At 41.5% G+C, this 144179-nt stretch overlaps 1 protein-coding gene across 1 annotated transcript; it reads right to left on the bottom strand.

Moving 5' to 3' along the window:
* Positions 1-53836: 53836 nt before the first annotated feature.
* Positions 53837-137455, bottom strand: adamts18 (ADAM metallopeptidase with thrombospondin type 1 motif, 18). Its single transcript, XM_030044718.1, has 24 exons — positions 137303-137455; positions 136920-137001; positions 134782-135095; positions 115607-115898; positions 113957-114171; positions 113424-113507; positions 112769-112928; positions 111653-111758; positions 109139-109276; positions 108868-109021; positions 106360-106455; positions 103611-103759; positions 94811-94983; positions 91986-92116; positions 91387-91510; positions 89827-90071; positions 77504-77624; positions 74625-74751; positions 66095-66299; positions 63560-63754; positions 59635-59705; positions 58611-58776; positions 55429-55660; positions 53837-54545 (listed from the first exon to the last, which is right to left on the bottom strand). The coding sequence occupies exons 1-24, from the start codon at positions 137402-137404 to the stop codon at positions 54430-54432; spliced, it is 3798 nt and encodes a 1265-aa protein (XP_029900578.1). The 5' UTR covers positions 137405-137455; the 3' UTR covers positions 53837-54429.
* Between the last annotated feature and the right edge of the window lie 6724 nt (positions 137456-144179).

The raw sequence follows: 144179 nt of genomic DNA, 5'->3' as shown, positions 1-144179 counted from the left end.
AGGCAGGACCTTTCAAGATGTTCAGTGTGAGAGCATGTACCTGTGAAATAGAGCCCCCAGTATTGATTTTTGTGAAGCTCTGGGTTAAAAACAAACTAGTCCACCTTGGTGGCTCAGTGATCTGAGCTGCATGTCCCCCTGTCTCCCCGAGTCTTTCCTGTCTCTTTCTACTTTCGACAATGTAACAGAGACAAAACAAAAAGCCCCCCCAAAAATGCTCGGTGTGAAAGTTCTTTGCTGGCCAAATCAAGACTACACAGATGCGTTTGAACACAATTCCAGAAAAAACTCTCCACTGATGTCAAAAACAATCACAGGAAAACTTCAGGCTGCAGCACAAGCAAGGTCACAGTCCTACACAATCCCAGCACAAAAATGCAACTTTCAGTAACAGCTAAGCCATAGCCTAAAAATGAGAAAAGCAAACCAAAAGATTTAATTTCTGTACTGATAACACATTCAGTTAAATATTCACCACACACCATATTTAAAGTATATTGCTGCACAGCATGAATTATGTTAATTACATAATGTAATAATATGCACTTTATACTGCAATTTGTGGCTTCCACCAGGTCTTTACAAGCCACCTGGGAGAGCTGGGAAAATTTCTCGTTATTAACATGGCCTTTCTTGTGCATAGTTGTCCTCTGTCTCATTTGTGTTCATTTGTCTTATGGAGATATCAGAATTTGAAACAGAACTGAGACTTGTATGCATCAATGAAGCACTGCAGCCAGTTAATACACAATATGGATGTCACACTCCCCTACAACATGGAAAACAGTTTTTATAATTTTGTGAGCACTTGAAGAGAAATTTAAGAAAAGCAGTTTACAGGCAAAAACAAGTATGTTAGCCCATAGTTAGGAAAACCTGGGATTTTGGCTCCAGGAAGAGAGGTCAGTAACAAGTTTCATAGTTGAAAATTTTAAAGTCGTGACTTTCTCGCTCAGCCTTTTATCTATGCTCCACTGATGCTGGCTTTTTAAGTTCAGCATGAATGTGAATGTGCCTAAGCCAGCTCAGAGTTGATTGAATTCATTGTATTCAGCTGTTCTGAAACCCAGAACTCGGGCTGTGCCATGCCAGAGTTCAGGGTTACATTCAAGGTTTGTTAAACCACTCTCCTGAAATACACCCCAGGTATCAGGGCAGATGTTCTCAATCTGGTAGTGTACTTTGTTGATGTTCAACCTCAGTGTAGCATGGTTGCACAATGTACGTTTTAGTGGAAAGATGGTGGTTTAATTTTAGCATTTTGTTTTCATGCTGAATATAAATTCATATTAGATGTAATGATGTGTTCGTGAAGGCTTATTGACCACTACCACATTGTTATCATTAGTATTACTTAGGGTGACCACCTGCTAATAAGCCCAATGGGGGACAAGGGGTATGATTCTGAGGGACAATGTAGGACACCTGCCCGGTGTGGTGACGTAAATAAAGGATATTCATAAAATTTTAAGCATTTCAATTAATTGACAGATGAACTTCCACTTAAGATTTACTTTTTATTTAAAGTGAATGAATTGCAATGGAAAATATAAATAAAATTAAATAGCTTATAACATGTTAATTTGCGTTGGCTATTTTTCAATTTAATTGTTAGTCTTAAGTCTTGTGTCAAATGCCCTTATTAGTTTATCATATTTAGTCAACTTGAATTCTTTTTTGTTTAGTCACATTTAGTCAACGAAAAGTCTTGGCATTTTAGTCTAGTTTTAGTCGAAGAAATCCAAAGTATTTTAGTCTAGTTTTAGTCGACTAAATTACAAAGTATTTTAGTCTAGTTTTAGTCAATAGTCTTTTTTAGTCTTTGACCTGCATCATGTTGGCTTTTTTTTTTTTTTTTTTTTTAATTTAACAATATGTTAAATTATTATTATATTTTAAAAATGTAAATTGCTTATCAAAGAGACCTAACAATTCAGCCACCAGTGACTGAGAGCAGAGGCTAGTATGCATGTGATAAACATAGATTGAAAAATAAGCCAAGTGATACCTCTCTCTGAATAGACAAGCTAAGCCAGTGGGCTGCTGTTTTACTTCTCACCGCGCTATGCTACGGACAGCACCGGTGGTGTGTGCTCCTCAGTCACACACACACCACACACAACACACCACACACCACAACACACACGCCCCGGCATGAGCAGACAGTAGCACAGGAGGAGAAAAACTAACGCGCATCGCCCTATCCACGGCGAACGAGCTTTTTTTTGAGAGTTGATTAGGCGGGACCACGGTCGCAATTTGCGGGACGCGTGAAATGGGCTTTCAAACGCTGTACGTGCAAGCGCTACGCGGGACAGGTGGTCACCCTAGTATTACTGTTTTGTTGTTTTTGTTCTTGTTAATATGCCCTATAGTTACTTTTTAAAGTTAAGCGACCTCTAGTGGTCATGTAAATAATGACACTGTGGTTGATGGGTCACGCCTTTCACACTCAGTCAGTCCAGGTTCAGCTCCAGGCTAGAGCAGGGTTTGTTTTGAGGTAGCTGAAAATTAGTAAACGTTGCTAATATTAGCTGGCTAATGTTTCGTAACAATAACCCTGACCTTTTCCCAACCTTAACCGCCCCAACAAACCTTTCCCAAACCTTAACAATAACCTTTTCCTAACCTTAACCAAGGGTTGGAACAAAAAACAAAAAAACAAAAAACTATGTAGTCTAATGGATTGGAGGCATTCAGTCAAACTACAATGTTACTGGAATTATGGATGGACACGCCCACCAAGAATTTTTCCACAAGTTGCCACTGCTTGTCACGTAAGTAGCAGTGAAATTGTGCTCTGTACAAATAGAATGAGGAAATCACCATTCCAAGAAGTTCAGAAACACTGTGTCAAAAGCATCGAGCCGTCCTCCTGTTCAGAGGAGATCAATCATCTATCTCCGCTGTCACAGCGGGAATCCCAATGCATGATGTCAAAAACAGGACCGGCAGCTTTTCCCTCGCAAGATTTCCAGTGCGCCCGCCTCAAAATAGAACAGGTGCATCTGTCAACGTAAGGCTGATGTAGGTGTCTACGTCAGGAACTCTGGCATGCTGTTTGAAGTGGAAAAGGAAGCAAAAAAGCTGTAATATGGCCTGGGTGGAAAATACCAAACCTATCCCTTAACAGACCTGAGCGTCCTATGATGTGAAATAAAGGCAAGATGTGTCCTGGCACTGGATATTCAGTAGAGAAAAGAGGATTTCCCTTCAACAGGTCTTCCTGCACCATATGCTGCTGAGCTCCTCACTGGAAAATATTTCGGTCTCCCACATATATTTACATATCCCACTGGTCCAAGCACAGGTCTCTTTATATAATTCCATCGGCTCCACTATCTATTTTAGCACGGAACAGCATCATTATCTTTGATCATGGCACTGATTGTTCAAGGAGCTCTAACGTTGCATTTGTTGTATTTTTGATATCTAATTACCATTTTATTTTATCATTGCAGGAAGTATTTGGGTGTTTTGGAAGAATCATATCAATCACAATGATATATTTATATATATTTTTTTTCTTTTTTTTTAATGTGACCCTACAAAACATAGATATGAAAAGCACACATTTATTGGAGCATTAATTCAAATGTATGGTTTGGGAAATACTTGCCCACCTGTGCATCCCTATATAAACACAACCAAATGGAAATCCAGAGACACACAACCACAAATACACACTTAAACATGCCTCTTATGTGCCGTGTTCCAGAGGTATTGAAAGGAGAGGAATATTGAAATGAAAATAGACCAGTCTTGCATCCCAAGCATGGATCTGTGGGGATAATAGACCTACTGAATGCAGAGCAGCCAACAATGTGCTGCTGCATCACATGAATTGAAATCGAGTGTGCTTCATGGCCCAATCACAAAGGGGACGCTGTGAATGTGACTGTCATTTGAGTAGGATTTTTTTTTTAATGGTAATGTAAGATAATGTTGAGACAGAAAAGTAATTGTGCCAGTTGTGGATCCTATTAAGCTTTGGCTCAGCGAGCGAAACAACATAAAAAACAATACACGGCAAAACATCGCTGATGTGTGAGTTTTGCTTGACCCCGCCTCTGATGTATCTGAGAGGCTTGTTTATGAGAGGATTGGACAGATAAAGAATGTGTTTTCCCCTGCTATCAAGTTTCCTTGTTTCTCCATTGGCATGAATAATGAAGGGCATTCACCTTGTTTATCTTTCAATACAATATTTACTCGTTGTCAGATACATTTGGGGGCTTTTCATCATCACTATTCTCCAAGCACAATATTTTCCTCTGTGGCGCCCATCCTCACTGTTAATGTTTGATGAACGCCACAATAAAAAACGAGTGATTTGGTGGGGGGTGGGGGGGTGGATTGCTACCTGTGCCATGGTTGTTTTTATTCCTCTCACTACTCATGTGTATAGCGTCTACCCCAACGTCACGTTTCCTCCCAAGGGAGTCCTCCCTTTCCGGGACTCACTTTCCCCTCTTTCCCTCAAGGTGTGTTTGGGCTAGATTGAATTAGGCAAGGGAAAGTAGGTCACTGGCTTTGATCAACCTGCTGTATTGTTAGTGTGAAGGTTAAACCTGCCATTGGTGTATTCCCATCAGCAGTTTCAGCTGGTCCAAGTTCTCTGTGCCTTCTCTTCCTGCTTTTTTCTCTACCTCTCCCCCCTTTGTTTCCTATGTAAAACGTTTTCCTCCACCTGTTTACACAGGTGCAAGGCACTGGCCCAGCCACCCAGACTTAATGAAAAGATTTTTTAATTTTGAAAAATGATTGATTGATTTTTAATTAATTTCATATATAATGATCACTCAATGTATTTGTGTGTATGTGTGTCCTAATAACGGGAATGTTCAAAATAAGTCAGGGAAGTATGTGGAATGTAACTGTTTCCTGTCTGAGCTGCCTTCCACTTAAACACTGATTTTCTTCTCAAACCTGAACAAACTGCTGAGGCTTATTGTCACCCATGACATCTTGTAGTGTTAAGAGACTGTTATCCACTTCAGGTGGGCTCAAAACACACTTGAGAGCATCCATGCATACTGCCCGTCTAAACAATCTGGCCCTCTTGTCTTTTGTGAGTCTGTGGACTATAATGATGAGATTATTTCTGTATTCACCGCTAAACCACACATTTGCACCTTGTGCTGTTGACACTGGAAAACTTCAAATCTCTTTTGAGATTAACCAGTTGATACATTTATTTGCTACATTTCGATGCCATTTGCCTAATGACATTTTATCACCAAAAAGTTTGGAGGAGTGCAGGAGTCATTTTGCAACTTCCTTACAACTGATCCACTCATCCCTCTCCTACATACCTGTCTCATGAAACAGGCATGTAAAGTATTCTTCTGAGACTAACCAACTAAATTCCCGAGAGCAGTACACTGGCTACAGGACACACACTAAGGACTGGCCAACCTCCAGCAGGCTGGCATCAGAGGAAGGGCGCGTCTGGTAATTAAATGGCCAAAACACCCAGTGACCTTGAGATTCACTACTCATGATGTGTCCTGGCATTTAGGAGAATTACAGATAAAATATAACAGGACAATTTAATTTCATTACTCTAATTAGGGCATACGACTAATGCCGACAAATATACACCTCTCCACAGCAATGCTTATGTTCTACAACGCAATACAGTTTCATACAGTACAATCTAGAACAATCATCATAACTCTACTTTATCCATAATGGTCCAGAAAACTTGTCACTGTGCGTGTCCAACCTTACTCCACTATTTAGCTTTAATAGGGGGAAGCTTTTGAGTGCTAATGTCTTTCCTTTGACTCTCTATCAAACTGCCCATATGCAGACAAGGTGGTGAGAGTCATTGATAGCTTTAAGCAGCCTAACCTCATTAGGGGAAATGCGTCTGTATGGGTCTCGGCATGGAAGGAGGCACTTGTGTGTGATGGCCTTGCTTGGTCTTGGTAACCCTAATCCTAAACTGTAACCCAAAGTCAGCCACTTTTTTTTCTAGGCAAACCTGTTTTAAATGTCTAGTTAAGTATTTAAGTATTTAAATATAACCCTACACAGACATAAAGACATCCGCTTGACTTAGGGTGGTGAATAGCCCTTAGAGTATAAACGGTGAAAAGATGCAAGGTCTGCACTCTGAGTTATATGAGAATTCAAGAAGTTTATTTCAATAGAGAATATTTCATCCTCATGAGCTTCATCAGCATCAGTGATGTACCAAACAAAAGACAAGTTCTAAATAGCCTAGAGACACATTAGAGACACATTTTCTTTTAATAACCACAGAATGTATGCCAATTTCTGAATCAGAGCACTGCAGTGACAAAAGGATTGTCTAACTGCACATAAGAACAAAAAGAAAAGCAAAAAGGGACAATATATCAAAATTGCACATCAGCAGATATAGTATCAAGCAGTATTTAGGAATGATAGAGTCAATTTCAAACATTAGAGAAAAAGGGAAAGCCCATCTGGGGACGTAGTGAGAGCATGCTTGAAAATCCAATACGTTTTCCATGTGAACAGTTGTTTGTAAATGTTTACCCCACAACAGCCCAGCCTGACATGCTCAATGCCTATACAATGCATCAGTACAGTTTGAAGTATATCTCTGCTGTGAGGTGAAAATGTAGTACCCCCAAAATGTCAATTTGTCAGAGAAAATGACATATTTTCTGCTCTCTTCAGTTCTACATCATCTGGTAAGAACATGATTCCCTCATTTTACCAGATGGAAGTCAAATCTCCAGATATGATACCCATGGTGGCTCTTTATGATTAATAGATCCTGACAAACAAAAGGTCTGAGATGTCCTCCTAAATAAGTGTCTCCTCGGCCACTGAGTCTTCTGATAATCTCACCCGGGTTTCAGGAAATTAATCACATCAATGCTGTAAGGACAACTACACCAGCTATTAATCCTAGTCTCTTCATATCCATAACTTCACCTATGTCTGAGGCTTTTCTTTGTGGCATCTCTCTTCGTAACATAAGAAGCAGAAGCATCTCCATGATGTGCTTCTGCCAGTGCTTTGCCTGGGTCTCTGTGGTAGGTGGGGGCTTGGGATAGTGTCTCATCTCCATCTACAAATGAATTTAGCCAGTTTATGTCAACTTTGGAACCTGTTTCTAATCTAGGAAGTAGACCATTGCTACCAAAATGTCATGACCATGTGTTCTTCTTTTTCTGGTTCCTCTAATGGATTGTGAAATGCTTCTTAAATTCAAGAGTTGTGGAACTTTCTCATGCTGTAGGATAGCCTGGAAGTAAGTTAAATCTATAAAACCAACAAAATTGGTGCTTTCCTGTGTCAACAGTGTGGGATTTTTTCAGTATGGGCTTTTTTGTTTGTTTGTTTGTTTGTTTGTAATTATATTTATTGTTTGGCTTTTATCACTCTATCTTTTATCATTCCATAAAATGTTAAACTGCACCCTTTTTTCCCCTCTACAATTGCTATGTGTCAAGTCAGCAGAAAATAAAGCTGCACAGCTGACTAGAGCCGTAGTAAAGTGTTCACCGTTATCCCTGTCCACAGACCTTTTACACAAGCCAACTCCATGTCTCCTTGTTTTTTCATCAACACAGTCATGAAGTGTGTGTATGCATGTGTTAGGGGAGGGTGGAGACATGTTGCACACAATTAGCCGGCTGCGGAGGGACCGTATGGCTGTCATGTCTCCTGTTGTTCCGGGGTGAAGGCAAGCCTGTTTGTGACGGCAGAGTGCCCGGTGAACAGAGATACCCCACCCCCATTACTCTCCACCAAAAGGAGCCCCGTTCTGTTTAGCACATTCTTAAAGCTAACGCCTGTCCTTGTGACACAGCTCAGGCCAGGGTGAGATTTACAGTACGTGTTGATGCAGGGCTGGAACTGGCTAATGCGGTTAATTGGGTGAGACAGCAGTTTTATTTCACTTATGCCACTAATGCTCAGTCACTCCTCACTGCTGCTTGCTCCCCTATGGAAAGAGCTACAATAATCCTGTGATAAATTTTTAGAAGGCTGCTCTGCAAATATCACAGCAAAACTACAAGCCAAGAGAGAGAGTATCCATCCAAGTATCCATCCCCCTTGAGCTTTATTTATTTACATCTTCATTTAATTATTAATTTATCAATTTATTGCATTTTGTGATGGTGCAGTGTGTATTTAAAATGGATTAATTTGTTTTTTTATTTGTCTTTTAAAAAAAAAAAAAAAGAAGCTTGTCTACACACAAAAACTCAAAACTTCAAAGAAGATTTTTAAACTTAATTTTATTGAAATGATGAAAATCTGAAAAGTTTCGAATTTACATTTAAGGTGCATATAAATGTCATTTGAGATCTGTCTTGCCCTCATCACTGATTTAAAAAAACACATCTGTCCGTTCAAGATGATGGTGCATGTCAGATTAGAAACTCTACCATGAACTTTGCACAACTTTTCGGAGAACCGAGAGATAGAACAGTATGGACGCAGAGATCTAATGGGGGCTTTTCAATCAGTGATCCAAAATTTTTGGCCTTCTGACCAAACTGAGCAACTAGACAAGAGGGCCTTTGATCAGGGAGGAGACCAAGACGCCAAGGAGCATACTACAGAGGTCTTTAGCTGGATGGGAGATCTATCTACAAGGACAAGAGTCATAACTCTGGGATATTAGGCAGTCTGGCCAGAATGAAGCCACTCCTGAAAAAAGGCACATGACAGCATTTTTGTACCTCATCCCCAAATTATATGGACAGTCAGGTGTTACTAAATTTACTGTGAGAAATGTCTCAAAACATAACAGTTTGGCCACACCGAATGTGTCAACAGTGGTGTGTCTGTTTCAGAGAATGTGAAGATGATTACTTCATTTTTTTATCCATGCATCGTCAAGCAGGAAGGAATATACAGGTGCCACCATAGACAACACAGTATTGTTGTGGCATTAACCAGCCTTAACACTACCATGGCGTGATGGTGGCAGCGTCATGCTGTGTTTGGGATTCTTGTGAAAGTAGAGGAAACAATAAATGAATCCAAATACAGGCAAGGCCTTAATTCAGAGTAACAAAGAAATCAGTTTAGGGAGATGATGTACAGTACATTCCAATGGAACAAATATCCTCAGCCACATCATCACAGGTATGACCTCAGAACAAGAATGTGAAAGTCCTTGTGAAGCCCAGAAAAAAAAAAAAAAAAAAAAAAAAAAAAAGAGCTTCAGTCTCCTTTTAAAACCTGTGGAATATCTAAAAGATGGCAGTTCATAGGCGCTTGTCATACAAGTTGACCGAGCGTGAGCAAATCTCCAAAGAGAGTGAGGGGTAAAGCTGAAGGAAAAAGATAGAAAGATGGGAGAATATCACAAAATTCTGATGGGCCAAGCTGATGCAGATGTAAGATTGGAACCTGTAATCTCTGCCACAGGTGTCTCTACAAAGCGGTCATTCCAAAGTTGAATACTTTATTTCATTTTCAATAAATGTTGCTGAAATCTTAAACAAAGCGTACGCTTTCTGATTGTGCTATTTTGGAATAGACTTTCAACAAAAAAAATCAAATCTGAATGCATTTTGACTTAGGCATATATCTTTCATCCCCCATGGTATCACTCTGTTGTTCCAGACTAAGTACAATGAGGTCAATGTAAACACACAATTAGGTATTACATACACAAAATAATGGGAACATTATTTTAGATCATTTATATTACATTGATATAGCACAAAAAATGTAACAGATGGAAATATTTAAAAAAAAAAAATACATATTTAGATCCTGTCTCTCAAAACGGCTAATATCAATGAATAGACAAAGTAACTCTCTTTCTTTCTCTCTCTCTCTCTCTCTCTCTCTCTCTCTCTCTCTCTCTCTCTCTCTCTCTCTCTCTCTCACTCACTCTCTCTCTCTCACTCTCCCTCTCGATATCAGTGCTATCTGCAAAGTGACTGAGGAGAAGCAGTATGTAGTGTGACAGGCAGCCCGGGTCACAGCCCCCCATTTCAGCAAATGGGTACGACTTATTTGCAGGGTTGTGGAGGGAATGGGGGGGGGGGTTATATTGACAGGATCATTTGCATGTCAGCCAAGTCGCAGACAGGAGAGTGGGGAGAGGGGGAGCTACAAGGGAACAGACGAATGTGATGGCTTCTTTAATCCCCCCCGGCCTGTGCCGCCTGGAGATGCTAAGTGAAATCATCACCGGCTGCCCGTGGCTGGGCAAAGAACAGGAACAACAATTTGGACCACTCTGATGTGACGTCACCGTGAACTCAGAAATATCTCCGTTGTGGGTCTCTTTCTCCTTAAGTTATTTGAGGAGACCGGGCTGGCTACATGCTTCATAAATCATAGAGCATTAATGTTTTAATAGCTGTCTATCTATGTCATTTTATTCTGGATTTGGGCTAATGCTGCCACAGAAAGCCCCTTAAAAAGCAATGCTCTATAAAAATAACAAAGGAAATGTTGGATAAGTATTACTTATGATTTACTTCTATTTGGATTAGGGAATATGAGAGTTCAAAGTGCTTACTGGAGCAGAAAAATGCATAGCAACAGCAGCAAGGTTCCAGCAGCAAGTTAAGTTTTTATTGACTGTTATGACACTGAGGATTTGGGCTATTCCTAGTTTTAGTAGTGTCATAAATTGGAGACCTTGGTTTGGTGTATCACTTAGAATATGCTGAGGCTCAAATGAGGTCTCAGAGTCATAATGAAGAGTACGTGCACTTACACGTACACTGATCTCATGTGTTACATGTGTTAATCACAGATACTGTATTTTTTGTCCATGCTGCTACTTATAGTGTTAACAATAAACAAACAAAAACAAAAATGTAGCAAATCTGTGGGACTTGGCAGGAAATAGTTCCCAATTAAACTCTTCACCCCGGAGCGCTGTGGATTATGTTAGGTATCTGTGTTGTTGAGTTTTTCACATGTGAATGTTTGAAAGTTTGAGCTTTGGAGAGGAAAACCCATCCAGCCTCATTTATTGCTGCAGAGGAAGACTGAGAGAAAACCTCGCCAAATTCACACAGAAACTGTCTGGATGGATACACTGTCCCATGGATGAGTAAGGTAAAAACTGTTTTGTATTTTAGACAAAATGTTCCTGTAAGGCACTGTATCAGATGATCTGTAGTATATCTTTACCCTGCTGTAGATGCATGACATAATATTATACATTACACGATAATTAAATATTATATGAAGTTTGGCTGTGCTTTTTTATACAGAAATGTTCTATTATTATAGAATTAGTATAGCCTTATAATGTTATAATTTTAAAAACATATTGGCGGTATTAGAAACACACCTTAATTCAGTTTCGCATGAGATGACAATAGATATCACAACTTATCTTCTTTGCTGTTGCCACTTCAGATCACCTAAAAGTATTAGTGAAACTTGACTTTTGCACCATCACCATGACTGGTCTGAGAATGTGAGGTCTGCAGTGTTGATGAAAGGAGAACTCGTGTGAAGGTTGACAGCCCTCAATATTTCCAGGAAGCAGAGGAGGCTCCTCAAGAGAGCTGTGTCTAACATGGAGAGAGCCAAACTGTGACCAGTTGAAAGGTCAAGTACCGCGGAGAATGCCAGGGAAAAACTTCTGCTTTTCACCATCAACACCTTTGTGTGTTTTGCCTCCTTGCAATATCCAGCGCACAGAGCCACAGGCTGCCCTGCCTTTTAATGGTTAATCAATAGAGCCAAGAGTCCCCGGACTATGTGTCTAGATATTTGGGGGCTGAACCAAAATAATACGCCAGCATCTATCTGCAGAGGCTGACAAGGAAAAGTCGATATTTTTGTGCTTGGGCCCCAGATTGATGGTGGCTGACCAACACTGAGGTGGTGGGCTCTTTGGGGGGAAAAAAGCATGTGAAAAAGAGAGATGTTAGGTCTCTTTATAAGCTGAGCTGACCATCCTGAGTCTCAACATCTGGCGTGCGATATGTGGAAGATAGATCATATCTCACCATGAAAAACAAAGTGGTCCCCCTACAATTTCTCCTTGTTGTGCTCACTCCATCTTCTCAGTGTTTTCTATCCTCCTGCAGTTTTTTTCTCCCTCTTCCTTATCTCTCACCTTTCTCTATTTATCTGTATAGTTTTTCAGATTTAATGGAAGACACATGCGTAACCATAGTGGAGCACTTCTTTAAAGGGGCACTTGCTGCCAGCTTTGTCCAGTGGTCTAAATGTGGTATAACCAGTTCAGTCCATTTTAGTGAAATTGAAGCAATAATGTAGTAGCCTCCCACTCCCCATCTGTGATAAATACACAGGGAATAAAAATAACTGACATAAAAGGAATAGGAATACAATTCAAAATGTTAGAATTTCCCCTTTTAACTACTGGAGAATTGAGTTGTGTCGTCGGTGCTTTTCACATATCACACATAATCAAAACATAACGCTGCTCATTGTTCATTCCACATTTGCTATGACTGTATTACCTCCCCCTTGCTATAGAAAATTCTCCTTGCATGCTAAGTGCCTGACACAGTGTGAGGAATTATTAAACGAACAAAGTTAATGATATATGCTGGATTCAAAGTGTGAAATGTTCCTCCCCAGTTGTTTACGAGCTCTGTCCCAGAGCTGGCAAACACCATAGAGGCTTCATTACGCACGGTGGATATTCTGCACGTCTTGTTACCCAGTGCAGCCGGCTTCCATTTAGCCACAGTTGTGAGGCTGTGTGCTCTCCAAGACTCTCAGTTTTGATCTTTCCCAGGAGATTGTCTTATCTCCCCCAGCTTGATGTATATCCGCGCACTCGCCATCTCATTATATATCACAGTCATTCGGCAACAATATGGATCACAAGTCCTCCATTGATGAGTGTTCAAAGGCCAGGATCGTCGTTAAGACACCTAAATAATGGACTCATTTGACTAAAGGCTTTTAATGCCCATTTATCCCAGAAATGAGAAATAGGCCGAGGATTAGACTCATACTTAAAGAATTGCATGTTGAGCCTTTATTTGAGTATGCCTTCTTTTCCCCTTTTATTTTGCCTTTTTTTTTTTTTTTTTTTTTTTTTTTTTTTACAGAGTGCCATATGAGGGTAGCAAGGGATTTGAGGCGTGTTGTCCTCATTTCCAACAAACGATGCAGCTGCATGCACAAAGGATAAAGCTGGAATTATCAATGCAAAGTGATGTGAGACAATAGTGCTCACTCAAAAAACAATTGAGGCACATATGCACCCACGTAAATGCTACATTCATGCCTGTGCATGCACATAGACCTAGGTCTGCATGAATGGTCTCTCACACACACACACACACAGAAAGACACACATGCGCTGCACTATTCCAGTCTATACAGGCACACACTCTCTCTTCCCCAAACCATTGTTTCTTGTTCATCCCAGGTGTCCAATCAATGTGACAACGAACAACTCTTTGCAGCACATCATGAGGATTGAAAGAAGCTGCTATCAGCTTTTGTATGCTTCAATACATACCTCTCTCACTTCAAAGTCCAATCTGTGCACAGAGAGTAGATCAAGTCCAGGAGCTTTTTCTATCCCACAGGAGCACAGAAACCAAGGCGGTACACTGCCATCTTGTGAGGGAAAGAAAGGCAGGCTCAACAACCTGCAGCAACGCAGACGAATAATGGAAGCCCTGCCTGCCTAATAGCCATTGTAAATTAGCTGGTAGTATACAGTTGAACATTTTGGTCTCAGAGCCTTTTCTGCAGTCTTTAAGTCACTACTGAACAGCTGAATGTATCCCCGCTTCCCGGCACTGTGAAGCCCACATGAACATGCACTCACAGAGACAGATAAGACGTCCAACAATACATGGACATACATACACACACACACATGCGTACAATTGCACACACACAGGTGAGTCAGAAATGTATTATCTCTCCGCTTTTCTCCGGTATAGAGAGCTTAAAGCCTGGATGAAAGGGCCACTCCAAACTCTTTTGATGTGCATTAGCATGCTAATAGCTCGCTCCCTTTGTTAGCCCTCTCATCTGTGAGAATGTCAAGGCTAATCTGTGTGATTCCTAATGACGGGAGCGGGCTGATAAACACTGCATGCCGTGTTCTCCCCTAAGTCTGCGGAGATGGGCGATGGGGATGGGGGGGGGGGGCTGGGCGACGGCAATTGCAATGGAGGCGGCGGTGCTTTGGGAGGATTATATATGTACTTATCAGATTTCTGAACGGTCTAGACGCCAAGGAGCATTTTTTTTTTCAACATGCCCATTTGTAATATTCCTTTTTTTTCTATTTTTTTTTTTTTCTGAACACTGTTTATAGTCCACAACACTCTTGTGCTTCATGGTAGTCTATCTATTTATCCGTTTGTTGCTGTTTCCTCCCTATTCTTGCCCTGTTTACATCTGCCATCGCCACATTTCTCACCTCCTCCTCCTCCTCTTTCTGTCTGTCTGTGGCAGCACGATCAATTCTTCTAACTAATTTGATTATTTTGGGTCATCTGACAGTTATTATTGATTCAGGTCTGAGACATTTTGATTCACCTTTACAAAAATCACAGTTTTGTAGCTGACACCACATAGAGAATCTGAGTCACCAATCCATGCGTTTGCACCTGAACGAACTCACTACACAGCAGAAAGTCTCAATCTTACCATTTTACTCTTTTAAGTCTTTAAAGTGCAACAATATGCGACCTGTTATTTAGTCATATATTCAGTCTTATTTTTCGTAATCGCAGAGAACAAATTTTTCCACTTGTTTTACAATGCTAACCAACCTGTTTCCCAACTGTCTTGTAGTCAAGTGTCATTTTCTTGATGCTAATGTGGTGGTTTGCCTTTTTCTGCCTTGTTTCGGCATATTTACGCTTATATGAATTCCTGGAATGACTGAGACTGCATTGGAGACAAGTGAGACCCCCCCCCAGTGTGAAGTTATTGCACATTATTCCTTTTTCTCCATGAGGTATGATGCTGTTTGAATGTCCCATAATGACAACAACTAATGAATAAACAAGAAAGTTTGAGAATTTGTGAGTTTGCTGCATCTGTGGCTGATTAAACTGATTTTCGGGAGCGTAGCCAGCCAGCGTTGCGGTCTTTGCCAAGCTAGGCGGCTAATTGTCTTTGTCCTCACGTCAGATTTGCTGCTCAGCTCTGTGCTCTCTTTTTCTTTTGCAACAGCCAAAGAACACGCTCATTTTTGTGTTTGCAAGCACATCAGCGAGGGCAAAATTTAACACAGTGCAGTGTGACCAGATGCCAACCCATTTGAAATTTCGATTTGGCTCAGTTTGTTAATCGATTCGACTCATTCAGTTTACAGTATCATTCAAATGAACGAGCGGCACGTGAATTGACCCTCGCTGCTGTCTGCCTCTCTCTCTCTGTCTGAACCCGCCCTGCCTACGGTCTGTTGGTAAATCAGGCTGCAGAAGCCATCAAGTTAATGCTCTCTATCAACACCTTATTATCAGCCGCGGCCACGCTCTCTTTCCACTGCAGATGAGAACTATTCCAGTTGTGCCTAATGCCTGTGAGTGCAGGCTATCTGCATGGCCAGGCAGGCTTAACAGGGACAGGTAGCATTTAACACCCAGGCCCACACAAACATTACATCCCTGCTCTTTATGGCCGCAGTATGCTGCCGTATTGCGAGCCAAAGAGCGGTGATTGGATCGAAAATTAAAACCCCTTCAACCCCAGCAGATGGAGTTGGGAAAAAAATGAGGGAGAGAGAGAGAGAAAGAGAGAGGGTGGGAGGTCGTTCTGGAAACAAGTAACACAAGTCAGCATCACCAGAGGCGGAGGGATAGGGGATGAGGGATGGGGGGGGTCCTTGGGCTCCTGCCTACCAGTGGTTGATTTTAATACCAATAAAGGCGCGGCGGGCTTGAGCAAGCACAAAGCCAAGGTTAATATGGAGATGGAGGGGGCCGATACGGACACTCGCACTCGGCTGAAAGGGAGCCCTGATGACTTTTCATTTCCAATGTTCATCTTGTTATCTGTAATTGTTAAAGGATGGGACGCCGCAAGTCACAGACCGGGCCTTTATAGTTTGGGCTGTGTGACCGCCACGAAAATTGATGCTCGTGGTTGGAAACCGAATGGGGGTTGGTACTCTGTCTGCACCCTGGGTGGCTCAAAGGAAGGTGTCAGGAGGTGTGAGGGGTGCAATTATGAAAATGGTTGTTACGTCATGCTTCGCCGTCGCCGTGACGGATGGTGGTGGTTTTCATAAGGTGCAGGGATGGAAATGAGGAGACTGGTGAGACATGAGGGAATCAGGTCACGTTTCAGACATGCACACACACACACACACACACACACACACACACACAAACATATGAACACGTGCACACCCACAGGAACCAATGCACACACACATACCAGCTCCTCAGAGCACTGTTATTATTTCTACTAGGCAGCAGCCTGGGGGGGATCATGTGTTTAGTTGTGTACATCTCTCCGTGTGTATGTGTGTATCTCCACCATTAATATTGCATGCTATGGAGCCTATCAGCCTAATATTTTTTGTGCACAGTTATGACTGTGTGATCAAGGACCTGGTTGTGGTTATTAAATCTTTGAAAAACTGTTTTATACCACAACTGAGTGCTAACTCTTCACTCCTCTTACCTGGCGTGTACAGGCCGCAAGTGATCAATTTCCAATTTCCTACTGATCATGTCTTCTTGCCAGAGATTCAAAAGTTAGCATATGTGCTGGGGCATATTAGTTGCTGGATTCTTTTGTTGGCATTTTCACTGTGAAATTGACATTTTGCATCTCTGGTCTTTTGGAATTGTTCCTGTGCAGATTTCCACGCATAGGGAAACAATTGTGGCTTGCATTCATTCAAACTAACATTACAGCATCGTGGTCATTTGAAAACATTCAATAATGTCAGAGAGCTGCTGAAATGCCTTTGTCAGTTAACTCATCAGTTATCATGGTGATACACTGGGCAACTTTTTGGCCAACATGACCAACAGCCTGCCCTGCAGTTTCTGTTTGCCACCCACATAACTCAGACATGCATGGCAGAGATCAGTGCTCTACTGAGTGCACTCTTCTTCTCAGAGGATATGAACAAGAGAAAGGTAATGAAAAGAATATTGATTTAAGAATTTACCCAGCTGAAATCCCTGCATCTCCCCAGCCCCCCCATTAATATCATTATTGCCAATCGGCTGCTTGGCCAAACGCTGTTAACATAAATCTCTGGTGATTTCTACCTGTGCTAATCATTATTCATTTTTAACAGGTTGGTTTGAGTCAGTACAGCTGAGCAATATCACAGAAACAGCTTTTTCCAGTGGTGACAAGCAAAAACATCCAACACTGGCTTTGACTGCATTCTTCACACAGAGGAGACACGTACTGCTACAGCCATTGACAGAGAGTACACAACACCTATCCTACTCCTTCTCCAGTGTCATTTTTCAACATGAGGGGACACTAGAGGAGGGACTCAAGAGCTCAAGAGAGAGGAAAATGTATCTGGGCAGGTTTTCACCAAGTTTATGGCCAAATGTTTTAGTGAAAAGAAAATTCCTTTTTTGGAGACTTCACTCTCTTAGTTGTCATTAATTTGTGATGTCCAATCCATTCTGGAGTTATGATCAAGTGCTGCAGTTTACTTTTTTGTTGTGCCCACTCTCCCTCAACCTCTCTTATCTACTTCTACTTTAATTAGTAGTTTCCTATATTTCCCAGAAAGCCTTTCAGCTGCCCCCAGAGAAGCGGCACAGACTGTTAAATTCACTACATTAACTGTAGGCGGCAAGAGGCAGAGCAATAGATTAAAAAACTTAAAAAGCTTATTTTTACAGTAACAGTAAAAAATTGTATACTTTTTTTTATTATTAATTTGTGAATTATGTGAAGCTCTTTGTAATTTTGTTTTGAAAGGTGGTGCATAAGTAAAGATGATGATGATGATGATAATGATGATGGTTGCTGGAAATGTCTCATGGCATAATGTCAAATTGACAACGACAAATAAACCAAACAACAAAATGGACCTTGAAATCCAAAATACATTATCAATAGTTGTCTTAAATGTTAACATGTTTAAGGGGGGATTTTTCCCTTCTCCCTTCCTTTAAGATTTTTTCATCATCATGAATGAAAGGTAAGATGTGGGGTCTTACCCATAAGAAACATGCATGCTTGCCAGTTAAGTTTCACAGACTTAATTGCCTTTCCATAAGGATTACAAGATATCTACCAAATAATTTTATGCAGAAGGATTTGTGCTCTCATAATAAAGGCAGAGCAGACCTGACTCTCCTGAAGTTCGATTCTCTCAGCTCTCGCCCAGTTCCACCTCTACTCAAGTTTATACGCTTGCCCTTTGGTAGGAGTGGGTGTAAGTGCTGTCATCGAGAGTGAAGGAGTGAATAGGAGTGCAGAATTGGGAAGCAGCCTCTGCCTGGTCTCAGGTGCAGCAGCTGTAGTGGGTAGAGTGTTGGGGGAAAGGTCAGTCTAACTGAGGAGGTGACAGACAAACTGCAAAGGTCTCCGGGCATTATGGGAGAGCCGGTCAGAAAGAGACAACGGCTGCTATTGCATGTGTGTTGGTATGTTTGTGTGTGTGTGTGTGTGTGTGAGCGTTTCAGTGTGTGCGTGTATGTGAGTGTGTATGTCTGTGTCTGTATGTGTGCGTGTCTGTCTGTGTTGTGGGGTTTAGTGTGGGAGACAAGCGAGTGAAAGAAAATTGTCTCATAATATCAAAAAATCAAAAATACAGAAATAATTTGGTACCTGGAGATTCATTTTACTTTGTAGATTAGCATAATCTTCCATGCTCAAGTGTAGCTATTAGTCTTTGATACAGCACAGAGAAGATTAGATTTTATGTCTTACACCCTTTGGAAATTGAGAAAATGGAGCAAAGAAGGCCTTTTGCTATTAATTCAGAGACTTCTGGAGATCTGGGATTTGGTTGTGCAAGTGTTATACATTGTAGGGGGTTTAGTTCATTTTATTTATTTATTTATTTGAAAATTAAACCTTGAGTAAAGGAGACATGAAGGCGGATGTGTACAAAGAGCCTCATGCAGAGCAGCTGTCTCCCTCCAGAATGAAAAGCGAAATAATAGCAAGAATAAGATGTTAAAACAAAAGCTTGGGTTGACATGATAATGGACATGATAATGGGGCAGAAACAAACAAGATAAAATAAAACATGACAATCAGTACTGCTCTTTTTTAATTACAGGCTATGAGGAGTTAAATAGACTATTTTCACATGTGTGGGTTATATGCAACAGAAGTCATCATGGTAGCAGAGACTCTTTAAAACTGATGGAAACACTCCAATTTACAATGTGAAAGCCTGAAATGCTAAAAATGGTGGCACCGTCTATGGAAGAAACTGTATCAGCCGGTCACATATTCAGGTTTTGCATAACCACACAACTTTTATATTTAGATTGTACACGTTGTGTGCAACAGCTTGAGAAACAACAAGGCTGCCCAGACAAGAAAACTCAAAAACATGGATTTTTTTTTTTTTTAAAGAATCTCTAGGGTCTGACTACATCCCTGACATGATTGTTTGCGGTTACCATGGCAGTGACAAGGCTTGTCGTAAAGGTGAATGCCACAGCCTTCATATTTTTCTGTGTCAGTAACGAAGAAAATTCCATGTTGTATATAATCTCAATGTCAGTAACAGGACATACAGCATTTAAAAGAAGGCACCCAATGCCAAATCTCCCCTCATATTTTGAAGAACCTCTGATAGTTGGGGGACTTAATGGCTGTGTTTTTGAATGAGAATGGTGAATATTTTCTACAGAAGACATTCTTCTTCTCTGCCCCCCAGTTACAGGGAGGATGAAGCCCGTCAAGAACTACAAGCCAGAAGGTAACAAAGGAAAATTATCTTGTTTCAGCCATAAACTGTGTACTATATCATCTAACTGTGTTTTACAATATGTCAGTGACTAGAATTAATACTGGTCATTTGTACAGCATCCAGTACTGGAAACAGGCTGTTTGCTGTAACAGCTGGGTGTTACACACTGAGGAAGAGTGAGGAAACACATGAGCTTTAGGTTTATTAGAAACAAGTGCTAATAGTTTTCCAGTTTTCTTTTAATTGTAATTTTTACCTTCAGGGTCCCTTTATTAACTGCAGTTTCACATATCACATTCTTACTTTCACTTGACTTCCATTGTGTAAAAACCCAGAGGTGTGGAAAGGGACAGTTGCTGGTATGGCTGCATAGATCCTCTCAATGATATTATGAGGCTGCAGGATTTTGGCTCTCAGTTTTTCTTAATTGTTTTTGCATATTGGGCCAAACTCAGACACCCAGGGCTCTAGTTTCGCAGACCTGGCGAGGCGGGGGCGTAGCGCAGATGCGCTTCGCCAACTGGGTGTGGCCAGGCGGATTTTCCAAGTTTGGCACGCCGTTCTCGGTGGCGCAAGTACTCCGCCGTCCCTCCTACCGGCGGAGAGGAGGAGCGAAGGCATGGAGTGGGTTTGACACAGCCGATTCACATTTAACCAATCAAATGAGCCCCTGTCCTCGCCTTTAAAATACGCTGCGTGAAGGCGTAATGAAAGTTTACACAGCTGACATGGAGGTCTGCTGCCGCAGGCGGAGCGGAGCCCAGGAGACAGGCGCGTAGCGGAGACCGGCGAGCAGTGCGGACACGTCACCAAAACCTCACAGGCAGGCTTCTGGGATGTCAGGCACATGAATGATGCAATAAATACCGAAAAAAACACTATTCAATGCTACGATCACAATCAGCACATACATATATCTCCATATCAACTGTCCCGTCACAGCTGATGTCAGATCAAAGGAGATTGGCACCGTTTGTGCTGATTGTGAGGTTTTGGTGATGTGCGCCAGGCAGCCAAACTTCCACTGCGCCGGCTCCGCTCCGCCTTGCGCTGAAAGTAGACGTGGTTTCAGATGGCGAGCTTTTGGCGCACCTCGGCGAAGCCTTTTGGCACGAAACTGTCACTGCGCCAAGCCGAATCTGTCGGCACCTCCCCCCGCTGCGCCGCCACTCCCATCTCGGCGAACCTCTGCCTGCGAAACTTGGACACTGTCCGCCTCTGCCGTTTCGCCGATCGAAACTAGCTCTGCGCGGGGTTCGCCTCACTGCGCCACCCCGCACTGCGCCGGGAAACTAGAGCCCCCACTCTCAAAACAGGCAGCAAGCCATCCAGACTCATTAACACTGCTCTGGAGATTTAAAAAAAATCCTCTAACACCATAAACATAACTCATAAACATAACATAAGTTCCATATTTTATGTCATGGTTCCATTATGCCACCCCGCCATGGCATGTGCTAAGATTTTATCATATTGATAACAGCAGGGTTAATGAAGGACACAGCACAGAAAGTGCTAATTACTAAACTATTTACAGAGCAATTAGCACATTGCGTGATTACTTTCACTTTGTGTCGTAAAATCATTTATTTACTGTAAAAAGCAGAAGGTTTAATGTTACAGCGCCATAACTAACCACACTGTTTGTTTTTATTACATGAAACAGAGGAATTGCATGCAAGGGTGAAAGGATCTAATTTCAATTACTTAAACTACTGTAATAAAGTTCCTTGTTGTCCACTTTGTACTTTTGAGTATTTTTTAAGTGTGTGATTTTACGTTTAATTAAGTTCTTGCACAGTAAGTACATTTTTATTGTTGCATTGTACTTGATTCAGTTTGAGAGCCCATCCATCCCAGAGCATTTAACCTCAGGAACTGGACTGAAATGTTACTGACAAACTGTGTTTCAGTTTCCACTGAACCGTCAGTCAGCAGAGAAGAGGAAGAGGAATCTGCCTTTACTTTATCACCTTTATTTTGCCATTTCCTATTTCTCAAAGAATCTAGTATGAACTGTATCCTTTTAGAATTACATGAAAATGATCACATGGGACGCTGCTCTCTTTTCTAAAAACTAACTTGCTACATTTTACCCTCACTGCATTTTAATCACACACTTTTTACCTCTACTGAAGGAGTTTTTTTTTTTTTTATCACTGCTTTCAGTAAAATAGCAGAAACAGCACCTCTGCTTGAGCAGAACATTCTAGCCTTCCCACCACTGATCAAATGGCAGGCAAATTGGTTATAAACACAACTTGTCCAGCCATTTCACTGATTGGGCCAAGGACCACAAAGTTGTCAAGGCTCTTGAGTTTGTTAGATTTCCTCAGACACTCTTGTTCCCCAGAAAAGCTCAAAGCCCGCAGGGACAGCAGCTGATTCAGGTTGTGGTTGTTTGAGGCAAAATGCACTGCCACCATTCACCACCGTTACATCAGCTGTTTGAAACCTATCAACATCTTGTGCTGTTGTTCCTTACAGCATGCACACCAGAGGACAACACTTCTGCAGGCCATGTGGAGACATAACAGTCACAGCTCATGATTTTTCACCTTTGTTATAAAGCTGGCTCGAGCATACAGTGTGATATTATGAAATCCTCTGGCCTGACTGTGAACTGAAGGCGTGCATGGAGAAAGAAGCTGTTTGTTACAGCAGCTATGCCTCATAATATCTATGTGGTTGCTTCTTTTGAACTAAAATGTGATTTGTAGTGTAGATAATCAACATGTTCTACAATGTACTTAAATTAATTGCTCTTCCTCTGGTCTGAATCGATAAGAAACACCTTAAATCAATTCATTCACGACTCAAAAAAAAAAAAAAAAAAAAGCAATCTAACATTGTGGTGATCTAACAAAATATGAAATACAGCTTTTGTAATATTTTCTTTTAGAATTATCTTTAAGTACTTCTGTTGTCTTCTTGCACAATGCACGTATAGCTGAAAATATAATCAGTGAATGAGATGCTTGTAGGTTTGCTGATTATTTGATTGAGATCATTTTAATAGTTTGATAGTAAAGACTTGAATTTTTTTCAAATTTATTACCCAATGAGGTCAGACTTCATTTTGGTGTAAGGGTTAGTATGGAAGCCATGACAACCAAGGTTAATGTTTAATATCTATTACATTTGACTTAACATAGGCGATAGGAGGAGATAGATATTTTCACCTCATTTTATTTGGATATTTTGGATGTTTTACAAAACATCTTTCTATACCATGAGGCAACTATGATCAACAGCTATGTGTTTGATTATTTAAAGTGGTCAGCAGAAGTTAAGAAATAAAGTTTGATCCAACACAAAGCTGGCCGGTCATTCTCTCCTCCCCAGGATGAGTTACACTCAGAAATCCTCCTGTAAACATGATGATTGTAACAACTGAGACAAGAGGGGTTTCATCTCATCTCTGCATTTACATCTGTTTTGCATGATATAACACCCATAAAATCCCTTTTGTGAAGATTTTTTTCAAACACCTCCTACATCAAAGGTGGAAAAAACTATGGTACCTTTATCTTTGACCTAGTTTGTGGCTGTAATTTGCCTCTTATGAACACCAACTCCCCAGTTTCATTTGAGGTTTATGTGTATACTGAGGCATGCTTCTGACCTTAAGTTTGTTATCTTAGAATACTAAAATAATTTCATTTGCATTTTGTGGACATGGAAACGTCATCGCTTTCAGCACAGATTTGTCCCGAACAATTTGTCCCACCTAAAACTGGCATTTTAAAAGAGAATAATTCCAAAAATTTTCTTGCCCTTTAGCACATAGCATCCTGTATTAACCGAATCCTCCTTTCAAGTTGCAGTATATATATGTGGTATTGAAACTGAGCAATATGCAGGCACAACAACGTGGTGAGCAGCTGATGTGTGGTGGGTTGCTCTTTTGGATGAAGGAGCCATGCTGTCAGAAACATTAAGACACACACATGCAACAAGCTTTTCCAGCAGCAATCATGTATTAGTGCGGCATGAATACAGATAAGAATGGATAGAGGGGATGGTGGTCCTTGCTGATTTTGTTGCTTGTATGTGTGTGTGTGTGTGTGTGTGTGTGTGTGTGTGTGTGTGTGTGTGTGTGAGAGAGAGAGAGAGAGAGAGAGAGAGAGACCAAAAGTATACTATCACCTCTCTAAATTAGGAATCCCTATAATTCAATAAGCAGCTGTGCACTTTCTATTCTGTCCTTCACACCGGGAGTTTCTAGTTCAGTTCATGAATAGAAAACTGCTCATTTATGATGTGGATCCTTTTTCTAAATGGTCCTCAAATCCGTGAACAACATTTCACTTTTCTCCCCAGTGAATAAGAAATCTATTTCTCTCCCACTCCCTCTTTATCTCTGCCTCTCTGCTCCATCATGTCTTTCCCTCACTCTCTGTTTCTCTGATCTACACGTTGAAATGGAGTGGTGTGTGTGTGTGTGTGTGTGTGTATGTGTGTTACCCCCTCTGTCCTCCTGCAACAAAGTGGTCTGACAGGCCGTGTCACATGGTGGACAAGTGGCTGATGGGAGCTCGCCGGCACACGATAAAGCCTGTCAATCTCCCAGGCAACACTGCTAGCCATCTGCCTCCTGAAGTGCGGTCCACACACGCACGCATGCACACACTCACACACACACACACAAACACAAACACAAACACACACCAAACCTCCCTTAACCCCATGCCATCCCAACTTGTTTTTCTTAGCCTCCAGGCTTCCTCACGCAAGACTTGGAGGTTTTGCGAAATTTGTCTCCCCAAACACACAGAGCTCACACTCTGGCCCCAAAGTGTCCTGCTTCAACCTCGTCTCCTGCACTTAAATGGTTTCTCGAACCCGGCAACAAGCTCCACACGGCCCCTCTGGACGGAGAGGAACTGATAGCCTGGGAAGCCTGGCGATCGAAATCCAGAAAGGGAAGAAAGCAAAAGTGAGAGATAACTACCAAAATATTCTGTGGTTGTATTTTTGTCAGTTGCTTCAATCGATTTGTCCAACAACTGCGGGTCACACAGGTTTTGTCCAGAAAAATGGAATCTGACGCAAATGGTTTCTTTACACAGCAAAAAATCTTTTTTTAGTCTCATATTCAATGTGAAACTGTCAGAAATGTCTTGAACCAACAGTCGTTTTCTTGATACTAGTGAGCTGATCGGCCTTGTTTCAACATATTTACACGTTCCAAGAAAAAATCCTGAAACAAAAGACAGTGGATTGGAAATGGGATTATCTCATCCCACTGGTGGATCTTTCTATTGTTTGATGGAAACATTGAATTTAAGACTAAATGACTTTAGAAAAGATTGATATTTGCTGGCACTGTATTAATAATGAAACTGAGATTTAATAATGGTATCACACCTGATATATCAGGTCAATATTGACCTTTTATTAAATATTTGGATGGTTCCTCCATATCACAGCTGTAGTAAAACAGGCTATAAACTCATGACATGAATGACATTTCATTTCAGCCACACATTTTAGTTATTAATTTCAAAATTATTGATTTAAAGGCGGTAAATGTGTTTCTCTACCATTTCATAGGTGTTTTGGGTCACTCTGCTTTAAAGAGTGGCTAACACTAAAATCATTAGCTTGACTTTTGGAGAGTTTTTGTGTTCCATGGTGCTTTAAATGTTTTTTCAAAAGGTTAACCTGGCAAGAATAATATTGAGGGGGTGATCATTGAGTGCTCATTATTTATTTATTTATTTAGTTGGCATGATAATGTAAAACTTTTATAAACATGTGTCCACTTGGGTTGACCGAGATAGCCCGAAGTTTAGAGAAGCAGGTTTCTGACCTGATGGAGAGCTAGTTTTGACTCCCCAGTTGAGCTGAAAAATTTGGATTGGGGAAGTGAACAAATTAATGCTCTTCCCTCCCTCAATAACTACCATCGAAATGCCTTCAGGCGGTGGAGCTGCCAGCCGCAGCAGACTTAGGGCTGCTCCCAGCTCCAAATATGTGAATCTGTACGAGTGCAGCTGAAAAAGAGCAGGTTGTCTCAGTCAACCTTCCTTCTGCATAAATAAAGGTTAAAAAACTATCAGCCTCGTCTTTTTGCCCTTTCTCTCCTCGCTCGCTCTCTTCCCTTCCTGCCTCTCTCGCTCAAAGGCAGCAGCACACCCATTAACATTTAACTAGGCTCTGTTAACGACGCTGTTCACCTATAAATTAATCCTTTGCTGGTTTCCTGCTCGTATACCAGCTACTGGCTGATGTGCACAGCAGTAGTTAGTAGAGGAAGAGAAAGGGGAGGTGACACACACACACAAACACACACACACGCTTCCTGATGAGTTTGGTCTCCCCGCTGACAGATGCTCTAGGCAGTTTTATATTCACAGAAGAAAACAGACAAGAACGCCAGAGAGAGATAGAAAAGAGACAGGGCAAGACAATAGCTGTGTTTTGTTTCCATCAAGCCACTTTTTTGCACACTTTGAAGTTTTGAATTGAAAAAAGTGGATGGATCAGCATGGTCACTGCTGATGTTTTTTTCACACTGTGTGATGTGAATCTAAATCTCATGGGATCGCACATGCACAGCAAATCTTATTTGCTTAAAATAAGACTAATGGAAATTGCCATTAATGAAAAGGCACCTGATTCACATCTAAACATTGTTGACCTTGCAAAAATTTGTGCAAAACCAGTATGGAAGCACAGCTAGTATGTGAGGGACAGAAGGAGACAAAAGGAGGCAGACACCGAGAAATTAAAGTTTGGCGGATGGATAAGAGTGTGTTTTCTTACCATGTCGTCTGCCCCTGACAGCTGACTGTACACCAGTTTGCTTTAGAGTGTTGAGTGTTTCTTGGCTCTGAGGGAAACTACCGACAGCAGTCTGCCCCTACAGGGAAAGTGCCATGGAGCAGAAAGACCTCCGCCAATTAGAGACCCTACTACATACCAATCAACACACACACATACACACACTGCCACCCCCTACCCTTACCTGCTCCCTCATCCAGCTCTCCAGTTAGCTATTTCTCCCCCTCAGGCCTTTCTAGCTCCCATGCAGAGACATCACAGCACATCTTAGAAAACGGAAGAATCATTCCTCCAAAGTGTCATATTGCAGGAAGAGCTGCTGCCTAAATGGGCTGAAACGACTTAACAATTTCAACTGTGAATATCACGGTTTCAAATTGGGGAAAGATAAGTGTTGCCCTTTCCTTATTCTTGGATAATATCGCTCCACATTTTTGTCCGTGTGCTTGTTTGCATACAGAATTACAGCTTTGTGTTCTGTTTCCTTTCCTCGCGCTGGGAAACCAGGCAACATATTTTCTGTCTAGTACTTTAAATGAGCAAAAGTCTTGTGAAATGATTTCAAAACTTTCTTCTCCCCTTCCATCTTGAGCAAATTGTTGTAAGCAGTTGGGGAGTGAGAAACTATTTCTGTCTGCGCTTCAGGGTCTTTAATAGGAGCCGATATCAGCCGTCTTGTCAGCCTTTGTCATGCCATTGTTTTCTTTGTCGCTCGGAGTAATACACATCAAAATAAAGCCCTCCAAGCATCGTGTCATTACTCTGCTTGTCACGCACTCGTCACAATCCGTTTTGTTTTCCAATGTCGCTCATTTGTACTATCCGGTGCTCTGCAGAATTGGACACTTCAATCCATTAGATTGTTTACAAGTACAAAGTTTCTCTGTACTTTGCTCAAAGTGGTGCCATAAAATTGAATATATTTGTCTCCTTCAAACAGAAAAGGTTGTTAACAAAACTGTCAACAAAATCACTGTGGAAAAAAAGATCTAATAAACATACCAATCAATGTTTCTTATTGACTCTTCACAGGCAGGGCGCTTTGTTTAATATAGGGCTATGAATATTAGGAGTGTAACCGCTAGCGAGGAAGGGATGATGGGAGAGCCATGTGTGTGCATGCATGTATTTTTGTGTACATATGTGTGCATTAGTGCTTTCTTACTTTGAAAGTGTACTCACTTTGGTTGGTGTGTGTGTGTGTGTGCGTGTGTGTGTGTGTGTGTGTGTGTGTGTGTGTGTGTGTGTGTGTGTGTTTGCATGCTTGCGTGCATGCTTTTTTGAGTGTGGTCATATCCTGGTGTTTTGTGTGTTTCTCTCAGTCTCAGTAAACACAGTCAGCAGCGTCATAGTTTAACAAAACAACAGTGTCCAATTCCCTCTTCTGCAGTTTCAGGGTGGCTGTTACACTGTTTCCCCCCTTAATCTCAGTCTCCCTTTTATACTCTCTCTCTCTTCCCTCACCTCTTCAGCTCCTCCTCCCGCTGTCTATTTCTCCGGAGGCTCTGCTGACAGCTGTAAAACCTTGTATCAAGGCGTTGACCTACGGCGTGCCGCCCCGTCCTCCCCTCCTACTCCTCACCCCTCCCTCCCTCTGTGACCCCCCCCCCCCGTCCTGGCTCCAGTGGCTCGCTCTGCCACTGCAACGAAGGTATCTGCAGCTGATGCTGTGGAGCTGATAACAGTCTCTTTTATCTGTCGCTTAGCAGCACAAAGGGACCTGGGCATTGATCAAATGCCAGCAGACTGACGGCTGCTCAACAGGCTTCTTTTTTACGCCCGCAACACTGCCTAGGGGACGGAGGGGCGGGGGGAGGAAAGAGGATTCAACTTTGACTATGCAGCGCCTAAAGTGACAGTCTGATTTCATGGTAATATATAGGAAATTATGCAAAAACCCTGCTGGTTTTGTGAGCCCTTTGTAATATGAGTGGTTAGCAGTGTTAGCTTGGCTGGGATGGTTGAATGCTTAGCAGCGATGCCAGAAGCAGCAGAGTCAGAGCCAGCTGCACAATGGAAGTTTTTGCGCCACACCAGCAATGTGGCCTCTTGGATACAACCAGACAGCAACTGCAAACAGGAAAAAACAACTGTGACTTGGATTAATACGTTAATATTAAATTCCGCTCAGACTTTCAGCTTAGTCATTGCATGAACTGTTTCTCTCAACACAGTACAGCAACTGTTGTGCTTGCTTAGATATAGTAATGAAATGATATATCAAAATCACACTACAAAGATGTAACAGAATATCGTGGGGCAGAAAAAATGAAACATGATATTAGGTATATTTTATTCAGTAATCACAAATGAGACTGCTTGCCCAACACAATTTCAAACACTGTCATCCGAATGGACAATTGCATTGTCATTGCGGGAAAGATTTGCCAGTCTGCACAAACGTTGTTTTTAAATTACATAATATCATGGTTACAAATCATGAAGCCTGTATCATGTATCAAGTTGCATGATGAAATAAGCAAACTTAGATTTTTAATAATTTCCTGAATTACTAAGAACTCCTTGAGTGATTATTTGATTTGATTTGATTTAATTTGATTCATAAACATGACAGAATTGAAATAGCAACAGTACATTTTTACAACCATGAATATGCCTCTGAAGGAATAAGCAATTCAGCCACTGAATTGGAAGGCAAAGTATTTTGTAGGCTGCCGAGACCTTCGCTTGCACCCCATGAAGCTTGCATATGTATGATGAATGATTGATGCTTGCATGGACCTCACAATGATTCAAACAACCAAAATCAAGAAGGAAATCTTGTGAATGTACTGAACACTTTAATGCTGTTAAAAAAAAGGAAAGAAAGAAAGAAAGAAAGAAAGAAAGACCCTGGTGTTAGTGATGCATCTTGGATTTTTGTTTTCTTCTTATTCCCATGGATAGCTGACCAAGATAACTAATAGACCTTTTGCTTTTTTTCACATGTTTACTACTATAGCCCCTTTTTGTAAATGTTGTCATAGGTCATGCCCCTTGCATCCAATCAGTGGGACAAGTTTGTTAGTGCCACCTAGATGCATAACAAAACATAAACTACAAGCTTTTTTTTCTAGGACCATTGATACACCCTCTTGAGTCAGATTGACCCAAAAAGTTATTAATTTCTTTGCTGGCTCATGACAAGCCTTTCCACCAAGTGTTGTGCAAATCCATCCAGTATTTTGGAACTATCATGCTGACAGATGGACAAACAGGAGCGATCACATTAAATCTTGCCATGGTACTCCTCCTTGGCGGAGATAACAAAAAACTCTGTATTATTTGACCATAAGAGTATATGAGTATCCAAGTGTGGAATTCCTTTTAAATCTTGATATCTTGACATCTTCTTATCCTTATCTCACTAAATCTGACCCTTTCCACGACTGTAAAGAATCTAACAGGGAACTGCTTGTATGTCTTCTTGTTAGCATTCAGTGCACACACAATAAAAATTCAAGCTAGAACTGTGTGCATCACTCACTTTGGTATTCAGTCTACATGAAGTTGTGGCTTTTGTGAAACTACAAGCCATTTTTGTGACGAATGTGTGGGAGATCCAAGCAATAGTCTCGCCTAAGAATAAAGATGCACAATGACATTTTAATTTTGTGCTGCTAACAAACCTCCTGCCTCCCTTTCCCTCACTTTTGTGCTAACTGCCAAATCATCAGCACTGCTGCTTTCAAATTTAATCGAAGGGCGTAGAAGAGCCTAAACTGAGCGTGGCATTACTCTTTTGACACCTCTGACAGAAGCCACCTATGGAGTGTTATTGTGAAGCTGATGTTCAAGAAGATTGATGTCAGCATTTGATTATGGTAGAATTTCTCTGTGCTCGCCTGTTTGTTGGTCTGTCCCAGTGTCTGCAGCTGACATGGAGTTTGACTGTATGACTGTGTGTGGCAGACTGCAGTTGCTGTTTTTCTCTGACACATCCTGACAGCTTGTGGATGCCTACTTGAATACATGCTTTAAAGCAGAGCTCAAGTTTCAGTTCACGTTTTAGCTTAGGGTTGGGGTTACTTACTTCACTACAGACATACTTTGCATTACTACTAAGTACCAATCATTTTCCAAAGCATACCATACTTATGTAAATGTTTGAATGTGAAAGCTGGAGAAACACACACATCACTTTGTCAAAGTGCTTAGTTAAGATATGATCATGAAGAAAGAACAGAACCAGCACACACTTTTGCTCCAGTGTTGACTTTAAGGACAGCATCTTGAGCCTTGGCTCTTTAAGAGACCCATTGGTCACATCAATTTGTGGGTGGTCCTATATCGTTGAAGACGATTGTAGACTTGTAGAATTGTAGACTTTGGCCTTTATTGGTCTTGTGCTTAGGGCCTGTTCTTGTGCTATCATGATCAGTGCCTCGGTATTGTCTTTCAGTCCAGCCTTTTCCAGCCACTGGTATGTTTTTTCAATATCAGCCACTTCTGATATCTGTCAGTGGCACATGCCATGCAGGGCCTTGTCCTTCCATGGTAGTCCCTTTTCCTGTTCCTCCTCCTCATTGGGCTTCTGCTGCCTAAGGTATTCACTAGGGGCCATCTTCCTGATGTATTCATGAATATTTGTTGTTTCATCCTGGATGGTGGCTTTGACACTCACCAGTCTTCGGCATCCCTCCTTCGGCTTAGTGTAGAGCATTAAGGTGCTGAACTACTGAACTACTTCATAAACGTACCTGAAGACCAGCAATCTTTTCAAATCAACGTATGCATCAATAAAGTGACCTGGACAAAAAGTAGTTTAGTAATCTATCAAAGGGAATATCCTTCCCTATCTCTAGCATGTCCCAAGTCTCTACAAGTTGATTTTCATTATTTAACAGCTTGAGTCAATATCCTCAGTGCTATTACAAACCCATTAAATAATAGTTTGTCCATTAGCACACATGAAGACACATGCACATTTGAATCACCAGTGAGCAGCAACATGTGACGATATGTCGATATATATGACGATATATGTGAGCTTGCACTGTCTAGGTTTTCAGTAAAACAAAGCACAAAGGTCTTTGTCAGACTGCAAGCCAAAACCCCTTTTTGGCATATCCCAATTATATCCAGACTGATTTTAGAATGTCTGGACAGTGAAAAACATCATGAAATGTGATTTTTGCAAATTGCATCAAAGCCACGTTTGGAGGTGGTTTGAAATCCAATTCCAATCAGATTTCTAAAGATGCATCTCAGTCCGTATGCTGTGGTCACTCAAATAGGATTACAAATAGCCTTTTGCATCACTTGCAACATGACCTACAATGACTACATCAAATCCAGAGTGACGGAAATGCAAAATGAGTAGCTAAGCAGGATCCATGTTGCTACTAGCAGAGCAGTATGGGGGACAGCACAGACAATAACAGTCGACTTGATGGCATGTTTGGAAGGCAGGATAAAGGATCTCCATTCTTATGCTTCCATAATGGAAAACCGCATCACCAGCATGCATACAGTTGTTAGTCACACCTACATTGTTACCACAGCAACCCATGCAGATGGGTGGACACACAAATCTAATCTGATCACTTGCAAATAATAGTGAGGACAGTCTATGTTAAAGATCTAATTAGACAAACAAATCTGATTTGCCTGCAGTCTTAACAAAGCCCAAGTATTGACACACACACACACACACACACACACAAATGCATACTTAGTATCAATACAGCCATACAGGAATTACATTGATCTCTGCCTTTGATGCATTGCCATGCTTGCGTCTGTGCACCCACATGGCAGCTGTCGCCTCTTTTGCTTTTTCATGTCCATATGCCACAATTCATGTGTGATGGTGATGATGACACACCTGTATGGTCTATGTAACACACACAAGAGCATGCAGGCAAACACAGGCACACACTATACTATACTACTAATGAATGCACAGGTCTGCAGTCCATAGCTGCACAAGCTTGTGTTTGACATGAATCACAACTTATCAATACATGTTTAAAACAGAGCCGGTAGGCTGAGGCTGGATAATAAATGTTGCAATTGATCAGGCATTGTCTCGACACTCCCCCTTTTATCCTGGCCATTCTCTCTTTCCCCATCTAGCCACCTATCTTTGATTTTCTTTTTTTCTTCTTTTCTCAAAAGTGACGATGGCTCTCATTTGTCATGCCATCGCTGACACTTCTGTAAATCCAAGCTCTGAGGAGATTGTGAGAAAGTTGTCTAGGCTGATTTATGAAACCTTCCTACCCAATGATGCAAGCACAACATCAAGTGTGAGAGGTAACCTGGTGACATTTGTCAGAGCCCTGCAGTGAGATAAAGTCTGGATGTGGGCTCTCAGTAGGGTGACCACAATTCTGAAGTCTCATACTGGGACACCTTAAGTGCACCACACTGCAAGGTATATCAAGGTATATCAAGGTATATCTATCTATCTATCTATCTATCTATCTATCTATCTATCTATCTATCTATCTGTCTATCTCATTAATTGCAATTATACAGTGGCAAAAGGTTTCATTTGGCCACTGATGTCTGTTTTGAATAAAAGTCTTAAGTTGCATTCACACTGAATCAGACAATTTGTTGCAGCATTGTCCAGCGGTGTGGGTGTGTTGCTACATGGCATGTCTGTCTGATCGTTCGGTCTGGTCTGATTGCCGGTTTACGCAATTGCCACCAGAGCATGATGTCAGGTTGCATTCTAGCAGAAGTTGAATCTGGCTCAACTTTTCGTCAGATGGCTGCTGCTGCATTTTTTGCTGGATCACTCTGTGAAACAATGCCGGACTAACCCCATTGAAAATGGATGGGGGTTAGTGCATTTTTGCTGGATTCTGTGTGAATGAGCCCTCACAGGTCGCCATGTGTAGTGCCCTCTGGCTGATATTCAGTGTGTCAACAAGACACAAAAGCATTTATTGTGTTTGTTTGGAAGAAACAAAAAGTAATCCACTCTGTTGGGCTTCATAGAGTTACATCCCAGCCGTGGGGAAACCAGGACACAACATTAAAAATGACTCTCACCTCTCTCCTTACTCTTAAAGATGACCAGAAGCACTGCTCCAATGAAAAAGGCAAAGTTCTATTGCCTGACAAAGAAATCAGAATTTTAGGCTTCAGGGTGGGAACACCCGAAAATGACAGACAAAAGAACTAACTCCCAAAAGTCAAACTAACCTAACCAATGTAAAGCAACAAAAATACAGCGCTTTCCTAGCTCCCTAACTCAAAACAGGAGAAAAGAGACAACAAAAAGGACTACCCATGCCTGTATTCTCTGTGACAACTGGTTTAGGCCTGTTTACAAATACCATTCACTCAAATGGGCATAATTGAGATGAAGGAATTAATTCAGGCCAGGCTCAGATTTACAGCACTCTGAGCTGATTTAATTCCACTACAACCTTCCCGCCAATCAGAGGAGAAATCTGGTGCAGGACCTTGGTCAGTACTGATGTTCGATCCAGGTTATCTGGTAATGTGAGGGGTTTACAGATCCATTTTTACATCTCCCGACAGCTCACAGACTCATCGGGCCTGCCACAATCATTTTCAAATATGTTTGATTTTTAGAATTTAAAGTCTGGATGATTATGTCACTACTTTCCAAATGGGACCACAATAGCCAACAGCAAGGTGTTGTACGGGTGTGTTGGACAGCTGAGACAGTGGAAAGGCTTGTCAATATATGGCAAGAACACAATTGCCCTATATTTAACGTTTATTTCAAGTACTGATGCGTGGATAAGCTCTGACACCATCCAAATCAGTATGCATACATTAATCATTCACAGTTACATTGCCGGGCCTTCTGCCTAAATACGCATAGCGTCTCTCTTTAAGGGGGAGTTATCGTTTCTGCTACGGGGATCACTGCAAGTATTTAATAAACTCAATTGAGAATTTTTTTCACCCACTCACAGCCCACCTGCTGTTAAAAGAGCGAGAGAGAGCAAGAGAGAGAGAAAGAATGCGCTAGTGAGGTCGTGTAGTGATCCCTTTGGCATGATAATCTTAATAATATCCTGTAGTGTGTGGTGTGCCATTATTTTCAAATCATGTAGTGTGTGCATGTTTAAGATTTGGCAGAAGAACATCTGTAAAGATTCTCCTTATGTGCGTGATGCAACCCGATTTAAAAATTGGTTGGGATTTTAAAACTCTTGCAGTCTGATCTCGGCCTAAGTGGTGGCTAGCCTGTCAACAAAATGGCAGTGAACAGGATCTAGGTTACTAACGCACATGACAAAATTCGAGCAAGCCAGTCTTGACAGCGCAGAGGGAGCAAGAAAGGTGTTTTCTGCTTTCTGTTGGTTATATGGTTATATAGCAGATCCAGTCCTCCAAAGAGCCAATCAGAAAAAGTCTACTCCCATCACCACCTGCAACACTTTACGCTGACAGAGAGTGAGAAGAACTGAGCAACACAGGGGGAGACAAACAACAGCTCAAAGGCTGATGTACATACAGTCATCTCAGAAATTACCTAGGGTCATAACAATAGCTATGTTCACCTGTCCACCTACGCATATATTCAAACTAGATGCAAAGTCAAATTCAATTATCCAAGCAAGCTCAAACTGACAACCTTAGATGTATTTAAGGAAAGAGAAAGAGAGAAAAAATCTAATTCACAATGGATTTCACTGCAAAAAAACTTTGCATCTTAACAAGTCCTTGAGTTTCAAATCAATTGTTAAACTCTTGTTTTTGTTTTTGTTTTGAAGAACTGCAACACTGGCAACCAAACGTGTTTTATCCTTGCTCTAAATGTATTTTTGCAGTTCTTATAATGCTAATAGGTTAAAAAATGTCAAAGAAATTTTACATAGGGATCTAGTCGCAGACATCCCAAGCTTTTAAAGGAGGTCAAGCTTGTTGATATTGATGTGAAGAAGGTGATATCTATGAATGTCATGAACAATTACTGCATATTTACTGGCAGAATCTTTTGTCTATCTTAGTGATAAGCGCAATGATAACAACACAAGTTTATTTTGAACTTTTGGATATAGTTTGAGTGGTATTTTGTTTATTAATTTCTTGTAGTTGCATGTTGTTGCCATCTTGTCTTTTGTAGGAGATGAAAGTTAATATTTTTTGTCTGTGTAGCTTATAGGTTCTTAAACATCTGCAACTCAGTTTTTTGTTTTTTTTTTTATCTTTAAAGCATCATGATATTTTTGCATTTTTTATGAATGCCGTAATGCTTGTAGGGGAGAGTGGGGTAAATAGTGCCAATTTTTACTTAAAGTGCCTTTAAAGCGAGGGGATTACAGTAATGCCTCCAACTAAAATATGCACATATAGTTTAAGATGTTGTGCATCCCTGGGAACAATCACTTTGGATCTTATATAAACTGTTTGAGAAATATAGCTTTTGAAAAAAAAGTGGTTTTGTGGCACAACTTGCCCCCGGTGCGGGGTAAATTGTGCCATTGATAACTGAAGTAAAACAGATCATTTTAATCTCACAAATGATAATGCTATATAAAAGCAAAACAAATTCAATACAAAATTATTTATTTAACATTTATTTATTATTTTAACAAGATCACAGGCCACTTTTCTATAACAAGGCCTAGCACCACATGAACACATACCCAGAACAAAATAAAAAGTCCAAAATGAGCACCTGCAAATCATCTTCATCTGTATCTGAATAGTTTTAGTGATCAAAGGTAAGAAGACAATGTACAATAACAATAAAATACAATAAAGTAATATATAGTATATAATCACAAGTAGTGCCACTGGCACAATTTACCCCAGGCCCTTTGGCACAAATTACCCCAAGCCCACCATTTTGAAAAAATGCATCCCCCAGATGTTTTGAGCTAACATCATGCTAACTGTATAGGCTCATGGTGTAGCTTACTAAAGTACTAAAACCTGTGTGAACTGTTTTCAAAGTTTTCTATAATTGTTCAAACACAGCAATCAAAAAACCTTGATCATGGAAATTTTACTTTGGAGGGCAAAAAAATGTTTTTTTAACTTAAATGTGCTTACCTCTCAAGCCATGTGTCTCCCTTCTTTGCAGGGTGAGTGAAATAGATGCCTCTTCAAAAATATGTGGTCACATGACCAACTTCTTCTATGGTTTTCTAGATAACAGGGGTGGCACTACTTGCCCCTTGGCACAAATTACCCCACTCTCCCCTATAGGTCCACAGGAGTTTTCACCAATAGGGGGCTTCATTATGTTAATTCTGACATACCAGTTTCTTTTAGTTGGTTTCCAACAATAACACCTGACTTAAGAAAATTCTGGAAACAAGCTGATTAACGTTGGAAACAAGTGGGATTATCTCATCCCACTGGTGGACTTTGTGCTTGTTTGATGAAAAACAGAAAGATTGTAACAAGATGAAATGAAACGACTTGTTTGATTTTTTGCAACGTGCATAACTGAAGAAGCAGCTTGCTTTTTATCTCTCTTTCTCACCTATTTTTGAAAGGAAATACAAAAATATCATAAGAACATGTGTACCCACTTGGCTCTCTGAGTGTTCAGCTATCAATGCTAATTCTAGAGTATTGCAGCCACTTCAGCCTTGTGCTGCTCCCATGCCACAAGTGGCTCTTATGGGCTTTTTCATAGATATTCAAGGAGGTTTTTTTTGGCTTTTTGGCATCACACAGGTGCAGAGACAAAGAGCATTTATTCCAACCTCTTCACAAAAAGCCACACAGAGATGTGGGTTGTGGAAACAGGCTGTGCAATTTTATGTCCCCCTAAATAAAGAATGCATATCAACCCATCTGAGGATTACGGCTCAGAAAAAGGTAGAAGTTTAGTACAGTGTAAGCACAATTTCCAAATACAGTCCTCTTCAGCATCAATTTGTTGCAGCTATACACTGTGGACTCTGTAACTGTGGTTGAGGGCCACTTTGTGTTATAGTGCACAAATTCAACACAGTCTCCCAAAAATTATGTTCCCACACAATTAACACGCATTCTAAATCACATTTCAAGGAAAATGTATTTTGTCACAAATTCCGTTTGTGTCTGACATGTCTTTCTTTCTGGATTTTATCACATGTCAGTGCCATGTGGTTAGCTTTAGGCATCAAAACTGCTTGGTTAAGGTTAGGGAAATGGTAGTTTTTTGACACAATAATGTGTCGCTAGATGATGAAGAAAATGGTTAAGTAACATAACTAAAAACACACACCACTGTCGCTTGACATGCGACTCAACCTCAAGTTGCCAGAAACAAAGTCAGTTGTTTGATCCATCTGCCACCCCACCCACCTGCTAATGCTGACTTTACACTAAGTCATTACAATTGTTCTTTGTGGCAAGTCAAAACAGGTTTAAAATTTAAGGTCTGTGAACAGTTACCGCTGACCCTGAAACAACTGCAGTATAAAAAAAAACAAAAGGACTCAAACAAAACTGGGCTCGCAGCTGTGCTGTCAACTGTTGAATGAAAAAAATGACAATGGAAAAAAAAGGAAGAAAACTGTTCTCTCCCTGGACTTGTTGTAGACAGCAGGATAGGAAAATGAAAAAAATGACAGTAGCACTTGTGGCACTGCACCATTGTACCAGTTAAATGACTAATCTGCATCTGCCCGCTGATTTCAACAAAACCATATTCCAAACACCCCCAAATGGGGTTGGGGGGGTCGGGGGACGTCTCGCCTTGCAATCAGTCCCCAGCAGCACGTGGAGAGCTGCTGTAATTAAGGAGCAGCATCCCACATGAATCCCATCCGTGAAACAGGACTTTAATTCCCCACTAATTGAGGCCAACACGTGGAGGGTGCAGGGAGGAATGAGCTACTGCAGGCTCCTGCAGTGTGGACCGACCACTGAGTTAGATGATTAGCTGAGGTGTAGCAAAGGTAGCTAGGAAACGGAGCTAGACATCCCTGCACATCTCTGTCGGCTTTCTACTCACAGCCTCCAGCTCTGCATTGGAAACCCGAGCTGAGAGGAACCAAACTCACTCATTTTAGCGGCTGTTTGCTCTGCTGGTGGGTGCCAGAGGGAGCATGGGATTGTGGGAAGAAGGGAGGAGGAGGAGGAGGTTTGATTGATTTGCTTCATTTGGATTCCTATCTATCGCGCTTGTGATTGCCGGTGACAGCAGTTCATGCAATTCTGGAGAGAAGGAGTGAGCACAAAAAAAGAGTGATGGGGCTATATTTAGTGAGCACTCTAGGCTGCTACAAGTGTTATATCTAATAAGAGGAGCCATTTGTAAAATATGATTTATTTATTGTGTTGATATTAAAGGTGTGTGAAAGAAATAGAGGAATAGAGAGTGTGTGCTCAGGCTTTTTGTCTCAACACTCAACATTTTGACTGGAGCTCCCTCCATGTTTACAATAAACAAACTGGCAAGGGTAAGGTAAGGTAAGCCATCAAATCCGCTGACTCCGGCTTCAGGTGACAGTTGTTTTGTATCTGTAATGGTGCCGTTCGCTGTGTTTGCTGCATGCGAAGCCTCTTTCACTTTCATGTGTGCACTTCACCACAGCCGCTGGGTAAAAAGCACCGAGGAAGTGACTGTAAGGCACATTGTCATTGAAATCTGTCATAGAGTCTTCTCTCTCACTCTCACTCTGTCTCTGTCTGTTTCTTTCTCTCTACATGCAAACCCCCCCCCCACACACACACACACACACACACACACACACATATATGTATATGTATATATATATGTATATATATATACACACACACACACACATATTTGTATATATATGTGTGTATATATATATATATATATATATATATATATACTGTATATATACAAATATGTGTGTGTGTGTGTGTGTGTGTGTGTGTGTATATATATGTGTGTGTGTGTGTGTGTGTGTGTGTGTTTCAATTTCAGAGCCAATCCTGCCACAGATGTTTCAGCAGTTGAGATCTACTTGCTAGTGTCATTGTTGTCTGAGGAAAAGTTGTGAGTTTTCCCCATGTAATTTCACTGCACACATATGAATGCATGCATGCATGCACAGACAACACACACACACACACACACACACACACAGACAAAACACAATACACATGAGCTCACTCGCGCACACACATATACACATATATAAACTACAGTAAATAGCTTCTGCTCTCACTGTTTGAAATGTCACTAGACGTATCCGTCATTGTTTACTTACAGGATTCGGATACAAGTCTTTACTGTACCAGGCTGCCTTCACATGGCCTGTTTTGACACATTTTATGCATTTTCTGAGGCTTTCTGGAAGTATTGTAGGTTCTTCTCTTGTGAAGGATTTGTAAGGCACATCTGCACAAACTTAGTTTACATTCATCCCGGGTGAAATAGCGTTATTTCAGCGCTGTGAAACTCAAGCAGGATTTGACATAACAGCAGCTTGACTTTGCCTAAACTCATCCTGGTTTTGAAGATGCCATTTTACCCAGACTTGTTATGTTGTGCGTTGCATGTAATGAGACTGGGATTCACCCTATGTTCCCAGGCCTTACGTTCCCAAAGCTCTATGTTACCGAGGCCCTGTGTTCCCAGGGTCCAGTGTTCTGAGTTTCTATGTTCTTAATGTCCTGTGTTCTCTCAGTTCAACCATAACATAGCTTATCCATAGCAACTAAAAAACAAATAAATAAACAAATAATCGCAAGCTGAAAATCTGATTTTGTTACATTAACACAAAAAGCAAGGTATATATTCTTTGTTCTTTTTCACTTTTTCAATGGGCCATATTTGTTGTCATGAAATGTAACAACTCAGAAACTTGCTGCTTTGAGCTACGTTTACCAATTTGCGACTGGTAATCATGAGTCCGAGGGCATGTTTGTGTGCTTGTTAGCTTGTAAATACAGTAAATTCGATATTTGTGATGAGCCCTTGATGAAACTGTAAGTTTCCTCAGTGTAAAGAGTGCAGAGAACAGTGGTTATGAAGACATATAGATGCTTGAATGGGACAAATGGAATCTGATGATCAGATTATGCTTTCATAACAGAAGTGTGGACATGTATGTTTATATTGAGGGAACATATGGGGCTCTTTCAGTTTGAGGAATAAAAATACATGAAAGGAAGACTGGGCCCTGGGACATAAACATGGTCCTATGAGACTTTATCAATGACTGTACCATGGACTGCACAATAACATGAAGATCAACACTACCCAGTAGCGGTTTTAGGCACGGGCGAAGCGGGCAGCCGCCCGGGGCGGCATTTTTTCATGTCACGTGGGGGGCGGCACGAGTGCAAAAAAAATAATAATAATAATGATAATAATCAGCGCTGCAAAGCAGTATTCATCCGAATATAAGACGATATTTTCTCCATTGAAAATGCCCTGAAAAAAGGCCCTAGTCTAATATTGGGGGTCTAAGCAAAAACACCTGTATTGTACTTGCATATGTAAACCAGTAGGTAGGCTCGCCTGATGCCACGATTACCGGCGAATGGCCGCATTGCACAGTCAGTAATAACCATGTTGTCTGTCATTGTCCGTTGTGCTGCTGCAGCCACATATGAACAAAAGTTGATTTATAATGAATGGTATATATGGCAGTCTGTGTGCGCCGCTCACCTGTCAGATCCGGCAGACCTGACCGGGTGGGCGCGGCACCGGTCGGCATGAGGCCAGTGCCGCGGCCGGCCGGCCTGATGCCGACCGGTGCCGCGGCCGGCTCGCCTAATGGCGGCCGGTGGCTTTTTTATTCAAACAAGATTTTGTCCATATAAAAAGTATTTTTCAAAAAAAAAAAGGTATGTACAGGTGCCGGCGCCCCTGCCGTGCACAGCATGGCCGGCTCTGGGAGGGGCGCCTCTAGCGGCAAGAGGGGCTCCGGTAGAGACCGTTAACGTCTGTGAATTGGGCGGGTGTGTGTGTGTGTGTGTGCCTCGATAACATGAAAGTTTTGCTGAAGCAGAGTTCGATGTGGAATTTCTTTATAGGTTATATATGCTGTTCAGCACATACAATGGGGGGTCAAGACATGGAAAGCGTTGCTAGCCAGTGGTGCCATGTACGCTTATTATGCACGAGGATGTAGGCAACTTATGCACGTGTCTGAAAATAATGTATTTTCCCTAATGTATCCGCTGCTGTGTCCTTGTTTGAAGTACTAGCATGGCTTTGATTTATCGAGGTTTCCAACCTTGGCCAATTACCTCCAAACTCACTCTGGCTGTTTTGTTTTTTTTTCCCACAATGAAGGAGAATACCTCATGCCCCCCATTTAGAACAACACTTTGTTGCTTGGCTTGCACAAAAATAATAGTTAATAGGTAATAGTTCTGACCTTGTTTCTGTTCGTCTGATGATATTTCCACCTGATTATTTGTAATTCAGCTTTGCCCTCACCGTGCTTAAGAACACTGCTTTTACTTAGGAACTCACCAGTGGTCCAAAATCAAGCCTAGCTTGTTTTTGCCTATTCATCATTTTAGCCACAAGGGGCAAAAATGAAGGATAGCCTCAGAGATTCAGCTGGCATTCCCACCAAAAAGTCTGAAAAATTGATAGGTTAAGAATTTACATATCAGTTGTGCAATTGTATTCCGTATGGCCGGCACGAGCGGGCAGTTCATCAATAAAATATGAATGTCTGTGTGAATAACACTACAGTGATGTCTATCAAAATGAGTTTTGGGAAAGTGCATATAGAAGTATTATAATGTCTAACTTGGTGACAGAGGTCAGACAAGTCAATGCCTTTCTCTGGATGCAAGAAAATCAAGAGAAATCCATTTGCATACATCTACAATCTGAAATGTGAGAGCCTGTGATTTATTTTGCTGTTGTTGTTTGTTGTTTATGTTGTTGTTGTTTTTAATTTGAGTTAAAATGTGGAGAGATAGAGAAAGAGGGAAGGAAAGAAAAGAGAAAGGTGCGCCACTGTCTTGTTTATCTGGTAAGCATTGCCCTCTGGTGGCCAGAGGAGGCACTGCCACATGTTTGTCTCAGCCCCGCAGAGCTTCATTCCAGCCCTCCAACCCCCCACCACCACCACCACCAACACACACACACACACACACACACATCCACACACTCAGAAACGCATACAAACACACACATTTCCTCTACCTCCCCACCGAGTGTGTGACAGCCTAAAGATGGAGCACAGGAAAGCTCAAACTTCTACACAGTCAGACACAGGAGAATCTATCACTTCAAAGTGCATGTTCTCATATGTATATATATATATATATATGTGTGTGTGTGTGTGTGTACATAGATAGATAGATAGATAGATAGGGAGAGAGAGAGAGACACCCCTAGAGGTGGGTTAGGTGGCAAGCATCAGACTCTTGTAAAGGAATTGCATGGGCTTTCTGCCTTTCCTTGATTAATTCACAGGTGTCATGCGAGAAGGTCCTTCAATTCATAAAGCAACCCATTTGGATAATATAAGAGTCACACAATACCGTGCACAGCGGCCTTAGAGATTTAGACAGCAAAGGGAGAGAGAGAGAGAGAGAGAGAGAGAGAGACAGAGAGAGAGAGAGAGAGAGAGATGGAGGTGGGCATGCAGGGGGAGTGGAAATACTAAAGAAACACCACAATATGGCAAGAGAGAGACATGAAGAAATAGAAACCATGACATGCATGTAAAAACATGCTCATAGACGAACACAAACACATACACAAACACAAAAACATAAGTGTGTATGGATGAGTGGTTGGGGTGTCTCAATGTAATAAACAACAGGGGACAGAATGAAAGTACAACTGGACCAATAAAGAGAAGAGACGAGAGAAAAGAAAGACAGACAGACGAGGAGGGTGCAAGATCCTTTTGCAGCTACTTGTTTCCTCAAGGTCATCGGGGTAACAGGCAGGCAGGCTGGGCTGCAGCTGGTGCCTACAGGGCCCCGGGATCCTAATCAATTCCTACATTTCAAGGGAAAATGATGAGAAGCCGGCTGCTCAAAGGAAGATAGATGAGAGAGAGTTGCCGCGAACACACAGATCAATAATATTCATAGCCTCGAGGAGAAAATGCGATAAATAAAAGGTTTTTACTCAGTGGATGTGAGCAACGATGCTCAGAAAAGCAGGTGGTGTGTCCACCTGAAGCTCCTGGGAGAGAGAGAGGAGGAAGAAGAAGAGAAGAACATGGAGAAGGAGATTCTCCATGGTTAGGTCCTGAAACATACAAATGTATAGAGAAGGAGGAGGAAAAGACGCCCAGTAATGCTGATTATTTGTATCTTGGTGCACTGACATTATGTTGCAGACATAAAATCAAATAAACAGTAGATTTATGTGGACGATGAAATCTAAAAAAGAGTTAGAGCAGGGGATCAGAAACTTTGTAATGTCAGTGAACCCCAAAATACATACACAATACATGACAGATCTACACTGGAGAGGATTTTGTTCTAAGGATAGTTCTAGATCTACAAATACACCTACTGGTGCTACTTGGACACATCCTCAGTGATGAGCTCAGGGTCATAGGGTGTTTTGGGTCTTTAATCATCAGACACCCTCACCCAGGTGACCCAGCTGGAGGATATGTTCTAGAGTGCCCGTCTTCTGACACAGTTGACATGCTGGAGTGTTTGCCATGCCCCAGATGTGCAGATTGGCTGGGCTCAGCAGGATGTCATAAACTGATTGGATGAGAAACCTGATGCACAATGGTTCAGCCATCCAGAGCTCTGTCCAAGTGACCTTGCATTGTTTGACACACTCCCACCTGCTCCAGGGAGTCCTCCCTTTTGTACTGTCTGTCCCTTTTGTCTGTGACACATTTTTCACAAGGAAGTCGTTAGTTGTTGGGCCACAATCTTAAAGATCTTCCCTTCAACGCTGAGCAGCAAGATGACTTGAAACTGCTCGATGTTGCTTAAGTCACTTCTTTTGACACCCTCCGCCTGCCTCCACTGAGCAGCAACCCTTTCTCTCCACCAGCTCACCTTTAGGATCTTCCAAAGACGCATTGGGAACTTCGGGCACTGCTTGTACACCTTGTATGGAACGCCACTGGGGCCACAGACAGAACTTGCTCTTGCAGCTACCTCTACCTCTATAACCTCTAGCTCTACCTCTTGGACCTCCTTCAGGGTGGGATCAGCAATGTTAAACTGTGTCAATGGTTTTGGCGCTGCTACCAGTCGCTCACACGGGTCAAGGTCTTGTTCTCTCAGTGTGTCACTGTAGGTGATATTGAGATGTTGATCGATCACCTCTACAGGGCACGTTAGGCAGCTGCTTCGTTTCTGTCCCAGTAGTCTCTTGGTGAAACTGAATGGATTGGCAATGAAAGCACTACCTTTCCGTGCAGTTAGGGTTAGGGTTGGCATCCCTGGGGGTACATTTCAGATGGGTTTTTGGTAGCTAGCCAGGTAGTTCCCTCATGGGAGCTACAGTTTGGGGTGCTAGCTCTTGCTTCCCTGTCTTTCTGTTCTGCCAGCTGTCTTTCTGGCTGTCCTCACTGTTCCGAGATGTCATCCTGGAAGTCACTGGCTGAACCAGGTTAGATAGTTCTACTAGAACACCTACTGGTGCTACTTGGACACATCCTCAGTGATGAGCCCTGGGTCATTGGGTGTTTCAGGTCTTTAATCATCAGACACCCTCGCCCAGGGGGATGATCAGTCCCCAGCTTGTGTCCAAGTGGCGCGCTTATCTACAGATCCCCCCTCTGGATCGACCTGCGAAACCCTGGCACCCAACTTCTATGGGCTCACAGCGGGCTCTCCAGCCTATTTTTTTTTTTTTTTTTTTTTTTTTTTGGTTAACTGTTCCTTTAATAACTATTAAAACCTAGATATATTTTCATTGACTGTGTTGTTTTTCATCCTGCATTAGAATGCATGAACATTTTTGCACTGCAGACTCCGAAAACAAGTTGGTTCAACATTAAAAATGTGATTTCAAAAGTCAAAAGCTCACAGAGTTTGTGGGAACAGAAGCTCATGTATGAATAAACAGGAAGGAAGCAAGAAAGTGATGAAGGCAACAAGGTGGGTGGAAGAAGATGACCATGATGCTGAGAGGATCAGGGGTAAGGAAGAGGATGAGGGAAGCTGGGGAGTGGAAAGGTGAACAACTGAACATGTTGGTTTATCCATGATTTATTAAACGATTTTTAAACTTACAACCAGAGTGCCTCAGATTGTCTCTATAGACAGCAAACCAATACTATAGACTTCCATTACAAGTAAGCTGGATTGTCATTGTTTTCTAATTCTTACTCGACCACTTACCCGATCCTTGAAGACTACCTTATTTTTTTCTTTGAACATTACAAACTATTGTTCTTGATCTAGTGCAACACTCCCTATTTTTTCTTCAACCCAACATGTTGTTGAAAAAAAAAGAAGAAAAAATCAGTTGGAGAGGAGGATGGGAGGCTAATAAGTGGGCTGGCAGGGAATGAATGAGGGCCGAGGATCAGGGTGAAGAGAGGTTTAGCTAGCTGTGAGTGAGATATCCAGCAGTCTTTACCAGGCTCTTAAATCACATGGCGTGACAGAAGCACAAAGGCTGGGCTCGACGCAGAGCTGTCAGTCGCCGTTTGAGCCGTTAATCATGGAGATCTGCGAGCTGCGCGTCTCTTTACGTCTGAGGCAGCAACAAATGAGCGCCGCACTGCGACTCCCACGCAACAGCGCACCTCTAAAGCCCTGCCAGCACAGTGATCCACCTGCAATCACCCTGCAGCAAATACCAGGCACACTCTCTCTGCAGACTTCACAGTATATATGTGTGTGTGTGTGTGTGAGAGAGAGAGACAGAGAGAGCGAGAGAGAGAAAGCCAAAAGGGTACGTGTATGTGTGTCTGTATGTTTTTGTATGCGCACGGTGAACTCTGCCTGATACCAAGGTGCTGATGGGAGAGGTGGCACTGAAATATGACAGCTCTCACTTGTTCTGAAGCCTGGCCTCAGAGTAAGCCCTGCGAGAAATAGAGAGATCACTCTCACTTTCTCTCCATGCACGCACACACACAAACACACACACACACACACACACTGGGACAGAACTCTGTTAAGATGTGATTAGGCTGACTGTCAGTAGCAAGGGGTCCTCTCAGGGTTCACTGCACGCAAAGTGCACACAAATGACCGTCTTGCTCAGCCTGCCAGACAGATGGCTTGTGGAGGAATGTCAACCCTGGAAATAACAGCCGACTCTGACTTAGAGTTGGACCAACAACAGCCAGTGCTTCGCCAACTGGAAAGAAAAAAAAAACAAAAACAAAGACAAGATGGACCTTGAGACCATGTTGAAAACTGGAGAGAAAATACCTGAAATGATCAGCTGCACCTGGGCAAGCATTAAGGGAGTCAGTCCTGTTATTGAGTTGACAGACCATAGCATCTATTTTAACTTTTGTTTCCCAAACAGGGGAGCTGGGGCACTTCTTTTACAGTTTTAGGGTTTTATTGGAAAACAAAGGGTGTGGATCATGTTCATGGAAAAAAGGAAACGGCTGGCATGAAATCTAGAAATGTACCAGCCAAGCCAAGGTGGTGTGGGTTTCGAAATCCAGCATGAGGCACTAAATGAAAAAAGAAAATGTATCACCCTCAATCTTGCCTTTTGTTGAGGGAATGCTTCAAGTTGAGGTGGTTCTCCATGCTATGATATTCATAATATGTCATTATGAGGCTGTATGAAAAAAGAAAAATTGCATCTCTTCGAGAAATACAGCAAGGGGGTACAAGGGAGTACAAGGAGGGAAATAGAAATTCTCCCTTCAACTCAGCAGTAAACGTACAACACTGCTGAGAGGCGTTCATCACATGCTGGTACAGGAACATGCACATGCAATTGCATCTCACATTGCAAATGCTTAAATTCAATCACAGAAAGATACACACACGCTGCAAAAAATATCTTAGCCCATTTTTCCCTTAATGTTTTTTTTCTTTAGTTACGGAAGCGTAGAGCTGCCAGACAAAGAAAATAAAAACCGAGAGGCTCAGTATCACGTAATTACGTAAAAAGTTTATTGTTATAACAATATATTTTCACGTTATAACGTGAAATTATCACGTTATTTCATTATATGATTTTTTTCACGTTATAACGTGATAAACGTGATAGGTATCACGTTATTTCGTGATAGGTATCACGTTATTTCGTGATACGACTTTTTCACGTTATAACGTGATAAGTATCACGTTATTTCAAGATAGGAAATTTTCACGTTATAACGTGAAAGTATCACGTTATTTCGTGAAACGTGTTTTTGTTTACTGTCTGCTGGCCATCTGTAAATCATGGCTGCTTTACATGATGCCATTAGATCATATTTCATGTTTGGCTTGAGACATGGGGAGATTTTACAATTATTGGGCTCCGTGGATGACATTCATATAAGCATGCGTACCTTGAGAAGAATTTTGAAAACAATGGGATTATACCGGAGGAAAAACGAGTCGGACCCTCTTGAGGTAGCGTCATTTCTCATTGATCAGCTGGAGGGACACGGCCGGCTGCATGGATACAAGCTCCATCACCTCAACATCGCCGAGGCGATTTCTCCGTCTCTGTTCAACACCGCGGGGGTCGAGAAACTTTAACAAATGCCTCACTGTACTTTGGGTGACAACATATCCAGCTTGGATGCAGTTGAGGTGATGGAGCTTGTATCCATGCAGCCGGCCGTGTCCCTCCAGCTGATCAATGAGGAATGACGCTACCTCAAGAGGGTCCGACTCGTTTTTCCTCCGGTATAATGCCATTGTTTTTAAAATTCTTCTCAGGGTACGCATGCTTATATGGATGTCATCCACGGAGCCCAATAACTGTAAAATCTCCCAATGTCTCAAGCCAAGCATGAAATATGATCTAATGGCATCATGTAAAGCAGCCATGATTTACAGATGGCCAGTAGACAGTAAACAAAAACACGTTTCACGAAATAATGTGATACTTTCACGTTATAACGTGAAAATTTCCTATCTTGAAATAACGTGATACCTATCACGTTATAACGTGAAAAATTCGTATCACGAAATAACGTGATACCTATCACGTTATAACGTGAAAAAGTCGTATCACGAAATAACGTGATACTTTCATGTTATAACGTGAAAGCATATCATGAAATAACGTGATATTTTCACGTTATAACGTGAAAAAAACCATATAATGAAATAACGTGATAATTTCACGTTATAACGTGAAAATATATTGTTATAACAATAAACTTTTTACGTAATTACGTGATACTGAGCCTCCCGGTTTTTATTTTCTTTGTCTGGCAGCTCTACGCTTCCGTATTTAGTAGTGTAATACTCAGAATTATTTTATGTATTTATTTTACATATTGAGCATCACTGAAGCTACATATTTCACAGAGTGAAATATTCAAACCCAAGATGCAACTGTTTTGTGGCTGCACCATTACCTTAAATAGAAAATGTCTAGATGACCTATGTATTATTTTATATACATTTTGTTGGATCAATGGAAAATAATTTTTTAAGTTTTTTTCCCTTTCATATAAACACCCTGTGAAGAAAACAACTGGCAAAGTTAAAAAAAAAAAAAATCCAAGGCACACTGTTCTGCTGAAAAAACGATAAAAGGCCTTTATTACTTCATGGTTAAATATGATTTAAAAACCTGGCTGCTGACCAATGTGTTTTTCCTAACCCTCCAGCCTAAAAAACCTGCAGGCAACCATAAAATTAAATAACCTGTTAAATGAAAACTTTACTCATAATGCATAATTTGTGCATCAAGTACTCACTCTGTGCCTCTTTCACCCTCTGACAAAGAAAGCGTTATTTTCAAGCCTTCGGTGTTTTTTTGTAGAAGTGGTCTTTGTGAAGATACGTGCATTGGGAAATACTGAGCATTCGACTGGATACCAGAGACTTGGATTACAGTAAGTGTCAGAACTTTTGATAGTGTTTTACTGTCATAAACTTTACCATGGAGACTTGCCAGTAAAGCTTTCTTCATGGGAAGTTGAAGGCAGCACGTGGTGAGTCCTTGCTGCAAAAATGATGCATTATGAGTTGAATATTCCTTTAGAATAAGGTGTTTTTTATTATAGTGCTTGGACACAAGTAAAAGGGGAACACAGAAAAGTACACTCATACGTACCGCCAAGCATGTGTACACAATAAATGCACATGCACACATTCATTCACCCACATGAATCCAAATAAACCCTGCACAGCTAACAGCCCGCCTGATGCTTGACGAAACATGTTTATATGTGTGTGTTAGGCATGCAGGAATATTTGTGTGTATTTGTGTGTGCGTGGGCCCCAGCTTGTGGTGTCTGGCTCGCAGCGTGCCAGTAAACAGCATGCAGCAGAGATGATGTGGGGACTTCGGGCTCCATGATTCACGCAGACGGGTTGATTAAAGAGCAATCGCAGCCCCCGCAGTGCGAGGAAGGGTGGCATAATCACCGTAGGAAAAACACTGTGTGGTGGCATAAATCTCAGCATGCTTCCAGTTATGAAACTTTTGAGGGGGCAAAAAGTTATCAAATATCAAAACTTGCCAAATAGACTGATGGTGGGCAAAAGCAGATTCCTACTGAGTGGCCAGATAAATACTTGAAACTGAGTGTTTATTGACTCTGTCAAGAGAAGGTGAAAGACAACTGAGTACACAAGAAAACCCAGTCTGATTAATCTTCATACAAATAACACGACTTTACACTTGCAAATCGCATGCAGTGTGTGTGGCAAAGTCCAAATTCATGTGCAGGCCTTGAGCCTTCCAATTAATGTCTGTGGAGAACAAATGCATCCAAATACATTAAATCACCTTCAATAGTTATGATGTCACCAGTGAGGCTTTACAACGTTAGTGCATGCACAAACATTATGGTAGTTACCACCAAATCTACTTGGTTAAGCTTAGGGTAAGGTTATGGTTAAGGTTAGGAAAAGATTATGGTTAAGGTTATGAAACATTAAGCTAATGTTAGCATGAACTTTAGCCAAAGTCCAATTTTGCATGCAGGTGATGTGCCATTCCTCCAATTAACCTCAGGGGAGAGCAGATGCATCCAAATAACATGCATCAAGAACGGTACATTAGTTAATTGCAGAGCTGCCAACTTTTCAAAAAACCTTGGAGTGAGATTTGATTGGGGGGGTCAGGGAGGGGGGGGGGGGGGGGGGGGGACACATTACACGCCCAAGCAGGATTGCCCCCAGCATGTACGTCATCACGTTTAAATACGACACACGCATGGCCCGACGTCATCATAAATCAATATAGGCCTAGTTCAAAACATTCATCATGTGTTCCTTTTAACTAAAAGACGTTTTTGTAGGCTACCCTGTAATCAGACATAGGGATGTTTATTTACCTTAAGTTTCGGAGGTAACTTCCTTCTTCAGAAAGGTCCAATTGACAGCCGGAGCAGCACCTGTCAGATCCGGTAGACCTGACCTGACCGGGTGGCCGCACACTGTGCGGTGCCGGCCGGCACCAGGTCTACCGGATCTGACAGGTGCGCTGCGCACACAGACTGCTTTTGTTTATATGCGGTTGCAGCAGCACAACGGACACAACACAGACAACATGGTTCATTATTGATTGTGCAACGCGGCGATTTGCCGGTAATCACACTGCGCACATTAAACGATTTTGCGGAGGCAAGAGGAAAGTTGCATGATTTACACCGTATCCACGTTCGCGCTGCGTGCGTGACCGTGCATGTGCTCGTGCATGAACGCTTGGGCACGGTACAAACTTTGTAATGTGAGTAGCCTCTAGCTCATTCATTTCATTGGATAATATGCCGGTGGGGTAAGGGGAAGTCCCTGATTGATCGAAAAGATTCTTCTGATTGGCTGAGCCTCTTGTAAAAGTGGCCCAACCGCCGCCACCTCTGCTCTGCAGGCATAACTTATCGATCACAAGTGGCTTTTCTCAGGCTCAACAGATAGATCACAGATAAACAGAACTGTTTTTAGTCAAAAGGAAAAAAAGGCTCTTGATTAGCACTTCAGCGTGAGAAATCGGAGGTGTGGCGTGAGAGCGTGTGGAGCCAATCAAATGCGTGACTCTCACGGCCAATGCGTGAGAGTTGGCAGCTCTGTAATTGTGACCTGATTAGCTATCACTAGTTCGTAAGCTAACTGTAGCCACTAAAACTACTTGGTTAAGTTTAGGGAAAGATTATGGTTAGCAGAAGGGTAAGGTTATGGTTAGGGTTTGGAAAAGGTTATGGTTAAGGTTATGAAACATTAGCTAGAAACATTAAAAACAAACACCAGTTTCACTCAACAGGTAGCTCAGGTCTCCTGTGGGAAAGTCCATGTGTCTGACCTACGATTAACTTTCTGCAAAGACAAACATTCATTAAATGCGTTGCAAAGTCAAATGGTGATCAGCATCAGCAAGTGAATTCAGTTTATCTAGATTTCCGGATATTTTTAACACTAATGTTGCTTGTACTTTGCATGTGAATCGTGTGCTTTTCTTTCTCCATCTTCAATCTGACAGTGTGGATTTGCAAATCCTAGGATAGGATAGAATGTATGACTCTGTAAATACAGTTTGAATTATTTCTTCTAAAATGTGACCCCCAATGGATTTCAGTGGAACCCTTTTTGGTGTTATAATAATGTTGTATTGTGGAGAGGCTTATAAAGTGCTATATTTGAAAGTGTTTTACATATGAGCTTTGCAATGCTTTTTAAAGCACATTATTAGTATGAAACATTACTAATCATCAGTAATAATAACAGTATCCTGAAGGAAGAATCCAGCCTAAAACTTATTAACACTGTATAAAACCTTGGACTGATGATTTACTTTAATTGATGATGGCATTTCTGGTTGTTGCTGTTTGATGCTGTTCTTTTATTCCATCACTAGCCAAAAGTGAGTCCACCTGCATCACTTAGATATTATTATCACAAACATAGGCAGTCAAACAGCTCAGAAGATGGATAAATTGAGCTCCTTGCTCTGGGAAGAGTGGTAATAACAGCCTCACCCAGTTTAACATGGCTTTATTAAAAATCCATCCACACATCACATATACTCTCATCCACTGCCATGTCGACATTCAACAGAGTGAGAACAAAGCCCAAAAGTCCCGTTACATCATCTTGTCTTTAAATAAACGCTTTCCATCAGCCTTCATTGCATTCTGTCTTTGCTAATGCACAACTTATTATCTTGAGTCCTATTTGTGAAATTTTGGAGCTTCCATTCGAATTTGGTCATGCACAAATTAAAAATTCAGATGAAAATACGATTGTTAGATGGAAACCCCACTTTATGTGCATTGTGTGTGTTGAGTTAACAAACAGAAACGACAAGAACCGAAACACACTGTGAGTCACGATTAATCCCTGTGAAACACTGTTTATGTGTTTTAGGCTGGATTTTCCCTTTAAATACCCACACTGGGTTACTGTGATTTGATGTGTTCTTTCTTGTTAGTTTGTTTTTGTTTGTTTTTTTTCACAAATCAATGTTTTTTGAGTCAATATAGCTGCTCAGAGTCTCCATCCTAACCAAAGAGCTTCTTTCTCTGTGTGCACATACAGACAGATGTGATTGGAGGAGAAAATGCTAGAGGCTGCAGCACAACATGAAGGATAATCTCAAATTATCCCTGAAAAAAGCAGTGATCAATTTGGAAAAGGATACTCTTACTCCCACGGATGAACTGCGACTAGTCAAGTATTTGTGTCTGTGTATCTGTGAGTCAAGTGAACGCCTTCGTTTCCAGTGAGCTGCTCCTCGCTGCTCCCTGAGTCAGAGTTATTACATTGCTGATCAACAGCGAATTGAACACCAAGCTGAGTCACAGCTTATCTCCTCTCGAGTCCACCGGCCCTGAAATTGTGCCCGAAGCTCAGACACAACACAACTCCATTCTGACCGGACTTTTGTGGATAACACACCTACACTGTTCATTCTCAACAAGCAAGGCCTGTCGGTATCCAGACTGCACCCACACTAACCCTCCAATCATCCTCTCCTTGCACTCTTCACCTCACTCTGCCCTCCCCCAGTCAACAGACACCACTGCTCATTATTCAAGTCAGTAGCTGTAATCGACTGAAAGAGAAGAGATTGAGAGGAAAGAAAGAAGGGTGGGGGGTCTTTGGATTAAAGTAATGAGAAATAAAAATGAGCCCAGATATAAGAATGACCACTTACAATGTGAGTAGATAAACTGTTTTACGTACACAAATAGGCATGTTTTCATTACGTTAACATGTATGGAATGCACAGGAAAAATGTGTCCTCACATGATACAGCACCAGTAAACATAACAAGTGGAGACAGAGTGAAAGAGAAGTGCATAAGACACCTGACCGTCGACCACTAATGTCTTTTTTTTTTTTTTTTTTTTTTTGCTTTGTTTTGTTTTTTTTAATCTCATAACGTGGATCCAAGGGTGACTGGCACGATCCTATGGTATATCCATGAAAACATGTCACAGATCCACTGTACACTTGACAAAATGTAAAATCATATATACCAACCATAATAACTTAAATAAAGGCATTTAAAACCAGGTGCCTTTAAATATACAACATATAAGCGAGCTTAAAAAAAAAAAAAAAAAAAAAAAAAAATATTGTCCTTGTCTTTTTCCCTTGATGGCTTGTAGTTTTAGAGGTTGTCAGAGGAATAACAGTCAACAAAATGCCAAATTTATATTTACATGACTCGATGACACTGCTTTGGCAGATGAGCATGAGTGCCCACATTGCCTTCTTTCTTGGAATCACACTCCGAAAGAGTCCATTCTCTCTTTCGTATTGAAATTCATTAGTCAAGTACTCCAGGAAGAAAACACAGAGCTTTAAACACAGTTCTGTGTGGTGTTGAGTAATTGGCCCCCACATGGCCAGATGGAGGTGAACCGGCAGTGTCATTTCCTTCGGGAGCCTGCGGCCAGAGACTCAGAGGTAACACAGCTCTACGGCCTCTTGCTAGAGCAGGACCTGCAGCACTGTTGACCATAAAACTTGTGGTTACATACGCCGTGCTGGGGAACCAGGTGGCACCAGCTGAAATGATCCACACACTGCTCATCTGCAAAAGAAACACAGAGGACCCGTTGGGTTTTTAGAACAAATTCAATCAAATATAAACAATGCGACAGTAAACATGTTGTCCCCCTCTGGGCCAATCAGTGACAAATATGCCACCTTGTTTTAACCTGTGATTGTACAAACCCCCCACCTTGGACTAATCAGTCTATTATTGAAAATGCCAGCAGACGCATCAGTCTGCAAAGTCTCGACAAAATTAGATCAGGGGTGTCTGAGATGCTGCACAGACAGACAAGCGCGAAAAGTGTACTCCAGCTGTGAACCGACAACTGAAAGGTGACAGTGCTTTTATGGTGTAAGCCAAGACTGCCAAAGTGCCCTCAAGCAAGGCATCAAACCACATACAACGCCTGCACTCTCAAGTCTCTGATCAAATGCAAATTTGTTGCAAGCTGTGTGTTTGTCTCAGAGATATCCAAGGAAAAATTTTGGCAGCACTGTACAATTACACAGTAGTTGTCTTTTACCATTTCACACCGAGTTCTCACTTACATTTGCAGTAAACAAAATATTACTCACCCCCTAACCTGTGGCCACTAATCTGCATTTTAGATTAATGCAATGCTAGTGTTACATGCTAGTGTTTTGCATGTGCAGAAAATGTTTCAATTTCTAAGGATTCACATCAACCTTCAGGACTGCATGCAATTATTTCTGAAACAAGTAAACATTTATTTTGCACAAAATATAACAAATTCTTACTTACGGGCCCTCACCTTAAACCACACATTTGAAATGTTACTCAAGTTGTGCATTAGCTTGTTAATGAGAATTCCCAATATGAACAGGCACAGCTGTTTGGAAACATTACTGCACCACTTGAGACAACAAATTTCTTTTTTTTTTCTCCCGGAGGATTTTACCTCTCAGTATTGGTCCACCACCAGGGATCTGGCCTGGCATCAGGCTGGAGCGCTGTGCTGGTCCCGGGACAGGCACAGGAGCTGGAGCTGGGACAGGGGCAGGGCAGAAGTGTGTGTTGCAGGCCCTGGATGTGACAGGCTGTTGGTGTGGCAGGCAGCCAGCTGCTGGGCGACCTTGGCGCAGACACTGGATGGTCCGAGTCTGGACACCTCCACCACACGACACTGAGCACTGAGACACAGAGGGAGAAACGATAGAGAGTGGCAAACATATTCTTGTCAGTCAGATTTATTGATGAGACAAATGTATATTCTCCAAGGATTCTCCAGCTAAATGATTACTCCGACCTGAATTTAGCAGCTGGAGAAAGATCAGTATGCTTATCTGGATTTAAAGGTCCCCTCCAGTGATTTAATGATCTGATGTCATTTTCAAAATCTTTCTGGGAAAGTTCATTTCAGAAAGTGATGAAGGATTATCTCCCTGATCACAATGAATTTCACATGTGCAGTAGGCCTGGATAGGTTGTGCCAGCTGTCTGCAATTAATTATTACCCCCATTTTGCCATGTAAACCAATGGGGGAAAAATAACTGAAGTGATAATACCACTGGAGGGGGGCTTTAAAAACCACATCATGACATTTCAATACCACACTGGATCACTTCCCATGATATTCTACATCTGGAGTTTTCAGTCACCAGGATCCAGCGAAGCCTCAGCAAAAACCTAAGACTCTCAGATTTCAGACACCAAGAATGTTAAAGCCCTTCATGTTACTTTTCTTTTGTTTACTCATTATCTACATTTCCCTTAATCAATATGTCAATTTTGGGAAGATGTGTAGGTATTGCTTAGGACTTCCCTCTAAAATTCAGCTTTGGTCTTCTTTGGTCAACTAAAATTCTTTGTTTTTTTTTTTTTTTTTTTTTTTTTTAAGATGAATTAAAACAGAAGTAAGTTAGAGGAGCTTCATTTAATCAGAAATACCTGTATGCTGGCCCATTATTTCAAAAAAGCCGCACTGCAGCAAAGTGCCTTTTGATATTAATTCAAATTAATCGACAGTTAAGATCTTTATGCAGCTGTCTTACTGAAGTTTAGACATTTCAAAACTATGTTTGCATGGCTCTGTTACATTTGATTAAGATTTTGATTATTATTAGCATGGTCTATCAGTTCATTCTCTGATTGCCAGAGAGTCAATTAATTAAGAAAAAAAAAAAAAAAAAAAAAACTAAAATTCAAATTGTCACACTGAACAGCTGGATCTGACTTGACTGAGGAAATTCTCAGTTACAGCCTAATATTACCACAGGCCCAGGTAGTGGTGGTGGTGGTGGCGGTGGTGATGGGGGTATTATTCTTTGTTGTGTGCTAGATTGCATATTAATTGAAAATCTATAAAAGCAGATGATCACTAAAACAGAGAGGAAGAAACAAAAAGAAGGGTAATAAAAGAAAGAATGAGAGAAGCAAGAAGGGTGGCATGGATATAAATAGGAGAGGGGGATAAAACATGGAGAGCAGGGAGAGAGCGAGAAACCATTATGAAAGCAGCAGCAGAGGGAGGGGAGGGGATAGAGGAAAAAGTCTGAGCCGAAACAAAGAGCAGATGAAGAAAACAAACATCCCATCCAGCATGAACTGGCCCTCCAGCGAGCTGTCAGGAGACATCTTCTCTGTGAAAACACACAGGGATCACAGCCAGCAGATCAAGTGGAATAAGATGCCGAGCTATAAGAGGTTGCCCTTAAGACTTTTTACATAATAGATGATATAGAGCATACACACAGCACACACCACCTGCCACAGAAGGCTCTGTAACACAGAGTCGAGCTTTTGGACATCATCTAAGGCCCAATCCGCGTCCTGAGACATTGTAGACTAAAAACTAAGCATGTACTTGTGTAAAGCATCACTCCCTGCGCTGTAAATTGCATGTGTCTTGCATTGGTCAGAGCGATGGTGTTGACATTGTGTTGCCTCACACCCTCATTTCTCTGGCCCTCCTGAAGAAAAGTGTCTGATAAATAAAAATCAGTAAAGTTATGGAGGGGCTGGGTGAAAAAAAGTATATGAAGTTAATCACAGTTCTTTTTCAGTGGATAGTGGGAATGCTGAGCCTACTGGCACCTCCTGGCCCAACTGTCAGCAATTTAATTCTACAGTCAGGTTATAGGAATACATGTTCAATTCCAAACTCGGTTGCTGCTCATATCTGCTTTTTTTCTTTACTGTATGTTTTTCTAAACTCAATATGCAAAAGTAATAGAGGACGTCCCACCCGTCATTGATTTTAAGACATTTCAGTTGCAGTATGTCTGTCTGAATCAAAGTGTCTCCTCAAATACCATCCAAGTTTGCTGCGGCACTTTCTTTCCATTGCTGTCGGCTTGTCCTCCATGCTAACGCTGACAAAGCCAGGTTTTTGCTGTTTACAATTATAGGCAAGCATCAGATCTCAAAGGTCACAACTGCACAGCTATGGATATATGTATTTGAAAATGAAAGTGTATTGCTCCATCTTGAGAAAAAAAAAAGAAACTGTCCACATAGGAGCATTGCAGAAAATGTCTCTGTATACACAAGAATGCCAAAATGCCTAAGTCTTATATTTTATATCTATTTTATATATTACATGTCATTCTATATTAGTATGAGAAGAAGCTGAGGAGACACTGCAGCAGTTTCTTGACATTACTGAGTTCCAAATGCATGGAAAAATACGGTTGAAATCATTCTGACAATGTCAAAAACTGTGTGGTAAACAAAGTCAGATGACAAAAACGAGGTGAGTCGTTTATCAAAGCAGACAAAGTAGCTTTTCCTAGATTTTCCTAATGAAAATCACAAATGATGCAAACTGTTGAGAATAATGGAGAACAATTGAATCGCAGCTGTGATGTCAACGTCTCCACTATGAGCATGAGCAACAAAGCACACTGGTCGAGGTGACATCAGCGTACTCAAACTGTACTGTATTTTCAGCATCCACACAAAATAAGCAAATGATGTTCTTAAAAAATCTTTTCAGTGGAAAAAAAATTGCTTCAACAGGACACAAGAACAGCGCAAAAAAATATATATATATGCTTAAAAAGAAAATCAAATCATTGCCTAAGATCAAAGAAAAAAAGGGCCTCAGTGTGGCCAGTTTTTGGACCACAGCATTGAAGTACCTGTTGCCATGGAGACGAGTACCATCCCAGGACCACAGCACTGCTGGTGGTTCTGCCCGGGACAAGGCGGGGCGGCTCTGGGCACGGACCCCGGCTGCAGGCCTGCTGGAGATCCACCAAGGGCTTGGCCACGTTCCTGCACCTCCGAACAGGAAACTCCACATACCTGGGAACATCGAAATGTTGCCACAGATTTATCTACTCACTGTTTCTGACTGGCTGAGCCATGTTTGAAGCTGTTATAAATTCCATGCCCATTGGAAAAATGGTTGTTGTGGTAAGAGAAATGCAATGGTGGAACACTACTTTAATTTAATTAACTTCAATGTTCAGAGAAATGTTTCCAGTAATACTAATCACTAATTCAAACTGTATGTGCTGTGTTGGCTTTGTTACAATACACTGTGCTGTTTTTGTTGATGTTATTGTTGTTGATGTTGTTGTCGTCATCATTTTTTGATGACAACAACATCAAGTATTTGTTCAAAAACTATAGTTTGGAGGAAACATATTGGCTACCTTCGGATATCTCATGAAATTAAAATGTCCATTTTACTGATTATGCGTGTCGTCATTTAAATGATGGCCAACCACTATTATAAAATCACAGCAAAGAGCTGGTATCAAGTGTTTTTTTTTTTTTGTTTTTTTTTTAGTTGAATTCGTGATCTTTTACATTTGAGAGCATCTTCAGGTTTAGAAGCCATGAAAGTCTTTCAAAAGCTATTGTGTGATTCAGAAGTCTATGTGGGTTGATGTGAAAATGAAGCTGTAACTCCTCACCTCCTCAAGATCTGAATGTCTGGAGATAATGTGGTTTTCAGCCAGTGAAAGAAAAATGTTATCATGGTTGACTGGCAAATCAAAATGAATACTTCAAAGCTGACACTAAGGTTGGCAATTTGTCTAAATGTCACCTTACTTGCTTCACAGTGTTACAGGGGCAACACAGTATAATTGTAAGTATTTCTGTGACTCTACTAAAGTGTTATGGACGTTTTCGTGTTGATCTCAGGGTACCTACCCTCCCTGAGAATCTCTCTCCCCGCAGCGAAGCTCTCTCTTCTGGACGCCCGAACCGCACGACCTGGAGCACTGTGAGGGTAGGAGAGAGGATTTAAGGGAAAAAAAATGTGGTTGTGTGTGTGTTACTATGTGTGTAAGAGTGTACAAAAGCTGGTTTGTTTGTGTCTTTTTGTCAAAATCCCACTGACTGAGGATTTTGAATAGTAATTGTCTACATTGTATTAGATGTTGCTGTGACTAGCGACCTAAACTCTTCTCTCACTGCTTTATTCCATATTCAGGACCTGCATTTACCTGGTATGTTTGTACACAAAACCGCTCTTCAGTCAATCATTTGTGCTACTTACCATGAATAAGAATGAAGAAGAATTTACAGCACACAGACTGGTAATAAAATGCTTTTAGCCAGCACAAACAAAAGCTGGAAAAGTCAGATGGAGATTCTTCTTATCTACTTTAAACTGCAATGTCAAATCCATGTCTGTGCTGAAAAGGTGGGAAAAAGCTGTAGGTGTTATAAGAGAAACAGCACTTTATATCAGTGATATACCAGCACTAACTTACTAAACAGGGTACTTTTTGTGAAAAAACAAAGTTAAAGCACCATGAGAGAGTCTTAGCTGACTGCCTCTATTCATCTATTGCTTGCCATTAAGACCATAGCACAATCTTTCTGTGACATAAAACTATGGCATAAGCTAGAGTTCTGTCTTTCCAAATGTTAAAACTGGTGAAAAATACAACTCCGTCTGCACTGAATGAAAATGAAACCATGACTGAGGATCAGTGTATGACTTTGTATACATATGCTGAAAACCTGGCTTGACTAAAACTAAAGTTGATTTAAGGACCACTGAGACCAATTAATTTTCCAATTTGTTACTTATTTTGTCTGTAAAATGTCAAAAACAATGACAAATGCACAAATTGTCAGAACCCAAATCAATCGGTCAATCAACTGACCATTTTACAAAGTATTATTTTTATGATGATGAAAAACAAAGAACAGCAGACTTTAGCATTTGTGAAGCTGTAACCAGCAAATGTTTGGTATTTCTACTTATGAAATTATTTAAAATTACCCAATTATCAAAACTATAATTGGGTAATTTGTCAGTCAACTATTTGTTAACTGGCGAATCTCCAGCTGAAAGGAGATAAGCTATGTGAACAATATATCCCACATGACTTTGCTTACGTTGACAAAACCAAAGAACTACTTATGTGTACGAAACAGGATGTGAGAACTCATACAAGATTAATGAGCTGAGGCCATCAGCAGTGTGAAGCACTTCTGCACACTCCTTAAACCTTCCTGACAATATTCATTACATCTTCAAAAAAAAAAAGAAAAAAAAAGAAAAAAAATGCATGCAACAACTGTGCCTTCTTATGGTGCTGATTAAGTTTGGGGTGAGCCAGTACATCCTGGAAACTGTAAGCAAATCCCTGATGGAGTGTAAGGTCTCATAATGTCTCACTGCTTTAAATCATAATACACAATAAAAGCACCCTGAGCTGCCATCTCCAGCCTGTGCAGAGACTTCCAAGCTGGCACATTACTTGCACTGGCTGTGTTCAGCAATTTGCCAGTTTCCTCCAGGGATTACAGCTGAGGTTTCCCAACCAGTATTTTATGCGATGGTAAACTACCCTTTTCTTTTTTGGAATTAAAATGTTTTGTTTTTCTGTTGTCACCACTGGGTGAAGAAAACATCATGAAATGAGAGTCTGAAGTCTGAAGAGAGAGAGACTCAGGAGAAATAGGTTGCTTTCTCCGGAGTCAAGATCCATTTTGCTCAGTATTAAAAGTTACTTTCACATGTAAGAATGAAGCAGTCCAATCAGAACATCAACTCTGTTTTTATTCCTCCTCCCTTGACAGACTCTTCAGCTGAACCTGTTTCCTCCATTAGGCTCAACAAACAGTGGTAAGTTAAACTAACTGTTAGCCTGTTAACACAGCAGCTATTTTGTGCTGCCGCTGGATATAAATCCACTATTTTACCCTGGTAGGTCTTCCGAAGTTGCGAAAATGACCCTGCTGCCACCTGGTATTAACATCCATCCTGAGAAATCTGATCACAAGCTGACATCTCTAATTACAGGTGTAAACAGTATCAATGTGTCCTCAATGTGTCTTGAGGTCTGATCGCTCAGGCGAGGGGACACTTTTGTTTGCATCGCATTAGAAGTGTAATATCTTTACCCTGCAAGAGGGACTAAAACCCACGCAGCCACGTTGAATAGGTTAGTGTAGAAAATAAAGTCTCTTAAAGTCCCTTTCATTACCATGACTTTGAGGAATCCCCAAATTTTTGATGATGAAGACAGTCTCAAGAATATAATAAGAAACTAATAAGAAAATCCATGTTTTTAACTGGGCTTACCATTCCTTCAAAGTGTTGACGACTGTGTTTGTTGAGGTGATACCACAGATAATATTCCACCTTCTCCATTTCTATCATACAGGTTAAACACTTTTATACAGACTGCTTGAATGGCATTTTTTCAGTGAAATTAGTTAAACATACACAATGTGATTTTAGCTGGCCACTAGATTGTATCGAGAGCAGCCAAAGGTTTGTATGTAAACTGTTGGCACAGTCACTCCACCCCTCCCTGTCTCTCCCCTCCCCAAAAGTAAAGGCTACATCACAGCAGTGTGGAGGCCAACCTTGTACAAACTGTGGTGTGTTTTGTTACATTTCTTATCATGTTCTCTCTCTGACTCAATGTGGCCTTTTCAGCTCAGTGCCACGACTTGCCTTGGTTGTTGTGATCACTCGCTTCCCGAATTCTGCCATTATGAATATTCAGAAAGGGGAGGAGGAGAGCGGGATCTTATCAATCTTCAATCAAGAAGTGGTTTTATGATGAAGTGCTGGACTTTTTGAACTTTTTTGGTCAGCCCACTTTTTCTCAACCTGCCTCATTTTCTTTAACTTCAGCCAGTGTTTTTCCAGAGTGCCTTTCAGAGACACAGAAGAGGGTTGCATTCAGTTGTGGGTTTTAGATGCATGTTGAGAGAGCAGCAGTGATAGTAACAGCAGGAGAGTGAGAGGTTTTCCAGTTCAGAAAGGGTTGCTTCCTAGTTTCAAAGCACAACCTGTCTTGATGCTGAATTGCATTCTGGTCTATTTGCTGCTCCTGTGGTGGAGAAACTGGTCTCTGTGCCTTTCATCCAATGGATTTCTCCCTGTATGATTGTTGCTGGAAAGAAGCCCTTTCTCTTTGATTATGAGAGACTCACGCCAAAACCCTCGATGTTTTAAAAGATCAAAACATTTCCTGATATCAAATTCATTGCTTACATTTGGCCAAATATCCACAGGAATAGACAAAATCCCACAAAATGAGCCCAGAAATGCAAGTTACATCAACACTTTTAACTCTACATTTATGTTCGATTTTTTTTTTCTTTCAAGACATGATTTAAATTAACTATCCAAAATACAAGAAAAATGTTGTGCGTTCTTCAATCCAGATAGTGTCTGTGTATATCTGTATCTGTCTGCATCTAATTTGCTGGTTGGATACAATTTATTGCTGTTCAGCAGGAGATAGTTGGGTTATGTTGGGTGTATGTGTCATTATTTTTGAAAGCACCTGTTGCTGTTGAGTTTTTCACATGTAAATGTTTGACAAAACAAAACCCATACAGCCTCATTATTTTGGGGTAAAGGGAGGCAAACTGGAAACCTCACCAAATCACATAAAAACTGAATCTGAATGGACAGACTGCACTAGGGGCAAATGGGACTTTTGTGTGTATGTGTGTGTGTGTGTGTGTGTGTGTGTAGGTGTGTGTGTGTGTGTGTGTGTGGGTGTGTTTTGTATTTTGAGCCAACTGTGTCTCACAAAAAAAAAAAAAAAAAAACTCCCACATCAACTCTTTTAGTTTCACGGATGTTCTTTCATACCTCTCCCCAGGGAGTTGAAATCCACTGCAGCTTTTCATTCTTGGGGCATCGGCGCAGAACACAGGTCTCCTGTGCTTTGGGCCGGTGATGCTGCCTGCACATGCTGTCGGGAACCACGACCGCTTTAGCCCCGGGGTCGGTGCTGCGGCAGAACACGCTGCGCTTCCTCAGCCCGCGGCCACAGGTCTTGGAGCACTGACAGACAACAGCATGGAGGTGAGCAGGAGCATGAAGAGAGAGTGCTATATAAGAACACAATGCATTCAATAATGTTGGGAGGGTTCATATTGATTTTTGAAGAAACTAATGACTGGTATTAACCTGCGTCTTGGGAGATCCGATCACCAGTGGACAGCTCTAAATACGTCCATTCACATTTGACATTAGAATGTATCTCGACTGACATCTTGTGATCGGCAAATAAACACATACATCATTTCCATCTGCAAAAGTTATTTCCATAGTGTTTCAGTAATACACAGATGACTGCATCCTCAGAAGGACACTGGCTCAACAAAATGAGCTTTTATGACCAGAAATAGATTCAATAATAGATTCATGTCCATGTAACTGGGTTTCATTTTCTCTTGCTGTTATTTTAACCTTCAGCTTTTCAGTGCTTTTCAGCACGGGGCCAGATCCAGTGAAGTAAAATCCATGGCATGGGTGCTGCGAACGCATTTGCAATTCACCACATGGTGAACAACAAAACAGAAGGTCAGCGGCTCGACGGCAGCCCATTAGTTCCTGACATTAAATACAATAAACCAATAAATGGCCGATGGATTCGACCTCGACCCCGTCCCAGTAGAGAGTGCTGCTGTAAACTCGGCGTGAACTGCAGGGAGCCGTACTGCTCTGCTGGGACCGACGACCATAGCCGAAAGGACAGTTTATACGACCATGCAGCATTAATTTATTAGACGAAAGACACATTCACATCTGTGCACATCCATTTAAATGCACACATACACACACCCCCTCTGCCTCGCCCCGCCCCATCCCGTCCCAGCTGTCCTTTGGTGACTGGACAGTCCGATTGATCTTTCCGGCGGGGGCGGCCTTGTCTCCGCCTGACCGCCTGCTGAACTCAGAGTGGCGCACGCGAACAGTCTAAGCACGCGGCGGCACTGTCCTAAAGAATGATAGCTGACTGGCAGCTGAATGCCGGGATCGTGCGGTTTGAGCCGACTGGCTTCACACAAGCTTGACTCGAGCAAGCAGACGCATCATCAGATCTGCTGCCAGGCCACTAACACTGTGTGCCGGAAAAGAAGAACATAAAGCACTTGTCTGTCTCTTCAAACTGTTTCATCTGTGTGAAGCACTGTGGTTATATAGAGACTTGTTTAATACACAATAAATTCAATGTTTAACAACCAAGGGATTACACGGACAACTAAAATCATATTCTGTGTGACTGTTGCACGCCCTTTTCATCTTGCAAGTGAATGCAGCCCTGCAAATCGTCATCTCTCAGTAGTGTTTTTCAAGATTAATATATATTGTGACTGCTGCTGTGAAGACTGATGCTTCATTTTCCATGATGTGGTGTGTTTTTAAGGAGGGAAAAAAAGGAAAACAAATAGGCTAAACAAGAAAGGTTGATCTCAGATCAGACATTAGCCATTTATGATTTCTTTTATATAGATAGCCAAGTTTTGCTTCATGTTTAGACTTTAATAGTATATGCAATGAAAGCCAATCCTAACTAGAACTTGAAATTGAATTTCCCATTCATGCTCTTGTTGATTGTTGAAATGTTGGAAATATTTCTATTTTAACTGCAGAGCAAAGCAAAACAACAAATTCATTTCCACTGCATGACAGTTAAAAGATGTAGACAAAGAAAAAGGCTTAAGATATCTTAGACAAGACAAGACACACACACACACACACTTTTATTGTTTATTAAACTGTGTAAATAAACTTGTTACTGAGGAGCAGTGGTTTCTATTTGCCCAACAGAGGGCAGCAGAGTGTTTGTTTTTGTTCAAAGGCGGCATGACAATACTTTGTAAGGGAACGAACATTTGTGTGTATGTGTGTGTGTGTGTGTGTGTTTGTGTGTGTGTGTGTGTGTATCCAACACATGCATCCAGTTGCTTCAAACTTAGGATGAAGAAATACCACACACCTTTCAGTCACTATTACAGGTAATCTTGTGAAGTGAAGTGAAGTGTGTGAGGGTTTAGGATGTTCAGCCTCTCAACTATCAGTTATTTAAAACTATTCTGATCTGATGTACTCTGAAGAATGGAATCTTTTGTTGTTTTAACCTGAAAGCTTATGGTATGTGTTTTACTCGTTGGAAATTATCTGACATTAACAATTATTGCTATATATGAATTTAAAATTAACCACAAAAGACAAAAATCATAAATAAATGATAAATTTCACATATCCTTCTTGTAATCACCAGTTGGAGTCTAATGTGGATGTTTCATCAGAGTCAGTAGTTTTTATCGACTGAAATGTGACATGAACACTGCATCGATGTACTTGAGTTGGTCTACTTGTAAAAGTTTGTCCCACCTGTGACCAGGAGCCAGTGCTCCACTCGGGCGGGCAGGCTTGGGTGTGGCAGGGCTGCAGCTGTGCCGGCGAGATGACAGGGCAGAGCGAGTGAGCCACCACCTCCTCCCGCTGGTACGTCACCTTCCTCAGGCAGCGCAGTGTCCTGCTCTGCTGGCCCCCGCCACACGACCTGCTGCAGGGACCCCAGTCTCCTGTCGCCCAGCTGGAGAGAGGGAGGAGAGGGAGGAGAGGGAGACGGTGAGACGGAGGATTTGTGTCTTAATGAGTCATGTTGCTGGTGAGAAGCCTGTATCTGTGAGCACGTTTACATCCACGTTGGCTGGTTGGCCATCCTTGTCTATGTAAAGGCTTGGCCACTGGTACTCCTTCATTTATAAGGCTATTTTAGGAAATCCATCTTATTTATGTAGTTATATTGAGAAATATAATGGCAGCTAGTTGAATTTGAGGTCTCATGACTCATTCCTTTTAATTGTACCTAAAACCAGGCTTGAAATGGGCAAAAAAAATCTTTAAATCTCTCTGAGATTCAATGTCTGTAATGTTTATGTTTTAAAGGGCATGGAAGATGATTCTATTCAAAGTTATAAGCGTTTTTAATATTGTGCGACCCTTCAGTCACCGTGTCCTCTTTGTGCTCATTTGATTTGTGTTATTTATGTAAAATTCTTTCATCTATCTGGTATTGTGCTGTGTGGTGTGTGCTGCTGCTGCTTCCTTGGCCAGGTCACTCTTCTAAAAGGTATTTCATCTCAATGGGATTTTACCAGGTAAAATAAAGATTATAAAAATCTGGCTATTATTCTGTATCACCACTGTGATCATATTCAGGATAAGATGTTCATATGGAACTTTGATAACTTCTTTATTCGAATACCTAAGATTTTCTTGTCTGGTGTTTGATTTCAACGACAAGCTTCTTCTCACCTTGCTTAAATAATATAGCTACACTGGGCAACATAGTTTTAGTATAGCCTAGAGGCATTACTGAGTGTTAGTCTGGCTAAGTTGGACAGCCTATAACATTAGTAGTACATAATCTTAGTAGAAAGATCAAATAGCTACACCTGTCTGTGTGGTTTGTCAGCCACTTCAGTAAACAACACCTCATTTTAGTGCTTTGGCCCCCCATGAATCGTAAATTTCTTTCATTAAGGAAACTCAGTTTCTTTGTCGCCCCAACGGTAACAAACTTTATTATCTGCCATTCTGTGTTATTCAGCTGTAATGGTAAGCTGACACTAAGTCGATGAATGGATAGTAAATAAGACAGGCAAACTATTACTGTGGAAACTGCACACAGCAGTTTGCAAAACCGGACAGTAGATGGAATACAGTGTTTACATCGCTCAGTATCCTGGTTCATATAGAAAGTTCAAGTTCAGGTTTATTTAGAGCCCAGTCTCAATGGCCTTTACATGCCCACAAGTTTACATCAAACAGGGAGACATCCCCTGACTGTGGGCAAGAAAAACTTCCCAAAAAAACAGCTGGACAGGGAAAAATAGAAGAAATCTGGTGAAGGACCACAGAGAGGAGTGTGTGGGAGATGAGGCAGTTGTCAAAGTGTGTGGTAAGATCACTAAAAAGATGCTTTTTTGTAGGGGGACCAATGGCCAGCATTTCAGTCTTGACAGCATTCAGCATCAGGAAATTTGAAGACATCTGCACTTTGATTTCACACACAAACACGCCTCAAGGTTAGCCAATGCAGAGTGGTCATTATGCTTGATGGGGATGAAGATCTGAGGGTCATCAGCATAACAATGAAAGCTTATGTTATAGCAACGAATAATATCACCCAGAGGGAGCATGTAGATGGAAAGTAATATCCCTGCTGTTATATTCAGGTTTTTTTCTAACTAAGATGTGAGCTTCTCTCAGTAAACATAAATGTGATGTGGCATTTACATACCCTAGAACATAAACAGAATATTCGATCAAATCTCGATCATAACCAGCATATTAATGTGGATGTAAACACGCTCTGTGAGGTCTGATATCATTAAAGTGTCTACATAAAGGTTTTGACACATGAACTCACACCCACATGCATTTTCGTACACTTGACCTGCAGAAAAAGGGTCATGCACGCACACCCACACCCACACACATACACACCCACACACACACACACACACACACACACACACACACACACACACAAACAAACACACACACACATCATAATGAGCAGCTGCACAGTCAGCCTCTGTCATCAGGACACCAACCACAGCACTGAGATCCTAATCAGGACAGCCAACCACAGGTCCAAACTCTAATCTGCATCAGTTATTTTTGGCCCAAACACACACACACACACACACACACACACACACACACACATGAATGCACAAACAAGCCCTGATCAGGGTTATTACTATTACATATTTGCTTTCAGTACCAAGTACTAAGACCACTTGATTATACTTTTGTATTATTAATAGCATAGGCAGTTGAAATTGTGAGACATCACATCACAGCCCATATACTGACACTGCCTACTGTACACAAACAATATTTTGATTATATTTGGCATTAATTGTATTTGTAGATACTGATTTTCCTATAGTTATATATTAATGGAGAAGTATATATTTACTGTACACATGCAAGGCAGCATGTTTTTGTTGTTGTTGTTGTTGTTGTTGTTGTTGTTTTTAACTCTTATATGCACACACTACCATGTTCCTGTGGCATCTCAGTTCCATCCATCTCCAGCAGTGCTATATGTGTGTGTGATATAAATAATGGAAACCATATTGCATATACAAACACCATTCCCTGGTCTTCACCACAGAATCAACTATGGGCCAACCACAATATGCAACATACAGAAGGAGTATGGACAGATGTAGCCTAAAATCCTTCTATACTGCCGTCTGTTTCTTTTCTCATCTTCTTTTTTCCTATCTACTCCTTCCTCTCATCTCCATCTCTTTCTCTCTCGATCTCTCTCTCGATCTCTTTTATTTCCACATCTCCTCTCACCTGGCATCTGTCCTCCTCTCACCTTCTCTCATCTCCCGCTCTTTTTGTTCCCATTTTTCTTTTTGCCTCTCCTCTGGTATCTCTGAAATCATGCCTCGCCACTGATGAAAGCCTACTTCTACTTCTAAAATAGCCTCTGTCTTGGCACCGGGGCCAGAGACGGAGATTACAGCAAATGAGTGGTCTGACAACCACAGGCTTAGTGGAGGGAGATGGAAAGACGGGCAGATGGCTCAGTCCAGTTCGGAGACGGCATGGGACTGCCCCGACCATTCCTCTACGCCTCCAACCTGCAGAAAAATGCTTTCATTCCTTTTCAAACCCAGCAGACAAATGAGGCAACAAGGCTAAACTGCAATTTGGAAATGGGAGAGATGTGACCCATTGAGTCTGAAAGCACCGGTTTGGATTTTTGGCTTGGGGTTTGTTTGCTTTTTTCTTTTTTCCCTGGCATATAAATAACAATATATCATTGGGGGAAAGAGGCTGAAGGGCCACTCTGCTTCACTGCAAACCACCACTGGTTGTAATTTGTATATCTTAAGTCTCTCAATACTGTAACTTGCATATTTTAAGGCATAAGTTGTTGGGTGGCCCAACAACACGACATTAAGACACAACTCAAAAAATTAAGCCAAAAGAAAATTGAGGTTTGTCACAACAGATACGAGAAATGGAATTTTGTGGAGCAAGATTAGTAAGAAATATGCTGCCTTCAGAGTAAAAGTTAGCAAAAGTACAAACGTTTAAATACGTAGATTTGAACCAGTCAATTTCTATTTGATCATTAAACCCAATTTGCTAGAAGTCAGAATGCTGTTTCATGTTACAATCATGAAAAGGACTACAGTATGCAGTGATATATGATGATACTATATAATATATTTAATAATATGTTGATGTGGCTTTATAATATATGCAAAGGCTGCATATATTATAAAGCCACACAGAACATAGACTAAACTTGGCACTGCAAACGTCACTTTCCACCGGTGATGCACAACATACAAGAAAAAAAAAAAAAAAAAAACAGAACTGTACTGTAATACTTAGGCCTCTGTTATTGTAAATAGGTGGCACATGATGTATCTCAAGAACAGGACTTGCGAAAAATCATCACAATCAGCTCAGAAATATCATGGTTCTGTTACCTCAGGAGAAAGAAAAGATGTGTCATCACACTAAATGCTCATCAAATTTTGGCTCACAAAATTGGGATAACAAGTCTGAGCAGCCTCTTTTTAACACTGTGAGAGTCCAGTAGCTCATGAGTTCATATACCATACTTAGCTGATTCATTTCATTTACTTAAGACATTTCATATGTAGCCATTACAGTTGGTGCAAATTATCATGTTATTTTTTTCCCATTGTGTCTAACCTCTTTTTTGTTGTCTGTTGAGTCGTGAGTTAATACTGTTTAAGTTTAATGCAGCTGTTTATGTTGTGTCTTCTGTTATGTCGTCAGTATGTATGACAGGAAAACTGCAGACACTCATAAAGCATGTTTTATCCTTCCTCACTGTTTGGCCACAGGCGGCTTACCACCACTGAACAAATATTGAGGCTAATGACATCTTGGGTTGGAGGCACGCTTTTGGGGGCACGTTCTCTGCATAATTACATAGCAAAATTCCATCTCCACCAAAGATTTAAGAGTCTAAAAATGTTACTACTGCTCTATCATGCAGATTTTTGCAACCATGTTTTTTTCATCTTATTGCTTTTGTGAGGATTAAAGATCCACTGTGCAAAATGGAGGGTCACTTGTGAGAAGTGAGAACAGTTCAGACTCAACTGCCAAAATGCAGAATAAGTGTAATGAGCAGCGGTGGTGCATAGTGCATCTTGAATTTGAGATTTTCCCTCAGTACTCACCCTACCTGCACTCAATACTCACGCTACCCTTTCTCTTCCTAGCATTTCACTCTTACACTATCACCCTGTCTTTTGCATTCATTTTTAGGTGTTTATAATGATGGCGATTTAAGAATTGAAACTTTTGCTACAGCTTCACTCACTTCACCTCTGTTGGTAAACAAAACCCCTGTCTTGTGGGGGGTCTGTGTGTTTCAGCAGGATTTCCCTGGCAGGTTACCATGTGTCTCACTTCTGATTTGTCTGCATATGTTGTAACAGGACGTGCCTAGGGAAACCCCCATTCTGCTCTAAGTGACTGTGCAGATGGCTTCTGCCAAGAGGAAGCGCTAAACAACTTCAAACAGGAGGGGGGGTGGGGGTTGCAGGGAGAGGGGGAGGAGACAGAGGTGGAGATGGGCGCTGTGGCATCTAGAGAGCAACACAACATACAAAAAACCTTCAACATACAACTGGCTTGGCTCCCTGCTGTAGCTGTGGGCTGGCATATTAAATTGGCCTCCCACAAAGCTACCACCCTGGCCTAATTACCTGCTGTATGCTTTCCTGTTATGTTTACCCAGGAAAAAGTCTGCATGTTAACATGTCATTTTGTCTCATATTCAGTGTTAAAATCAAGGAGATAATGTCGTTTGTTTCCAGTGCTAATCAACTTATTTCCAGGATTGCATCATTTCCTTGATACTAGTGGGCAGGTCTGCTTTTTGCCTTGTTTCAACATATTTATTCTTGATCTCAGAAAAATTGCTGAACCAAGTAACACTGCCTAGGAAACAAGAGGGATTAAGTCATCCCACTGGCAGATTTTTCACTTGTTTAAGGAAAAAACAAGATTTCAAGTCTAAATATGAGACTAAATTGCATGTTAAGGTGGTTTCTTGTTAATGCTGCTGCTACACAGTCAAACATCCCAGTTTTCCCTGATAGGCTTACAGCCGCTGTCATTTAAATCACTTCCCAAATCCCCAAGTCATTTTTGACTCCCTTTGCATCATTCATGTGTGTTCAACCATTATGTGCAACTTCATCTGTACCATAGTATTTATTCTAAGGCTTATCACCTCTTCAAGATGGGAACTGAAGGACTAAAGCAACAAAAAAAAAAGAAAAAAAGGGGGGATTTCTGGGATTTTTGGCTCTGCATGGCTAGACTGGCGCGGCCCCATGGGAATCCCGTGGCCTCTGCACAGTAAAACATGGACAGGCCTGTCAGCACCCGAGATACACGCTGCAGAGATAAGCAGGCACTTTTACATTCCCCCCTCCTGTCAGACACACACGCACGCACGCACGCACGCACGCACACACACACACACACACACACACACACACATCCCACCTTGTAGTCCACTTTTCTTTCCTGTGCTGGCCTTTTGAATACATGCCTGTACATTCTGGAAGTCTTAAATGCATTTATTAAAGCCTTCATCTCTGCTCCCTTGGCTCAAATCTGTTTCTTTGCAAAAGGCTGTAAATCGACACGTAGACATGACCAGCTGGGAAACTACTGTCAACTACTGTGTTTAAGAATCCATGGATGTCAAAAGCAGCTCAAAACTGCGCTGGTGTTCTTCACCTGGGCTGTTCCACTTCCCCTCCCATACAAAAGGGGAGGTCAGGACGGCATCAGCACTGTGTAATACCTTTGGCCCAGATAAGAGAAATGGTTTGCCCAAGATTAGGAGCAGGAAATGCCCTCTCGGGTGGTGGGAAACTGAGGGAGAAACAGAGGCTGGATGTTGCAGGTGAAACCGATACTCCCGACACAGAACATTCACTCTGGACTTGTGGCACGGCTGGATGTGATGATGACATCATCAATGAGGGACACTGTTTCCATTTTCACCTTTTATTATTTTAGCAAGACACACAATCTTGCAAGCTATGCAAGTGTGAGCAAATATGTGCACTTTTGAACTGCAAGCTTGCATACCACATTAATGTGTGTGTGTGTGTGTGTGTGTGTGTGTGTGTGTGTGTGTGTGTGTGTTCCCTGCTTGTCCTTTTGAACAGTGCTGTAAATCAACCTGGCTTCAGTTGCCTGGGCCAGGAGAGAGAGACATTTACCCAGAGCTGTTTCAACTTGCTGCTCCACTGCACTTCAGCCTGCCTTCCTCTGCAAGCTTCATCCTAATGCAGGGAGCGAACAGATTCCCTTATAATGCCCAGGTGATACATAGTAGTATGACTAGGCTGCAAACAGTCTGCAAACAGTGTGTCTGAAATGCATGACAGAATGCATGAATTTTTCTTGGGAAGTTCCTAAAATACTATCTTCACATTGAATCCTTAGCTTGACACAAAAAGCAGATTGTTTAGCATATGTCTTAATTTATTGTCAAAGCCAGTTATTTCTTTGTAGATCAATTGATCAACTAATCGCTTTAGTGCCACAAGCAATTTTCACTCAAATTCCCGTGCTTTGGGCTCAGCTTTATGTCTGACATAGACAAGCAGATAAAAACTGTCTGACCTCAGTGGAGTCTGAAGCCAGCGCTGGGAACACTGTGAATTATTCAGACTAACACATGTGCATTAGAGTTAGCACATTTGTAAGACAAGCCTACTTAACATGAAATGATTTGAGAGATCAAGACATACGTAAAGCAATCCATGCACGTTTTTCCCCCCAAGTATTCAGATTATATTAGACTACCTTTTGCAGAACTGTGCTCCAGGCTGCAGTGATTTTGCCTGTTCACAGTCCCTCCTGACAGACAGACAGAAGGCGAACTTCCATCCAAGCATTTCTGATGAATTCTGATGTATTGAAAAGCTGAATGGAAACTGCAAATTTTTCTCCAAATGTCCTCAATATCGCAAAGACTTTTCTGCTTTCATGAAGTTGAAAAGTTGGTCTCCCTGACAAAATAATGCAAAAAAATTCACAAAGTGAACGCATCAGTTGAAAGAATAGAAGAGATATGAACACCCTGACAACTGGTTTTATCTCACTGTACAGTAGTTCATACGTGTCTTGTTAATGTTAATGATGATGAAAGAAACTCTTTCACAAGTGCAGCCTTAATCGGGAACAACACAATAAAATACATCAGCTTGCATTTCAGCTTGCGCTTTTATCAATGTTAAATTCTGAAACAATGCCTATAAAATATCTATCCACCACAATCTCCCAGAAAAGTCCATTTCTGTGTGGTTTCCATGTGCAAGGTGGTTTCATGGTTTTGTGAACATTACAATATAGCAAAGTACATTTATTGTCTTTTAGCCTTACATGAATGTATGAAATGTGACCAACATTATCTGACTTGCCCTTAAACTACTCCATGACTCTCTAGTTGGATGAGTTTTCTGAATTTCATTAAAAAAAAGTGAATTTATTTGCTTCAACCCATGGATGAAAATGCATCTATTTTGCATTTCATTTTCTTGCAACATGTCAAAAGTAAAATTCACGGAATAGTTGGATGGAAACATAAATATTGTGGTGATGTTTCCAACCAAACGTTGAAGAATGATGTAATGAGAGAAGAGATAAGTATTTTCATGTATGTGTGTAATGAAAACACCGCCTTTCAGTTGCTGAATATTTTGGCAACCAAAAAGCATCTGCCACATACCTCATTTACAACACACAAATACACACACATACACACACACACACACACACACACACACGCATACATAGTGGTGCTTACTATGCAGGGCAGGGCTGTGTGTTGCAGAGGTGTGAGCCCAGCGCTGGTCTGGTCTGAGGGTTACACATGGAGGAGTTCACCTGCAGCTTCTGGTCCTGCAGACAGATCGCCTTTGTGGAGATGCGGCCTGAGAGAGAGACAGACAGAGAGAGTAGACAGAGGGAGAAAGAGAGAGAGAGAGATTATATATGTCATCCATTTTGTCGACATCTGCAGTGTTTATGCCCACGGTGCGTTCTATTAGTCTTTACATGGTAATCCCCCAGTTCCATGTTTTCCCTTTCATCTCCATCTTTGTTGTTAAGCGCTAATCACTGTCATGTTTTTGCACTGCGCTTCCCAGAGAGCCTCTGTCAATCAAACAGTGCGTGGATGAGACTGTGACATCTTTCTCCTTGGATTTTCTGTCAAAACATTAAACACACCACTTCCCAGGATTTTTCTCAAGAGCCACCAGAAACTGAGGGTCTGCCTCCTTTGCAAGGCTGCTTCCAGATACGCAGCATTTTTTGGAAATATGGCCATAAGTCCATTACAACTGAATGCCCCTCCCCAAAGAGCAAGAGCAACCCTGTACCATCTGTCAACAGGTAAATAAAAGCCTCTTGTTTACAAAACCAGTCTCTGGAGAGTGCGGTCTGTGAGTGCGACTGGCTGGTTTGTGGAAGTTTTCAACTCTGAAAACAAAAAACACAAATTTTTGATTTGCTATCAATTTTTATAAAAGTGCAAATATTTGAAATCTTCACCTCAAAAATTAAATTATTGATGAAATAGCATATGAAAAATGTAATGAATAAATAAATTGTTTGCCCAGCATACCCGTAAGCCATTCTGGGTGGATGCATCCAGTATGTCAATTTAGTCTCCCCCAAGTTAACTTGCTAGTTCACTAGCTACTGCATATATGCATATATTGAATATAATAGATATTCATTTATATGAATGTTTCACATTGCAGTTTTAACCAGAATTTAAACAGAATATGAGAGTGAGTGACTTGGTAAGATGGACTTTTTGCAGTGTAGACCTGAATTACCATTGTGTCATATCAAATGGAGATAGAGCACAGCAAAAGGGAGATTTATTCATGTGAAAATGTGGTAGAGTAGTACTTCATCCTTTTCTGCTCGAGAGAGAGAGAGGATAAGTCATCCCTATCAGCTGTAAGGGCTTGTACGCTCTACTCCCTTTCTCCTGACTTAACTCCCCCCACACACACATATACACACATATACACAGTGTCAGTCCTGTGAGAGGTGAGGGTAGATAGCAGTGGAACAAGACATGAATAAAACAGAAAGAAAGTCAGGGAAAAGGTGGAGATCTGTGTGTTAACTCAGTGAGACTGTCTGCCTGCTGGCTGCTGTCACCTCCTGGGACATAAAGAGTGGAGGTACAAGGACCACTCTCACACACACACAGAAACACACACACACACACACACAAAGACACACTCGGACTGTCATGCACTGACAAGTGAACAGAGGAGTGCTGCGAGTCTTCTGGGACCAACAGAGTCTGAACTTCTCAGTTGACAAAGGTGCTTTTCATTAGCCTTAACACACTTCCTGGCCACACTAGCAAAAATACACACACACACACACACACACACACACAAGGTTCTTCCTCTATTTTAGTTGCACATACAGTACATGGGAACACCTACACACACACAAGCCCTCAAGCCATATTTCTCTTTCAATCTTCCAATTTATAACAGACAAAGGCCTGCACGTGCACACACACACACACACACACACACACACACACACACACACACACACACACACACACACACACACATATACACCAAATACTTTTCCTTTCTCCTGCACATGCACACACAAACACATTGGTAACACTTTACAATAAGAGTACAACAATTAACGTTAGTTAATGCCATAATAAACATTAAGTAACAGTTAATAAACATTAAGTAACAGTTAATAAACATTAAGTAACAGTTAATAAACATTAAGTAACAGTTAACTAACGGTTAACTAATGTGTCTAAGAATCATGTACTAATGCTGTTCATGCTAACTTATTGATTTATATGTTATTTAAGGGTTATTGTAGATATTATTAACATTAGTAAATGCCATAATAATCATTAACTAACAGTTAATTAACCATTACGTTAATTGTTGTACTCTTATTGTAAAGTGTTATCAACACATTAAATTCTGCTCTTATTTTCTGCCTTAATTATGCACATACACAGATGCACAAATAACATGCCTCCCTCTTTTTTCCCCTCACACACATCTCTCTCTCTCTCTCTCTCTCTCTGAGTCTCAGGGGCACTTATATGTCCTACATGTCCTATATGTTATATGTTCTATAGAAACACAACATAACAAAGTGAGGCGATCAATGTTGAAAAAACATGATGAAAAATTATAATATTTTTGAGATTGATCATTCTTTGTCCATTTCACTTAACCCTTTGATGCATGAATTATGAGAGCCTGAGTCAAGATTTTATTCTTATGTGTTTTTACTCTTCTTAGGGCATGAACACTTTTGTGAGTCTCCATACTTCTTTAAGGATGCAGGACTGGTATTACCATGTCATGATACTAGTATGAATATGTTTTCAGCAACAAGAATTGACAGTTTCTGCATAAACCTCAGACCGCAGAGAGCATTCTAACAGCTGATATGCAATTCCACCATAGAAACCATTGCATTTAGGAGAAATGACTTTATAACAGCTGTCCACTGTAGTGACCGCTATGCGCCAAAGGGTTAAAATGTGACAGCAATGTATGTATTTTGTGGCTATTATTACACAGGTCTCTCTCTCTCTCTCTCTCTCTCTCTCTCTCTCACACACACACACACACACACACACACACACACAGGCAGTCTCACCTCCAGCACAGGGGGCAGAGCAGTCGGAGCGCACCACACCCCAACTATAGTCAGGTTTCCTCTCGGTGCGAGGCAGAGTGTACTCCCACACCACACCCGGGTTCTTCCCCTGCAGCAGGATCTGAACACACACACAAAGAGAGAGAGAGAGAGAGAGAGAGAGAGAGAGAGAGAGAGAGAGAGAGAGAGAGAGAGAAAGAGAGAGAGCTGTAGTCACTAATACCATTTTTACATCAAGCACACGGGCATTCCACATTTCTTTCCAATACTACTGTTTGGACATTAAGTATGAGTTAGGGTTGCCTACCTAAAATGTGGACCATGTTCTGTATCTATATGGGCCACAAATTGGCAGGAGACCCATTCACACCTCTACCAGTCAGAGCCAAACACAATAATTACCTGTGACTGTTGCAGGGTTCAGAATGCAGGACTGATATGTTAGTTTTGTTTACACAGACTTTAAATCCTGGATGGTGATGGCATTTTAGTTCAGTGGAAAAGGGATGTATGTTTACATGGGAATGTCGAACTGAGCACAAATCCAACAACTCCTTGCTTCAAATGCACATCGTTATTTACATATCCACATTACACTGGAAGCTGCCCAGTGCAAACACAATTTTCTAGAGTATACTGCAAGACACTGAGCAGTTCTGCTGGATCAGATGGTAAGCTAAGCACCGTGCTCAAGAGCATCTCAGTGCTAGCTGCTGAGCGGCGTGACATGGACATGGACAGGTCACCGGTCCATCATAGGGCAGACAGCCAGACAGTCACATTCACACCTAGGGGCAATTTAGCATCTCCAATTCACCTGACTTACATGTCTTTGGACTGTGGCAGGAAACCAGAGCTCCCAGCAGAAAGACATGCAGACATGGCGAGAACATGCAGACTCCACACAGAAAGGACCCTGGCTGACCAATCCGGTACTAATAATTTTATGGAATCAAGTCATATCATATTTCCTCCAAACACAAGGCTAGCAGCATCTTGCTGCTACATGCTTATCAATGTCTGTGCGCATGTGCTCACATAGAAGTACTGTTACTTTGCTGATATGTCACTTAAGCAAAAGTCCCAGTATAAAAATCACCTTTATTAACAGGAAAAAGTGTGTAATTTAAAATGTAGTGAGAGGAAAAAGTGAGGTTCTCTTTAGAAGAAATGAGTATTGTGCTCTTTGCCATGTCATTTTTGTGAGAGCACAAAGTTCAAACTACATTCTTTGAACTGCAAATATTAGAAATGACAAAATAAAAGTGACAAACAACATAAAGGCAGATTCCTCCTCCTCTTCTCTGCTGACTGACTGTTCACTGAAAATAAAAAAGTTTTTCAATTTACATTGCTCCTCTTTTACAATGTAGTCAAGTACAATACTGCAACAAAAACTGATTTAAGTCAATGTACTGTCTTTAAATATACTCAATTCTCAGCTACTCAGTTACAGTAATGTGAGTAGATGTAAGCAGTTACCTCCACCCTTGAGTTTGTCACACACAGCCTGGCAGAGTTTAGTATATTTAAACTAGGAATTAACTCACTCTGCAGTCTTCAGTCACTGTGGTTGGGACTAAAGGTAATACCATCGACCACTTGGCAGCTAAGTCAGCCATTCAGTCCTTATTGAGCCTCTGGATCTGCTAAACACTAAGCAGAAACACCAAGGAGCGCTTTGTTCCCTCTCTGGCCCAAACTGGCCAACCACACACTTTTATTTGGTCATTTTATTTGGGCGGGACAGTGTATGTATGAGTGACACTTTCCACATTCTTTAGACAAGTTGCTGCCTTCACCACATCTTCTAAACTGGACATTTTCTGAGTTACCTTTTCTGAAAGGGAGGTTTATTTGGTCACTCAAGTCAAGCAGGGACCAACGGATGAATGAATGCAGACATACACATTAAGGCTACAGGAGAACCATCAGGCTATCATTACAGTGCCCCAATGAGGATTTGCTTCCATGGAGAGGGATTTTGTTTGGGCCACATTCATGTATTCAGCTCATAGTGTGTGATTTTAAACCATCATGCTGGACTGCATTCAGTTGTGCTAATATCCCCTGTGCCCTGCATCTCTATGTTGAATTTTTCTATTAAAGGATAAATTACAGCTAAATAAAACTCCTTTACCATGCACTTCAGTTTAGTTCAGCTTGGGTGCATTTCAATCCTCATTTGACAAGCTGTATCAGGTTCAGCCATCTGTATTCATTCCAAGGCCTGGCAGACATAACAGTCTATCAATATTTGTTGTGTTTTCTTTGGGGATTGTACTAAAGTACAATTGTAGGATACAATAGGGTACAATTGTACCCTAATCTGCAGAGAGAAACCATCTGTAAAAAACAACTCAGACATGGACTGAGGATGCCACCTCAGCACTGCTTTGATATCAGATACACCAGTCATCCTTTTGTGCTGCAAATGTTACTGTAACAAATATATTTTTTTCCAATCAGACACAATGGCTGAACAGTGCAGAGAACACAGCATTCAAATCTGGAGACACTAAGGCTTACAAAGAAGCACGGGGGAGGCTGAAGAGGGGCATCAGAAATGCCAAGTGCGGGTATAAACTTCCTACTAGGACAGTTACACAGTGTCAAGTTCCAGCAGTGACATCACTCTGCCAGACACATTGAACCAGAATGAAGAGATCAACACCTGTTCCTCACCACAAGGAAAGGACCAGCCGTAAAGCTACATCAACGCCAGGTCAGAATTGCGCAGAATTAACATCAGCAAAGCTGCTAGACCAGATGGAGTCTGCTGACGAGTACTGAAGGTCTGTGTAGACCAACTAGCAGAAGTATTCACTAACATCTTTAACCTCTTGCTCCAGTAGGCTGTAGTCCCCACCTGCCTTAAGCAAGCCACAACTGTCCTGATTCTCACAAAGGCAGCAGTGAATTGTCTGAATGACTATCACCCTGTTGCTCTAACCCCCATCACCACCAAGTGTTTTGTGAAACTGATTCTCTCCCACATTAAGGATGCCATCCCTGTTATCTTGATCACTTTGCATATTGAACCAATATATCAACAGATGATGCAGTCATAACAGCTCTACACACAGCCCTTGCACATTTGGAGCAGCAGAACACATATGTAAGGATGCTGTTTATTTTAGCTCAGCATTCAACACATAACCCCCCACAAACTGGTCCAAAAACTGAGAGATCTGGGCTTAGACAGTTCACTGTGCTAAACCTCAAACACAACCTAAACGCCACAAAATCTAAGGAGATGACACTAGACTTCAGAGGATGAAGGTGAATTGAGCACTCTGCATATGAGGGGAGGCGGTAGAGAGGGTGGAGAACTTCAAATTCCTGGGAGTCTGCATCATGGCAGACCTCACGTGGTCTGTGAACTTCTCTCACCAGGTGAAGAAGGCCCAGCAGAGACTATTCTTCCTTAGGAAGTTAGAACAGTCCCACCTCCCACAGCAGCCGCTGGTTAGCTTTTACTGTGTCACCATGGAGAGCCGCCTGAGCTACTGCTGCAGAGTGTGGTACAGCAGCTATACTGTGGAAGACTGGAGGGACCTGCCACAGATGGTGAAGGTGGCTCAGTGAGTAATTAGGACTACACGAGTATCTGTCAAGCATGTTTACACTGGCCAACTACAAAGGAAAGCCAGCTGTATCATAAAAGACCGATTCCACCTTGCCCTGTCTGTTTGCCCCTTTCCTCTCTGGACTTTTGATACCAAACTATCAAAAGCAGAAAAAACACAGACTGCTTCTTTCTAAGGGCTGTAATCTCTACACGACTGCTAACACTAAGTAAAAATTCATCATTCATCATTCATCTTCTAAACCGCTTATCCTCACTAGGGTCGCGGGGAGCCAATCCCAGCGCACATAGGGCGAAGGCAAGTAAAAATTCCAATATTTCAATATTTCATCTGGGTTTTTTAAATAGGGGAAATCAACACAAAAAACTACCAGTTCTAAGCTTCTTTTTGATATATAGGTTGTGGGGGTTTGAAAGAAATCCAGCTGCCACACCAGGCTTTTACGCCAATGTGAGACTTCGCTGACTGGCAGAACACTCCACTCTCAGCCGGCTTCCTGCAGTCCACTGACTCGGTGGGGGTGATGACAGAATATAGCGATCACATTTTAATAATTAGTAGTAAATGAAACCACCAGTTTGTGAAAGTATAGTCCTATGGTCTTATGGTCACTTTTGCAGTGCAATGCAGTGCAAAATTGCAAAATGTGTTGGTGTGTTTGTACGTCTGGCCCGTGTGTGTGTGTGTGTGTGTGTGTGTGTGTGTGTGTGTGTGTGTGTGTGTGTGTGTGTGTACGTGTGTGTGTGCGTGTGTGTGTGTGTGTGTGTGAGAGAGAGAGAGAGAGCTGCAGATACAACAGACATATGTTTCTCGGTTTCTCTGTCATTCTCACTCTATGTATATGTATAATGTAAGAGGTTTAGATAAAGGCTGTGAGAAATGGACAAAGAGCTGACTTCTTTTTATAAAATCTGAATAATAACAAGCATATTCACCATATATTCGGGTAGGAAAAATATCTGTTTCCACTGCATTATTTGTGCTGTTCTGAATAACATATTCAGATTCGGATACATCCCTACAACAGACATACTGACTCAGACAAATTCACATTGTCCCCTCTGAACCTGAGAAAGTTTAGGCTAACATAACTGAAGTATCTCCATGAGAAACCGTAACCTTGGTTTCAGACACTTCGACACCCACACTTCCTCTGTTGATGCTACAAATCCCAACCAGCCAAAACCCATTGCCACAAATCATTAACCACACCAGGAATGAATGCTTATACAAGCAAACACACTCTTACCATCACTGATATTCGTGCAGCAATTAACCAACAGTGATGTACAAGAGCAGCTAGAAAAAAGGAACTCGGCATAACACTTCTTTGGGGTGTCTTTAATATAGGACCTTTAAGCCTTTGAAGCATTAAAGTTGAATAAATAAATGACTTCCCTTTTCAAAGCTAGTCAAACTGAATAATACACCCAACCAACCACTGTGTACTACAGACTGTAGAAAAAACACAGTGAATTTCAAACTTATTTCAGATATATTCAAAATGTCCTGTCTTTAGCAGTTCTGTCTTGGGAAAATTCATCCCAAGGCTCATCTCCAAATGCGAACTGGGAATTATAACAATAAGAACTAAGAATAAGATCCAAAAGCCCCCAAACATCTGCACTCTGTCACCACAGCAACCCTAACTTCATGATGCTTTCCACACATGTGCCAGCTGGAACAGTCAGGATGGGAAACTCTACCCAAAGACTGGCAAATATAAGACTAGTGATATATACAGTAATGGAGGACTTCAGATACACGTAATTTATTAAATTAGCTAGCAATCTGGGAAACAAGGACCACCACATCTGCTTGACGTAAGCATTGGCTTACTAATCTGTAAGCCAGGAGCTGGCAGCAAGGCTACAATCTAGCTGACAATAATGTGCCAAAAAATGTGAATCTATACTTATGAAGATTCTTCCATTTGTTTCTGTATTTCAGTTGGGGATCTACAAATTGTTAAGTGCATGTAGGATATTGATATGACCTGGAGGACATTGAGCTGCACTTGCTCTTCCAGAAGACTTGATTACAAACACCTACAGTGATATTTAGACACTCAAAAATTCAATTTCACTTAAAAGTGAAGAATAATGTGTATAGATGTAACAGTTATTTAGTGACGGTAGTATGTAGGATTACAAATTCACAAGGAATGGATTGTGGCCATTTGCATAGACATGGGCATATTTTGCACCAAATGTATGTATATTCCTTAATTTATACACAACATGACATGACATATTTGCTTGGCTGCACAGTTAGGGGTGCATTTCTTTCCAAGTGTCTTATGGATTACACGGTTTCTTTTTGTCTTATTTGTTCAGATTTAGTGGCCACAAAAAGCAGTGCAGTCCTTTGGAGAGTGCATTCTAGTTTGCAGTATGGAAAGGCAGGACATGAACTGTAAATATCTGTGCTTTTCTTCAGGGTCATAGAGAATCCATGTTTGTTGAATGAAATGCATCCCTCACACAGAAAAGGATCATGATGAGGTTTCTCTCTGTTAGTTTAAAGTGATTGATGTCACTGAGTCCATGTTGTCCCACAGAGCAACATCCTACCACAGGGTGCCATGGTTTTCACAGTCCCACCACCGCCCCACTCATCAAGTCAGATGAGATGATGATGAATTACTATGTGACAGACACAGATATCAATCTGTCTTGCAGACCGACCATGTTCTGCCCTGGACTGGCATGACCTCGCCACACCAAGCCTCAAGAATGTGAAATCAGAGGGAATAATCCCTGCTTCGTTTCCAGCAGCAGCTCCAGAGGCAACCATATGTTATGTCTGCTCCCTCCCCCTCCTCCTCTTGTTAGCTACTTCTCTCTCGCTTCCCTCTCTCTCTTTTCTCCCTGAACAGCTGAGCAGCTGAGCAGCGGAGCAGATGTGAACACCTTCTCACAGTTTACGCTCACACTCCTCAACATTTGTTTTCCTTTGAGTGTTTCAAGCTGAGTAAGACTCTGGTAGTGATTGATGTGTAACCTGTCTAAACCCCCTCACACTACTTTCTTTTCTTTTTTTTCTGTGAGCGCGCCAGAATGCATGAGGATGTGTGAAAAACTCTAAAACTCGATTTCCTTTTTTTCTCTGTTTTGGCTCTTTCCATTTGCAGGAAAACGTTTAAGTCTCCCACTGCCCTGACCTTAACTTCTCACATCCATAGAGTTCAATTGCAGAATTCTTAATCTTTTAATCTCCCTCTCTCTTCCTCCCTCTCTCTCTATCAACCCCTTTCTCTTTTGTAATTACAGGACATACTTAGAGGGATTACGGTCATATCATCTGCAGATCAGCAGAATGCCACTACTGAGTGCTCTGCTGGACAGACGCATGACTGGGACTCACAGGCGAGCCTGGAGCAACGCTGTCAGTCGATGCAAGCCCTCTACTTTATAAGATAAAGACGCCCTAAGTCCTTGTTCACACATGTACTGTTCTTCCAATGGCACTTTTCGCCATGCCTAGTCAAATTGTGCCATGCTGATTTGCATTTCCATTACCAGACTATCTCCAGACTAGGACTAGAGTGCCCACCCCGCCCTCAAGCCAACTGAAGTGACGTTAGAGGGTTGTAATCCAACCATGTTTTAAAAAAAAAAAAATAAAAAAAAAAAAATAAAAAAATCGGCGAACCTCTTAGGGCCCACTCACATTGGCAAGTTTGAGCCCGTATCGTGCTAAAGCCAAAATCCCCCCCTCCCCAGTCCCCGGCTGGCCTGCACTCACATTACCTAAAGCCCAAACGCGCCCAAGCACGATTGCCCCCGGTGTGCACGTCATCACGTTGAAATACGACAACAACAGGCATGGCCCGACGTCATTATAAATCAATGTAGTTCAAATACATCATGTCTTCCTTTTAACTAAAAAACGTTTTTGGTCCTTTTAATCAGACATGGGATGTTTATTTACCTTGACAGTTTCGGAGGTAACTTCCTCCTTCTTCAGCAAGGTCCAACTGACAGCCGGAGCGGCACCTGTCAGATCCGGCAGACCGGGTGACCGGGTGACCGCACACCGCGCGGTGCCGCGGCCGGTGCCGACGCGGTGCCGACCAGCACCAGGTCTGCCGGATCGCCGCACACAGACTGCTGTACTTTCATTATAAACCGACTTGTGTTTATACGCGGTTGCAGCAGCACAACGGACAATGACACAGACAACATGGTTGATTATTGATTGCGCAACGCGGCCATTCGCCGGTAATCGCGCTGTGCACATTAAACAGTTTTGCAGAGGCAGGAGGAAAGTTGCATGATTTACATCCGCGCACTGCGTGCGCGACCGTGCATGTGCTCATGTACGCGCCCGTACCGTGCAGAAGCACACCCCTTCCAACCGTGCCAGAGCGGGGGAAGTGTACTGTATTCAAGCACGATACGGAGCGATCACACTGGTCAAAGAATCCGGATTTTAAGGGCAATCGTGCTTGGGCGCGGATCAAACTTGCCAGTGTGAGTGGCCTCTTAGTTACACTAATACTGCTCATGTGAAGCAGCCATATTGAGTTGGTCTTGTTAATTTTTGGAAAATAAAACACTCCTTATGGTTACAAGGTGTCAAAAAAGTCACTGGCCATTTTTCTCTTCTATATCAATCCAAAAAAACTCTCAGCACTGTTGTTGTTGGTTTTTTTCCACTTAAAAATGAATCTCAGTGTGTTACTTTTGTTTTTCTTGAAACAAGTAAAAAAGTGGGATGACATACAGCTACTTGTTTCCAAGGTTGATCAACTTGTTTCCAGATTTTATTCCAGTCATTTTCTTGATACTATCCCGACCATCCAAGCCACCACCTTTTTCTGCCTTGTTTGTACATATTATACTTGTTCCCAGAAAAGCTCCTGGAACAAGTGAAACTGCATAGAAAATAAGTGGGATTATCTCATCCTTTGCAGTGTGACAGCAAAAAAAAAGTGTGTGTACAGAGCCTTATTAAGTAACTGAGACACTGCTGAGCAATAAATGATAAAGGCAGTGTAACCTGAGCCTTTTAGACTGTGCTGTCAATGATCAGATAGGTTATTAGATAATATTGCCTGGGTAACATACTATTGCCCTTCAAATTCATGCTGCAGGGTAAATTTTAAATCTTTCCTGTAAGATTCAACTAATAGAGCGTTAACTAGGTTTTCACCACTGATCAGAAATAATCTGCAAATATTTGTCTTGTAGGAGTAAAACAACAATACACAACTACACAACAGCTACTATGATAAACTGTCCGCAAACATAATCCTCTCCTCTAAAATAGCAACACAAACACACAGACATTTCCTGGCTGCCAAACAAGTGACCAGTGAGGCAGTTTGGAAATATCACAATGGTATTTCTTCTGGATTTACGGGCCAATCACTCGTGCTTTAACCGCAGTATTTCAGTTCAATTGCAGCCCGAGGGGCTGAAAGGAGACTCGCTTTTACATGACTTTTGCTTCGCCTGTGGTGGAGGGAAAAAACTCCAAACGTCTAGCCTTCACCTGGTTTCTAATTCTGTTTCCACGGCCAGGGTTCATAGTTCAAGTGAAAATAAATGCTTTTGCTGACAAAGCTAAGAGGGAAGCACATCCCACACATCCCACTACAACCCCTACAGACTTGTCAAGGGGCAATCGACCTGGCCACTCGTCGAACATTACTTTGGCTATCAGGGGGATTGGCCTATCCAGCGTCACATTCTGCTGATCCGGGACGGGTAAAGACTCGCTCTTGCCTGAGAACTCTGGCTCCTGACACACCACCAATTCTTTACGTGCTGAAGTGTTCATCAGCTTGTAAATCACCTGCTGTACTAGGCAGAACGTTTCACTCCAAGCAGTCAACTGATCATATACTTTTCATGCCTTCTTCTGAAGGCCAGCTGACTAAATCTATGTCCATGCTAAAGCTAGTATATTTGAAAATGGCCTATTCGAGTCTTTTGTTTTCCAAGAACATTGGGCCATTTTCCAAAAGTCTGGTGTCAACAATGATAGGCTTAACAAGGACCCAGAACACTGACATCTACTCTAATGAGCTGCATTTTCCCCTGACCCATGGCATTAATGATATTATATGACATGCATGAAGAAAACAAAACCACACGTGAAACTTTGTTTTTACAATAGACTAGTCAGCAAAATTCTTGCTCTTACAAATCACTGGGAGTATTGACAAGTTGTGCTTTTCCATTCATATGCAGATGGACAACTTGAGAGACCAGTAAGAGGATGGTGGGTGGCTCTTATTAACTCCCCCCTTTCTCCACAGTGACTGGGGGCCTTCCTCTGGGTTTTTTCCTTTGTCCAGAAAACCATGCATGCATGGGAACAAGGTTAGGACAGATAATGAAGCTGAAATTAAACTTAGCAAAAGTTCAATGAGGAGGGCTATCTCTGATGCATGTTTACTTAACCCTTATGGACAGATTCCCACGCTGTCATTTTAGACGCTACTATCTCCCTCTCTGTCTCTCCAATCAATCACATCTTGACATGACTACTGTTAGCCAATTATCTGCTGCTGCCAAACCTTAAAACTACTCTCTCTGCTGTCATTCAGCTGTCATTTCAGCACTGCTGTGTTTTGCGGCCCACCTCTATCCCTTCACCACCTCATCATTCAGCCTTCAGAGTGCCAGGTTCCTTGTCCAATCAGTTCCCCTGGGTCAGCCCTCTCCATCACAGTGGAGAACACCGGTGTGCTGTCCTCTCTGAATGCCAAGAACCTCGGGGTGATCCTGGACAACCAGCTGTCCTTTGCTGCCAACATTGTGGCAACTATCCACTCCAGCAGGTTTTCCCTCTAGAACAATCTACAATATAAGTTCACTCTATAAATCCAAAGGTAATCGTGCCTTTGCAGTTGTATCCACATCACTTTGGAACCGTCTACCTCAAGCTATAAAATCTGCTAAATCTATTGATTGTTTTAAATGGCTGCTGAAAACTCACTTATGTTTTGTTTCTGTAGAGTACTTGTATTCTCATTTCTTGGTTCCTTTCTGCTATCTTTGTTTTTCTTTTATACCAACTGCTTATTTTGCCGGCTTATTTTGTTTTAATTTTTGATCTTGCATTGTACTTTAATTCTCTTTTTTATTTTCATTCCTCTTTGATGAAGCACTTTGTAACTTATGTTTTCAAAAGTGCTTATTGTCATTATCATTATAAGATTTGCACAGTACATTTATTTCTTGTTGGGAGAAACAATGCAGCTCCACTCCAGGCACATGTCATCTCACGCCTAGACTACCGAAACACTCTTCTGGCCGGACTACTTGGTCCTTATATCAGCGCTCAAAGGCGCATCCAGAGCATCGCAGCCTGTCTGGTGTTCAACCAACCAAAATTCACTACAGCTCATTTCACTGTCTACCCATCTCTGCTCACATCAAATTTGAGACACTGGTACTCCCCCCAAGGGCCGTATTGTACATCAAAATGTCCCACCATATCTACAATCTCTGATCAGGTTCCAAACTCTAACACTGACCCTCCTACACAGCCCCATTACTCCACACTGACAAAGACTGGCTTGATGACTGTGGTCCAGGATGAGGTCTCTTCAGCTTCTGAGTTCTCCAGTCTTCACTACCAGCCGTGTCTGGACTCCAGGGGGACATTCCTACATATACTGTAAAGGGGCATACTACACTGGATCACTGCCAATGAAGATTAATTTGCTGCTGGCATGTAAGCACCAATTTTCCTCCTCTTCACACAACTAATGCATATTATGCCATTTCAAGAATTCACATATCTCTCTTTTTTGACTCGCAGTCTCTCCTGATTGAACAACCTGCATATTAAAATGAATCCACTTTGGGGCACATATTCTAAAATATTCATTCTTGATGGATGGATATGGTGTGTTAGTGTGGACAGAAGAAAAAAAAGCTTTTTTTCTCTCCAAAATGAAGAGGGAAAAAAGTTTTCTCATTTACCCAGCTATGTATAGACAAGGTTTGGGAAGTTTGCTTGCTCTATTAGCCAGGAATCACATGGCTGCAACACACAGCGTGTTTCAGTTCAGTGTCTACAGTGGCCACATCCGCGGCCTTGGATGTGTGTATGGACAAAACACGTGTCTCTGTGTTTACACTGGAGTGTCCAAGAACCAAGATGTGTGCTGTGTACGCAAGAGGAGGCCTCTTCCATGTGAGTCCTTCACTCTGACCTGAATGGTGAAAGTGGCACAAAAGACCATTTAGACTAATTGAGCAATATCGCTCTCTCTTTCATCTTCTCTCTCTCTTCTTTCTGTTACTCGCTCTCCCCTTGGCTTTCACTCTCTCTCAGTTCTGATGTCCAACACTGCTCTCCCCTGTCTTTCTATTGATGTTAAACAGTTGGCCTGGGTTCAGATAAATCCTCAATGCACGACATCATTTTCATTTTCTTTCTCCCCTTTTTTCTCTGTTATATGAAGTGAACAGCTCTGGTTAAGGTTCAAAGTTCAGGACGACCTGTTTGAACCCTTAAAACCTCTCATTTATTGAGATGAAAGCCCCCTCAAGTGCTCCCTGCAGCCACAACACCCCTGACGTAACTGACCACCCTGCACAATTAATCCCCAGATAACAGAGGAATTAGAGTCAGCTACACCCGCCCCTCCTCTAACTTTTTTTTTCCATTTAGACCTCAGGTCCAGAAAAAAAAGGCGCGGCGGTTCTGCCAGGGCCCCTGTCATTGTCAATTGCCATAAACGGTTGTCACCCGGCAGCGGCGGCTTACTTCAAACACCAGCGTCTCATTAGTAGGTCCCGCAGCGTACAAGCTCTCTGGCTTGTTGAAGGAGCGCTGGTAGTCGAACACAGTCCCACCAAAGTGGAACTTCCCTGGCCAGTCCACCGTCCAGTCCCCTGTCAGGTAATACTTCCTCTTCAGGGAGCGGACGGCCAAGTAGCTAGTGGAAACCTCCATCTCCTGCACTCGGATGCTGCGCGCCCCAACTGGCACCGTCACCATGGAGTAGTACTCTAGAAATGAAGGGAGAAAGAAGGTTTGAATGGGAAGGGAAGGCCATTTATTCTCATTTAAATACAGTTGATATTTAACTGAAAAAAAATTAAACAAGTGCCAGTAGGATGAGACAATCCCACTTGTTTCCAGTATTCTTGAGTCAAGAATCATTTTCTTGCTACTCGTGTGCTGATTTACTTGATTCCTTGTCTTGTTGCAATGGATTTATACTTACTGCCAGAAAAATTTCCTGAAACAGTTGAAACTGCTTTGGAAACAAATGGGATTATCTCATCCCACACGGCATTTTTTTTACTTGGTTTATAAGAAAAACAGTGTAGAGATTTAACTTTTAAATTCAAATTTAACTTTTTTTTACTGCTGTTGTTGCTGCTGTTGTTTTTTTTGTTTTTTTTGTTTTTTTTTACCATGACCAAAAAATGTGATTCTACATTTTATTGCATGTGGAATGCAAGAGACATTAGGGTGCTGTTCACTATGTTCCATTGTACACTCAAAACTATACGCACACACACACACACACACACACACACAGAAACTTTGAGGCAGATAGATCAACATCCCTGCTTTACCTCATCCTGCACTCAGCTTTATATCTGGTCTATACGGATTACCAGACAGGGATGAAGTGCGAAGATCCATTATGAAGTGGCATGAAATGTGTGTGTGTGTGTGTGTGTGTGTGTGTCTGTGTGTGTGTGTGTGTGTGTGTGTGTCTGTGTGTGTGTGTGTGTGTGTGTGTGTGTGTGTGCGTGCGTGCACACCTATAGATAGATCTTATTTATATCTATGTGTGTTCTCTTAGAGGAATACTTCACCCAAAAAGTATATATTGTGTAACATTTATTCACCACATGTTCTCTTGAATGTCCAACAAAAAAGCTTTTAATCTCATGCCTAATGGAGAAGCAAGGTTCAAAAAACCGTGGCCATTTCTGTTAGAATGGAGTTGATCAGCAACTTTGACCAACAGCAGCGAAAAGGATATGAATCAAATTGTCAAACTGTTCATACAGTGTAATCCCAGTCTTGACTCTCAATTTGTCTGCACAGTGCATCCAAAACCAAGGTATTTTCAGACAAAAAAATTGCTAAATAAACCACTTCTGGTAAACGCTCTACATGTTCACCAAAATGAAGACCCACCTCTGCCTTATTCAGTGGCCAGGAGTCCTACACTGAATGAAGACAAATTGGGCTCAGTAAATTATTTGTCTTACAAAAGTACTCAGTACATGCCATCTAACATGCAAAGACACACACACACACACACACACACACACACACACACGAAGGAAAACATCAGCCTACCGTTGGCCCTGTGCTGCAGTGTGTATTGGCCTTTGAAGAACTTGCAGGTGGAGTTGTCTCCCTTACACACTCCACAGGCGTCCAGAGCGGCCTTGGAGCTCAGAACCTGGTCACAGCCCACCGCCTACACACACACACACACACAAACACAGACACACACATACACATACAATGATGTTAGCATGAGCAGATGAGTAGGAGCGATTGCTTCCTCTTACGGCGAGTCTTTTCCATTCTCCTTCTAGTCTACCAGCATGACAAACAGTCACACAACCATTGAAGCTGTTTCCAAGACATTCTCTTCCTTTCAAATATTTATAATTGTTTCTTGAAACAAAATTAACCCTTTTTTGTTCTCTACTCTGTTAACAACTTAATACGGAGGCACAATTTGACAGACTTGACAAACTCAAGCTGAATTAACCTCTGCTGTATGAGTGCTGAAAAATAGGTTAACCTGTTAGCTTACATAACATGCATATTTAAAGCTGGTCCAAGCAATACATTGAGGGAAAAGGTGCCTTGTGCATCTTTAATACTGAAAATGTGTTTTTTCTGTGCACATACACATTCATTAATTCTTTAAGCAGCCAATGTACCTCGCACACTCCTTCGATACAGACATCTCCTTTCTGGTCAGAGCAGGAGGTGCCATCTTTGACTTTGCTTGACATGGCGAAGAAGAAGTCAAAGTCCTCTGCGATGCAGTACAGCTTGCAGATGTCTTCATCTGCACAGAGAACATGCAAATACAGAACATCATCAGTGAGGAAGTCTGAGTCAGCTAATCGTCAAAATTAGAGATGCACTAGTATCACTTATTTAATAAGGACACCAAGCACAAAACTTTACTTATTGACCGATACCAGGCAGTGATCCAATCCATTACTTTCACTGAACAGAGAACAAGGCTTGGACTATTAGTTTGGCGACGCTAGACATTATTATATAAAATCATTATTTTTCCAACTATTTCTGTGTAGAAAATTCACACCGTTTTTTTTATTATTATTTTTGACATGTTTCTCAGGGATTTTGATGTGAGACATTAGTAAAATCTCTGATACTGGTGGATTTTTAGTTACAAGTGAAGGAGAATTTAATTTGAATTTAAGTGGTCAAATGGTCCTATGACTATAACCAGACACAGTTCAGTTTACCATAATGAAAATTTCCTGCTGCTACCTGTTACCACGATGCACAAATAGAATAGAATAGAATAGAATACAGTAAGTCGCACCCAGTGCACCCAGGCAGATTTTGCTCAGGATATGGGTTTATTTTGTGGTTCAGATCAGTTATCACAGGCAAGTCTCTGCAGTCGTGTTTGATTAAAACAAATGACAATGAAGGTGACTTGGCCCAAAGTCCCAAAAGGCAGTTCTGAATCTGTTCCTTTCCTCTCTTCCCATTCATCAACAGCTTAAACAGACCTGGGACGACGGCCAAACACACCGCTCTCCTTCACCCCTCTCTCTCTCTCTCTCCCTTCTTCTCCCTCTCCCTCTCTCCCTCTCTCTCTCTCTGACACAGGTAAAAGCTGGCCTGCAGGCTTCCTTTTCAATCTATCCCCGCCGTGTCAGAGGGTGCAGGTGGCTACATGTCTATCATTCACATTACACTGACAGTTTACCCAAAGCTCTCTTCAAAAGGGGCGTACTGATAGTCTCCTGCAGGTTTCTTGGCCCTCACCATTGCAGCGGTAAGCACATTCTGGCATTACAGAGACACTTAATAAAAAGATTCGGTTCAGCAGAGTGTGGCAGGGAGCAGAAATAAGAGGGCTAAGACAAGAAAAAGCTTGTCCTGAATGATCTGCAACTCATTGTTTATTTAGAGCCATTGTGCCCTCTGAGCACCAATATTTACTTTCTTTTTTATATAAACCAAGTAGAAATGTGATAGGGGATGCCTTCATGATTCTCACAAAGTATTACGCAATGTCTCAAGCATTTCTTACAGATTTCTTGAACTCTGGGCCAAAACTGTCATGCCAGATGCCAAGATATGAGAGCAGATACGGGAATACCTGTGACACGTACATTTAACTCTAAACTGACTTGGGATGAGCTAAAACACTGAGGCCTAATTAATGTCTTGGACAATAATTTGCAGAACAGAAGGACAACTCATGGGGCAGTGGTGGGGTTTCCATCCAACTATTTTTATGCAAATATTGAACTTGCACAAAAGAAAACATGACTTTGGATATAGATAAATTTGGATGGAAGCATAGCCAGTGTTTTTGTCACCAACTTCCTTCAAGTACACCTATTTTAAATATTTAGCTCATAGGTCAGTTTTCTTAATATTTTGTTTGTCCAGAAATCTACAACAAAGCTTGTGGTGTTTTTTTCCATCTCAATGTGTGCACCACTTACACCAAAGAGGCTTCTTGCCATCTCTCTCTCTCTTTTGTTTGTTCTTTTCTTTTGACAACAGAGGTCTGATGGTTCTATTGACATGGTTTTGTTTGTTATTTTAGTTTTTGTGTTTTAGGTTTTGTGCATGTTTTTGGTAGTTTAGGGATGTCTTGGTCTGTCTGACCTCCTAGTTTCCATAGGTATGTTGAGGTTAAATCATTATTATAACAATTTGACTTGAATCCTCACATCTTTGCCGAGAATAGACACGCACACACTCCAGTCCTCCTCAGAAATAAACATGCTGTACATCAGTGCCACCAGTGGCCTGTGGGACTGGACAGTGTGTGATGTATATCACAAACACATGGAAATAGAAAACATAACTGTGTAGCGTGCTTCTATGGGGTAACTGTGGTGTGTGTGTTGTATAGTTTTATGCTATTTTGGTAAACTGAATGAGCATGTCTGATGTCCTGTAAACAAAATTGGTGGTTGTACTGCATTGTGAGTTTAAGGATTATGGAGGCAAAACAATATAATTAAGCATCCTAAAGATAAGGTTTGGATTACCACATATTCTAATGTTATTTGTATATTGTACAGGCAGGATGGATATAAACATAAAGGAAATAAGTACCGTCACATGATGGAACACGATTTATGACTGTTGCATTGTGGATTTTGGATATTCTGCAATGCCAAACCAGCTGTACATGCATGCTGGTAAAATAAGTACAACAGAGGTGTGTGCATTTTTTTTTGTTTTTTTTTTTCCTGAGAGGCTACTTTGACCAAGATTCCCTGACATTTTTTTTAAATTTATGTGATGCTTGTATGGTTTTAAGTATGTTTTTTATGGATGTTTAAGAATGGCCTACATCTTGGTTTTCAGGCATGCCTCATTTTTTCCATCTCAGTTGCCCTCAGGAAATGAATAAAGGTTAACTGAGCTGAACTGACCTGACACCACAACACATTATGGTGAAGTGGGAGTTGAGTGCCTACCTTCACCTTTGACCCCAGAGAGCTGCAGTGAGTGTGCGCTGCTGGCCACCTACCATCCACTTTGGTGTAGGGCTTCCACTTGTAGTACCAGCCCCTGAAGGGTTTGCTGTTGTATTCAGCGCACTGCTGGGCTCGGAAATCCACGGCACCAGGTGGGCACGGCCGTGTGTTACACAACTGGTTGAGGCGGCTGGAGCCAGGGCAAAATTTACCATTGTTCTGTGGCCTGGAGGGAAGTTGAGAAAGAAGAGTGGAGGGAAAAGAAAGAGAGGTTAAAAGAGCTGAATTATTTGGTATTCCTTTTATTATTTATTCATTTTATTAATCTATACATTTTAAAATTACAGGAACAGTGCCCACTAATAGACATTTCTCTAAATGTGCCAGTTTGGCCATCTCGGCTAATTTTCAACTGCAGTCCCTGTGCAGGTGTAATCACAGCTATAAAAGACACATAAAATACATTTAAATAGGAACAGCAATCCAGAGATTGTCCCAGCTCAGTAAATTCTCATCTCTTAGGCAGTAACAATGCTGTTAACTTGTCACTGAAAGAAAAAAAAAAACAGGCATGAAGATACACCCTCAATTTTCCCCCATCCACCATGAAAATTACATAAACTCAGCTAACTTCTGATAATCGAAGTTTAAAGTTTTCAAGACTTAAAGATAATTTACGTTAAAAGTAAAAATTATAGTTCAAATATATTTTATCCAACTGATCCTCAGTGTGTGAGCCTGCATGCTGAAGAAAGTCAACACTTTTTGAATCAGCCAGGAACAGAAGGTAAGGATCATACACAGTTAACTCGCAAACATTAATTAATGGAGTTAGTGTCAATGGAACTTTAATACACCATCAAATGGCAGAGCAACTTGTGATAAAGAAAAGACTAACTGCAGCGGAGTCTTTATGTTTTTATGTTATATTACAGTGTCGTGCCAGACTTCCCAGGCCTTCTGAACCCATGCCAGGCATTCCAACACAACCACCAGCTGAGAAAATTGACTTCAGCTATTTACGATGATCAGCAACAAAACGGCAAACACACACATAGGCCTGAACATGGACTCATGCTGATCAAGTATGTCCATAAAAACACCTCACTGAGTGTGACACTGAACCCCAGGCTTTCGCACAAAAACGCAAATAAGTGCCTGAAGAAGAAGAAGAAGAAGAAGAAGAAGAAGAAGAAGAAGAAGAAGAAGAAGGGATCACAATGCAAACATATTTAAATGTATTTTTATTCTTCTAAGGCCGAGCAATAACATTAAGCATGTCTGCATGACTGAAGCACAACTGAAATGAGGACCATCAAAAGTGAAAAACTGCATGTGCCTTCAATGCATCTCCTTCAGTTCATCCCTTCATCCTATCCATTCAGATCTGGACTCCATCACACAGTGAATGACATGGCTGGCAGGAGCAGCCCAGCTCCATTCAAGGTGTGAGTGTGTAAATCTGCTCTGTGCTGATCCTGCTTCTCTCAGTGAAGAGGAGGTTTGGCTGAGGTTTCCATAGGCCTGATCCCATTAAGACTTATCGGGCAGACAAACACAGCCCATATGGTAGACTGCTTATGGTGGGCCGGCGGGGGGCACCGTGCGCTCCTGCCTTCTGATCTGCTGCCACAACACAGGACAGGACAGAGGCTGCTGGTGCTAAATTTGTATGGGGCCGTATGCAGCTTATGGTCATTTGTTATGGAGGACGGATGCCAAAAAACAGTCATAATAAATAGTGAATCTGCTCATACAGGGCTTCACTTCTCTTCTTTCGTGTGCCTCTTGTTCTTTTCTTCTCCTCTAGGGTTTGTCTCATTTCCAAAGACGTTTCCAAGATAAGTAGCATTTTTAGGAAATATAGGATAGTCTCATTAGAGTAGGAAGATTAGGTTCCTTGATTTGGCAAAATTATCAGGATATATGAAGTGCTTCCTTCACTGCACAGGGTATCCCACAAGACCATGAGATAAGCGGAAAACTTCAGTTGTACCCTAATATAATTTGCCTAGTGTAGTTTCTAGTCATCAAAAATAAGCAGCTCAAGATGGCAAATGGAGAGCATTTCTATAGTGCTTTGGCTCTGGTCAACCAACCACTCAAAGTGCTTTACAGTGTTGGCCTCACCTTTACCCATTTACACACTGATGGGAGAGGATATCATGCAAAGTGCCAAGCTGCCCATCAGGAGCAGTTAGGGGTTCAGGGTCTTGCTCAGCAACACTTCAACACACTCTCCGGAGGAGCTGGGGACCAAACCAGGAACTCTCAGATCACCAGAGCTACCCACAAGACAATGCATTTGACTTACGAGTACAAAAAAATCAAACCAAACGGGATGCTGAGTCGAAATTCCTACTTGGGAAGATTTCTGAACTCCCATTTCATGATTTGAAGTCATTTCAACATTGCTGATCTTTTTAATGTTTTATGCTTTAAATAAGGCTTTAACGTTTGATTTTCAGCCTGATATCTTTTTAGACCAATCAACATACCAATACTTAAAGTTAGCTGTTATTAGCCATTCCATTTTCAAGGTTTGTCACTAGCATTAGCAGGCATCTTCCTCCCACTTTGTATCCCAACCATCAGTATGTCGAGTTTCTGACTTCTGTCTTGCCACATCTGCCCCTAAGTGAATGCAGCATAAAATAACTAGCATAATGCTTACATTGTTTTTGTCTAGACTGCATGGATTCTACATTATTCAAATTAGATTTTCTTGTTATGATTCTAAGTTCATGTCACCTTTTGGACAAAACACAGTTGGATAAGGAGGTAGAAACGTCATAGGAAGCCTTCTTTCAAATAGGACAGACCCTTCTCTCTCCCTTCCCTCTCTTCACTTCTTCTCTTCTCCACTGTCTGCTGTCTCCTCTCTTCCTCTCTCTTTCAGTCCAGTTCAGTTAATAAATCCATTTTCAAAACATGACAGAGAACAGATCTCAACGAGTTGATATGTATTCTCCTCTCTCTCTCTCTCTCTCTCTCTCTCTCTCTCTCAACTGAGGCTGACCTCCTGCAGGTCAGAGGTCATTGTGGTTGGTCAACTCTTTTTCTCCTTCAGTCACCTGTTCTGTGCCTCCACCTCTGCCCCCATTGCCCCATACCACCCATCTTGCATACACACTCACTCACACACACACACATACACACATATAAATAAATCCACAGTCTACTGCCGCTGAAGCCTCCACCCCAATAAAGCACCTTTACAAGCCTGATGGGATGCTCCACCAAACAGAGGACTATCTGATAACACCCACCCCCACCCAGATTGAGTGTGTGACAAACTGTCCTCTGTACAAAAGCAGGTCAAGATGCTGAACCTAATCTCCCAGGTCTTGTTGGGGCGGATTAGGTTGACTGTGTTTGATCTGGCAGGTGGTCCAGCAGCAGCAGAGCAGCGAGGAGGAAAGCTGGAAAGAGGGAAGATTAATTTCCCATCTTGGAGGAGCTCCTCAGGAAGGGTTTAACAGACTGATCCCATTTTACGAGACTCAACAAAAGATACATGCAATTGCCTCGTAAAATGGCAGATTTCGTCGAGTCAGACACACGATTGCTATTGAGTGCTATTCAGCGATGGCAGAAAATAATTTTTCAAATAATACAGTATTTTATCAGATTTTGCATAGGGTCTAAAATTAGACCATTAATCATTAATCATTTAATATGATAAGTCATCATTTAAATGATAAATGTGACGTGCACAAATATGTACTGCAAATTTGGAGGGGTTCAGTAAATTACATTTTATAGTTGAACATCATTCATTTATTTTACAAACTACTTATCCTAATTAGGGTTGCTGGGCGCTGGAGCCTATCCCAGCACTCACTGGGCAGGGAAGTGCCCTAGATAGGTCACCAGTCCACTGCAGAACCGGCAGCCACATTCATACCTAGAAGCAATTTAGCATCTCCAATTCACCTAACCTGCATGTCTTTGGATTGTGAGAGGGAACCAGAGCACCCGCTGGAAACCCACGCATGCACGGGGACAATATGCAATATCCACACAGAAAGGGCCCTGGACAGCCAGCCGGAAATCCAATTCAGGCCCCTCTTGCTATGGAGGGGCAGCGCTAACCACTGCACCACCATGCTACTCTGGTTGGACATCATGTAAACATAATGGAGCACAGGGATCTAAAGAATGTGGCAGTGTTTACATTTAAGCAATCACTTAAGCATTTAAGTCACTGAATTCCCATGTGCAGAGATTCTTGGACAGGTATGCACATGGAGACCCTTTTCAAATTGTCAAATACCCAAGCAAATAATGTCAAGTAGCAGCAGTTTACATGCTGAGAAGCCATTTTCATTTTACACAATGTGCTTAAGTCTGAATTTGGAAGTATCTGTCTGATCTGTCTTAGGATTTGAAAAAGAGGACACCAAAACTGGGGGTGAGGATGACGTCAGGGACTAGCGGTCATGTTCGGGCTAATCCACCTTGTTCTGTTCAGATTAGGAGCAGAGAGGCCCAGCCAAAATAATCAAATAGATTAATGGGGACAACTCACAAAACACACACACCCACACAAATACATATACACGTGCACACATGCACACATGCACACACACCCACATACATATTACACTACAGCATGACTCAGGAGTAACTGATTAACTCCTGCCAAGAATGAGAGAGCGTGTTTATGCAGTATTGGAAAGGTTATCTTCAAAACATATACCACTACAGATTACTGAATACATGCTCTTGAAAGTAATTTGTATCATATTCCAATGGATTACTGAACATATTTTAAATACTTTGGATTACTTTTGGAATACTTCAAGATTTACCCATTTGTCTTTGTCAGTCTGAATGTAGTTTACACTTGCTTTTGGGAATGACTTTCATGCTTCAGAGAAAAAACTACACACAAAGTACGCAAAACAAAAATGTGGTATGTTTTGTCCTGCAACTGATGCTGTTTAAAGAAAAATAGTGAAATTGTCTTGCCACTTGTTATAAAAGTAGCCTTTTGAGAAAAGTGTAATGCATAATGTGTGTGACTGAGTGAGGGAGAGAGAAAGAGCAGCAAAAAGTGACAGCAAAAGCGGAGAGGAGAGGCCCAGCAGTGAAGTTGTCAGCCTGACAGTAAATGTATAGTATAGGCAGCAGGCGATTTGAGCAAGTGACCATAAGCATCCCCTTTGTTAACCTGCCACCCCTTCACCCCTCCAGGTAGTGCACAGATATTTCTACAGACATAACAAATCTGGATCAACTTTCTAGAAATGCAGCTGGGAAGAATGTGTAGACTCTTTTTGTGTGTGTATGTGTGTGAGTTTGTGTGTAATGTTATGTAAACTTGCTCAATAACATGAAAAATTCAGTCCGAACCTCTGTCCAAGACAATTAGGAAGGACTACAAGTACACAGCCGTTAGCTTTAAATCTGATAGTAAGTCCTTGTCATCCTTCCCTCTCCTTCCCTCTGACCCCAAAACTCTCAGCGGCATCAACCTAGTTTCAGCAGCTTCTCGTACAAAGGCCTCTTTAGTGCCAGAGGAATGATAAATGGACATGACAGCTAACCTGGATTAGAGGCTCTGTGGCCCTTTATCGCCTGCTGGTCATGGTGTATAATGTGCATCATATGAGGCCTTCTCCGCCTCTGTCTCTATGGAAAACGCCTTTGATCCCTCACAGGGATTAAGAGAAGAGTCGGGTGTGACAGACAGGATGGTACCACGTCAGTGTCAGCAATGCTGCTAAACTACCCCGGACCTGTGTTTCCATTCAGGTCTAGGCTAAATTAAAAGTAAGATTTTGAACTTACTCAGTTACTTTGACAGCAAAGCATTCTGTTTCCATTACTTTATATCATGCTGTGATGGCGCTGTGATTTCTGATCTTGTGAGGCCCGGTATGCCACGCCACTGCTGAATAACCAACACTTCATAACAAAAAAACTAATACTAATAATTCTTCCCTTTCTTAAAACTATACAACTGACACACTGGAAGACCTGGAACAGCATATTTACGAGTGTTTCGATCTGATTGTCAAAATGGGTAAACAAGAAAAAAGCTTTCAATATTAATCAATACCGAGCTGTACACCTTCTGTCAAAAAACGCCCTCATTCAGCAAACTCATTCATGGACTTACCGACACAGACAGAAACATCTAACTGCTTCCCAGAGATTGTGACACACTTAATATCCATAGACAATCAGCTAAACTGTCTGCTTTGGGTGCAAGGATTTCTCTTGTTGAATTATTACGCAAAGGATTTCAGGGGTTAAAATGCAGCGGGGAGTTCAGTCATAAACAGATGCAAGATGAAGAAAATAAACAAATTTAAAAAACCTGTTAGTCATTACCAGAAACAACATTTTATAAAATATGATGTTGGCTACTAAAGAACCTGTATTAATGTTTTATTTATATTTATATATTTACATTTTGTGATGTTTTTATCAGCCTTATAGGTTTAGTGGTTTAATGTTTAATTTACATCTGTCAGTCACTTTCATTTTGATCATTGGCTTGAGTGCAATTAAATAAATAAATTCAATAAATAGTATACTTTTAACAGCAGTAACATAGTAAAGAAACAAGATATTTTTGAAAGTAACGTTCCCCAGCACTGCTCACAATTATCAATAACACCAATAAAGAGGTCAGCACAGCAGAACTATGTGATTTGTAACCCCCAATATCTCACTCAATTATGGATGGATATGATGAAAAAAACAAAGCGCTGATGTTCAAAGTAAGAAGTTACAAAGAATCAAGAACAGTTGTTCCTGGAGCCTTGAAGCACCCTGACCTGGAAAATGTGACCTACCTACAGCGAATCTGTGTTTAATTAGCTCCGGGTATCAAACCATGTTCATCAGTCTTTCATCACCGTTCAGTTTCATCACTCAACAGTTCTATTTTTAGCCCTTTAAGCTGCACAAAAGTGGACTTGACAAACATCTATATTCTGCAGAGTTGTCTGTTTTTTTTTGTTTTTTTTATCATTCCCCTGGAAGATGGAATCAGTTGATGTTGACACTGAAGCCACATACTCAGAGTACATCATGGCTGCAGTTACCGGGGGTAGTAAATGTATCTCCAGGAACCCGAACATCAAGCCTGCACTTCAGCACCCAGTAACACACCATGTCATGTGCATAGATTCAGGACATGGACCAAAAACTGTCCTTCATTGGATGTGACGTGCCACTATGATCTAACGTGGTATGACTAATTCTTTAATGATGGCAATCATTAATGCTGCAGCGAACAATATGAACCAATCAAGGAGTCTATTCTGGCAGCGAAGTCCACCAATCAAAGCGGTGCAGTGGCCTTGGATGTTATCCATTAGTCAGTGTGTGTGTGTGTGTGTGTGTATGTGTATGTGTGTGTGTGTGTGTACAGATGGGTGAGTGGCAGGAGGGTGCATACACAAGTATGTGTTCATTGTACGTTAGACCTGACAGAACTATCTCATGTACAAGGAAAACAGAATGAAACACAGCATGAAAATAATAATAACAATAATAACATGATGAACACTAATCCATTCTCAAATCAAAACCCTTTCCATTTTTCTCTGGATTTGTTTTTGTACCGTTCAGTGTTCATCATGTTGTAATGTTGTAAAGGCGGCTTATTTGCATCAAACCACCCAATGAGAGATGCACATTAGTGCATCTCTCATTCATGTTCTATTTTTTGCAAATTTCAAAAGTGCACTTGAAATTTGCTTGACAGTTGTACAGTAACGTAACTCGTGCCATAAATGATAACATGAGAAGTGCCGTCTAGGAATTAGTTTTGGTTTTGTTTGTTCTAAGTTGGCAGTGGCTCCCAAAGGGGAAATTACAAAAGACTGGCAGGCCTGGGGGGGTTTACCTCTCCCTGTGGTCCTTCCCAAGAGTTCTTGCATGTTTTCCTTTTTAGCTTCTAGGTTTTTGAGGTTTGGGCTTAATTAACTTGAACATGACTTGAACTGTAATTGAAATGACTGTTAATTCAGCACAGTTCTCATTGTTTGTGTTCCCATGTTACTGTAAAATAGTAAAAAGTCATACTGTAAGATATGAATTTGACTGTAAAAGACTAACTTCAATTCAACAAAGTACTTAAAAACGGCAGAAAAAATGATGTTTCAGTTTAATTCCAGTACTGAGGTTAAAAGTTTGATGGTATGGTAACAAGCTCATTTGCTGCAGATAATAGACCACTAGTGCAGACAGAGCACAGCGCAGAGACGGCACAGCAGGAATAAATGGGAATATAGGCTGTGAAATGTTGCGTTTGAAAACGCAAATATCACAATAACTATGAGAAATAATAACCTGGGCATCATGCATGTAAAGTCTGCAATAAAACAAAACGTTTAAACAGAGCAGCTCTGCTCACATGCGCATAGTAACGCACACACACACACAGAGTGCTTCACAAATAAACAGCATTTGTAGAATTACATAGGATAATGTTGCAGTAGAGCGACTTTCAGAGAAATAAACGTACTATTAGGAGGTTTGGCTCATCTGGAGTGCAGGGAAAAAGAGTCAGCCTGTCTGGACTGTCAGTCTGAGTGTGTGGGTGTGGGTGTGTGTGTGTGTGTGTGTGTGTGTGTGTGTGATTGCATACTGACAGCTAATTGGCATACAGCACGTTCAGGTGCTCAGACAGGAGGGATTTGGGGACATGCAACCTTCAAGAATTGCTGTCTGACCCAAACAGCAACATTAAAGCTCTTGTTTTTTGTTTTTTGAAACAAGTGAAAAAAAAATCTAACCCCACTTGTTTCCATGCTTTCTTGCAGAATAAAGCAGATGAAAGTGGCTGATAGAAGACTGTGTGTGTGTGTGTGTGTGTGTGTGTGTGTGTACCTGGGGCTGGTGCAGGAGCGCTCCCTGTACATGACCCCTCCTCCGCAGGTCCTGGAGCAGTCGGACCATTGGGACCAGCCCGACCACTGGCCATGGACCGCCCTGGGACCGTGCTCCCCATATTTAACACACTGGCCCCTCCGACACCACTGCCACACACACACAAAGAGAGAGAAGGAGAGAGACAGAGAGAGACAGAGAGAGAGAGAGAGAGAGAAAGGGAGAATACATATCAACTTATTGAGAGATGGGGTAGGTGGGATGTGGGTTAGGGTTAGAAAAGAAAAAGAAATGTGAAAATGTGAAGAAGTAAAGAAAAGATGGAAAGGAAATTTGAAAGAAGAAATAAAGCAAGAAAAAGAAAAGAAAAGAAAAAAGAGAATGAAAAATAGCTTTCATATTGGGCTTGGGTGCAGGTGGCCTTGTGCCTGAAGTTCCTGGTTTGGACAAACGCCCAGCGCCACACCTGGACAACCAAGATGTCCAGCCGGAGCCAGCATGCTCACACACACACACACACACACACACACACACCTGGGCCACTCCATGCCAAATGCAGCACTCACACACGTCACCACCTCTCTCCCTCTCTAAATATCAGCTTTCCTGTGTGAAGAAGTGCTGCAGCACCATGTCCACATGGGACACTTCACCATGTGTGTGTGTATGTATGCGTGTGTGTGCAAATGTGTGTGTATGTGTGGGTGTGGGTGTGATTCTGATTGTCAGCAAGGCTGGATGGAAATTATTACACTTTCTCTCATTACTGTAATTGAGTTGCTTTTTTCCATCACTGTATTTACTTAAACTGTGTACATCAGTTCCATATTATTTAAATGTGTTTAACAATACTAATTTCTTGATTTGGTTTAAATTAATTTTATTTGACTGCACAGTATAAAGAGAGGGAACTGTTAATTACATGTATGAGTTTGAGAACTGACAACCACTGTTTCTCTGTGTTTTATAATTATGTTGACTGTTTTTGAAAATTTGAAAACAGTAGCCTGGCAAGACATGACGCCATTCACACAGTGTCAGGCAAAAAGTGAACAGTTCATTTGCAAAAACAGATAAAAGCCATCCTTCAAATCAATACACCTTTTTCACTGATACTGCTTGGAGTACACACACACACATATACACACACAAACAAAGCATGATTTAGGATAATAAACATTATGCCAGGCTAAATAAACATATAAAAAATAGAAATAAATATGAAGTAAATTGTAATAAAATTCAAAAAAGTTTGAAAAGATTTAATAAATTCAAATGGAGATATCTGTTTTTGCAAATGAACTCTTCAAGTATTTTACCATGTTTAATGTTTACTGGGTATCCAAACATATAAATGTAACAATGAAAAAATATGAAATGAGCCTAAGAGGCCACTCACACTGGCAAGTTTGATCCGCGCCCAAGCACGATTGCCCTTAAAATCCGGATTCTTTGACCAGTGTGATCGCTCCGTATCGTGCTTGAATACAGTACACTTCCCCCGCTCTGGCACGGTTGGAAGGGGTGTGCTTCAGTGCGGTACGGGCGCGTACATGAGCACATGCACGGTCACGCACGCAGTGCGCGGACGTAAATCATGCAACTTTCCTCCTGCCTCTGCAAAACTGTTTAATGTGCGCAGCCGATTACCGGCGAATGGCCGCGTTGCGCAATCAATAATCAACCATGTTGTCTGTGTCATTGTCCGTTGTGCTGCTGCAACCGCGTATAAACAAAAGTCGGTTTATAATGAAAGTACAGCAGTCTGTGTGCGGAGATCCGGCAGACCTGGTGCTGGCCGCGGCACCGCGTCGGCACCGGCCGGCACTGGCCGCGGCACCGCGCGGTGTGCGGCCACCCGGTCACCCGGTCTGCCGGATCTGCCAGGTGCCGCTCCGGCTGTCAGTTGGACCTTTCTGAAGAAGGAGGAAGTTACCTCCGAAACTGTCAAGGTAAATAAACATCCCATGTCTGATTAAAAGGACCAAAAACGTTTTCTAGTTAAAAGGAAGACATGATGTATTTGAACTATATTGATTTCTAATGATGTCGGGCCATGCCTGTTGTTGTCGTATTTCAACGTGATGACGCGCACACCGGGGGCAATCGTGCTTGGGCGCGTTTGGGAAAAAGGCAATGTGAGTGCAGGCCAGCCGGGGACTGGAGAGGGGGGGATTTTGGCTTTAGCACGATACGGACTCAAACTTGCCAATGTGAGTGGGCCCTAACTGGCTCATCAGTAGTGTCTCCATTCAGGTTTTGTGTAAATTATATGCAAACCTTTGAAAAGTGGACAGCACTTGATTGCTTATCAGCTGTGTTTCTATGAATAGGTTTTCAGTGAAAAAAGCTTGGCGTGTGTGTGTATGAGATCCCGCAATATTGAGATCCACATCTCGACAAAATTATTTGTTCAGTATGTTAATTAGGGCACCAAACATCTGGGACAGAAGATGCTGATCTAAATACAGAGCACATGAGATAATCCTCCTATAGACTCATGAATTCACAAAATGTGTCTCCATCACAGTTTTTTGAATGAGCTCATTATGGACAGGCCACAAAATCCACTGCAAGAACATAAAAAACGTTTTGTGATGTCTTTTCTATTCAACATTTTCCAGCTCAAAATTTCAAGCTGCACAAAACATGGCTTGATGGATACACAGCTAATGAAGAGAGGGGCAGTCAGCTGAATGGAGGGCTTGCGACTGTTATTCTCCATACAGTAATAATGAGAGTTCCTCACCATATCAGGACCACAGCTGGTTCCTTCAGCAGCAGGCATGAACTTGGTCTCACACCGATGACCTGTACGGTGGCACCAAAGCGACTTGCAGATGTCCTGTGAAAGAAATCAAACACACACACAGACACACACACATATATGAAGTAAAAGGTGCCTGTCAGATATGTTGTTTCTGCTGTTGTCTTTGCAGGACCCTGGCATTAACATCACACTGTTGAAATCTCCATCTTAACAGATATTCAGCACTAAAAACTTGTTTTTTCCCTTAGAAGACCTTAGAAAACAATATGCCAGTGATTGTTCTTTCCAATCTTGATCAACTAGTTCCCAATTGTGTCATTTTCTTGATTCTAGTGGGCTGATCTGCCTTATTCTGCCTTGTTTCAACACATTTATTCTTGTTCCCAGAAAAATTCCAAACATCTGAAACTGCACTGGAAACAACTGGGATTATCTCATCCCACTGGCAGATGTTTTTTCACTTGTTTGAAGAAAAACAAGATTTTAACGCTGATTATGAGACTAAATGGTTTTAAAAGTAGTGTTTGAGCACCTTTAGTGGCACCTGAAGAGGTCTGTGGTAATCTCACTATAATTTAATTCACAAGACATTGTTTTTTTTATTATTTATCTTTTGAACAATCAATTATTGATGTGTTCTATCAAGTGTGAAAAATAATATCAAATGCTCATGAGAACTTAGCAGATTCCAAAGTAATGCCTTAAGTCTTCTCCAGTCTGACCAGCATCTTGCATCTTGCATCTTAGTTGCCTGAGTGAAGCTGGAATCACTGCATGTTTTTACTAGATAAAGACTAAAACAATAATCAAAATTAGAATTGGTTAAATGTCAATCCTCTAATCGATTACTCAACAAATCGTCTCAGCAGTAATATGCACCCTGGGCTGCAGAGGTTGAAATCTCACTTCATGCCACACTCGGCGCCCCTATGGGCCTCTTGACCATCCCGTTGTTTGCCTCCTTTCATGCGGAGCTCTGACCCAGCAGCACCTGCCTCTTGCCGGACCACCATCACGCCGCCACGATAACCAGCAATAAGCCGCTCCACAAAGCCCGGGTGTCAAATCTAATCACTGTACTTCCTTAATGAAACGAGCTATAATTGTATGTGCCATTTGTCCCAACAATACAGAGACAGAGTGAGTGAGTGCACAGGGAGAGCTGGGGTCGGCAGACAGGCGCAGAGTCTGGCAACCCGCCCAACTGCATCTGGCAAGGAGAGAGAAGCCAGGCAGGAGAGAGAGACACAGGCCAAGTGTATTTTTCTGTGTGTGTATGTGTGTGTGTGTGTGTGTGTGTGTGTGTGTGTGTGTCTGTGTGTGTGTGAATCTGCGTCGCCATGCTAATCTGCCACCCTAACACCAAGCAGGTGGCTCCCAGCCACACCAGCATCCTGCAAATCAGTCTACATGAGCCCATCAGGGACAAAACAAACAAAACAAAACAAAACAAAAAACAGTCCCAGTTGCACTGTTATTAATCAGCATGCAGGTTCATTTACCAACCACAGACTGCCATAGAAATGTAGATTTGATGTAGTATTTGATCTCCTGTCAGGGAAACACAGGAGGGATTATGGGAAGTGGTGAATAGGCCGGGCTGTGTCATGTGTGCTAATCCGTCATATAGACTATTTCCCAGCGAGCACAACCTCTTAAAGCAGAGCGAGGGGTAATCTACACAGGATTTACATGTGAATGTGCATCAGGCTGAATGCACCTATAATAAAGGCTTATACCAAGAGCATTTGGCTCCCGGCAGAGGAGGGGACTGGAGGGGGGCTGCTCATTCACTAGCTGGAATGCTTTTAATGGAGGTTAAATGTGGAGGTTTGGGGCAGAATAGGTTGTGCTACAAAGATCATGCAAATTAATCAAGTGCAAATTTTAGCACTGCCTCATTAAAACACACTAATGACAAGAGTTCTCCTGCTCATTAGTGGATAGTTAAAGCTTCATCCTGTGGGTTTTGGTTCAAAAAAACAGACCAAGAAAAACAGACATGTGACTTTGTAGTGTTGGGGTCCATGTAAAACCAGAGACATGCAATCATGCAAAATGTTGTTGTTGTGTTGCAATGATAAGTTGCTCAGAAAATTTATAATTTGCAACATCTATCAAGGAAAGATACCAAACATTTTCAGGTTACAGCTTCAAAAATTAAGAAATACTTCTCTCCATTTGTACAATTATAAAGTTGTGGCAGCTGTGGCTGCTGGTCAAACTAAGGAAGCAGTTTGAAGACCTTGTTTGGGATCTGTTAACTAATTTATCATTATTTTTGACAGTTAGATTAATTGATCAATTGAAAAAAAATGAAGAATGACAATAATCATTAGGTGCAGCACTTACACACAGTGTGTCATTTTTCTTTCCACCATCTATCACTTGGCCTGGACAGCAATTCAGCCATATAGCATTCACTGCTGCATCAAATCAGCCCATGAAACATCGCTACCAGGTGAAAGAGTGAAGTGAAAATCTCACCTTGACAAAATCAAGGTTGCAGAGTTTGGCTTTGGACCCGAACTGCCACTTGCACTGTGTGTCTGCATCGTACAGCTGACCAGGGAGCTGCTCCGGGTATTTATACTGACCCAGCTGTTTGGGCTCATCCACCAAGCAGGACGCCTGAGCTGTCCTGATGAACAAAACAAAGCATCCATGTCAGTCAGGAAGGCGGCATCAACTGAAGGCCAAGGTCTAGCTGTGCACATGTGTGTCTGTGTGTCTGTGTTTGTAAATGAGCAAGACGGACCCGAGGAAGCGGCTGAGGTACTGGCGGCTGCAGGTGGACCAAGAGAAGACGCCATTGTTTCCGGCCAGCGTTGGTGACATAATGTTTCCCTCCGTCTTGCGACAAGGATTCCCCTCACCGTCATGGATCATCCCAAAACTGGAAGAAAAAGATGGATAGAGAGGAGAAAATAGGAGACTGTGACATGGTTACCGACTGATCCTGGTCGGAACTGGAAAGACAAGGATTAAGACAGAATCTGGTTCACATGTATGGATGTATCTATGAACTTATTGATGATGTAGTGAAGGCTAAACCCCTCTGAATCCATTTTTCCTGTGTTCAGCCACCATTGCTTTTGTAAAGCAGAGCTTACCCACAGGTTTAGGCAGACACGAATCTGAGTAAAATTCATAGTATATATCATAGCAAGTAGTGTCAAACACTTACATGTTATATCAGGCTAATGTCTTTAAAAAATCAATAAACATTTAATGCTTTTACATTTCAATTTCAATCTAAACTTTTTCCTAAACACATAATTGATTTTTGTTGATACTGATGGTTGTTGAACTTATGATTATTAGTGGGGGCTTTTTTAAAATTTTACACACTGAAAAAAAAAACTCCAGTTTATAAAATCATCTAGTGTCAAGAGATCATTCAGTGTTAAAGTCTCATTTTCATTCAAACAAGTGTGAAAATCTGACAGTGTGTTAAAATAATCCCACTTGTATCAGGATTTTTTTTACAAATATGTTGAAACATTGCAGAATAAAGCATATGAGCCCACTACTATGGGATTAGTGGGATTATCTCATCCCACTGGTGGATTTTTGAACTTGTTTGAAGAAAAACAAGATTTTGACAGTGACATCACATGAGACTAAATGATATGTTAAGGTGTAGACTGATAATGAAAATATATCTTGGTGCAGGTTGTGGTGCATTGAATCCTCAAAAAATCTCACTCGGTCAAAAAAACGGAACCTGCAAACCAAACTAGACCCCCGCTTGCCACTGCACAGAGCTAAAATTTCCTCCCCTCGCCTTTTCAAGCCTGTGTCATATGTTTAGCACTTAGAGCACTCTTCACACTCTTTCTCATTTTGTCAGTCATTAACAATTTTTGGCCTGCAAGCAATTTTCATCTAAGTGAGTCAGCATATTTCTGGGCATGCGTCCTACTTTGTCATTAAGTCATTAAGATATTGCAAATTACGGATAGTCTGACATGTTAGCAGCTGTGTGAATTAAGAAAAGCAGGTTGTTCCCAGTTTGCTTTGGGGGGCTGCCAGATGGGACGAGGGAGTTTCACCGCAACATGAAATCTACAAATATCAAAAATAAACAGCCTTGTATCTCAATGGAAACGTGTAAACAGAAACTCAGTGCCGTGTGGCCTGTGGCACTTTCCATTATTCATTCATGAACTGGAGAGGATGAAGTAGTGCACTAACGTAATGCTATTATCCCACAATGTATTTGTTTCTTTGAATCAGGCCACATTTATTTCATTTGATATAGATTCATTACGTCCACAGACACACATGCAAACACACAGCTCTGAGTCTATAAAACACAACTTGGAGGAATAAAGTGATTGGTGCAGTGCATTCCTCCAATATGACACAAAAAGTCTGACACTTCGCTTTATCTCTTGTCAAGTCTGTGGGCAAAATGCTGCTCTGTCGTGAGGATGATTTATGGGACATGGCACAGTGCAGTTGTTGAAACAACACCACTGCACTGAAATTGATGCTACTGTCAAGTCTCGTCAGTGGAAGCAGCTTTACTATTGTCAAATAAGTAATGCAGCATCCTCAATATCCTTTTTTTTTTTTTTTTTTTTTTTTTTTGGCAAAACATTTGTGGCAATCTTCATCCTCATTCACCAAGTGACCTGCACTGCATAAAATCAATAACAAATCATTTAATCTCATACTCAGTATTAAAATCTAGCTTTTAGAAACCATGTTTAGAAAATGAATACCATTTTGTTTTTCACTGTCCCTTTTATTGGACCATATTTTTTTCAGAGCAATGAAAAAAGACATTGATTTCTGGAGTATGGATGATGCACAAGGATTGAGCTGGTTATTTACTCATGATACATTTAAGTTAGCTCGTTATATGGAGAAGGCATAGGAGAGAAAGCTCTTTATCAGGATACAAAGTGAGCTTTATTCTGGAAAATCTGTATTTGATTCTCATTTGACTTTGTATTTGAAACTATGTATATGGACATATCATGCTACAGCTATGCCTTTATTTACAAATGTTTGTTGTCACCAAAAGCTGTCTCTTTATCTGTTGACTAATAATGGTGTCTTGTAATCCCATGTGGGATTTTTAATTCATGCCTTTATTGATTCACTTATTGTTCCTGAAAAAATTCTGAAACAAGAGAAAATGCACTGGAAATCCTCCCATTGATATATTTTTACTTAGTTTAAATAAAAACAAGACCTCAGTTCTGAATATGAGGCCTGATGACTTGTTATGACAGAAATTGACTTTTTGTGTGCAACATACTTGTGTCCCGACTCATGGGCGATGGTGAAAGCCAGTCCGAGTCCTGTGTCTTCATTGATGGTACAACTCCTGTATTTACTGCACATGCCACTGATGGGAGCAAAGCCTGTAAAGAAACACGGAAAGACATAATATTAATGTAACATAATGTAATTTGTTTTTATTGGATGTAAATAGTACTATTATTTGGTAATAACACAATTTGTTATTAGTGTTTGGCTTTACTTGAGCATTTTTTGTTTCTATGTTTTATAAGCCCATATTTTATGTTAGGTAACGTCAGAGGTTTTAGCAAGGTCAGGGAGTAACTGTGGTGCAGAAAAGACTTGATAGCTGAGAAAATGGGTTTTTTTTCACTGCCATCAAAGACATAATAGCCATTCACATATATGCACTTACAAAAATGTCAGCTAATCAGGACCACGTTCAAGATGTGACCAAGATGTGAAAAAGCGACACATGCAGAGCAACTCACAGGGATATTAAATGCTGTAATGTAATGCTGCATTACAAAAACCATGAACACACTCTCTCCCGCTGCCTTTCCCTTTCTCTCTCTCTCTCCCTCTTATACTCTCGCTCTCTGTCTCTCTCCTTTTATGAGTCTCTAAGCACATTCTTGTGGTTTGAAACCTCAGGAAGATTTGGCTGACACTGTCACATGTGCATATTCACACACACACACACACATACACATACATGTATGCATGTGTGTGTATGTTTGTGTTTAAGGGGAAATTCCCACCAACTGCAATCTGCTACCTTGCAAGCCCCATCTTATTAATCCCACAGTTGCTCCTACACACTGATCTCTGGTCAGTTTAGTGTTCTGCTGAACCTGAAAGCATCAGCAGATAGGACTAATCCTAGATCTGTGAGTTTTATTTAACCCCCCCACCCCACCCCACCCCCACCCCCCACCCCCCATATAGCCTCTGCTTTACACAGTCTAACTTTTCATTTTTATAACACCTACAAATCTAAAAGATGTATAAGGCGTCATTAAAAAAGTACAGTATATATATGATGTGAGGGCTCCAAGTCGTCTCCCAAAGCTCACTTAACCTCAGTACAATTGGTCCCATCAAACATTGAGACAACAAAGCACAGTCTCACCCAGAGTGTCACAGGGCTCGTTCTTCCAAGAGCAGATGTCCAGGCCGGTAAGCAGAACGGCGTGGTCATGGCGTTTTCCGCCTTTCCCCACCAGACCCGACTGCCACTGACAAAAACTGTTGAGGGACTGATCTGCATGGTGGTTAATGGTCAGACCCAGCTGGGGGAGAGAGAAAGAGACAGCACTACTGACTGACTGACTGACTGACTGACTGAATGAGTGAATGAATGAATGAATGAATGAATGAATGAATGAATGAATTATAATTTCTATTACTGATGAACCATTTTAGTCAAACATTTCTTCATTACAACCTCACTAAGACCACGAATATGTTTACTTCTCTCTGTTCATCATCATCATCATTTTAAAATTAATACTTTGCGTTTTTTGGGTTTGGAGTTAATTGACAATGGAAAATATCAGTATCTGCAGCCCTAGAGTGAATGAATGAATGAATGAATGAATGAGTCAGTGAACAAACTAATCAATGAATGAAGGAAGGAACAAGCCAGAAAACAAGTGAGTAAACAATCGAATGAATGAGTGAATGAATGAGTGATTGGCATCTATGGAAAATGCTAAATACATCTGCCAATCCTAAATCTATGACAAATCTAAAACAATGCAGGATGCGAATGTGAATCCACTCACTGGGTCTTGCTCCAGCAGCAGCAGGCTGACCACCACAATGTTGATGTCTGTGCCAATGGTGCCATCTTTGAACAGACTGGATACCTGCAGAAGAGCAGAAAACAGGTTTGGGTGATATTCTACATGGGCTGAATCTAATATTCCTGGGTTTCTATCCCTAAATCCCTAGATCTTGATGAAGCTGGGCAATACAGACAAAATCAAATATCACCTTATTCATCACCTTCAGTTTTTATAACCAGGAAGACATTTATGCCAAATCATATTACAACATCCAAAGCCCTATACATCTAGTCGCATGTATTGTCATTGATATAATATGGATATACTGACACGCTCTAGATCTTAGTGTTCTTTCTACATTACTGTGATAACTGATAATTTAATACCAAAGCGCTAAGCGGAGAGACAGAACGGATTCTCCATGTGCCCTCAAGCCTTTACAACTTGTCTATTGCACGACAGTTCACAAAATGTCACCTCTTTCCCGTCCCTTCCCTTCCCTTCCCTTCCCTCTCTTCTCCTAACCTCACCATGTTCATGACGGTGAGCACATAGGTGGTGACGTTGTCTCTGCCATGTTTCTCCAGCATCTTCCTGTCTGCTACCACCAGGGTCTCCACGTTCAGACCGCCAACCCTGTTGGAATTGATGGGCGATCGTTTGGCCCTGCCTGTCCCTTCCTGCTTGGGCATCTCAAACTCATCGTGCATGATGAAACGGTCCTCAGCAGGAGGCTTGGGAGCGTCTACAAGGGAGAAAAGGGAAGGCCGGAAGGGAGGATGAACAGAGAGAAAGAAAGAGCTAGGGAATGAGGGTCAAATGAATGCTGGGCCTTTTTCCTGGCCCGTGCCTGGCGATAAGACTAAAGGCCGAGGTGCTGAAAGGCCAGGAAATACACTCCCCATGCTGCTTCCTACCTCTCAGCACTCAGAAAGGAAGATAACACTGTGAAATACAGCATGAGCAGCCGCGGACTGGTGTCGGCCCAATCCAGCAGTGCACTCAGACACTCAAACGTGCTCAAATGTGCAGAGAACATGTTTGTATGTCAAGAGACTGTGGTGTTTTAGGGTTAATAATAAACATTAATATGACCTCACGACTTGAAGTGTGTTTAAAATGTTGGTTGAGGGAAAAAAAAATCATGTTACATACATGAGGGTCATAAAAATTTGACATTTTAGTCATGGAAAGTCATGGAGAAGTCAAGTTTTACAAATTTTACATTTGACAAAGAGTGGGAATCCTATAGACAATATTGCTATAGTATAAATAATATAGAGATAATGCTGTTTATGATACTGTCAGGTGTATACTGCTAGTTCTATAAAACAGCAGCCTGTCAATGTTTTCAATGAGATGCTTGTTATAATATTTTACTTTCCTCTCTTCTGTTTGTTATTCTGTCTCAGTCTCTTTCTCATTCATTCCAACACCTTCTATCCTTAATTCCCTTTCTCTCCTTTAATGTTTTTACTTTATTTGATGTGTGCTATATGTGCTGTCCTGTCTGCAGCTTTGCCTCCTGTTGCTGTCGTGTCCAATTTTGAGTCTCAATGGGACTTCACACTACACAATTTCAAGGAAATGGAATGACTCTCTTCTTGTTATTTTCCTATTTGAATTGTAAAGTAGATCCAGCAGCTAACGTCTGCAGGTATATTCCACATAGTAATCTTGCGAAATTACTTTCACAAATAATTTCACAAAAAAATTAGTCATGGGGTTTGTTGTTTTGTATACAAACATAATCTGCTTTGCATACATTTATGCGCCACAAGTGTAATTGTGACATCTGTTTTGCTTGGACTTTGGAAGGGAATGAAGAAATACAAATACAGTATTCTGGATAACTTGCCCTGGGGAGCACAGAGCAACTCCTGAGGATATTTCGCCACCATGTGGACTCCTATCATGTCCAGGTAACTATACAACCCAACACTACCAAATTCAATTTTGCTTTAATAATTGTAAATTGTTTGGCATGAAAAGGGTTGAGATACTATTGGCACAATATACGATATATAAACACGATATCAACATGTTAACCACACAAATTTGTATATATAAGAAGTAGTGTGTATATAACAGTGATGTGACTGTAAGGTCAGTCCCTAAAGTGAAAAAAATCAGTTTTATTGGCTATTTAAATAGAAGAATAAGAAAGTTTCCTTACATACATTGCTTGCGGCGTCCACAAAAGTGTAGCCTCTGCAGCTTCCCATGTTGGTAGTCATGGTGACGCTGCTGCTGCCGCTGATGGAGATGATGATGAAGGTAAGGGTTATCAGATCTGGAAGAACTGTGACTCAGTGGGTTGTCAGATTTGCCGTGGACCATGTGTTCAGCTGAGCGTTTGTAGACAACATGCGGGTGGTGACCACCAGGGGCGCTGTAGTTGTGGTGGGCAGCCAGGTGAGGAGGCAGCGGCGTGATGAAAAACTCCTCCTCGGACATTCGAATCAGACCCGACTGCAAAGTGAAGACACAACAGAGAGGAATGTACAAACTCATACTTCTTATAAGCTAAGAGAATACAACCAAACTGGGCTGTCTACAGGCGCACTTACATGGAACAGCGCTTTGACTTGTTTGTTTTCAACTATTTTTATTATGTGTGATGTAATAATATCTCTGCCCTCACTATTTTCATACAGGTCAGACTAAAATCTGGAATAGCCTAACTACGCACAAACTACTGGTTAATCTGGCCAACATTTTTCTGCTTATAGTCCAGTCATTTTATGAAAAAACCTAGGACAAATTGCAAGAGAAGCAAACTCAACTGATTTTGTATCCTCAGTTTGTCCTGAGTGAGGGAAAAAAAAGTCCCAAGAAATCGCATTGGTGGAAAGTTTTGAAAATCACCTATTTATGACCACATATTACCAAAAAACACTGTTTTTAACAAACAGGGGAAAGGGATCAAAATTTTACTTTCAGATATCACTATAAAAATTCACAAGATGATTACACACACAAAGACAAGAAAAAAAGTCAATTACAAGTTCGTTGAATTATTCTGTTTACACATGCATATCACACATTATCTGATTTGATATGCGCTAATAAGGAATATGAGGAATAAATGCCAGAACAGATATTTAAACAGTGGATTAAAAGGTTACTATATATATAGTAACCTTTTAATTCACTGTTATATAGTAACCTTTTAATTCAAGGTTACTATATATATAGTAACCTTTTAATTTACTGTTTAAATGTCTCTTCTGGCATTTATTCCTTATATTCCTTATTAGCGCATATCAAATCAGATAATGTGTGATATGCATGTGAAAACGGTATAATTCAAAGAACTTGTAATAGACTTTTTTCTTGTCTTTGTGTGTGTAATCATCTTGTGAATTTTTATAGTGATATCTGAAAGTAAAATGTTGAACCCCATTCCCCTGTTTGTTAAAAACAGTGTTTTTTGGTAATATGTGGTCATAAATAGGTGATTTTCAAAACTTTCCACCAATGGGATTTCTTGGGACTTTTTTCCCCTCATTCAGGACAAACTGAGGATACAAAATCAGTTGAGTTTGCTTCTCTTGTAATTTGTCCTAGGTTGACCCCAATTTTGGCCTAAAATTACTGGACTATTAAGCCATAGTATGTAGACATTGTGAATTTGCCAAGATGGATTATCAAAACGAATTCACCATCAACACAAAATTGTCTCAGCTAGTTGAGTATTTGCATTAACCGCATGCTAATTAACTAATATGCTAATATTAACTGCAGGAAAATAATAACAATAGCAATCAGGATTTAAAAACAACAGGCAGCATGTTGATGGTAATGGCTAATGTAAGCAAACATAGTTAGCTTAATGTAATGCAACTAGTTACTAAATTGTAAATGTAACGTTATCCATCAGTTTATAGTTGTTTGGGATGACAATGGATTTGATATGGGCTGAATGTATTTGTGAGAACTGGTATAGAACAATGGTTTAAAGTGCTCCAGTAAGCGGTTCAGTATACACCCTCAAGCCAATTACAGTTAACCATTCACAGCAGCCACAGTATAAAAAGCCTTTATTTCATGAGCATGTATATATTTATACATGTGTGTTAAGAATGTCAACTGGTTTGGACCATGTTTGGGCTTCACTGTGCTTGAACAAACAGCTCACACATGACATGATTCCTTAAAGCACAGGAAACAACATGCCAACTGCACAGTTATTTCAAAACATGAACAAATAGTAATAGTAGCAATAATCATAAGATTATTTCTTACTATAGGGCATAAGTGGAATCAACTATCAAAAGTTTACCAAAAAAGGTGCATAATCAGTCTTTTCATTAAAGACAGGGCATGTCAAAGCATGAAATTTAAGAATTCAACATATTTCATTGTATACACACACACACAAACACACACACACACACACACACACACACACACACACACACACACACACAGGGACATGAATAATGCTCAATTTGATTTTATAATGCATTGAACCTAAACATATCTTACATTTGCCAGAGCCTTCTTAGACTGCTCGTCTCATTTGAATGTTACATTTGCCTCTCACCACCACCTGATACTGATGCAGCAGATTTTTTTTTTTTTTGGACTGCATGGTCTTACAATATAATTCAAAATGTCAAAATGGCCCTATGTTGAGCAATAAAAGCAGCATTTCCAATGAAGTTATCCTGCTGCCAAATAATCTGACATTTGCACTGCAGCAGTTTCCTGCAGTATACTCTGTTTTGTACTGAGAACAGTAGAACTAACTGGGCGTGTTGTGACACAAAACCTGCGTCACCTGCCAGATTTTTTTTTCTGTGAATTCTGGCAGCTGAGAAGAAAGCAAGACTCACATTTTTTCCAGACAAGAGGTACCTGAACAGCCTCATGTCCTGCCATAATCACCATGTTTTCAGCGCAACCAGTTGTGCCAATGAGGTTGTTACCTCTTAAATGCAATAATTAGCAAATATTTCTTCTCGTCTTCACAAAACACAGGGTTGTATTAATTTGAACTCCTAATCTTCGGCCATGTCCACACTAAGCCAGAATCAGAAAACACCATTTTGAGCTTCCGTAAACACTACAATGCACACCAACTGCTGTCCATGCTGAAATGGTCAAAAACATACCATTGTGCAAGTGCACATCTACACAACGTCTGCTCTATAACACGGACACATTTGCTAGACCATCATTTTTTTGGGGGGGGATGCCAGCATAGTGTGGATGAAAGGCTAAAACAGAGGGGAAAAAGGTGCACTTTCAAACTGTGTGGATATGGCTTTACAGTTACAGCAATTACAAGAAAATCAGTTATTCCTGATTAACAAGCAAATTGATGGAACAAAATATTCCAAAATCTAATAAAGTCATCTACCCTGTGCATGTATGACATTTCTTAGGTCTACATGTATGGTTTTTGAGTTACTGTGTCTGCAAAAATGTATCTGCAGACAGACAGACAGACTCCACTATGATGACATAAAGTCCCACATACCATAAATCAGGGTGGAGGGAAAGCTCACACAGAACTTGCAGTGGTGCATTCATAAGCTTACTTAACATTCTGCACTGACATTTCAGTGCTAACTGTGATCCACTGCTACAAAGAGATGCTGAGGTAGCTCCTCAGGTGTCCAGCAGGTAACACAGAGTTCACCTCCAGATCCACCCTGCTGAACCTGAGCCTTGTTTTTAATTAATTATTGCAAATTCTAAATTGTACTTCAGGGCTTCTTCAGCATAAAAAAATCACCATCATCCTGTTTGACCAAACAAGAGTATCTATATTTCAAAAGTATTCCAGCCATCCAATGAAATTCACTGCCACTACAGACAACACGCAACGCAGTCAGAACTTGGTTGCTTTAAACATCAAGTAGGACATGATAGTCATAACCATTTTGGATCATTTTCATGCTGCAGTTAAAGATGTCAAGTACTGCAATAGAGCTGAAACAATCAGGTGATTACAGTCACCTTTTGGTCATTCAACAGAAATTTAATTGATTACAATTTCAATGATCAATTCATTATTTCAGTCATTTCAAGTAAGAACATCAAACATTAAGATCAACATGCCAACATGTGCTTCCATGTTTCCATTCATATAATTACAAAATCAATACTTTGCATATCATTATTATATTAATATTTTGAGTTTTATGGACTGCAGGTCATGCAAAGGAAGCAGTTTGAAGATATCACTCTGCATTCTCCTGGGTTCCCATGAGCATCTGAGTATTATTTTTGACAGCCCATGGTCCCTGGTTACATCACTGATGATGTGTCCACATGATTAATTGATAAATTGAAAAAAATAATCAGTAGATTAATTGATAAGGAAAATAATCATTAGTTGAAGTTCTAATATTGCATTGACACTGTCAAAATAAATCTAAGTTATCTAAGTAAATCTAAGTACGTAAGTTGACAGCACAGCTGCACATAGTGGGGTGCAGCAAGACAGTGAAAGCAGCACAGTGTTCATGTTGCAGTGTTGCAGCCTGATCCGCCCTCTGAACTGAGAGGCTCGACTACTGAACCTTAAACATTCCGTCTGGCCATGGAATGCCATCTAATTCACCGCACGGCCCACCAAACCTACACCAAATAGCTGTGCATTCACTCATACACACACATGCAGACATATACACAAACGCCATCAAAAACACATACACACGCATGTACTCAGACTCGATGACCCCTGGCTATGCTGTGTGTGTGTGTGTGTGTGTGTGTGTGTGTGTGTGTGTGCAAGGACCCTGCCCCTGTTGAATCGACCCTTTCCCCCAGACTAGCAGGTGGCAAAGTAAACAGAGCCAGGACAATAGAGAAACCATGGCCAGGCTCTTGTTGTCAAAACAGAGCCTGGATACATGGCAGGCTGCCATCAACAGCCAGCCAGACCTCCATCCATCTATCCATCTAAACATCTATCCATCCATCCATCCATCAACCATCCATTCACCCAAACACCGTTCTATCTATCATCCATCATCCATCCATCATCCATTCACCCATCCATCCAAAAACTGTTCAAAAAAATCAATGCATCTATCCAAACACTTTTGTTAACATCCATCCATCCATCCATCCATCCATCCATCCATTCATCCAACCATCTGTCCAAGTACTGTTGTAAACACCCATCCGTCTAAACTTCCTTCCAAACGATCCAGCCATCATTCTTCCATCCATCCAGCTGTTTCTTCCTCCATCCATGATGGGGTATAGTTTTTTGTTGTTTTTTTTTTTGCAGTAATCAATAATCATTTAGTGTACAAAATGTCAAAAAGCATGACAAATACTCACAGGTTCAATGTGAGCTCAATAAGATGTCCTTAGTCTCACCAGCAGCCAAAAATCCACAGTATTCATTTCATTCTGATATGCACAGAGAAATGTAAGATGGTCATATTATCTTCATGAACTCTGTGAGGTTGAAATCAGCTTTTTTACTTGATAAATGACTAAAACCAATCACTGACTATCATTTTTGTTGTTCAGTTTATTATTTGCATGGTTAAAAAGAAAACAAACAAGGATATACAAGGATGTAACAATCATACATGAGCACAAATTGTGCAGGAGATGTTGAAGAAGCTCAGCCAGGCTTATTAAAGTCACCTCCCCTCATAATCATAAATGAGTGGTTACGCAAAAATTCCGCAAAATATTTGACCAAGCGCAATAACTTGTGATAGAGCTCAAGAAGACTATGTTGAACTGTGTCACAGTAATGTTTATCGACTAATTAATTAATCAATTAACCCAATGTTTAGTCATGTTCTTCCCGCAAATTGCATTCTACCTGCCAAAATGTCCCTGAACTCGGACCGGTTTTGCCTTTATCCAGAGGGCAGAAACAGACTTTCCCCCCTGCTGTGATGAATAAAGTTTATCAGAGCGAGCAGCTCCTTGGCAAAATGGATCACAACTTCCCAAAAGAGTCAGGAATTCAAAACATAGCTGAAAGAGGTCAGAGGAGGCGTCTGCCGTCAGCGCACACCGCTGTCGCTTCTCATTTGCTCGTCTTTTCATCTTTTCATCCGTCTCTGTGTCAGGTTTTTATGTGACAGCAAACAGTTAGACCTGACCTGCAAAAATAAATGCAATCCTAGAATACTAAAAATAGAGCATATTCCTCTTGTAAAGATGAAAAGCTTGTAATTTTTCCATATTATTAAACTCTTTCTTTTTCTTAAACCAGAAGTGTATAAATATTTTGTCATGCTGGCGGGTAATGTCACTTGCTTCAAAGAGACCTACTATTCTCTCAAGTAAATTCTAAGGATAGCTGGACTGACTTTGTTACAAATAAAATGGAAATGAGCTTTATAAACTATAATTTCAGATAAGATAAAATGCTGTTTTTGCAGTCTAATTTGCTCTCATACAGAGACTCTTAATTAGTGACTTACCCCCAAACCAACAACCAGCACATTCCCAAAATACAATTATGATAGCCAACACTGTGTGGGGTTAGTTCATTTCCTTATTAATAACATCCCTCCCTCTCTCCACAGTCAGCAGCTCTCAGCAGTTAGCAGATGGAAGTGTCTATGACTGATAATGACAGGAAATTAATTCCATCTGCAGGGTGTGTGTGTGTGTGTGTGTGTGAGTGTGTGTGTGTGTGTGTGTGTGTGTGTATGCAACCACATCATGCATAAACTCTTCTGTCAGCATGTTTGTGTCAGTGAGTCCTGCAGACAGAATAACTAGAAAACCAATCAAAGTTCAGTTATGTATTCAGATACAATGTACACCCACACTGTGCTTCAGCTTCTGTCCTGGGTCCAAATCTTTCTGACAAACTGGTTCTGATGACAGAGCTTAAATACAGCATTTGAAACTAACAATGGATTGATGAGAATGAATGATTGTTGTATCTCAACAGATCTCAGTTATTAAACGTTTAGGTTTTCATTTACTTCAACCCAAGTCTTAATTGGCAGTCATGTCAGCTATTGCTCAGCCTTTTGGAGAGGTGCAGCATCGGTGAGATAGAAAGGCTCCAAAAGGCGCAGAATAAGGCATCTAATTGTATCGAGGTCTGTGTATGACACTCCAGTGACTGAATTGCATAGCACTCTAGGGTTGATGTTATAGCATACATCATACTAAGAAACCAAGAGCTATTTATGACCAACTCCATCTGGTGAGAGATAGACATTCTGTCAGTCAGGCTAGTATCAGGCTAGTCAAGGTAGAATAAACTACCTGACACCATAAGGGTAATGGCTACAAATATTTTTAAAAATATCTTAGGTTCATGTATGTGAGACAACAGAAATATGTAGTTAATGATGATATAGTTCATTTTATATAAGAGGAAGGTTAACTAGAACTCTCCATGCCAGGAGGGGGCAGTAGTGTCCAAAAAGGTAAACTGGAAGCATAGAGATCGCAGAAGGATAAAGAAACAGCCGTTTATTTCACATGCCAATCTCAATCAGTTCAAACAGTTTCATCAAAAAAATCGGGTCTAGCTTATATCTGATGTCTCATAATGACATTTATAACGGCATATCTGTCTTTGTTTTTCAACATAGAAATGTTATTAGCAGTGTGTTTTAATTCTATTGTTACTGGCCAAGTGGCTTGTGGCTGGAATTGAACTTAACTGAACTAAACTGAATTGAACTTAACTGAATTAGACTGAATTGAACTGAAATGAATTGAGAAGTTGCTTCTACTATGGCTTTTCTGATGGCCTTTGCTGAAGATCCAACATGCCGAAGCTGCCAGGGGGGGCCAAGAAGGGCCAACAGTGCAGGTCACATCAACAAGCAGGCGCTACAGGCAATGATTTGACACAAAAGACGCAACAAGACACTAGAGACCTTTGGCTTGGTGTGCCACGATCTTAAAATTGCACTAAGATATAAAATCCAAGAGTTGGCGTCAAACCGCAGATCTCTAGAAATAGCTTAACAGAGAGCTTAAAAGAGTGTAAACTGGTGTGATGTACACACTCTCATACTCCATACATACAGTGATAATCACTGTGAAAGCTTGAAATGATGTATATTTCACAGAGTTTTGTGCAGGCCATTGTCAGAGAGCAGACAGCAGCTGTCCTCTAGTTCACTCCTCACGTTAACACTTGTAAGACGTAGCTAGATTAGAGGCATGGACACTCTCTACTAAACACCAGTTGACTTTCCTCCCACATTTGGATGCAGACACACATTTTTCCCTCCCTTTCACACAAATCCAGCCTCACTGCTTTCTCTCTCTCTCTTACATACAGTCAGATTACAGATCGAACGTGACCACTCCAGTCAGCAATATCCCTATTTTCTACATGGGAAAAAATAAGGACAAAAAACTCTCACAAGACTTTCCTCTGTCTTCGCGCAGAGCCACAGCCACAGTGTTTGATGTGGCTCTAACCCTGTGACGACTTCACTACTCTCAACCAAGCATGTCTGACTCTTCGGCAAGGAGACAATTTATAGGCGAGAGGGGGGAAAGACGGCATCATTAGTTTGTCTCTGTATAAACTGCAGCCTCTTTGAAGGTTTCCTACCATCATATTATAAGGCAAATGAGTAAGTGCTTACATGCTGTTAAAGACTAGGGCCGAGCGGCGAGAAGCCCCAAGCCGATGATTACCGAGCTCTGAGGCACATCTGCGCTCCAGCTCAGTGAGTCACGTGAACACAGTGTGGGAAGAGGAGGGAGAAAAAAACTGAGAGAGAGAGTAGCAAAAGCCTGTAGGCATCACTTATTCAACAGAATCCCAATCTGAATAATACGGTTTGCACAACTGAATTCTGTATCCTCAAAATGGGAAAAAAATGGGAAAGGAGAAAATGGTAATTTTGGATTTTGGATTAGAAGACGATGGTAGAGCAGAGCCAACCACTGATGCCCAGTGATGGAAAAATGTACCAAATCCTTCACTTAAGAAAGAGTAGAAATACCATAAAGGAAAAACCGTTCATTAAAAGAAAAAGTCCTATATTCCAAATCTCACTGAAGCAAAGGGATAAAAGTATCAGTGAAATATCATTAAGTATGAGAAGTAAAAGTAGTCACTGTGAATAATGGTCCCTTTCAGAGTGATAAATTCTTGATCCATTAAACTGTAAGAAGAAGTGCTCAACATACTGTTGACTAGTTTATACTCTAACAATGCATCAGATTTTGTGTTTCCCTGTCAAAGCTTATCCTGCAACATAAATAGTAACTATAACTGTCAGATCAATGTAGTGCAGTAAAAGTATAAAGTCTCACTAAATCAAAACTGGACTGAAATACAGTACTTGAGTGAAAATAGTTACTTTTCACTTCTTGCAATCAAAGAGCACAACCTCAGCTCAGTGTTTCTTCCCCAAACTTCATTTTTTTTTTAACAATATTTTACAGTGCATAGTAATATACAGGGATACAGTAATGATAGGACTGCATAAGTGCTGGTCACCTCTAACTTCCCACATGCAGTTGGGTCATTTACAACCACTCTATTAGTGATAGCTTGTCCTGATAATCCCCCTCATGTAATCCTGATTAGGATCACAGTGTTTCAATAGCCAGGGGTCTTCAAGTCCTTGTTTGGCCTCACTAATTTTCTTTGAACAACCTGGTGACACGCTGTGAGCAAATCTGGGGAACAAAGCAGAGGTGGCCAATCACTCACACACACACATATACAAACACACACAAAGAAAGAAACTGATGGTGCTGGATGAGCCCTTTGTCAGCCGGAGCCTTTGGGCTCAGCGGGTCTCGTTATCCTGCATGGACCCAGCAGGGAACAGGAGGGCGACTCCCTCACCAGCCCAAACAAATGTAAATGCCCTCCTTGAAACGTGCTATTAATTGCACTCTAACTGGGTTATGGCACATCCCTAACACATTTATTGACCTACAGATGTAATGCAAACGCTCTGGGAGCCTAAAGCAGATTAACTGATGGCTATTAAACTCTGCTGAGGTGCACAGAAAATAGGTGCTGGTGGTAATAACTCGTCAAATTTCCAGTTGGGCTGTCCGGCCTGCAGCAGCAGGACCTGGAGGGGATGGAGATGGGAAGTCTGATATCTCTGTGTGTGTGACGCCCTCCATCACCACAGGAGATGGGTGACTGGGAGGGTGGATAGGAAACAAGAAAAAAAATAATGTTTCTGGAAAAATAGTAAAAATGCAATGTTAGCATTGTAGGTTATTATATCTGCCTATGATAGAATGGCATATGTAAAAACCATGGTGCTTATTAAATAGTCAAATGAAATCAGATGCCAGTATTTTTACACATACGTATAAACAAACAAAATGAATACAAGTTGACAGTCTCTTAAAGGTGAGCACAAGGGTCATTTAGAGTTATCACGCATTTACCGCAGTCTACATCTAGTTTGGATATGCCCAATTATTTTGCAATACATGCAGCAGTGTATACAATTACATTTTTTGGTCCATTAAAAGAAAAACACATCCAGATTAATACATCCACGCTTTCAACGCCATCTTAAATCACAGACTGTGTGATGATCATGTGTTTGTAGTCATTGCTATGGCAGACTTCAAAGGTATAAAGGAAATGCATCAAATTAAGGAAGCAAGAAGTTCTCAAAATGCCATTTCATTGTGACTTTAAGTCAGGAAAAAAGCCCTCATATCACCAAGTACACTGCCTGTCCACAGACAGCAGCAGGAACCTTGACCACTGGCTCAAACTTAAATCACAACTATTACCCTTTAATAATTCTCCAAAATGTTTCTATTCTTCTACTCCACAGTACCAATTTCACTGCAGGCCAGCAGCGGTTCACCAAAGCACCAGTGAACGCAGCACAGCAGTGACAATAGTAGGTCGCACAATGATGTATGGGGTCTGTTTGTCCAAGTTGCAGCAGCCACTTGAAGGCTTCAACACTAGCCATTAGTCTTGTGTGAGAAAGACCTTGCACAGTCTAGGGAGGGCAATGACACACACATACTCTCACACTCTGTTTCTGTCTCTCCCTCTCACAGACACGACATCCCACACCCATGCTGAGAGCCTGAATCTGCTTCCACCCTCCTCTACTTCTGTCCCGCTGGCATCTAACAGCGGGCACTACATCACTGTCAGCCTCCGGACCACCAGGGAACGGCCTGAGGCGACTCTCCTCTCATAGCGCCAAGCTCTGAGCTCCTCTGCAGCTCGGCCCAGTCACCGCTGAGTTATGGCCAAGCCGGAGAGGCCCAGCGCAAGCAGGGAGGTATTCCAATTTGTCGGCCTTTACAAAAGTGGACAGGTACAAATGGCCCGAGTGCTCGGCGGAAATCGGTCATTCAAGTGTCATTTTTGCCCGTGCTCACTGGACAAAAACACCGTGCACATGACTTTCCCAGCCCAACCGATGAGAAGTCGTACACTGTCTCAGCTCCATGAGAAGTGCTGTAGGATTACGTTGTGTGCATGTGTCAAACATTCACACAGAGAGGGCGTGAAAACATTCGCCTTGTGGCCAAATATCTCGACGTAAAACACATTATTTTCCAGATGCAGCATCCTGGCTCTCAAACATTCTCATGAGCAGTTTAAAAACCTCATTTTATACCTAACTGTTTTGGAGAGGTTCACTTTTGAAGTTCACTTTTAAAGGAACCAGTGTAATATTAGATGGAGGCTACGAGAAGTCAACATGGAGCTTACTTTTTTTTTAACGCAAATCCAAATAGTAATGAGCAATGTCAGATAGAAGAACTTTCCAATGCATTATTCGCGCTTTCCTGAATACAGTATCCAGATTTGGATACATCGCTAGCAGAACCCCCAATCAAATAATACAGACACTAATTTGTACTCACAGGAGGCAGAGAGATATAGTGTGCTGGTGTCTTTGACGAGAAATAGCTCCCAATGAAATGCTTCACCCCTGAGGACTGTGGAATATGTCAAGTATCCCCATCATTATTTTTGTAAAGAGCTGTAGCTGCTGTGTTTGTCAAGCTCCATTATATTGAGGTGAAGGGAGACAGACTGAAAACCTTGCCAAATCACACAGAAATTATTGACTGATGTTCATTTTTGCCAATATCCGATATGCCAAGATTTCCCAACTCCCTTGGCCGGTTTCCAGTACCACTACTGATATGATACATACATTGTATTATGCCTATTCCTATTGTGATGGGCCTCCAGCTGATGCAGACATAAAAAACTATGCTTTTCAAAACACTTACTGGGCTTAATGTGAGACTAATGATTTGTTAAGATGGAGATTTTTTGCAGTGTGGTCCTGAAGGCTACTGGACCCATAAGAAGACACCTTCTGCACATCTAAACAGAGCCAATTTAACTCTTGATAACTGCAACTCGGTTATAAAAACTGGGGAGATCTAGTGAAGATAACAGTAAGATACCAGAAATCTATCACAGCCAAACTCGTCACCACATACAAGTGTGTTTAGGCTGACTGTGGTGTTGTAGTGTTTATGCTGTTTACTGACACTGCTCATTAGCACATTAACTTTAAAGACATGTTAAAATGGTGATGTAAACTGAGGCAATCTACTGGAAATGGAAAGCAAAGGAAATGAAGACGCTTTCCCGCGAGGCCGCAAGCCCTGATCCAGCACTGGTTGCAGGTGTGTGAAGTGAACAGATAAACTCTGCCAGCAAGTCTGTGTACTCTGCAGAGGACGAAGCCAATTCTTAGTTTTCACTGCAAATGTGTCACCTCATCTGAGCAAACCTGCTAATTTTCATTTCCACAGTGCAGAGTACAGTTTAACCCACTCTGGGGCCACTTCGAGAAAAAAACAACAGCAACAACAGTTTCTCAGTCATAAAACATGTGGATTGCTATTGTCTGACTCTGTTCTTCTGTCCTAGTTCAAATGTCATCAAGCTTGAACCTCCTCTGTTAACAGCATGCATTAAAAAGCCATCAAGTGACTTTGTGCTGTGTGCATCAGCCTGCAGTGTTGAGCACTTGGAGAGTGCTGTGGCTAGAGGTAAACTGATCCCATGAATTGCACCTATTGGTTTCTCAAATCCCAGAGAGCTCTGTTTCCAGAGAGCCTAACCTGTCCCTGACCTGGCCTGCAGGGGCTTGGGAAAGGTCACAGTAAAGGTCATGGTCGGCTCAGACGGCCAGATGAGGAGAATCCACCAGTCAAATGTTTGTGTCACCAGAGGAGGTCCGTAACTGGATGATGGCCTGTTCTGGTTCAGTGAGACGAGCAACAGAGTCAGGAATTTTGAATTGACGTGTCACTGAGTAAAAGAAAAAAATCACCATCTTAACAAGTCATTTAGTCTCATACACAGTCCAAAAATCTTGTTTTTCCTAGAACAAGTGAAACCAATCTGGCAGTGCACCCCCACTAGTTTCCAATAGAGTTTCACCTATTTTCCAGGATTTTTTTCTGGAAACAAAATGATTAGCTTTGGAAACAAGTGGGATAGTCACCCCACTGTGTTTTCACTTTTTTAACACTGAATTTGAGACTAAATGAGTTGCTGCAATATAGTCATACTCTATTAAGAAGCATCAGGCTGCATTAATTCAAAACAATCTAAAAATAAAAATGTAATATTCACTATTGGCAGATGCGGTCTCCAAATTAAAAAATCATGAGACGGGGGTGTTTTCCAAGAATTGGTATCTCACACCCCAACAGCATATTTATGTTTTAAGTCATGAAGAAATCATGCATCTTCACTGATAAATAAAAAAAAAATAATATTCTCAACACTATGCAACCAGTTTTGCATTTCTGATGCCCTTGCTATTTTACATGTGTGCTAGTTTGTTGATTTGTTCATTAGTTGAATTATTCATTTATTCCTTTAGAGAAAAAAGCATCGATGCAGCATATGTTTTCAAGTCACAAATCAGATGAAATATGGTTTACCAGGTTGAATTTCCCTGGCAGGGGGCAGATCTGGCCTTGTCACCCCAGAAAAAGGATCCTATCCTGGGAAGGGATGGGAGGACCGAGGGGCACAGTAAATCACCTCTCCTCCCTGCATTCACACGAGTGACAGAGCAGCTCTGAACTTGCACCACATATTGACGACCTGGGAGAGCCCCTCCACCCCCGCCCCCACCCCCAGCAGAAGGGATTGGGGTCAGCCACCTCCGGACAAGAAAGCTCCCAAAAAGAAGACAGACAGAGCACTTCACTTTTCATTCAAGCAAGTCAGAGAGCGTTACATCTGAAACGGCATCTCTCTGCCTCGTGCCCTAAAGTGAGACAGACATCTTGGTTCCATGCAGAGACAGAAGCACAGTGTATCTTAAGGACGCACGGGGAGTCATTAAAAAACGACAAATTACAGTGTTTTCAATTATTCAGGATTTACAGTAGAAAATCCCTCTCTGTCCGCCTACCCTGTCCTTAATACTGTCTCGACTTGATTTAAACAGCTGAATCCCACTTCCATCTGCTGGGCCAGGATGAATGTTTGACTGTAATTTAAAAAAAAACACACACACACACACACACATATGCATACACACACACAAGGGCTTGAGCCGGAAGCTGCTGGTGACGCCTCTGATGCTATTTACAATGTGCGTTCAAGTCCTAAAGCCCCATTTCAGACCGTTTCTTTTCACTTTTTTCCTTCTCCTTCCTGGTAAATGTCGACAGGAGACACTGACGCGGACACAGAGAGAGAAAGGATAAGGAGTCCCTCTCTGTGTTTTCTCCTTTGACAAAGACAGAGTTCATCTCTCCAAGTCTCTATAAAGAGACCATCCAGCCTCCCTGGGAGCTTCAACTCCAGACAATGAATTCACATTCTTCCTGAAAACCCCTCACTCTCCCCAACTTTGCGCACCCTCTCCGGCCCAAGCTCTCTTCCCATTCATTAATTCATCCTCTCTCTACTCTCGCTCTATTCTCTTTTCCTAGATCACCCACATCCCCCATCCACTGCAAACCAGTTTCTCCTTCTGTCACTCTCTCCTCTTGACTTCCCTACTTCCTTCCCTTCTTTTCTCTCTCTCTTTCCTTCTGTCTTTCTCTACCCCATCTGCTTCTCCTTCTCTGACAGTCTTTATGTCTCTCTCTCTCTCTCTCTCTCTCTCTCTCTCACTCTCATCTAAGTCTATGGAGGCTGCAGACTGTGGGCCATCAAGCAGGGATGAATGGCTCCTCGTTTGTACTTAATCCAAAGCTTCTGGTCAGAGGACTAGATGAAAAGCAGGGGTTAACCCCCTCGTTGTTCACAGCCATACAGCGGTCTTTTACCAACCACACACACACACACACACACACACATATACACACACACACTGACTGACAGACCAAGAGAAAGACATAGACAGGAGGGAGAAAGGCACAGACCTCCCTTTCGGCGCTCCTCATTCTGTTTTTTTTTTTTTCATTCGTTAGCCTTTTATTTTCTTTTTAACCACGTTGCTTCCGTCTTCCATCATCCTCCTAGCATCTAAAAAAAGCAAGTCCATTTAACGAGAGAATCTCAAACCAGCGATGGCCCAAGGGTCAATCTTGGGAGAGGGTGGTGGAGGGGGGGTAGGCAAAAGCATGGGAGGAGTAAAAAATAGATCAAAGTGTGCGCCTCACAGTCCATTCAAATGCAATCGCACCCCAATCACATTGTGTTCTCGCAGCGCTTTTAAGAGAACGGGTCAGTGGTGCTTTATTGTGAGTGGGAGCTAGCCTAATGAAAGGGACAATACAAAGATTAGCAGTGCCAGCCAAGCGGCTCAAACTTCACCCTGGCTTTAATTGCAGCGAACAAGAGGAGATGGAGAGGCAGGGCAAACAGAGGACAAAAGAGCAGGGCGGCCAGGGAGGGAGGAGGCAAGGAGGAGGTGTGGCAGTCGGGCCGAGGTGGGTGATAAACGGACGCATGGCTTTTGTAGAGGTGTGGTGTGTCCATCTGGTTTGGGATGGTGTCGGACATGTCAATGAATGTGTGTGGTATGCAAAAGGGTCCAGGCATCCCATAAATCACAAATGAGCATTTATCAGGTGCAGTCAATGATAAATAGTGGATGAGGTTTTCTAAAATGTGAAGCAAACACACCAAGACAGTCATGCTGTTTGATGAAAGTCTACACCGAAGGTGGCAATGTATCAACAATAAAGTCAAGCTTGTATGAAATAAATAAACAGCTGAAATCAGTGCTACATACAAATTCGTATCTATTCTTTGCATCACCGTATCACTGGAGATTTAGTTGATTTACACTCTGTGCCATGGCATTAAGATTATAAATTGAATCATAACGATGTCAACCTGGAACATACCAATGACATTATGCCCGTTTCCACCGCCAGAACTTCGGGGTCATTTTACGGGGCCGGGGCCGTTGTCGCGTCACATGTCTCCACCGCTGGAAACACCCCGAAGGAGAGAGTTCCTGAACTTTTACAGGGGCTAAAAAAAGGCCCAGCCTCGGGGTAGGGACTCTGAGCGGCCCCGAAAAACTCCTGTGTGGGGCTTGGGGTTTACTTGGTGTTGACTGGATTTACTCACGGCGCGATGTGGTGTCAACAGAAAGAGACAAACTAGCCGGATGCTAGCGTTAGCTTTAGCTAACGTTATCTTTAGCTAACGTCAGGCATCCCTAGCAACACGGCCAACACTACCAAGCTAATGCTAACGTGCTAGCTAATGTTAGCTAACGCTAGCAACACACTTTTAGCCGGCATTATTAGGGACGCTAACATTAGCTTTAGGGAACGTTAGCTAATGCTAACAACAGGCTTTTTAGCCCACATTTTAGGGACGCTAACGTTAGCTTTAGTGGACGTTAGCTAACACTAACAACAGGCTTTTTTTAACAACACGCATTTTGATGCCCCGGTCATGGTCGCGCAACCGCCCGGTAACTTTAGAGGAACCTTCCTCCTAGTCGGCCTCTCAGTGGAGACACGGCAGGTGAGAGGGCTGAGTGAGAGGACGTTCCTGTAGTAGCTCCAGCCCCCCAAATACTACCAGGAACCTTTTAGTGGAAACGGGCCTATTGGAGAGCAGAAAATCAGAAGATCAAACATAAGGGACTTTTCAGGATTCAGGCTACGTTTACACGTAGTCGGGTATTTTGAGAAACGAATATTTCCCTCCCTCTGCTTTCCAAAATAACACTGTGCACACGGCATCGTTTTCAAAAAAGTTTTCGTTTACATCAACCCGCATAAATACGCTGTCGTGCGCCATCATAACTACACCAAGCCTATGGGCAGCGGTGTAGGAAGAAGGAGAAAGCCATGCATGCCAATCAGAAGCCAAACCAGACAGCAGTCCACCCAAATCGGACCCAAAACCGGCGATGCTGGCGGTGCTGGACTGGCTCTTTGTGTTGGAGGGAGGAGACTGACCTCTGAGCCCTCATTCATCTCTGCTCCTCGATATAAAAAAGCAGCTGTATTTGCAAATGCAAACATATGGAAAGTTAGCACCAACAGAATGCATCCATCCAACAGGAGTTTTCCTAAATCTCCACTTTTGCCCGGAGTTTTTAGAAAGAATCGTTTTCAGTGGCGAATTCGCTGTTTACGTGTAAATGAAGGGCACAAACGAAGGGAAATGTCTCCGTTTTTAAAAATACCCAAGTATGTGTAAACGTAGCCTTAGAGACTGTTTGTTGGTTTGGGACATTTTCGCTTTTCTGGGTGGAGAGTGGAGAGCAGTGTTGCCAACTCCTCAGTAAGGAAAGTAACTACTGGCTGTCCTAAAAGTCGCTAGAAGTCGCCAAATGACGTCATCGCCTAATTTGCATAATTGGCAATTTGCACGTGATTGTAATGGACGCTGTAAGAGAGGAATAACGTCATGGGAGAGACAAAAAGTGAGTAAAAAAACATCCTAAATATGTTTTAGAACTACAAATTTACGGGAAGGGTGGGACCAACGGCGGCTTTGCGCATGCGTGATTCATCTGCTGCCTGGCCGCAGAGTGGTGAGGGTCTCCTCTCTGCTGCCGCGCACGGCTCGAGGCTGTGACCACCTGTGAGGACTTTGGGGCGAGGGAGGGGTTCGCGGCAGCACCCGCTGCTCACTGAGAACAGGAACTGCAGAGGAACGACACGTGCTTTCATGTCAGTCTCCAAAATACCAGAAGTCTCCAATAACAACCAGGAAAGTCACTAGATTTGTCGCTAGTCGCTTTTGACAAAAAAAGTCGCCATGGGCAGTTGGAAAGTCACCAGATTTAGCGAGAAAGTCGCCAAGTTGGCAACACTGGTGGAGAGACAGTGGAAAGACACAGCAGAGGAATGGCTTGTAGAAAGGGGCCTGGGCCGCTGCAACAAAGTCTAGCCTTAAGACTAGACCTACACCCGATAGATAGATAGATAGATAGATAGATAGATAGATAGATAGATAGATGTACTGTTTAGAGGCTGTTTGATCAGTCATAAAGGTACAGGTTTCCTCTTACAATTTCAGCGAGTTGAGACACCAAAACTGCACTTTTGAAGAGTTGACCACCAGATGTTATCAGGGACATGGAAACAACGGCAGTGAACCAGAAAATGAAACAGAGGTGCTGTTCCATGAGGCAACACAGCCTTGTGGAAAAGCCTCGGTCAGTGTGCGAAGACCTGGACCAGCTCACAAGTCTGATCACACTGTGGAGTTCAAAGACAATGTGACGCTTCATTTTTCACCATAAATGTGTCTCTTGTCAGCACAAAGCCACTAAAGTTCGTATCCGCATCACTTACTCCATGCCATTAATTTCAGTCAGTACACGTAACAAGCGAAAACAATATGTCGACCGGAGCGTTCCCCAGGCCTGAGCTGTCTGGTCAGTACGTCATGAGTGTTTGTCATGTGTGTGCTGGCTCTACAATAAACAGTCGCTGAGCAGCATTATGGCCTTTCTTCGTCTGTTTCACCAAAGCAGTGCGTCAGTGGTGGATCGTTTCCCTTCTACACTGCTCTCCGCCTGTTCTCCTTTCATTCTGCCTCTTTTTCCACGTCTGCACTGTTCAAAGAAGAGCTACACAAAGCACAAGAAGATGATGCTTACACTCATGGGCAATGATGTCATCTTGCACTTTGCAACACAATATTACCAGGGACAGACAATCTTGCATCAATAATAACAAAAGAAGCCTTGGTAAGGATAAAAAGGCTTGAGGCCTGCGGCGGGGACAGAGGTTAAAAAACAAACACATCGCCGCTGTCTGGTCAAAGCGTTCCCAGGAACGCAGACAAGTGAATTGTTATTAGCGTTTTTGAGATTATCCATTGGTTTTTGAAATAGGCTTCATGAAACCTTACAAATTATCTCACCACAGGGGAAGCATGTGATATATTTCCAGAGACAAGCATGTAAGTCCAAAAAAATGACACATTTTCATTTTTAATGCCACCAGATAACAATCCAAACTCACCCTCAGTGGAACCAGACAGTCACTGGCCAAGACTTACCAATCCAGAACATGTTGAAATGGCTGCTGAGGAGGCCGACAGGTTGCGAATAAATCCCTGATACAGGCAGCTGTGAAACCCTGCATCTCCCTTCACACTGGTAATGCCCTGTGACCCCAGCGTCTGCACAGTGAAGCCCGGGCCAACTACTGAGGACGGACGCAAGTCCAGGTGCATGTCCCGCCCGAACGCTGACAGCTGGTAGTGCAGAGACGGAGACAGGGACCGTCTGCTGCGATGGCTCCGTCTGGTCACATCATGGGTCAGGTAGGTGCCCGCAGCGTCCACCTCCACCGGTGTCACAAACACATAGTCTGCAGAGAACAGGGACACAGCAAGTCAGAGGAAAAGATGGAGGATTTTTTTCTGCTGTCAAAGGCTTTTGTAACTGTGCTGGAAATACCTCAACATGATATTGCATCATCTATGTTATCAGTTACCATAGGTTACCACAGGAATAAGAAAAATACAATATCAAACAACTAAATGGATCCAGATTAGCAGGGACACACCAATGTATCAGAAGACAACCAGTAACAGCCAATATCATCTTTAAAAAGCAATGTCATTATCAGTGTGATATTATTTTTTACAAGTGATATTTGGCCAGCTCTTGATGAACTGGCAACCTGTCGAGGGGGTTTCTTTGCTTTTCACCCAGTGCATGATGGGATAGACTCCAGTCCCCTGCGACCCTGATTAGTAATAAGTAGATATGAAAAATGAATGGTTAAATTCATATTTGATCAGTTGTAGAACTGAAAACTTAAATTGTATTTGTGTTTTTAAAGGCTGTATTACAATAAAGGAATGCAATGTTCTGAAATTATTAGACTGTTGTAGCTATTCTGTTATTTGCCTCTACCTGCTTGGTCATCATTTATATTACTAATGATTGTTCATCAAAAAAATCTTGTGTTTAAATAGCTTGTGACAAGGTGAAAGGTTCAGTGTTAAGTTGTTCCTCACAGCAGAGTTCAGTCATATGGATCACAGATGGCATTTATCAGAAGTAAAGACAAGAGGGGAGGCAACATTATATTTCCATGCATGTCAGATATGGGTCAGCGCTTAAGAACCAAAGGCTGTAAATACACCATTCTGCAATTTCATGCAGCTGTTATGGTGTTCAAGTCTAATAAAGTCAAAGAAGCAGTTATTCAATACACCTCCAATGTGACAGAAAGAGATGCCACGTAATCGGAACAGTAGAAACTAGAAACAATTCCAGACCGTTTTACTTTTTTATCATTCCTTCGCCTCTTTCTCCCAAGTCACTAAGTTTTATTTCAGTGATTGTTCTATGATCTGCATTGCCAAAGCATCCAAGTCTGCATGTGTGTGCTGCACTGCCTTGTTCACAAAGCATCTGGCTTGCTGTACTATATATTCAGCACCCTGACTGTTCGATGCATTGACACTATCAGCATTTCTGTGCGTATGGGACCAAAGTTTTCTCACTAAAATACCCCCCACCCCCACCCCCCCCCCCCACCCCACCCCACCCCAGACACACACACACACACACACACACACACACACACACACACACACACCCCACACCCCTGCCATTGCTAAAACAAAGCAAGCAGATCATCTCAACTTGCTGTAGGATGAGGCAGCCAGTGGGAATCCCTCTGTGTGTATCATACCCATTGGACATGCACACACAGGCTACAACAGCATGTGCATGAAAAGACTCAGGCAGGGGTTCCCCAAACTGTTTCAGCCCCGAAAATAGTAGCATATTGCACCACAGAACCCCAAGCAACCCCACTATGTGAGAATAATTTGGTGGTTTAATGTGACTCTTCACACCATAGGGAGATGTAACAGCTGCTGAGGGTGAACCACTGACCAAAACAGTCCTCTTTGTTCATTTACTTGCTGCATTAACTTCTAGTGGGTCAAATTATCATTGAACTAAAGTATACCTCATTTTGCACTTGTAAAAGCACCTGGTATTTTCCTGATCTCCACTTTGGGAAACAGTGGTCTTTGACTTCAGCCTATTACTGTCATTTAGCGCATTTTATTCCCATCCTCCCTACGGATATGGAGTCTTGCCAGGTGGGTGAAACACTGCGCACAGTGCAGGTAATGCTTATACGTGTAATTCATGTTTAAACACCACTCACCGTGATTTAATCCGTGGCTGTCGCTGGAAGAATAGCTGGCCGAAACGGTGTGAGAGGAATGTGAGCAGTAAATATGCAGCGTCTGCAAAAAAAAATAAACGGACAGGTAGCAACAGGTTGCAAGAAGTGGAGGGAGTGAAGGTGAAAAAAGTAATAAACAGACCTACACTATAGGGATGTGTCCTTTTAAATAGGCACGTCTGCGAGTTTTTAATTTGGGACGAAACTGATTTGATTTAGGCTACTTTTCACATTTTAACATAGGTTGTAATGTAATGTAACAGCTATTATGGTGAAAACACAAATGTTTGTTTGTTTTTTTCATCCCACACTAGATGTGCAGAAAAGGACACGTTTAATGCTCCTAATTAAACGCCACATGCCTTGATAATATTCCAGGACAAGAGGGGAGGCAACAGCTTGACTGATGTGCAGCCGACCAGCGGGATGGGTAAAGTCCACATGAGAAGAAAAAGGCAATCCATGGTGATGGCATGCAAGCTCTCACAGCTCCTCCGTTACCTCCTGAAAGAGCGCAAAAGTATGCGCATAATGCAATTTGCACACATTGCTCATCAGTTTTATTCCTGCGCTCCGCTTCCCAGTTTTGCTCATTCAGGTCAAGTCTGCAGGTCGCGGGGCATGCCGGCGGCGCGCTCCGGGGACAAGGCGCACTCACGCGTCTGTGCACAGCGGCAGGTTACCGGCAGACCGGGGATCACCGGGAGGAGCGGACTGAGCACTCCGCCCTGCGCGCTGAGGGTCCGGCTGCGGGATGAAACACCAAGTCAGCGGCCGCCAGCCAATCAGCACACAGCATCATTTACCACGCGGAGATAAAAAGAGACGACAGGAGAGTCTCCTCTCTTGGCAGCGGGACAAGGCGTTGCTGCCTTCAGGTGCCGCTCGTAAAGTCCCACTTCCGAGTTTGGGGAGTCGTAAATGTGGCTCGCTGGTGCTTTCAAGTGCTGTTGGAAATGATATCAAGATGATCTCTTCAAGAAACCATTTTTGTCTTTTGTGTGCAGTGGCAGACTGAAGTGGAGAAAATAACAATAAGGCATGTGAGCTGCATTTACTCATTTAAGATAAGATGCCTTTATTGTCACGACATTCATGATATATTTAAAGAATCTGTGGCAATGAGAAGTTGGATAAAGACTTGAAAGAGAACCATGGAACAATACAAAATGCATCATGTTGATATAACTTCTGGTCTCTCTGATTCCAAAACATCACATCTTGTGTATCACAGAAAATTCCACTCACAATGGAGTGTGCTCACATTAGCTCTATTTGTTTGTGTATTTCTTTGTTTCTTTTGGGTGTTACAGCGTAGGCTACCAGCAAAATACGATGTGCAGGCCTAGAGCCTGTGCTGCACACAAGAGGGAAAATTCATACAACAGTAAAAAGTAAAACAAATAGAATTAATCTTCATGAAACAGAAGGAAGAAATGAAAATGTGCCTTTTAAATATTAATCGACTCACAATAAATGCAGTCCATGCCATGTGGTTTCTGAAGCGCTGAACTTTTTTTTGATGAAGAGCGTGCTCAACTCTGCCTAAAAGGAAATTGCACTTGTCGTTTCCAAACCAGCCACTTAAGTGATTTAATTTAAAAAGCAGTGTCTGTTTACAAAGGGAGAGAATTTGCCACTTTTCTGCCTCGTTAATACACTCTCAAATAAAAATACGATATTTCCGGTAGCACTTCAACGCCACACTGTCGCTGCCCCGTTTTTTGAGCGTTAACGAGCAGAGACGATGAAACGTGTCACAGGAGCGGCTCATGATTTTAGTGTTTTAGAGTCATACAGTTAAACGCGAAGTGTTAATGTTACAGCTTGCACACAGTCAATTAACGTGACCAGGTGGCTGTGTAGCTGGCCAACACCTGGACACGCGGCTGGAATGCGCGCGCGCGCACACACACACACAGCCTTTCTGCCCTCCTCACTGAAAAAAAATAAATAAATCACCATAATTATTTTATGATACCCCTGCAGGGACTTAAAGCCTGTCTGGTACCCAATAGTGAGTTTGAGTTAGAAATTCATTGTTGATGGTATTTCTGTGGTATTTCTACAAAAAAAAAAAAAAAAAAAAAAAAAAAATCCTGTAGTTGTCCCAGAGAATGGTTTAGGGTTAAATATATGCTGATCAATATGAGTGCAAACTACCATAAATTTTACACACAAATTACAGTAGTTACCTGGTTCATGCAAAAGTCCAGTTTAAGGGTGTAATGTACATAAACAAACAAGCGACTGTACATACAAGACTTATTATGGCATTTTAGTCTTTTTAAGTCTGACTGTATTTGAATTATCATATAGAAAGCATTTGTGGATCTATTTTCAGTAATAACCCTGTAGACACATAAGACTGGCTCTTTCATTTGTTTTTCATGTATCACACTCATCACCATGTGTTTCCTCTGTATCCTGGCATAACTATCATCTTTTATCACTCACAGAAACATAAACAAAATCATAAACATCTCAGAACAAAAATAACCCTATCCACTTACAGCAGTCTAGCATTTTAATACTACTGTATATCTCAGGCCAAAGTGCTTGTGATGCCTTTTAGTTCTAGTAGAAATCAGAGTTAATGAAACTATAGTGAGTGCTTTTAGCTCTAATAGGAATAAGTGCTAGCAAGAATTTCCATCAAGTTAAGTCTGCACTCATTGCTAAAGCTCTATGTATCCATTTTGGAAAATTGAAGATTTCATGAAGCAATGACCTAAGTTAGCGACTATCCTTTGCAAAGTATAATGAGTTGTTTAATATTCTGCTTTCAGTCATCCTATAAGAGCAGTGTCACTTTTTTTCCAGGACAGGATATCACATTTTGGAATGAAAGTACTCAAGTGAATAATGGGACTCTGGCTTGATGATCTTATAATGTTGACTAATTATACCATCTGGTTGTCATTAAGATGTAAGTGCATTTGCGGTGGCCGTATGTTCAGCCTAAGTGTTACTGTAAGTGTCAGTGATTTGAGGCGGCTGGGAAGTTTCCTGCACTGTACTTTGAAGGATAATTTGCGCTGTCATCTGCACAGAGCGCTGTAGAGTCAGTGAAGAAACATGACCGCAGTGTTTCCGCAGTTAGCAGTGAAGGTCCCTGAGCTGCTGAATGAGATACTCATGTTTGACACTCCGCTTGACTACCAGATTAGTCTGCCCCGGCCCACCTATTTGTTTCCGTGTCCCGAGCCACAACCGCAGTACACAACAGCAGGGCTGGAAAGTGGAAAAAGTTGCAGGCGGGGAAGCATTCTCTGGTGGGGCTGTGATGTGGTCACTGCCCTTTGTTTCAGCTGCTTCTCCCCAGTCTGGATGCCTCTCTCTCCCTCTCTTCCTCTCTCTCTCCCTCTCGGACAGTATAGTTTGTGTTGTTGTTGGTGGTTGCAGATGTTTTTAAATCTGAACGAATTGCTACACCCGAGCACACCACAGCTCGTTGCACCGTGCCACTGTGTTGACAGACGATGTGCTTATTTACAGCACGCTAAACCAACTGTCTAAAGCCCTCAGCAGCGTCACGTCTCTCTCTCTCTCTCTCTCTCTCTCTCTCTCTTTCTCTCTCTCTCTCTCTCTCTCTCTCTCAGGGTCACCGGGGCCTGACAGACCAGCCTGTTGTTTGTTTCCCTAAAAGCAATACAACAGATCTGGTTGCAGCTGCAGATATAAGCAGTTGGGGTTTCTGGCCGGGGATGAAAATAGATTCAAAGATTTGGAGACCACACGAAGATCAGAACCATCCCATGAGCCTTGTGAACCAGGAACCCAAAGTCACGCACCTTAAGAGTCCGTCTCTTTGACTCTTTGAACATTTGATGGCCTCTCATCTTGGAACCAACGGGTTGTCCTAATATATCTACACACTTTGAAGTGAACCTACAGGATAAAAGACAGAATGCAGTTATTACTAGTTATAAGGAAAACCTTATTTGCAAGGTGGTTGTCTTTTCGGGAGTGTGTCTGTGTTGTCTAGGGCAATTGTTGTCAAACTTTATCACGCCAAGGACATTAAGGACAAATAGAGATGCATTAGATTACAGGCATCTATTTGAGTAGATTTTGTCATCTTTTTGTCAGAGAGATGACATTATTGTTGCTGGATATGACTCAACACCTGCTATACTGTTGGTCAGGTGTGAAACAAATGATCAACATAGTCATCTGCATGCATTCTCTCAATGTGCTAGTGTCTATTGAGTGAACTAATACTGAATTTAAAGAAGCTCTATGAAGCATTTTTAACATTAACTTGTAATCGTCAAATTAATACTTTGGTGTAATTAGTGTAAACAAATACGGTCATAGTGGAAATGATTGGTAGCTTTTATCACATCCTGGTGGAGTTTCTAAAGACTACATTTCCTATAAACCCCTTTTGCCTTGTGTCTGATCTCACCCTCTCTGGTGTCTTTGTCTTTCCTGAAGAGGACATACATTTTTCCACTGGCCTATTCGCTCCTTCCACCATCTGCCACAGGCTGTAAGAAATTATAAAAGTCTCAGCTCAATTTGTACTGGAAGAGCAGCACCCTCTTCCTTTTTTTGTGCAGTAAAGCAATTCAGCATTTCCTGGAAAGTCTGACCCGTTGTATAGGCATGCAGCAATATTCTTTTGGAGGCATCTGCCTATATTTGATATCTTCCCACCCATAACCACCAATATCAAGACTGATTTGCATCGTTGAAAGAATTGTAGCAAAAACGCAGACTAATCTTTTTAGATATGCTTGTCTTAGGATAATTAAGTGTTTACTAGGATAATTAAGTGTTTACTTCAAACAAAAGACCATCTTCATTAAAATTATAGTCTCTTTCTAAACTGACAGTTCTATTAAATGTCACACTCCTGGAAAAAGGTTACAAAAAAGGCGGCTCCACAATTGCCCATATATCAGTAGTAAAAATATCAAGCCCACATCGTTATAGGTTTTTTAAAACCAATGTCAGTTGCTACTGTCGTCTGATATATCATCCCTGCTTTTGTGCACAACAGTATGTCAAACCATATTTTGAGGCTGCCATTCTTCTCGTTGAATGTCTCATTTGTCTCTACTAATTACACTAATGCCTAAAAATGAATGAGATAATGATTTACTGATGCTAAAATGCTCCACATAGTGTCTTTAAACTATTCCGGTTTTGCTGGGCACGCCCAGAGCTCTCTGAGGGATCCTAAGCAGTCCCAGTGCCACACTTTGTGACACTGGTTTAGTGCATAGTTGGGCTGGCAGAAGTACGCTGGCATCACTCATTATCACTTATACATTTCTCTAGCCGCTGTGCCACAGAGTCACCCATGGGAGACCGCTTCCCTCCCAGGCTTCGCATAGATTTGGCTGAGAAAGTGGGCGCTCTCTGTTTCCAATCAGACACACGGCTTATTTACCAAACAGTCAAACACTAAGTGAAGGTCTAAGACAAGCGAGCTGTTACCTCAGGAATATGTCAGCTTTTCCCCTGATTTCTCTCTTTTTTTTTCGACAAACTTTTCTTTAGAGTTTGTTTGCCTCACTTGTCGTGTGGCACTTCTTTTTCCACCACGGGATCCAGAAAACACAACAGCAGTGCCAGCTTCTCCTCTCTCTCCTGTCCTGTCCTGTCCCGTCCCGTTCTCTCATCCTGTATCTGGTCTTCATTTCCAGACCATATAATTTTCTTGCTGCTTGTATCTGTAGGGTTTTTTTTCTGGTGAATTTTTGCCTGTTCTTCCAGGATTATTTTTGGCTATGTCAGCGGTTGCCACAGTGGCAGCTATGTGTTTGCCTGTCACTCACGTCTCGTCCTTTACGGCTCTGTGTGATCTTTTCTTCCAGGAGGATAGAAATAGACCAGTTGCAGGGGAAAACGCTTCCAGGGCCTTGCCTGGCGTTTTTGTATACTCATGGTTGGACTGATATATAGACTTGTGTGTGAGAGTGTGATGACCTTGCTATTACAATGTAAAACACCATCATGACATTTTGGTCAAAATTTGTCATTCAGTTTGTATTTCTAATGAAGATAACTCAAAAATTAATCGAGGTGATTTGGATGAAATTTTGTAGAAGGACTGGTAATGTGAGAAAGATGAGTGATTACATTTTGGAATATCTAGGTCAAAGATCAAGGTTGCCCAAAGGTCAAAATTGACATTTGGGTCAAGATATCTGGAAGGAAGCATATGATGTAACTTGGTGATCTGTGAACTGATGTGGGGGTTATGCAGCATAGTGGAGGTTGCTGTCTGTGTTTGCTCTTATTTGTCTATGGAAAAAGATTAAAAAAAAAAAAATGCAAGTTCAACTAAGGTATAATCCATTATGGGATGTGCATTAAAGGGTTTTAATGAACTCAGAGGTAAAAAAAAAACTTTTGCCACACACCTCAGAGTGCACTGTCCTACTTATTAGATGGCAAGTTCCTAAAAAAAGAAGAAAAAAAAATAGGGACAGACAATTAATCTGGGGAGATATACTTAAAATTACTTTAAAAAAAACTGGATTCTGTATATCACTGCATTATGTTTTGTAACCAGTGCAGCCTCACATGCTCACCACTGTTTTTTTATGTGAATCTTTAGGATGGTCTTGTCTATACCAGAGAAGAAAAATACATAAGTTGCTATTTATTGCCAAGGTATTGTTAAATAAACTACATGCTTATATCTCAAGTCTTTTGTCCTGTCATACAAGCAACTGTAGTTCCACATCGGATTCTTTTAAATGTCCCCAGGGTGCACTCAGAGCTTGGTACAACGGCTTTCCCCCTTCATGGACCTTGGGCATGGAACGAGCTGCAAAATGTCATTACCTTCGAAGTACTCCCTTTTTAAAGGTCTTTAGCAAACTGCTGTGAGGGAAATATGCTGCTTTACATAATTTCCTTGAATTGAGGTGGACTTTGTTTACATCACTTATATAGCCCACATTCCTATCGTCTTGCACTAATTCCCATGTGTTGCTTTTATGTATTGTAACTTAACTTGAGCCACAGCAATTGAATTTGCCAAAACGAATTAAATTTGGCACATGATGTATTTGCTTAATGCTTAAGTTTCAGCTTGTTGCTAAGGTTAACTAGGTTGATTTAAAAACTTTATGGCCACTTTAAACTGGAGCCGGACAACTTGTGCATTACATGGCTTTTATGCTCACCCTCCAGCCAATTAAAAACATTTATCCAGACTACAGTATAATTTATGATATTATATTTTCAGTATGCATGTAAAATAATATTCAGTTTTGT

The sequence above is a fragment of the Myripristis murdjan genome, chromosome 3 (assembly GCF_902150065.1).
Source record: "Myripristis murdjan chromosome 3, fMyrMur1.1, whole genome shotgun sequence".
NCBI lineage: Eukaryota > Metazoa > Chordata > Actinopteri > Holocentriformes > Holocentridae > Myripristis > Myripristis murdjan.
This window is presented reverse-complemented; position numbering and strand designations above follow the sequence as displayed.

Bases quoted from the DNA above. Each gene is read 5' to 3' on its own strand.
- adamts18 (XM_030044718.1), bottom strand. From the start codon at position 137,404: ATGGATTGCCTTTTTCTTCTCATGTGGACTTTACCCATCCCGCTGGTC. The intron at 77,625-89,826 runs GTAAGCCGCCGC...GTGTGTGTTCAG, and splicing joins ATGAGACGCTGGTGTTTGAA to ATCCTGCTGCAGGGGAAGAA. The intron at 63,755-66,094 runs GTGGGACAAACT...GTTGTCTGTCAG, and splicing joins GCACTGGCTCCTGGTCACAG to TGCTCCAAGACCTGTGGCCG.